This window comes from Thamnophis sirtalis, unplaced genomic scaffold (genome assembly GCF_051295495.1).
Source record: "Thamnophis sirtalis isolate CommonGarterSnake01/CBP01778 unplaced genomic scaffold, rThaSir2_p1.2 scaffold_5, whole genome shotgun sequence".
NCBI classification, from domain to species: Eukaryota; Metazoa; Chordata; class Lepidosauria; order Squamata; family Natricidae; genus Thamnophis; species Thamnophis sirtalis.
In genome coordinates this window covers 89,545,481-89,667,376 of record NW_028261385.1, presented here as the reverse complement: position 1 = coordinate 89,667,376, position 121,896 = coordinate 89,545,481, and the positions used below count along the sequence as shown (strand labels likewise).

The window sequence follows — 121,896 nt, the reverse complement described above, 5'->3', positions numbered from 1 at the left end:
ATGTATGTATGTATGTATGTATGTATGTATGTATATATATATATGTATGTGTGTATATATATATATATATGTATGTGTATATATATATATATGTATGTGTATATATATATATATATATATATATATATATATATATATATATATATATATATATATACACATACATATATATATATATACACATACATACATACATATATATATATATATATATATATATATATATATATATATATATATATATATATATATATATATATATGTATGTATGTATGTGTATATATATATGTTTTGATAACGGGATTTGACACTGGAGAAAGGTGAGTCTAATGAGAACTGTAGAATCACAGACAATGTATGTTACCAGACACCAAAGCTTCTAGCACCTCATGGTTCCGCTGAGTGTCCTTTCAAGCTGTATCCGAAGAAGAGTCATAAGATGCAGACACTATGAAGTTGCCAGTACTAGAATGACTTGCTACGGACTGAGCGGCCTGTTGGCTTAGGTTGTTGCAGATTAGCACCAGCTGGTTACTCTGGGCTTCTGAGAGGGTGCTGCAGCTCTGGTACACACTGAAGTTGGTCTTCCTTCCAGGAATATTCCCTTTCTCACACATAGTCTTGACCATCTTGGCTAGTTTGTTCTTACCTAGGGCCTGGCAATTGTACCAGTGTAATGCAGCTAGATTAACAACCGGCTTAATGGATAAGTAGAAAGGGGCATCCTCGTACCGCATCGCGGGGGGACGCCTTTGCGCGTATTCCTTATAATCTTGCACGGGGCAAGTCTGTGGAGCATGCTGAGTGGCATACACTCGGGAATCTGTGCCTGTTCTCTTAATCTTGGAATTCCCATCGCTGCCATCTTGGCCCATCCATTCCAAGTATTCTAAGCCGGTCTCTGTCACCCGAAGTCTAATGTCCCCCCATTTGAGAGTCGACCCGTGGAAGCCAGTACAATGGCCAAAGGCCTTTGTGTTGTTGAGCCAGACAAGGTTCAGCAATCCCTCAGGATTATATCGGCTTAGCAGGCCTCTTTTGCGGAGAATCAGCTCATCGGCAAAAGTAAGTTTCATTGATTTGTGCGGCTTGTTGCCTTTGCCTTTGCACCTCAGTTCCATCTGCTTCTGCTTCAGTGCTTCCTGGGACCTCTTGAATTCCTTGTCTCGGGTGATGCTGTATGCATATCGATGCTCTTTGAGATAGCGCTCCAGCCCACACTGGTAGTTGGCCAAGCTGTTTGGCTCATATTCTGAACCATCCTTCTGCCGGGCATCGACAAAAAAGGATGCTAGGTAAGCATCTAGTTCTTTGCAAGGAATAATGTAGATCTCCCTGGTTTCTGAAGGATACTTAGAGATGAGAAACTCTCTGAAGTTTCGGAGAGCTGTCTGGGTACTGCGAATAGTTTTCTCATTTTGCTCTCTACTAAGTTCGGCAGCTCTCTCATCTTGGTCTGGGAGAAGCAAAAGAAGTGATATGTAAGAACAAGCTCATGGGATGCATAATTTTTCTCAAATTATGTTTTTCCTTAAAACAAAATAAAAATCAATTAATGTTCACAAAGATGACAACGGTGTAATTCCTTACATACCTGTCAAGCACGGACAGCCAACTTCTGTTTCACAAATGATGTTACTAAAGATATGAAAAAAACTTAATATATATATATTCTTCAACTTACTGGCACACATTTAATTTACAGAGATTTGTAGGGAGAAAAACCTGAGATTTAGGTTGGTTTACATTTTGGAAGAATCTAGGAAATAGAAAATATTTTTCAGTGATTCCACTGTTGAGTGGAAAGGTCCAATTAAGAAAACAATACTGAACCATTTCATTTGTGAAATCAGAGGCTGTACTGGTTCCATGTGTTGTTTATATACTTTTAATCAAAGCACTTTATAACATGCTAAATAAGCTGAGCGTTTGGGTATTAAAACATATTAATGTAATGTGTTAATTCAAAAACAACTTACATTCTTTAAGCAAGTCTAGGACAGTGGACAATTTATACAAAGAACAAAAATGTAAGCAATTTTTCCCCGCAGACCGAATGGCCATGTTGGGTGATCTTGACTAATGATTTATTGAGAAAAACTTTCTGTCTTTCAACTAACAATTTACACTTAACAATTTATAGGAAGTTACTTTGAAGGCTGAAATTTAAAAGGATGTGGTATTTTTCACTTTAGAGTCCTAGAAAAACTGTCTAAAGCTGCCCACATAGATCAGATTTGTGTTCATTTTCTAATAAACACTGCAAAAGATCCCAAAGATTTTACTAGTTCAGAATAATTTACCATAGTCATCTTTGTGAGAAAAAATGTTTTCATCTATTGTTTTTAATATCCTTAAATGAAATATATGGACTCTCCAAATACTAGTTAAGTACACTGTTACATATGGTTGCCTTTAGCAAGTTAAAGAATCAATTTTCAGGGAAACTATGGGTTTATCAGTTACTCATTCATATTCCATTCTATCTTTCATTGGTTTAAGATAAAATAGAAATCAATTAATCAATGTCAATATCAAAACAAATAAGCAGATCTATTTATCATAATTTTAAAAAATGCACTTGTTTTCCTGCTTTGTTAAGCATCTCTTCATCTGTTAACTGATTCATAGTTTCTGTGCTTATTGCCAAATACATTAATTACAGGAGTACAATTAAACAAAATTAAATAGTTCTATGCCTCCAGATATGGACAGAGATCAAGATGTACCAAGAGAGGAGGAGGAGGACTGAACAGCTTGCCTCCTGGAGTTGGGGTGGGGGTGGGGTTAATGGAATAAGGACTCCAACCCTGGGCAGGGGTTGAACTAGAAGAGCTCCAAGATCCCTTTCAGCCCTATGATTCTATTCTTCTTTCCATTTGTTTCCCAATGGAAAAAAAAATCCTCTTCCTCAAAGCTACCATGTGAAAAAATGCATACCTAATCTTTAGAAGGGGCAGGGGTAGGCTGCTACAGGTTCACCTGGCTTTGGGAGAACCCATAGCTAACATTATGGGCAGTTCAGAGAATCTCCAAATCCCATCCTTGGCTGGTCCCACCCACCCTTCCCCTCCCAGGAGTCTCCACGTGGCCCATTTTGGATGTGAGGTAAGTGTGGAAGCTCAGGGAGGGGAGGAAAACAGGCCTCCCGGAAGGCCTCCGGAGCCTAGGGGAGACAGTTTTCCCTCTTAGAGGTTCGAGGAAAGCCTCCAGAGTCTGGGGAACACAAAACACCTCCCCCCCTGCCACCATAGTGCAGGAGACCAACTAGGCCATGGCCACACCCACCCAGCAACTGGGCAGAGAACCCGTTGCTGACATTTTTGAAGCCCACTCCTGAGAAGGAGGAAAGGAGCAATGAAACATTAAATGAGGGGGAAAAAGATGATTCAGAAAGTGGAATGCATAAGAAAGAAACTCAAAATAATCCTGACTTAATTTAGTTTGCTATAAAATGAGACAGAGAGAAATTCTGGCAGTCTTTTTAGATTCAGTTCTTCTACTTTGCAACAAAAAAAGGGCATTCTTACAATCTCTGCTGCTTCAGTTTCTTGACCTTAGTTCTCTTGAAGGACTGATAAGCTATTACTTTATAAACAGAAACCTAGAATGCTATTGCCAAGTTCAGAATGTAGGACTAAAGGCAGTTTCTTTCCTCATCTGCCAGATAATTCAGTTCTTTTTAAAATTTAAAAGAGGAATAATCATTGTATCCCCATAAAGATGTCCTTTTTTCCTCTCTTCCTTGTAATCAGATGATTTATGCCCCATTTTAACCAATATTTCACGGAGGGGAATTCCAGGGACTGTTAGAACAATTTATCTAAAGAATGCTAGGGGGTGACTTTGAGGTACTATTGTGATGTCTTTGTATTCACATCTCACACAGAGAAGTATATTTGGATCTAAACTGGATAATCTTAGGAATGTAAATGCTTTTGCTGGGACTCAGATTTATTGAATTGTTCTTCATTTAATTTTCAAAAGGGGGGTAATATTATTTTTTTAATTATTTTTTAATTTTATACACATAAGCACATCAACAGAACACATAAACACATTAACAAAAATAACCACATAACTTAAAAACAACATAGGAACAATAAGTTCCATCGTATATCATACAGCAGTTCCGAATCGGTTTCTTTGCAGTTAGTGTTTTCCTTTCTGTATATTTCTATCTTGCGTTCGTAATCTTGTTATTCATTATCCATTTTTATATAAATTTCTTTATTTATTTATACTTAGCTACTTATGATCAAGTATTATTTACCTATATTGTGCTTTATATTTTTACTATCATCTATTCTCTTACATGCGGTTATAGGTATACATTCATATAGTTATTCTTTTTCTTTGCCATTCTTATATTATTATTATTCCATTTAAAAGGCGTATAAGGTATAATTTGGAATGTATTATTTACCATCCTTCAGACCTGCTTTGACACCACCTTATTTTCTCTTTCTTTTCTTTTCTCCCTCCATTCCTTCTCTACTTCCTTCCTTCCTTCTCTCCCTCCCCTTCTTCCTTCCCTTACTTCTCCCCTACTCTTACCCTTTGTCTTCTCCTTCCTCCTTCTCTTTTTCTCTCTTCCTCCCTCCTCTCCTTCTCTTTCTCTCCCTCCCACCCATCTCTCACCTTTCTTCTTCCCCTACCTCTCCTCCACATCTCACCTTTTTTCTCTTTCTTTTCTTCCTCCCTTCCTTCTCTACTTCCTTCCTTCCTCCTCTCCTTCCCCTTCTTCCTTCCCTTACTTCTCCCCTACTTCTACCCTCTTTCTTCTACTTCCTACCCTTTCTCCTTCTTTTTCTCTCTTCCTCCCTACTCTCTTTCTCTTTCTCTCCTTTCCACCCACCTCTCCTTACTTCTTTCTTCTTCCCCTACCTCTCCTCCACACTTCTTCTTCCTCTCCTACTATCTCTCCTTCTCTCTCCCTCTCTCCCACCCTCCACTTCTTTCCTTTCCTTCGTCCTTCCATTCTCTACTTCCTTCCTCCCCTCCTTTCCTTCCTTCTTCCCTTCCTTTCTTTTTCTATTGTGATAGGTGTCTCTTTCAGGTCCAGTTTATGTTTTCTTGAAGGTGTTATTTCCACAAGTCATTTTTTTCATATTATTTCCTTTTTTCTCTAGCCTTCTACAGTCTATATACCAGCTATCATCCTGATTTTTTTTCACCAATCATGACCCCTTGTTTTACTCATAATTATTATTTTTGAGGGTTGTTCTATTCTTTCATTGCTTTTTATTTCTTTGCTCCATCCATCTATACCAATTAACCCATATCTGGTCTACTTTCAATTTCTTAGGAATGTTAAACATCTGGGCTCTTTTTTTTGTGAGTTCAGTCCATTCAAGTTTATAGACATAATTGTTATTTCTTGATCCATCTTTAGTTGAGATTGTTTCTTTTATTTCTAGTTTGTATCTGACTTTTCCCTCTTGCGCCTTCCTTCTCTGCTCTCTCTCTTTCTTGCCTCTGTTCTTGTCTCCAGCTTCTTCCGCTGTCTTCCTTCTCTGCTCTTTCTCTTTCTTGTCTCTGTTCTTCTCTCCTGCTTCTTTCGCTGTCTTCTGATGTGTCTTCCACTTGACCTCTGTATTCTAATTCCTCTTTGCTTCCTTGTTTTCCTTCCTATTACAGTGTTCTTCATAGAATTTGTGTGCTTCTTCTAAATTCTCTATCTTATATCTTTTTCCTTGCCAAGATACCAGAACACCTTCTGGTACCAGCCATCTGTACATTATTCTGTTTTTATTCAACTCGTTTGATAAAAATTGGTATTGCCTGCGTTGTTCCCGGATTCTCTGTGGGATCTGTTTAAGCGTGGTCAGCTCTTTTCCCTGTAGTATAATCGTCTTTTTTTTTTTGGTACACTTCATCTCTGGCAGTTTTTTTAGTGAATCTTACATGTACCTCTCTCGGGAGCCTATGTCTCCTTGCATAATTAGTATTCACCCTGTAAGCCACATCAATGTTTGCTCTCAATTCTTGTTCTGTTTTTTGCAGAAATTCAGTAAGGATAATAGCCATTTTTTCTTTAAGATCTTCCTCCTTCTCTTCCGGTATGTTTTGAAATCTTAGGTAGAATGCCGCTTTTTCGTTTTCAAGTCGGATTATTAACAATTCCAATTCTTTATTAAGTTCCCTATATTCTATTTCCATTTTTCCCATCTTCTGATCTGATTGTTGTATTTTTTCTTCCATACATTGGATTTTCTGTTCGTTGATTGTTAAGGTATTCTGTATCTTTTCAACTTTATCGTCTACAATTTTGATTGTTCCTTTCAATTCTCCCATTTCATTTTTTAATTCTTCGTGATTTTTCCTTGTCTCTGCTTGGCTTATAGCCAAGGTCTCCTGTATCATCTGGAGCATCGATTGCATGTTTTGCATCATAGGTGCTGGTCCCGCTGATTCTGCCATCTTTTCCCCTTTCTCCAAACCCCATGCACTCTCCATTGTTTTTTTATTTGAGGAGGGGGGCATTGCTGCACTCACATTGGGTGTGGTCTTTTTCCCTAATTTTGATGAGGTTGCCATTTTTAACCCCCCTTTTTTGGTCTTGCCCACTATTGGTTATAACTTTTACCTTATTTATACCTTATCAGTAATATCAATAATATATTATAATTATTATAATTGTATAAACCAATATTCAACAACAATTCCACAATTATCCTTCCTTGGTATCACCTTTCAATACTTAAACAGTCCTATGTAATAATACTAGTAGTATTCTATTTGATTAATTTGATTAGTAAATATCATAAATTTATACATCACACCCTATTCTTGTATCAATAGATATCCCTCAGTTTTGTCAGTTGTTCAGTATTCAGTTCTAATAATTAGTCTCTCTAAGTCACTCTCTCCTTGGTGTCAGTGTTATAGTCCACGAAGCAAAAGACAGACCTCTATTTCTTGTCTCTGGCACAGCTCCAAGCTCCCAGTCAGATCAATATCAGATACTTAACAAATTCAACCCAGTGGCAGAAGGAAGCACAAAAAAAGGAAACTCCGTTTTGCCAACCCGACTATTATGCAGTCACTTCTTTAAACCTTCCAAATCCTTCCGGCAAATTTTGTTCCCTGGAGTCCATGTCGGGATTTTGTTCTTACTGTGGCTTGTTGTGGCTGTCCCTTCCTGTCCATTCTAACTCAGCCTCTTTGCATTTCTTCTTTCTGGCAAACTTAAACTGTAAAAAACAGCTTCTCTCCTGGCTTCTTCTTCTCTCAGCTCGCCCACTTTGGCAGTTTCGCGTTGCTTTCCTCTCTGGATTGTCGGCAATAATAGCAAGGACCCAAATTCATCTGCTTCTATTTCTGTTTCTTCCTTCTATGTGGCCGCCATTGCTCACTCCTAACCAGATGGTAGGATATCTTCTTCATCCATTTAGGGGGGTTTCTCCTATCTGCCGGGGGATTTGCCTTACCACCCCGGTGTCTGCAGAATATCCCCTTTAATCTGCTGGTCTCTTCGGGATCAGCAGTGCTCCAAAAAAGAGCCCACACGAAGAAATTAGAGCTAGGGGTTAGAGGAGCTCCCTTACCCCGCTCTAGGCACAATGACGTCACCACCCGGAAGCCAGGGGGGTAATATTAGATAACCTAGTATTTCTAGTATTTCTAGTATTTTTCCTGAATAACAGCTTGGGGAACAGATTTTCCAAGATGGACAGGCCTTTAAAAACCTGGAATATTAAAAATTTTCCCTTTTCAAAAGGATAGACTTATTCACTGTGGCATTGATCCCCAATGGTTGCCATTAAAGAAATTGTGCAGAAATGGACAGAATGACGGGTTGGCTGAGGGACAAAGGAGAAACAGAACATTATCTTAGCTGGAACCTATGGTATATGTGGGCGACAAGGAGAACAGCAGGGACTTAAAACGTGGAAAGTTAAATAGCAGTTGTTAACAATGGGAACTAAAAGTGAACATGGGTATTGTAATAGATCCCTGAACTTTGTAACGAGAAGATTCTCCTTAGAGACTAAACAATGAGGAAGGAAAAAAAGTTGGGCTGTGAATGACTGTCACCGCGGGGGGGTGGGGGGGTTGTATGTTTAAAACTGTATTCGTATTTGTATATTTTATCCTTAAAAAAATGTATAACCAATAAAGACTATTTTAAAAAAAAGAAATTATTCAAGTCTTAAAACAGTATTCGATATCAGTGATAAACTGGATGAAGAAGAATAAAGTTATAGTTAATACAGCTTTTTATATTTATATTTATTTATTTGTATCCCACCTTTATTATTTTAACAAATAATTCAAGACAGTGAACATATGCAACACGCTTTCCTCCTCCTATTTTCCACACAACAACCACCCTGTGCGGTGAGGTAAGCTAAGAGAGAATGATTGGCCCTAAAATCACCCAGCTGGCTTTCATGTCTCTAATTCATTGCTGTTTCCGAATAAATAATGAATTATTTTTTCTTTTTTTTAATAATCAATCCAATTTTACCAATTAAAAAGTAATCAGCATATGCTATTCTAGCAGTAACAGCACTGATAACCATGTAAGCATTTTAAAGAAATCATTATTTATTTTAATATTGGTCTTTCACCTAAGCTAGTCACACTTGCTGGTTGTCAAATCATATATATTTTTCTGGTTTGTTTTCACCAATGCTTCTACCAGATTAACAGAGTTGGAAGGGACCTTGCAGGTCATCTAGCGCAACCCACTGCCCAAGCAGGAAACCCTACTTCTGCCTCTGCCTAGGATCGAACTCACAACCTCTGGAAAGAGTGAGAACATTATGAATTGCTTTATACAACATGCCAAGTCATGGTTTTAATCTTCCTTTTGGATAGCCACAGTCATTAAGTTGACCCAATGTGAAACCTGATTTATATATGACACTGGCTTGTTTGTACATAACAATACATCACATTATGACATAGCATGTGAAATTCCAGATAAGAGCAAGCCAGGATTAAAAACAAGCCAGGATTCCTAAGCAAGTTTCACATGTTCATCTGTGATTTATAACCAGATTAGATACTGGCTTCTTTCCTGTGGCTGGGCCATACCCCAAAACACTAAGCACATTAATGTTCCTCTATATGCAAATCCAGTTATTGCATTCAAAACTAGGCAGAGCCATTGCAGGGATTTCTTCTGGCAGTTTGATTCTCCCACTTCACTGACAGAAGGAAGATGAGGGATACACATAAAATTGTGGAATGCAAGGCAAGTAGGTCAAAAGCGGGGGGGGGAGTTCTTTTCTCTGCTCCATTGCAGTTAACTTCCTTCTCTTTGTGAAGTGTTGACAGGGGTGCAATTTACGTGTCATCTGTTTTGACTAGGCATCAGATGTAATGTTGATCACTGTGAAAAGGATTAAATGTTTTCTCAAATAAAGTCAGCCAGCGCAATGCATTATTATCCGGGGCTATGACTAAAATAGCTTTAGGAGTTTGTCCTATTTTCACTCTAAAACAAGCTCTTGGTATCGTTATGGGTTCCGGTTTTGCATGCTGACTTTTCTTAAGCCACTTCTGTGTTCAAAATAGTATCCTCCATGAGAATGCATCTTCTCATGGTTGACTCAGCCTTCCATCCTTCCGAGGTGGGTAAAATCAGGACCTAGATTGTTGGGGGCAAGATGCTGACTCTGTAAACTGCTTAGAGAGAGCTGAAAAGCACTGTGAAGCGGTATATAAATGTAAGTGCTATTGCTATTCTCTAAGTTTGGGTGGAGATGTACACAGAGCTACAGGGCTTAGTACAGACATAGAGAAAATTACTATATGTTTACTTACAAAGGAGTCATATTGTAGTCTGAATGCAGGTAGTCCTTGACTTATGACCACAATGGACCCCACAATTTCTCTTACCAAGCGAGGCAATCGTTAAGTGAGTTTTGCCCCATTTTACAACATCCTTCTTGCTACACTTGTTAAGTGAATCACTACAGTTGTTTAAGTTAGAAACTTTCCACACTTTCCACATAGTTGGAAAGTGATTCTGGCTTTCCCATTGACTTTGCTTGTCAGGTGGTCAGCTGGACCCCGGGACACTGCAACCATCATAAAAACGAATCAGTTGCCAAGTATCCCAATGTTGATCATGAGACCATGGGGATGCTGCAATCGTCATCAGTGTGAAAACCAGTCATAAGTCACTTTTTTCAGTGCTGTAGTAATTCAAACAGTCACTAAACAAATAGTTGTAAGTTGAGGACTATGTGCATTGTATGTTGGAACAAAAACAACATTGTATTGCCATACACATTGAAATAGTGTATATTTTTCCAATGGTTATCAATGGGTTTCCCACTTTCTTTATATTACTGGTATATGTACCTCACCTTATACGTTATGAAAAGTGCAATCTAGACTCACATATGTAGATTTTTACCGCTTGCATTTCCAAGAAAACTTCCATAGGGATATGATCTGTGACTTGGTAGGACTAACTATCAAGTAAGCAACCACAGAAATATTTATACAATTAGAATAAATTAATACAGAAAATAATAGGCTTGCTAATTAAAAGTACCTTTCCCTGTATTTCACTCAGGAATAATAGCTAACTAGCAATGCACATTATGTTGCAATACTATATACTTACATAAAGATGTAAATCCTATTGAACTAAACTCCTGCATAGTATTACACTTTTCTTCTGATAAGATTATCATTCTTGCTGCATAAGAGATGGAGAACAATTTATATAGCAGCATGATTATCAAGTACAATTAGTTGTTCATGATCATTTGCAAATATGATTTAAACATATTGAAAAACCTCATATGGGTTTATACTAACATGAGTTTGTTTACTCAGTCTATTTACAGTATATAGCCACCAATCTCAGCACATGATTCTAGACATCTGACAACAATTTTAAATAAAAACATTCACACCAATAAACAAAATAACAAAAATTATGAATTCAATGCTGTGCCAAGGATTGGCTCAGAACTTGAAAATATGCAAACCATCATAATAATCAAGCTTATTACACATTCTGGACTTAGGCTTGGTGAAGAGCCAGGACTTTAAGACTTTGACTGAAGGCCAACCGGATTGGGGCTATGTAAGTCACAGGTGGAATGTTTCTCATATATGGTGGGCACCATGACAGAGCAGGCTGGCTTTTGGTTTCCACTAGCTAACACTACTTCTTAAAAGGAGCCTAAATCTAGCTCCTACTCCCATATTGTTTGTCCTCTTGGTTTTAGTCTCTACTTAATTCTTATTTGTTTTTAATTTATTCTTTATTATTTTGTAAACTCTATAGAGCTGTTTCAACAGGAAATGGGAGGTATGTAAATTTAATTTAAAATGGATAAAATAAAGCATGTCCACCCTGTGAAAAACAATTCAGAGAGACTGTCCTGTAAATAGCCAGGTTCGTGTCATGAAGAGCTCTCTAGTTAATAACCAGCACCATAAATTGTATCTGGAAGCTCATTGAAAGCCAGTGTAGCTAATGAAACAGTAGTGTTATGTGGGCTTACCATAGCATGCCCAAAATTGTCCAATATAGTATGTAATCATTTGCAGAAACAATATGTTTTAATTTTAAGGAAACATTTGCTCACACAAAGAAGCAAAGTCTACAAATTTGGTCAATACAAACATAATTGCACTGTATCATTTGAGTGAATGTAATTTTGTGCTTCAGCACCTAAGCCTCCAGAATGTCGGTACACCAGAGTATTTTATACACATCCTGCAATTATTTTGTAGCTCTTCACATCATCAGAATTCTGACTGACAATGTACCATTCCAAGCAGGGTCCTGTTTAGACATCAGCGTGAAATGTGCTAAACAATCATCACATCTTTTGTAGAAGGGCTTGTCACAACATAAATCAAATGTGTTATAGCTTCTTATTCTTGTTTAGTAAAGATAAATGATCCATCTGCAGTGAGGCTATGATATCTTTTATGAATTAAAGATCTCTTGTAACTAAGAAACCATTGAATCTTCTTGCAAAAAAACCCCAAATTGTTTATCTTGAACTTCAATTCTTCAGGTAATATGCCTTCATAGAGACTCATTTCAAAACCTTGAAGAGTTAAGACAAATTTTTAGTCAAGAAGCACATGCTTCTAAGATGCTGGGTTTTTTTCCTATCAATTTCCTACTTCAAAATTCTTTCAGTCTTACAAAACTCAGGAATGCCTACCAAGGGAGATGTTTTAAGAAAAGATGTGTGTATTTTTATGAATGCACAGATGATCATTGAGAAAAAAGTTCTAGCTGGTCTCCGTACATCGTAAATGACCTATCTGCCCATGAATGGGCAAATACTCCCCAACAACAAAGGGATAAATCAGATAAATGAAGTCCAAAGGTGCTTTTTCCAGAGGCAATTGGACTTTCTTTGTTTTTCTTTGAAGATGTTTCACTTCTCATCCAAGAAGCTTCTTCAGTTATGACGTGAACTGAAGAAGCTGAAGAAGCTTCTTGGATGAGAAGTGTTTTCAAAGAAAAACAAAAAAAGTCCAGTTTTGAAAAAAGCACCTTAGGGATAACTATGACCAGGATGACTGAGATCTCCATAGATAAAGAAGCATTATCTCGGTCTTCAACACTGAGATGGTAATGCTGAATTATGGATAATTGAGATTATATGGTTACTCTCCAAACACATCTAGGATCGGAAAGCCCTGACAAAAAGGCTCTTGAGGAGGAACTTGGTTGAGTAGAAGAATACCGAGATCCCCTTCTACTCTCATATTAGACGTTTCATGAAGACATTGGGAAGGGTAATTATTTTAGTTAGTAAATTTATAAATTTGTGAGGGGGCTGGTTTTCTTTTCTTGATTTAAATAATTTATTTGAAAAAGTTACTAAAATTGGCAAAACTGAGTCATACAATCCATCTCATAAGCCCAAGCTCTGTGAATGTCATGGGAATGCAGCATTTTTCTCAAGAGGCATTGTAGCAGTTGATTAAAAAAAAAACTAGGAATAATTGCTTATGTCAGATAAAAATGTTCCAATTTCTTGAAGTTTTTGTTAGAATTCAACTAGGATCTATTTCTCCTATACAGTCTCCAAGGACAGACCTTCACAGTGACTATATAGATTTCAACTATTCAGCTGCATTTTGCCACATAATGAATATGACTTTACCTCAGCGGATCCTTTTTTATACATATCTGCTGTTTCATAAAGCTATTAAATTTTATCTGACTCCTTTTGTTTTATATTAATGGATTTTAATTGTTTTATTTTATAATATTGTGAGTCCATGTGGTTAAATAGATCTAACATAAGCCCTATAATGGTTTTTTTACAATGCTCGAATATAAGCCCCGGTTAAGATAGTCAGCCTGACGAGCACATTTCCCCAAAATAAGCCCTAATTGGAAAATAAGCCCTAATGTGACTTTTGGAGCAAAAATTAATATGATCCAGTCTTATTTTGGGGAAAATATGGTAACTCTGATTTATTGTAAAAACCCTGACATAAATGGAATGGAATATTCTTTATTGGCCAAGTGTGATTGGACACACAAGGAATTTGTCTCCAGTGGATAAGTACTCAGTGTGCATACAGACAACAAAGTGATAAGTCATACATCATAAATCAAGTTATAATCATAAATCATAAGAAACAAATGATAAATCATAAGATATCAATACAAGAAGGTAGTAGGAAAGATGAGAAGATAAAAATATAATAGAATATTTTAAAAAATAAAATAGAATAGAATAAAAAATAGAAATAGAACCCAAAATAAAGATTTCTAAATAAATTAATAATTAGAAGCAAGATTAAGGTAAAACTACAACTGGAAAATTGAGCCCAAAATTTATGTTGCTAAATGAGAAATTTGTTAAATGAGTTTTGCTCCATTTTACGACTTTTCTGGCCATATTTGTTAACTGAATCACTGCAGTTGATAAGTTAGTAACATGGTTGAATTCCATTGACTTTGCTTCTCAGAAGGTTGCAAAAGGTAATCACATGACCTCAGGACCCTGTAACCGTCATAAATGTGAGTCAGTTGTCAAGCATCCGAATATAAATCAGGTGACCATGGGGATGCTGTAATGTTCGTAAATGTGAAAAAATGGTTGTTAAGTCCCTTTTTTCAGTCCTATTGGAACTTCGAACAATCACTAAAGGGATTATTGTTTTTTTATTTTTATTTTTAATTTTCAAAACAAACAACACAAAGTATCCTCCTTCTTTACTTACTGTAAAAAGTATATCAGTTGGTTACAAAAAAACTTTCAAGCATCTCTTCCACAGTCATCAACCATAATTCATATTAACTCAAGTATTTTAACTCAGATATTTATACATACTACCATCATCATACCTCCATTTTCATTTGATTATAATTGTTTAAACGTCCTTCATCATAAAATATATCAAGATTTAAAACATAACCACATATTGGCATTTCACTTGCTATTTCTAAGATCCTCCAATAACACTGAATCTTTATGGCCTATTCTAGCTAAATATCCATAATATTTAGTAACAAAAATTTCTAATCCTCCTTTCCAAATCACTATTTACCATTTACATCCAGTTTCCTTATGTTGTACACATACATACATACATACATACATACATACATACATACACACATACACACATACACACACACATATACACGTTGTTATCATTATTCCTCCTTTATTTGACTGTATCCTGTATCATAACATTTTCCCCCTAATAATCAAAACTTAACTAAATTTAACAGTTCTTTTTTATTAGCCTTTATATATGACCAAAAAGATTTCTAATCTTCCTTTCATGGGTACCATTCAAATATTCATATCCAATTATTGTTATGTGATTCATAACAATACATATGTATATATTATTATCCTTATCAATTATTTATTTGATTATATCTATTGTCACTAAATTTCACTAAATTTCACTAGTTTTAAATTATGCACTTCCGTCTATCAACCTGTATCTTTCTAGTAGCAAAACAGTTTCATGTCTTCTGTCATTTGTGGTATCAGTCCTCTAATCATCTCCTTAATCAAATTTGTATGGACTCCTCTTAGCAACTCATTGCTTATTAAGTCTCTCAGGTAATTTTGATGCCCTTCTTCTGTTTCCTTAATCAGCTTATCTTTAATTGTCAGTGGTGTTATCAATGATGTTGCTAATAAAATTTCTCTCTTTAAATCCATCTTTTGTTTTTTCTTCTTCTGTATCTTGCCATCTGGAGTAGAGTTCCCCACCATTTAATTCCTCTTTCAGTGTTCCATTCTTTCCATTTTCAGACACAAACCAATCACCATAGATATCAGCCGATTTAATTTCTTTATGGTCATTTTCCTCTTCGGTTTTTAGGACTCTAACCTCCAATTTTTCCACTTGATAAGCATCTCCAACTTCTTCATCATATTTTACTGTTAGATGCTCTAGGTTTTCCAGCTTCTTCTCCGTTCTCTCAAATGTATTTGATAATTTCTGAATTTCTAACAATATCTTTTGCAGGCTTAAAATTTCTTTCTGCTCTTGAAGTTGTGCCATTATCTCCAGCTGACAAACACTGATGCTCTGGCTTGGAAGGTTTTTACAAGATTAAGCATAAATTCACAATAAGGTCTTATTTTTACTTTTCTCTAGTTAAAGATATACTTCAAAGGAACATCTGTATGCTTTTCTTCTTATCACTCTCTATAAACAAACACTGAGACCTTGAAGTGCCAAGCCAGAATAATCAATGAAGAAAGAGTGTTTTGTTTCCAATACACAAACCTCCAGCCTCCGAGTAGCAGTGTTTTTCTTTCCTTCTGTTGTTACAATTTTCTTTGTTTCCTTTTGTATCTTTTTTATATTCCAAGTTAAATAAAAGTCAAATTCTTGAATGAGTTAGAGAAGGAAGGGAAAAAACACCCGCAGTAGTGAAAAAGGAGAATTTTAGTCCATAGGTTACAAAGAATAATAATAAAAGAAAAAAAATAGAAGAAGAAAACTTAATTCATTTGTTTTAAAAGGCTTGCATAAATTCCATCCATGAACATAGCATTTAAAAAGTAAGATAACCCACTGTCCAAAACCATTCAAAGCTTAATTCCACCGCTTATTTCTTCTGTTCTCAAATTTAAATTAACTTTAAGTTTTTTATAGGCAGTCTCTTTTAAAACGGCAAAAATTCCTCACCAGCTGGTAACATTTTCTCTTTCCGTATCCTTCTGTTTTTGAGCCACCCCGACTTTATCAGCCTAATGGCTGGATTTTTTGTTGCCGACTTGAAGAACTTCTCTTGGATCCATCAGGGACTTTGCGATGTCCCTGAGATCAGCAAGACGTATTCTTCCTGTTCACCGTCTCTGCGGGACGGTTTAGGTCCGATTGGACCACCCAGCAGCAAAAGTATCAGCTGCGGTCTCGGAGCATCAGGACAGCATGTCCGTATCGTCACGACATTGGCTCCTCTCAAGGGATTATTGTTAGGTCAAGGACTACCTGTAATGTAAACAGAGATGTACACAAGCATTGACCTTTGGTATGGAGATGGACATGCTGCTTGATCCCAACATCAGGATTGTGTTTGACCTCGGGGGGGGGGTGTTGGATGGGCATGGTCAGGGTGGGCATGGCCAGTTCAACATCACTCATATCAGCCATGCCTGTGGTGGCCCAAGCACTCTGCCAGTGATACAGGCTCCTGAGCTCCGTTCTTGACTGCAATGGCCTCCTGCAACCTACTGCCAGTGAAAATGGATCTGGGGAGGGCTGCATGCAGCCTTCCAGAGTTCTGTTTCACTGGCAGAGGGACCGCGAGCCAGTCCATTGCGGTTTCCAAGGCAGCCCTGTGGGCCAGATCTAAGCACCACATGGGCCAGATCCGGCCCATGGGCCTTGAGTTTGACACCCCCGGACTATCACATATAGTTTGGTTCCAATTGCAACTCTCACCTTTTGCATGTTGTCATTGAAGGCAAACTGAAAAACAAAGAAATGAAGCATCATATGCAATAAATATTTTATTACATTAATCATAATAAGTTATGCTGTTGTCTAACCAGTGAATATTCTTAAATCAACTTTAGAATGTGATTGTAATTTTAGGCTTAGCAGCATGAAGCTGCAAGGCAGTAATTAACCCAGTAAATCACATTCTGGAGTTTTCTATGGAACTTGACAGTACTCAGCTGATATATTACTTATTAAGAAAGACATATAAAGTCCTTAGACTGTAAATACTTTTTTTAAAAAAAAGATTGTATTGCCAAATGCAATAAATCACAGATGCCTTTTTCTAATTTATCTGTTATATCCACAGGAATATAAATATATAATGTGCAGCGACCTATTGCTGCCAGCTTCTCAGTGTACAGAATACAGTATGAACTTCCTAGGGAACTTCAATTCTCACCTCTTAGAGAAGATAAAAGCTATAAAACATTGCTATTATTGAATTTATGCCCCCACCCCCATTTATGCTATTTTATCAGATCAAATCACTGGATTTAAAATGCATTGCCTTTCTCTTCAACACAATTATAGATTATTTAAAATTGTGCAAAAGGAATAGGAAAACATAACAAAGAGTGTTCAATTAAAGAATGCAGTCCCTGATCCTCTAAAACAGAGGTCCCCAATCCCTGGTCTGTGGACTGCCACCAGTCTGTGGCATGCCAGTAACCGGGCCACGCAAAGCGATGCCCTATCCATGGGATGCAGGGAGCATGGAAAACCACAGCCCTCTGATCAAGGGTTGTATTGACTTACCTTCCCTACCAGTTTGCAAATGTGAGCGCACGTGCCACGTCCACTCATCGCTTTGCCTTAAAAAAGGGCCCAAATGGGATGCCGTAGAGCTGGGGTGAGTGGGTGGGGCCACTTCCGTTTTCCACTACCGATTCAGGCAAATTGGTCAGAACTGGCATAATACCACCTCTGCCTCCAATCCACAGAAAAACCTTTCTCCATGGAACTGGTCTCAACTTTTGGGCAACAATGCTTGAAAATAAACAATTGGAACGGAGATGGATTCTGAGAAAAATTTGAGAATCATTCCAGATGATGAATGATTCCAGGTGAGGAATGATTCCATTCCATTCATGGAGAAGCTTCTCAAATTTGGACAGAATGTTGGATCATAGAAGAATGTAGACCAGTTTCTCAACCTTGGCAACTTGAAGACATGTGGACTTCGACTCTCAGAATTCTGGGAGTGAAGTCCACAGATCCTCAAGTTGTCAAGGTTGAGAAACACTGCTGCAGTTTGATCCAGTATATTCTTCCTTTATTTATGCAAATCTTTTATATCTTGCCTCACCTTCTAACACCTCAAGGCAGTTCACAATCAAAATCATAAGATGCATGCATAGAAATAAACCATTGGGTTAATTTCTGACTCCTCAATTGAATGCTGTCACTATGGAATGTAATCTGTGCAGAGGCAAAAGCATCTATTTGAAGAGCTCTCTAGCTGAAGTGTTAAGCTATTAGTTCTAGGTCTGCTACAAAAACAAAATCCTGCTGATATTTTTCATGTATTTCTTTGAACTGAAAAAAATAAATTAAAACCTTATTATATAAGTAGTCAGAAGGGACGTGGTGGCTCAGTGGCAAAGCAACTGAGCTTGTCAATCAGAAAGGTTGGCAGTTAAGTGGTTTGAATCCCTAGCACCTCGTAATGGAGTGAGCTCCCGTTACTTGTCCCAGGTTCTGCCAACCTAGCAGTTGGAAAGCATGTAAAAATGCAAGTAGAAAAATAGGAACCACCTTTGGTGGGAGGATAACAGCACTCTGTGAGCCTTTGGCGTTTAGTCATGCCGGCCACATGACCATGGAGACATCTTCAGACAGTGATGGCTCTTCGGCTTTGAAACAGAGATGAGCACTGCCCCCTAGAGTCGGAATGACTAGTACATATATGCGAGGTGAACCTTTACCTTATATAAGTAGTCTGATTTGCCTATGATTTGCCACCTTTTGATACAAAGTGCGCAAGATGGGAAATGGCTGCCAAGCTTTATCGCTCTGGCTTCGGCAGACAAAAGTGAACAAAAACTCATGGGACTAACCCTGGAAACTGCGCAAAAAGGGGCTCCTGCAAGAGACTGAGATTCAGAAGATCTAGAGAGGGAACTATCTGGGGGGTCGCCACTTTCGGGCAGCTCCTGGATGGTGTTGCCGTCCGCGGTGGTTCTTGCGCTGGTCGGCGGCGGTGACGGCAGTGTTGTGCTAATGGCAGCGATTTCAATCTCGATTCTGCTGCCGTGGGGAGCCCCTGGACTGGTGCCGGGCTGTGCCGACACGGCGGACTATGCATCGTCTCTTGGAGGGGGTGGTGAGTCTACGATGGTGCTTGTCGAGATCGGGCGGCTGGTTCTGTCTGCCGCCGCCGCGGCTCTCCTGGGCGTTCCCTCCCTCCTTTCTACTCGGCTCGGCCTTTCTTCTCGGTGCGGCCTTTCCTCTGCCTGGCCATCGCCGCTGCGGGGCCTCTTGTTGCTCGACACTTGGTCCATTTTAATCTCAGCTCCTGGGCCTTTGATCTCGGCTCCGTTTACTGCGGCCATCGTCATCCACTGCTGCCCCAGGAGTGCCGCCTCAGACAGCGCCATTCTTTAGACCATCTTACTTTCAGCGCTGCCAATTTGGATAGGTGGGGCACCTGGAGACTGACCGAATACCTCCCCCAGCGGCCGCCATTTCTGGCCTTGGCTGGAGCCTTTCTCTTCTCTTTTCCTCTGTTTCCTCCTCTGCTTTATTTTTCAAACAATACCACCGCTGCAGCAATTATGAAGATCTCTTGGCATATTGACAGCGTCTGTGGCTTGTTTTGTATTACATGCCTTCAGCAGAAGGGGGCGACGGATGATGGTGAAGACGCGGGTGGGGATTTAGTGCCCTTTCAACCGACACCTACCCCCCCTTCAATCCGCTTCAGCCACCCCAGACTTTGGACCCTTTTTCTGCACCATTCCAGGCCCACAGGAGGGAAGAGAAAACAAGACACTCTCCCCCTGCACCATTACTAGTTCCAGCTATCTGAACTTCCACGAACCGCTTGTGCGAAATCAAAAACCTGTGTTAATCTTGTTTGTGAAATGTGTGTTTGTATGTATGAAGATGAATGACCCCACATTTTAAATTAACTTAATTTTATATTATTGTATTATTGTATTTTTTAACGATTACAGTGGGGTATGTATGAGGAGAATGCCTGTGCGGTATACATGAGAGGACTGAGAGTGCGGCCTGGAACCCCCTCCACTGAGTGCAGAAGCAGAAGTGGATGGTTGTCCAGGTCCGCCTCTCGTCCTAGAATGAATGGTATGAATGGCCTGCCAGGAAGAATGGGGGGCGTGGGAGGAGAGGAGGGGTCAACGGGGATGGGGGCAGGCCGGAGCATCTCGGTTACGACCGGGAGGGGCAGGTATGATGGGAGCTACAGGGCTAGCCATTACCGGGGAAGGAGGGTTCGCTACATCACAGCGATCCCTTGTTCCGGCCCTGTAAGCTCAACTCAAGGACCTGGTGACAAGAGAAGTCAGGGCCCTGGTCTCAGGTTGCTGCTGCTAAATGCCAGGTCTGTGATTCATAAAGCTCCCCTCGTCCGGGACTTAATATTAGACAAGGGGGCAGATCTGGCATGTATTACTGAGACCTGGCTGGGCCATGAAGGAGTCCCCCTCTCAGAAATGTGTCCAGAGGAGTTTCAGGTGCTCCACCAACCACGACACCAGGGGAAGGGGTGGGGGAGTGGCAGTTGTTATCCGAAGGTCATTAGTTCCTCACAGGATCCCTGCTCCAGATATTGTGGGGTGTGAGTCTCTTCTCTTGAAGTTGGACCTAGGCGTTCAAGTGGGCTTGTTTTTGACGTACCTACCTCCCAGCTGCGTCACAACAGCCCTCCCTGCGCTCCTAGAGACAGTAGCCGGGGTGGCGGTTGAGTTCCCCAGACTAATTGTACTGGGGGACTTACACCTACCATCTCTAGGCGAACACTCTGATGGGGCACAGGAGTTCATGGCTTCCATGACAACCATGGACTTGACCCAGGTAATTCAGGGTCCAACTCATAGAACGGGACACACGCTCGACCTCGTATTTCTCTTGGGGCAGTTGAGACGTGATCTTGAATTAAGGGGAATAGAGATCTCGCCCTTGTCATGGTCAGATCACTCCTGGATGAGGCTTGACTTTAGGAAGCTACTCCCACATTGCAGGGAGGTGGAACCAATTAAATGGTTCCGCCCCAGGCGCCTGATGGACCCGCTGGGATTTCAGAAGGAGCTTGGAGTGATACCTGACTCCCTTGCCCATAATCAGACAGAGTCCTTGGTTGCCGCCTGGAATACTGCGGAGGAAGTGGACAAGGCCATGGGAGCGATGAGCACTTCCACCTGTTTACTGGACCCGTGTCCCTCGTAGTTGGTCGCAACCAGCAGGGAGGTAACACGAGGCTGGCTCCAGATGATTACGAATGCGTCACTGCAGGAGGGATCTTTCCCGCAACCTTTGAAGGAAGCGGTGGTGAGACCCCTCCTCAAAAAGCCTTCTCTGGACCCAGCTATTCTTAACAACTATCATCTGGTCTCCAACCTCCCTCTTCTGGGGAAGGTTGTTGAGAAGGTGGTGGCCCTCCAACTCCGATAGACCTTGGATGAAGCAGATTATCTAGGTTCCTTTCAGTCTGGTTTCAGGCCTAGATACAGCATCGAAACCGCTTTGGTCGCACTGACCAATGATCTCTGGCGGGCCAGGGATGGAGGAAATTCCTCTATCCTAGTGCTCCTTGACCTCTCAGCGGCCTTTGATACCATCGACCATGGTATCCTTCTACAACGGCTGGAAGAGGTGGGAGTGGGAGGCACCGTTTTACGGTGGTTCTCCTCTTACCTCTATGACAGGTCGCAGTCGGTGTTGGTTGGAGGGCAAAGGTCGACCCCTATGCCCCTTAGATATGGGATGCCACAGGGTTCGGTCTTGTCCCCCCTCCTATTTAACATCTACATGAAGTCACTGGGTGAGATCATTCGCCGGCACTGGATTAAATACCATCAATACGCGGATGATACACAACTATATCTTTCCGCCCCATGCCAGCTCAGTATAGCGGTGGACGTGATGTGCCAGTGCCTGGAAGCTGTCAGGATCTGGATGGGAGTGAACAAACTTGCACTCAATCCTGACAAGACCGAGTGGCTGTGGATGTTGCCCCCAAAGGACAGCCCAGATAGTCCATCCCTAATCCTGGGGGGTGAAAATTTACACCCCTCAGAGAGGGCATGCAACTTGGGGGTCCTCCTGGATCCACAGCTGACACTAGAACATCATCTGTCCTTTGGCCTTTGCCCAGGTTCGCCTGGTGCATCAGTTGTGGCCCTATTTGGATCATGAGGCACTTCAAATGGTCACTCACACCCTCGTCACCTCAAGAGTCGACTACTGTAATGCGCTCTACATGGGGCTGCCCCTGAAAAGTGTTCGGAGACTACAACTAGTCCAGAACGCAGCTGCGCGAGCAATACTGGGTGTACCAAGATACACTCACGTTACACCTATCCTCCGCGAGCTGCACTGGCTTCCTATTGGTCTCCGAATGCGATTCAAGGTGCTGGTCATTACCTTTAAACCCTACATGGCTTAGGACCTCGATACCTGCGAGACCGCCTACTGCCGCATACCTCCCAACGGCCGATAAGATCGCACAGGGTGGGCCTTCTTCGGGTGCCGCCAGCCAGGCAATGTCGGCTGGCGGCTCCCTGGAGGAGGGCCTTCTTTGTAGCCGCTCCAACCCTATGGAACGAACTTCCCCCTGAGATCCGGACCCTGCCCACTCTCATGGCCTTCCGAAAGGCTATTAAAACCTGACTATTCCGGCAGGCCTGGGGGCTGACCTCATGATTGAGGTCCAGCCCCGACCAGAGTGGGTGCATGATGTGATTTTAATCTATTTTCTTTGTTTTTTAATTCTTTATATTTTTAAGATTTGTTTCTTTCTGTAAGCAGTCCGGAGTCCTCCGGGATTGGGCGGCCTATAAATCTAATAAATGAAATGAAAGTGATGCACATTCATATTTTAGTTAAAGAGCAAAACTGGAACTCTTAATGTATTTCCCCAAAGCTCCAATCAAATTAAGTAAGTTATGAAGGACAAATCCCATGGAGAAAAAAAGGCTGGGAAACAGGATGATTATCTGCATTACAGGAGCAAAAAGAAATAGAAAGTTTGCACAGCAACCCAACTGAAGATTGGGTTTGGATGAGAAGCAAAGCGAAATGTTTTCACAGGGAAAAAAACCCCAAAGGAACTCCAATTGCCTTTTGGAAAAGCACCTTTGGGACAGCCATGATCTGGATGACTGAAAATCTCCAGACATTTGCAGAGAAACATATTAGCAACAATATCCTAAACTATGGGACAAGGGAAGGATTTAACTTACATATTTGATAAAAAATATCAATAAAATGCTCTGCCTACTTTGTTAAGGTAATTCACAAAACTTTAAAAGACAGCAGAACATATATTCATTCATGTCCAATATGGAAATCCCAGCACATACTTTCACTTAGGTTGTTACTCAGGGTTTACTAACAGTGACATAAATAAGTGCACAGTGGGAAATGGAGGAGAAACAGGAGACAATATCTGATAAAGCTAAGATTGAATTGACTTTTTTATTGCTTTTCAAAGTGGGAATGTGAGAAATAGTATTTAATGCAAAAAAAACAAAACCCCACCCATGTAACCTGGAACACAACTGCAAAAAATGCTTCTATCTGTTCTATAAAGACCATTTCACTACTTTTGTATCCAAGGTGTATCCCTTAACGCCAGTCATTATAAATTCACAAAACAGAGCCAGTGTCCCTCTAACTACTACCTTGCAAATAACTTCATAATTTTTAACTCTGACTGTAACTTGGGAAATCATTGTTATTGATTAACTTGATCTTTACTACAGCCCATCCTATGCTAAGGACTCAGACAAATAGTAATGTCATAGCAATAACGGTGCCTGTTTGGGATGTTAATTAATTATTAATACTTCACTTTTGGAAATGTCTAGAAGCATTCAGAATTAATTTATGGAATAATTGGGACAATACTATACACTTTAGAAGTATGAGAAACTTGAATCTTCTACTTTATCAAAGGTTCATCTTCCAGCTTTGCTAATTGTCTTTTGAATCTTTTTTTAAGGGATATCACCTCCATCTCATCCCCAACACATTGCTGAGATAGCCTGAAACAGGTGTTCAGAGTTCTAAATTATATTTTGCCTCTTCTCTTAATGCATGTTTTATAGTATGAACACGCTACTAAATCTCAATGACCCATTCAAGGATGATGCTGTCAGGGACTGTGAACTGCCCAGGTGCTACTGATCACTTAAGTCTGTTAGGGGCATATTCTTTCTCTCATTTGGTTGCTGGACAATGTGACACTGTTGCCATTTTGACTTGGCTGCCCAAGAGAATAATCATCTGGCTTCCAAGACTTCTGATTGTGCTTTGTTTTTTCAGAACTACTGTGTTACATTCCAATGTTTGAAATACAGGTCTATTGATCTCCCAGAAGATCATCGCATCTCAGAATTGAGTTGACCACTGGTTCTTCCAACAGGTGTATAGCAATCTTTTGATTGATTTGATGGCTACAAATTTTATTGCTCTGGAATGGGGAGGAAGAATGCAACAATTTCATATATTCTGCATAGTACTTTCTCATCCTGCAGGTCATACAGATGTTCCTTTATCACAAAATGACTCTGGGATCAATTTTATTTTCCTTTTGAAAAGCTACAGTTATGTTTTAGCATTGATCTGTCAATAAGCATGGTTTTTAGGAAAATGGATATATTTCTGGCTATTGTTACAGGACTTCAGTATTCAGCCTTGGAAGGTGGAGGAAATCTGCAAGAACTGAATGAAGAGTAAGAGAAAGGAAGAACTTTGTTGGAGCATATTAAACAATACAACAACATGATGTATTTGATGGGGATTTTATCCAGTGGTGGGATTCAATCGGTGTAACAACCGGTTCACTGAACACATGCTTTGCAAACGTGCGTTTGAAAACAGTTCTAAAACTTACCTTTTACTGCAGCTCCAGTGATTAAAACAGCTGAGGCACGGCAATCCGCGCCTATCAGCTGGGCTTCAAACAAGGAAATATAGGACAGACTAGTGCAGAGGCGGGTGGGAGGGGCCAAATGATCGCGGGAACCACCAGTTTGCATGAACTGGTCTGAACTGGCTGAATCCCACCCCTGATTTTACCCAAAAGGTATAGTAAGGGGAATGCATGCCTAATTATCCATATATTGACTGCAGCTAAAATTGTATTTGCACAAAATTGAAAAAGTGAAGAGATCCCCACAGATGAGAATGTGATCAGGAAAATATTAGAATGTGCAGAAATGAATAGACTAGCAATTAAGGAGAAAGAACAAACTGAATATTATATGACAAGGGTCTTATTTTACCAATGGTTAGATAAAAAAAATGGAAGCTAGAAATAGGGAAACAAAAGAAAAAGATTAATGAAATAAAGAAGATATGTTAAGAGAGAGAAGCAAATATTATTATTATTATTATTATCTTTTTAATATAATAGACTTAATGTTAATGTAATGAATATTGTTGTAAATCTTAATTATCATTTTACAAAGATATTTGTACCCACACTGTTTAATTGAAGATGGAATTATTGTATTAAAAAATAATTTAAAAAAAACCCATGATGTATTTGCTCTCTAAACTACTCCATGGTTTGGCTTCTTGAAAATATACTTTTCAGTCTGATGCAACCTGCAAGAAAAATAGGAACTGTTGACTGCCAAATATTCTGTAACACAGAGAAGGAGTACAGGCTATAATATATTTCAGATTTTATTGCACTGCAACTTGTAACACTATACAGGCAGCCTAATCTTTTCTGTCAGCCTAGAGTGCATTTCAAATAAAGGTTTAATTTGATTTTTTTTCTCATTATTTCTTGTTATTTGCCTGAACACTAATTTTCTCTTTATTACCAAAAAGAAGAGAAAAGAAAAGAAATAAAATCAATCTCTCCCCTCCATTCGAAACAGTATAATCATATTAAATTTGGCTCACCGGCGGAGCTAGGTTGAATGACTGACAGTTCTCTAAACTTGTTATTACATACACAAGAGAGGGACTCGTGCTTCATTCACAACAGTTTAATTGTTCATTTGAACACAGCTCTCTGGATATGACACTGGGGATCCCTCTAAAACCTGGCTTAGCAAAGAACTAAGGATTTTCCTTTTTTTAAAGAAAGAGTTTCCAGGCAATCTTATATAAGGTAAAATAACTCTTACATGTTGGCTCAACCTGCATAACTACACCCAGAATAATTTAGATTATTTAATTAGTTAGTTATTAAATCTATTTATTAAAATACTTTGCCACCTATCTTGTCACAGACAACTTTGGGCAGCATACAACATATTGGGGGTGGGGGAGTCTTCTGTGCTACATAATGTAAGATTTATTGCCAGTCCTGTTCCCAAGTGCTCCAGATCAATAATCTACTTTTTATTTCAAATAAATAAATAAATAAATAAATTAGATACCCAAAAGAATGAAGCAACTCTTCATAATATATATGATTTATAAATAAACATGTTTTAATGGCATGTGTGAGGAGTTAGTGAGTCTCAAGATATAGCCACCTCCAAGCAGCTCCAGTCAAATAACGAAATGTGAGAAACGTGACGAAGAGCAATTCACTAATACCTGAATTATAAATCTAAATACAAGTAATCCTTATTTTGCAACTACCTCAGAAAGGAGTTGTTCCATTGCAACCATGATGAAAAGGTACAACCAATCTTACATTTATGAATGTTACAGGTCTGTAAACCTGAAGTAAGATTGTAAGCACAGTTGCGGTTTCACTTAGTGACCGCCATCATTTAAGTTGGTCCCGGTTCTGGTTACTAAATGAGAGCCACTTGTACTTTGCCTGATGCAAATAGATGATTTCTATTCAGTAGTAAACAAAGCTCTTGCACCTTTATTCATGTATAGAATTTTAAAAAAGGGTAAGTAGATGTAACTTTATTATTGTGCAATTACATCTACAAATATTCCAAATATGGCAAAATGAGTACATACAAACAGGATAAAATCTTATGGCAGAAGACCCTCTCAGAGTAACCCAGCATGGTTTGCTAAAGATATATTGAAATATTGCATTTTGCCATTGAAACAATTCCTTCAAAATAACCCATTTAAGTAATACACATTTCTATCTCTAAACTACAGTTGAGTTTAACGTTACCTAAGAATTGGTAGAATTCTGGCTAATTCACCAGTTATGTTTATTATATAGGATATTTCAAAAAACCAGACTTATATACAGAGTAAAATTGTATATAATAATTGTTTGTGAAAACATAGCTTTCTTCATAAATTAACTTAATACATCTAAGAAACAAGCCTTTTGAAGATACCAATTTTTTGTTTTTTTCATTGAAAGTGTCCTCTGGTTAATAAAAACATAAAGTTCAAAGACTAAAAATGTATTTATGTCCTTGACATTTATAAAAAAAATACTAAGAACAAAATTTAAATATATGCTGAAGTTTAAAAGATATTTTAGGTGCATTTTTACGTCTACTGAAATAATCAAAGTTATAAAACTGATAAGTGAATTTTTATTTCCAGCATTAAAAGGTTTCTAATGGATGCTGGCTACCTGAACTTTTATTTTAGACAAATTTTCTTGTGCCATTGAAGGATTCCAAATGCTACCTAAAAAGTAAACATTCAATGTTTGCAATGGATCACATTTTCTTCAACAGTTTCTCAATGTTTGACTTGGAGGTATCAAAAACAAAAACTTTTAAGTGAAGATTCTGATTTATAAATAATTAAAAGAGTTATTGTCCACAGGCATTTTACATTTCTCAACTAATGGTTTCTATGTGACAAGAGCCCCACGTATAGGATTCGGCTTTTAAATATACCAGTTTAAAATAAATATTAAACTTTAAAAAATTCAAATGAATCGGACTGCAATGCTAAAATAAAAACTTCCACTAATTTCTACTCCCTGACTTTCAGAATAAAACCAAAACAATAAGAATCTAGGAAAAAGAGATTCATTACAGATTACCACAAATAGTGGTGGGTTTCCAATTTTTTTTACTATCGGTTTGCTCTCTCTCTCGAGCAACAGAGATGCGCAGAAGCATCCAGGCAGGTGGGTGGAGCCTCCCACCGCCACTGTTCTGACCCCCCTCTGTACGGTGAGTCACGCTGACACAAGGTTACTGTTAGCCACGCTTTATTCACAGTAATTACTCACCAACAAGACTTTGGCAGCAATCCAGACTCCCACAGATAAGAGATACACACAAGAGCTTCTCCAGCTTAGTAAAATGGTTGTGTCCTGCAAAAGGTCTCCTCCCAAAGTCTCTTCTTATATACTCTCTTGGGAGGAGGCCAAATCACAACCACCTGGGCCCGATTATCTTCCATGTCTCTGTAATTGCTGCCTGCGCTTATCTGACTTCTCTGCCTGGCGTCCGGGACAAACTCCCTTTGGCTTTCACCGCTGTCCCATGCCTCAGGCGCCTCCTGGTGGCCAACCAGCTTCTCTGGTCCCTGCTCGGAGTCTGAACCCTGCCCAGGGTCCTCCACATCGTCCAGAGCTGACTCATAGGGTCCCTCACTATCGGAGTCTGTCGGCAGCTCCAACGGCTCCTGCTGGGCCACAACAGCCACCACTATCTGTTCGTCCGATCCGGGCCGAACCAAGAGCAACCCACCTCTGACCACAAAGCATTAATATTATCCTACTATTGATACTATATCTTGTGCTGATGGATAACTTCTCCCAATGGCTTCATGAAGATATGAAAAAGAAGGAAGAAACTGGAGTCCTGAGGCAAAGCAAAGGTCTCAGACCAGGTCACTCAATAGCAATATAGCAATAGCAGTAGACTTATATACCGCTTCATAGGCCTTTCAGGCCTCTCTAAGCGGTTTACAGAGAGTCAGCATATTGCCCCCAACAATCTGGGTCCTCATTTTACCCACCTCGGAAGGATGGAAGGCTGAGTCAACCCTGAGCCGGTGAGATTTGAACCGCTGACCTGCTGATCTAGCAGTAGCCTGCAGTGCTGCTTTTAACCACTGCGCCACCTTGGCTCTTACTCACCCCCAACAGCAACCAGAACAATGGAGAACAGTGTAAAGGTGTCAATCCTTGATAGGCTAAACTAGAAGGATATTGTAATCGACAATATTAAAGGCGTGATCAGAGTGATCAAGAAAAGTTAGGGTGGATGTATCACCTCAGCCCAACCCCACTAGAGGTTATCAGTATGTGACCAAAGCTGTCTCAATTCTATATTTTGGTCTGAAATCTGATTGGAAGGGTTGGGATAATCTGTTTGCTTAGGACGTGGAGGCCAATTACCTTCTCTATAATCTTCCAGAATAGTGTGATGACTCCCCAGGATGCTTCCCCAGATATCTCTCCAGATGTCAGCTCGAAGGAAGATGAACAAGTTCCAGGCATGTCTGGAGAGGAGTTGGTCAATAGCTCCAAGCACCTATATGAAACGGATTTGGCTCAAGCACAGTTGCAGCAGGACAGCCCTGAGGCTTTAGGTGGAACAAATGCAGCCAGTCGGTGATGAGGAAGAGGAACTGCCTTCTGCACCTGATCCAAGAACACATAGGGCAGGGAAAAGGCAGGAGCAGAGAAGGCCAGCCAGCTTATTCGTAAGGAGAAAGCCTCGTCCTTCTCAATGCGCTGCCCCGGAAGCTGGCTCTTTAGCACAGCAGACAGTTTCCTAGCTGTGTGTTTTCTGATCGTTGTGATTCTTGCCTTGCTTTGCTGTGGTGTGCTTTGCCGTGCCTTGACTTGGATTGTGCCCTTGTGAACTCTGGACTTTTCTTGCCTCGTGAACCATCTTGTACAGTATTATGGATTTAATTTTGGTGGGTTTATTTTGATTAGGAAACTTTCAAGTGCTTTGTGGACTCATTGGCCATTGCTTTGTGGACTAGCATTGGTTTGCTTGTGGTGGGACTTAATTGGGACAGTTCTGGGCTTGTGGTGAAGGGAGTTGAGGGGGGATAGTAATACAGCCATTAAACCATGGGGGGGTGCGTGCATGTGTGTGTGTATGTGTGTGCGCAGGATAGCATAAATAGGGGTGGGGACTGGATGAGGAAGGAGTGGAGCACTGGTTCTTTCAGAAACAGTTAGCTTTTAGCTATATTTGCGATTACTTGGAGAAGCATCGTTATCTAATGCAATTACAGCAGTCTTTCTGGATTGCGTGTAAAACTCTGCCATTTAATTTGCCATCTTTGCCTGGACTGTGTTACTTTCCACTTGTAATTTCTTTTCCCTCTGCTTCTTTTACAGGTTTTGCTTTCAGCAAAGGTTTTGTTGTACAGAGCTGCAGAATAATAGAAGAATGCCCTTCTCTGAAGGCACTGAATGTGCCCTTTTCATCATATTTATGATACCAAACTACTTCTTTTCCTTGTAAACATCCCCCAAAAGATAGACGGAGAATCAGAATCAGGGATGTGTTCCTGTCAGTTCTAACCCCTTCTACAGAAGAAGTCCCACAAATCTACAGTGTCATTTAGAACCGGTTTCAGCTCCCTCCCCCCACCCGTCCACACATCATCAAGATGTAGAGCGAGAGGAGGAATTCTGGGAGTCCACAAGTCTTAAAGCTGTCAAGTTTGAACACCCCTGGGGTTTTTTTCTAAAGGTTTGGGGGTGCAAGAGTCTTGTAACTTGACAGCTTTAAGACTTGCGTGGTTCAAGGCCAGAGTTCCTGAGCCAACATTTTGGTTGCTAAGCAAGAGCATTGTTAAGTGAGTTTCACCACACTTTACAAGTTGGACACCCCCCCAATTGGCCGGCAGGCCACTCCCACAAAGCAGGTCACACCTACAGAAGAGGTTCCAAAAAGTTTTGAAACCCACCACTGATCAAAATGATTTCACATGTATAGCTACTTTATCCATTCATGCATACATATTCATCTGCTCATTTAACCTTCTCACTTCCCCCACTCCCCGTCCCCTACCACCATTTCATTATATCATTATCTTTTCTTTTTTTTATAAAAAAAATTTATTATTATTTTTGTTACATAGACAACACATACCCTCAACAATGAAAAGAAACAAAAACAAAAACAAAAAACAAAACAGAAAAAAACCCATCATCACATATAGCATGTCGTTTGGTTACAAGTGTTTTAGCATTTATCATTCTTATACATTTATTATTTCATTTAATAGGTTATAATATACAGTTTGGGTTGCTTTATTTACCATCCCTTCCTCCTGTTATAACACCACCTTATTTTCCCTTTCTTTTCTCCCTTCCTTCCCTCTCTACTTTCTTCCTTCCTGCTCTCCCTTCCCTTCCTTCTTCCTGTACCTTTCTCCTACTCCTGCTCTTCCTCATCCCCTTCCTACCCTCTCTCCTCCTCTTTCTCTCCTTTCCATCCTCCTCTCCTTACCTCTTTCTTTTCACCCTCTCTCCCTTCTCTACTTTCTTCCTTCCTCCTTTCCTTCCCCTTCTTTCTTCCCTTACCTCTCCTTTGCTCCTACTCTTCATCTTTCCCTTCCTACCCTCTCTCCTTCCCTTTCTCTCCCTTCCATCTTCCTTTCCTTTCCCTTTCCTTTCTCCCTCCCTCCCATCTCTACTTTCCTCCTTCCTCCTCTCCTTCCCCTTCCTTCTTCGCATGCCTTTCTCCTACTCCTACTCTTCCTCTTCCCCTTTCTACCCTCTCTCTTCCTCTTTCTCTCCTTTCCATCCTCCTCTCCTTACCTCTTTCTTCTTTCCCCCATCTTCCTTTCATTCTCTCCTCTTTTCTCCCTTTCTTTTTCTACTATTATTGGTGTGTCTATTTTAAATCTCAGTTTATGTTTCCTTGGGATGGTACTTCCGCCAACCCAAATATAATTTAGTATCATTTCTTATTCCCTTACCTTTGCTAATCTATCCTAACTATATTTCCCCCCACAGACACACTTTGTATCTCTCTATTGTATATATACTTATATATTTGATTTTAAAAAAACACAAAAAAAACACAACATACATATGTTATAAAAAAGTATATCAGCTGGTTACAAAAAGTTTTTGTGCATCTCTTCCATTAATTCATATTAATTTGAATGTCTTAACTCAAATATTTACTATATTAACATCATCATACCTCCACTTTTAGTTGATTACAGTTATTTAAACTATACCAAAAATTCAATCCATAATCACATGCTGGCATTTCATTTACTTATTTATAAAATCCTCCATTAACATTAAGTCCTCATATCCTGTTTTAGCTAAACATCCATAATATTTAATATCAAAGATTTCTAATTTCTAATCCTCCATGTATATAATTTATTATCATTCTCCTTTCTTTATTTAGTTATATCCTATATCATAGCATTTTCCCCCTATTAGTTAAGATTTAACGGTATATAGTTTTATTTTATTTTTTTATAATAATTATTATTGTAATTAATAATCTTTATATATAGTCCAAATATATTTCTAACCTTCCCTTCTCATATCCAATTATTACTCATCATAGCAACTCAACATTATATACATTACTATCATTATCAATTATTATTCAACTATACCTATTGCAAATGAATTTAACTAGGTTTAGCTAATTTTGAATTATACTCTTCCATCTATCAGCCTGTATCTCTCAGCCCATTTGCGGAAGATCAGAGGAGATGTTGGAGTAATCTATCCATTATCCGTGTGAATAACATTTAAAACCACCGTCCTAAACCATTAAAAGGATCAAAATCGCCGCTACATTCTTCTGTTCTTTAATTTAAATTAGTTTGAATTTTTAGGCGGTCCGTTCTCTCTAAATAATAAAATATTCTTACCAACTGAAAACACTTTCTCTTTCTTTAGGGCTGCCTGCAGTTTCAATTAGCCTTGTGGCTAATCCGGAAGTCACTGGCAAAGGAGGTTTTTCCAGGGTCCCCAGAGACTTTGCGAACGTCTCTGGGACCACTGGGTCTCCCCCTACCTTTCACTGTCTCTTCGGGACAGCTTGGGTCCAAAAAGGGACCGTCCAGATGCTTCGGAATAGAAGGAGATTCAGGGAGAGCCTGAAAGTCCGTCTTCTCACTGCTAAGCCCCGCCTTCTTTCTTATCATTCTCTTTTCGTTTGGCTTTCAGTCACCATTTATTTTTCGTCCCATCAGAAGAGACTTGCCACCGTTTGAATAGTAAGAGCCAGTTTGGCCTAATCGTTAAAGCACCAGGTAAGAAAGCAGGAGACCATGAGTTCAAGTCCGGCCTTAGTCATGAAAGCCAACTTTGGGCCAGTTACTTTGTGTCAGCCCAACCCATGTCCCAGGGTTGTGGTTGTGGGGAAAATAGAAGACAAAGGAGGATATTTGCTACCTTGAATTATTCATTTAAAAAATAAATAAAGGTGGGATAAAAATGAATAAAATGTTCATGTGATATTTTTTCTAACTTAAAGACCACTAAATTAGTTAGAGTAGGAATTTGTTATCTACTTTAAACTTCAAAGTAAGTTAAATTTGTGTAACGTATTTTATTCAGGCCAAGCTGCTCTAAAACAGGCAATGCAAGGTTTAAAAAGGGAGCAGGGTAATCACATCTAAATCAAGCCCACCCCCCAAACCCTCCACCAAAATTACATTTTAACTTGGATAACTTGCATATTGTGGATGATGCAAAAATGACTGCTGTACCTTAAAACAGAAATGCCACTGAATCTTAGTGAGAAAGACAATGATTCACTGAATATTTTCCTTGCTCGTTTTTGCATACCGTGATTGGTGATCAGCAACTCTTGCTGTTCTCCTTTCGTGTGGTTCTTATCAATGGATCAATCATGAACTACCCAGAATTTGAATTACAGGACCTCTTCAAGCAGAAGACTGCCCTGTGGAAGGTAGGGTACATTAAGTAGTATATTGATGTGCTTACCCTTCTCTGCTGAAGGGAAGCGTCCCACCAGCATTCTTGTTTTTAACTTCCAAGAAAGCCCAGCAAGAAAGAAGAAATGTATTATGCTACCAGGTGAGATTTAGTATGCGCAACTCTGGTCCATTGACAGAATTTTACGACAAAATGAGGGGTTTTTTTGTAATCCTCCCCTGCTTTTTGTAATTTCCCCTGCTGTTGTCTTTTATTCTATACTAGCTGAATACTGGTGCCCACTACGAAACTATGTGACCGGGCTTGGTAAATTGATACTTACAGCTTAAAAATTAATGAGTAGTTACGATCGGCCTCCCCTCTCCCCTTCTCTCCCTCAGGCTTGCCCCACAGAAGCTTATCCTATCTTATCTCCTTCTCTCCCTCAGGGTGGGCCCATTGATCCTCTCCAAACTCCCAGCCCACAGGCCGGATGAATCACACGCTGGCCACGCTCAGGTAGCAGTTAGAACAGAGATCTTTTCAGGTGGGGAGTAGAACGTCTAACTCCTTAGCATCAGAGCGTATTAATAATAATAATAATAATAATAATAATAATAATAATAATAATAATAATAATAATAAAACTCCGCCGTTGCCGGTCCCAAGCCCGGATGAGAAAGGAGGAAGGTTGGGATCAGGTTGGCATCTGGTCCCGTAAAAAAAACCCCCGCCAACCCATACAATATGGTGAAAAAAACGAATAAGAATTCCATACCGCATCGGTCGTCGCGCGGGTTAACAAGGGCCGCGGCGGATGTTGGGGTCCCTGGACATCCGTCGACAAGTGGGCTACAAGTGGACCAGCCAACAAAACGACAAAAATATAGTGCAGATGAAAACCGTGCCATAATGGCCTGTTACTACAACTCAGAGCCAGAAAAAAGAGGATATTTAAAGCGAATGTATGAATTATGGAAACAACAATATCCAGATTCAAATGTTAGTGAACAACGACTAGCAGATCAAAGGCGATTTATTATACGGAATAAAGTGTTTAGTGAAGTTGAACATGAGGAAATTCAGGCAAATTGCAAAACCCAAAAAACAATATCACAAGCGGAAATAACTGATATTCAAGACACAACTAAAGACACTATAGTAGAACTCCCAGAAGAAGCTTTCAGGGAGGAAATAACATCACCACCACTAGAACCAGTTATCACTGAACCAACTGATGAACTAACTCAAAAACAAAAAGAATTGAAGGATAAGATCATGGAGCATTTTCTGCTTAATGAGGAAAGGCAACGTTTACCATCACTAAAAACTGTGCCGAAGAAAATTTTGGCCCCTATCATGAAAATGGTTAATGCAGTGTTTTCAACAATTGAACCGGAATCCATCTTGGAAACAAACCAGTTAATGTACAGCGCAGCTGTAATAGTCACTAATGAACTAGGCATTAAAATTAAAGTACCTAGTCACACAACAGAAAAAGCATCAAAGCCAAAGTGGAAAATCCGTCTAGAACAAAAAATCAAAAAATTAAGGGCAGATGCTAGTAACTTAAAGAACATGCATGAGCAACGGCTTAAAAACAACAAAATCATAGATCGGCTAATCAGAAGATATAGATTGGATACAAGAAACATCAATGAAGCTGTAGAGATTGTAAAACAGCAGATAACAGCAACAGCTAGAAAAATTGAAAGATATGAGGCACGAATCATCCAATATAAACAAAATCAGCAATTTCGATCAGACCAACGGCGTTTTTATCAAAGTCTTAATGTGAATGGTGACACCAAAAGTGAAAAACCAGAAAAGCAGGCCACAGTTGAATTCTGGAAAGAATTGTGGGAAAATGCAAAGGACTACAACAAGGAAGCAAAGTGGATACATGACTTTGAGAAAAGCATTGGCAACAAACAAATGCAAGTATTAGAAATAACAACTGAGATGATCAAAAATCGAGTTAAAAAGGTAAAGAATTGGACATCACCTGGAAAAGACCAATTACATGGTTTCTGGCTCAAATATCTGACCAGTTTACATGCAATATTGGCCAGGCAACTGAATGAAATTTTACAAAAGGGCCAAATTGATGAATGGTTAACAACTGGAAAAACATACTTGATTCAGAAAGATCCAACTAAAGGAGCAACACCTGAAAACTATAGACCAATAACATGCTTACCAACAACCTTCAAATTACTCACAGGCATTATTGCAGATAACATGATGGATTATTTGGAAACAAACAACATCTTGCCAGTAGAGCAAAAAGGCAACAAAAGAAGGAGCAGGGGCACAAAAGATCAGCTTCTAATTGATAAAATGATATTAGAAAATTGTAAGAACAGAAAAACGAACTTGAATATGGTCTGGATTGATTACAAAAAGGCATTTGACTCACTGCCACATAGTTGGATCATAAAATGCTTAGAAACAACTGGCATTAGCAAAAATATTACATCCTTTACTGAAAAGGCAATGAAACAATGGAGAACTGAGTTGGCAGTAGGGAATGAGAGCTACGGAATGGTTAATATCAAGCGAGGAATTTTCCAGGGTGATTCACTTTCACCTCTTCTCTTCATCATCGCAATGATCCCACTATCAGTAATCTTAAAAAAAATGAAATTAGGCTACCAAACAGCCAAAAAAGCTGAAAAAATTTCGCATTTACTATATATGGATGATTTGAAACTCTATGGAAAGTCAGAAATAGAAATCCAATCATTGACAAATACAGTCCGAGTATTCAGCACCGATATTTCAATGCAGTTTGGCATGGAAAAATGCGCCACTGTATCCATAAAAAGGGGCAAAATCACTGCATCTGAGGGAATTGAAATGCCCAATGGCCAACTAATTAAATGCAAAGAAAATGAAGCCTACAAATACTTAGGCATTCTGCAGTTGGATAACATCAAGCATGGAGAAGTAAAAACTATTGTCAGGCGAGAGTACACCAACAGAGTTAGGAAAATTCTGAAATCTAAATTGAATGGTGGAAATACAATCAAGGCCATAAATACCTGGGCAATACCAGTTATAAGATACACAGCTGGCATAGTTAACTGGACACAAGCTGATTTGGACCTTTTGGACCGAAAAACCAGGAAACTAATGACAATGCACTACAGTTTACATCCACGTGGTGATACTGATAGACTGTATCTGCCCCGAAAATCAGGTGGCAGAGGATTATTACAAGTGAAGCAAACAGTTGAAGAAGAAAAACATGCACTGGCTGATTATTTAAAAGACACTCAAGAACATCTATTAATCGAAGTAAAGAACAAAAATCTACTGAAGGCCCAACAGACAAAACAAGAATACAGAAAAGATGTGATAAAATCAAGAATGGAGAGTTGGCAGAACAAAGCACTGCATGGTCAATTTCTGGAAAAAATAAAAGATAAAGTGGACAGTGAACAAACTTGGTTATGGTTAAAAACAGGTACATTAAAGAAAGAAACAGAGTCACTAATCCTGGCTGCGCAAGAACAAGCTATCCGCACAAATGCCATAAAGGCCAAAATCGAAAAATCCTCTGATGATGCCAAATGCAGACTTTGCAAAGAAGTTGATGAAACTGTTGATCACATACTCAGCTGCTGTAAAAAAATCGCGCAGACTGATTATAAATTGCGGCACAATTCAGTAGCACAAATGATCCATTGGAATTTGTGCAAAAATTATAATATTAAAACAGCAACAAACTGGTGGGAACATCAGCCTGAAAAAGTCACCGAAAATCAGATGGTCAAGATCTTGTGGGATTTCCGTATACAAACTGACAAAATACTGGCGCATAATACACCAGACATCACACTGGTTGAGAAAAACAAGGTCACAATCATAGACATCGCAATACCAGGTGATAGCAGGGTCGCCGAGAAGGAACATGAAAAAATCGCAAGATACCAGGACTTAAAAATTGAAATTCAACGACTATGACACAAACCAGCAGTGGTAATTCCAGTGGTAATTGGCACACTGGGTGCTATTCCAAAAGCACTGGAATTACATTTAAAACAGTTAAAAATTGACAAAATCACCATCAGTCAAATGCAAAAAGCCGCACTGCTTGGATCTGCACGCATATTACGAAAATATGTTACGACGTCCTAGGCCCCTGGGTGGGGCCCGACTAGTAACCAATGCCAAATCCGGTGAAACAACTGGCCGCTGTGATACAATTGCATAATAATAAAAGAAAAACTAATGATCTGATGGTCATTTCAAAAAATCCTTTCTTAGCGAGCACCTAGAAGCCAAGAGGAACATATGTGCCAAATTTCAAGTTTGTAGGCTTTGCGGTTCTGGAGATTTCGTGATGTCATGTGAATGGCATTTTGCTTTTATATATATATAGATTCACAACTATTTTAAAGGATAAAGTAGAATAGCTTTAAAACAAACACCTCTGGGGAGCGGAGACTGGATGCCATGACGAGACGACGTGCGATCTCAAAGCTCTGAGATCGCACTCGATACTTTTATTGCTGGGGGGTTCTAATGGACCTAAATCATCCCGAAGAGATGGTGAACAGGAAGATTACATCTTGCTGATCTCGGGGATATCGCAAAATCTCCGAGAAAAGCAGGTTTAAAGTCTTCGTCTGGCAGTAAAAATTCCAGTCTTTTAAGGCTGACAAAGCCAGGGCAATTTGAAGGAAAAGTTTTTCAACTGGTAAGAAACTTTTATTGTTTAAAGAAAAACGGACTGCCTAAAAATTTTTAAAACTAATTTCAATTAAAGAATAGAAGAACTTAGCAGCGATTTTGATCTTTCTAATGGTTTTGGACAGTGGTTATCTTACTTTTTAAATGTTATTCACATGGATTGATTCTAAGTAAACCTTTTCAAATGGATAGATTACTCCAACATTTCTTCTGACTCTCTGTAAGCTGGCTGTAAACTAATTGACTACAATTTGACTGTTTACATCTTGACACTTTTATTGCTTGGCTGTTCTGGCTTAAATTCTGATAAGACTGTACAGCTGTTCCCTTTGTAGTCTGCTTTCACTTGCAAAGGTTTCAGAGATTTTAAGAAAAAATACAACTGCGTATAAACATGGCGTCTCTTCAAGCATCTCTCCAAGCAATACTTTCAGCTTTGAAGAGGGTGTTTGATACAGAGGACAGAATTCAGAGAAAATTGGATTACTTGATGTTTTTGGCAACAAATTGTGAGGATCAAATACAAAATAAGATGGAAAACGGAGATAAAGAATTTGAGCTTGTTGATATTCGTGACAATTGGTTTATTTCTGAGGGAGGAAAGAATAGAATATTTGAAGAGGAGTTAAATGGAGAGAAAATTTACCTCAAAAGACAGGGCATAGAAGGAGAAGAAAATATCAAAGAATTTATGGACTATGAAATACTATTTGCAAAACATTTGATACCACTGCTGAGAATTAAAGACAAGCTGATAAAGGAAACAAAAAGGGGGCATTAAAAAGAGCCGAGGTGGCGCAGTGGTTAAATGCAGCACTGCAGGCTACTTCAGCTGACTGCAGTTCTGCAGTTCAGCTGTTCAAATCTCACCGGCTCAGGGTTGATTCAGCTTTCCATCCTTCCGAGGTGGGTAAAATGAGACCCCGGATTGTTGTTGGGGGCAATATGCTGACTCTGTAAACCGCTTAGAGAGGGCTGAAAGCCCTATGGAGCGGTATATAAGTCTAACTGCTATTGCTATTGCTATTGCGTCAACATTATATGAGAGATACCACAAACAAGAAGGTGCAAAGATTTCTTCATATGGATTCGTTCAAAAAGATGGTTGGAGAATTGGATCCATAAATGGCAGCAGATATAAGACTGTTCTGTTATTGGAGAGATACAGGTTGATAGATGGAAGAGTATAATTCAAAATTAGCTAAACTTAGTTAAATGCATTGGTAATAGGTATAGTTAAATAAAAATTGATAACGATAGTAATGTGTTCTGTCCCCCCTTCTCTGCTTGTTAACAAACGGCAGGCAAACAAACTTAAAAGGAACTTTCTTTATCAGTTCTCGGCTCCGACTGGCTTCGAGCCCAAAAATAACATAAATACAGTCTCTGACCAGATAACAGAATACAAAACAAATCTCTCTTACGGCAACACAAGTTGAACAAAACAAAAGCAAAGCACTTCTTCCAAAGTCTCTACAAATCAGGGTTACAGAAATCAAAGCACTTCTCCAAGTGTATCTTCTTGAATCAGGGTTACAGAAAACAAAGCACTTTTCCAAGTGTATCTTACATAAACCACGATTGATGATCCATCAATGTTGAACAAACCAAGGAACGTTGACTCCTGCAACTAGGGTGTGGCACCATCCGTCCTTTTATCCCCAGAATATCCCCTAACAAGCCCCAGCTACATAATTAAGCTTGCATCCCAAAAAGACTCACAGAAGACTGCTGCTGAGTCACAACAGTAATGTATACAATGTTGAGCTGTTATGATAAGTAATAATTGGATATGAGAAGGGAAGGTTAGAAATATTTTTGGACTATATATAAAGATTATTAATAACAATAATAATTATCATAAAAAACAAAACTATATGCAGTTAAATTTTAACTAATAGGGGGAAAATGCTGTGATATAGGATATAGTTAAATAAAGAAAGGATAATTATAATAAATTATATACATGGAGGATTAGAAAACTTTGGTATTAAATATTATGGATGTTTAGCTAAAACAGGATATGAGGACTTAATGTTAATGGAGGATTTTATAAATAAGTAAATGAAATGCCAGCATGTGGTTATGGATTGAATCTTGGTATACTTAAAGATGAAGGATGTTTAAATAACTGCAGTCAAATAAAAGTGGAGGTATGATGATGTTAATATAGTAAATATTTGAGTTAAGATATTTGAATTAATATGAATTATATTTGATGATGGTGGAAGAGATGCACAAAAGCTTTTTGTAACCAGCTGATATACTTTTTACAATATATGCTTGTTTTGAAAATAAATAAATATATAAAAAAATTATTTAAAAAAAAACACCTTTAATGGCACAGGACCCTGATGCTCATATTTAACATTTTCCTTTCTTGAATTGAAATTGTCTGAATATAACCAGAGTGTCAGAAACACTAGTAAGAGAAACAGACTGAAGCTGATATAAGTTCTGGCAATACAAAAAAGAGCTTTTCTCACAAAGTAGGCACAGATATCAAACTTCTACCCTTTCCTTGGGAAATCAAATGATTTTTTTTCTGCCCAGCAATGTTGTGCTTTTGCCCACTAACTTCAGAGGGAATGCAACAACCCTGATATATGATCTACCTGAAATTCTGATCTTCTAAGAATGAATATCCTGCCTTTAGAAAACAAATGATGGGCATAAAGATCCAATATAATTTGTATATTCTGTTAGACATAATTCCTTTTCTATAACAGTGTTAGAAACTTAGATTAGGATGTTGTAGGTTATTGTCCTGAGCAATAAATCTGTTATTAGCTACTTTATTATCCTAGTAGCAGGAGCCGTGGTGGTGCTGTGGTTGGAGAGCAGTATTACAGACTGATTCTGCCCACTGCCAGGAGTTCAGTCCTAATAGGCTCAAAGTTGACTCAGCCTTCCATGCTTCCATGGTAAAATGAGGAGATAAAATTGTTAGGGGTAATATGCTGACTCTCTAAACAGCTTTGAGAGGGCTGTAAAGCACTATGAAGTGGTGTATAAGTCTAAGGGCTACTGCTATGTACCACTTATCTTGGCTCCAAATCTCACTGATTCTTGGTAAGTTATTGCTTTCTTATGGCCTCAGGTTTTCAATAGGAACAGAATCCTTACCACTACCATCACCACCAGTAACCAATTCATGCTTGTAAACATTGAATTAAAAACATTAACTTTGGGGGGGAGGGATACCATGATTTTTAAAAAATGCATCAAGCAAATAATCGTTAGAAACATTCGAAATGTTGATACCTGCTATTGTCTGTGCCACCGGTTCAGTGACTGCGCTGGGAGCAGTGCTCGGCTGCTGCTGGCTAGAACTAACCTCTGGCTCCGTGCTAACAGAAGGAGACAATGCTACATCGTTGGAAGCTTGATTTGGGCCAGGCTGGAGAAGATCTTCTGAGGCCGACAGCTCTTCTTGCCCAGGAAACTGCAAGGCTGATAAAGGAATGCTGATAGGTTTGCCAGAATTAGAAGTGCTGGCAGGCACCTGGAGGGCCACCTGAGGATTTACAGTCGGGATGTTACCAGGCCTTCTGCTTGAGGAAGGCAGATTGAGTTTGGGAGGTTTCTGGGTCACTGGCCTCGATGTAACATGTGAAGAGGCTGAAACATTCTGTAAATCCAAGTCAGCACTGAGGGAAGGAGATGAGTGAGAACTTAGCTTAGATGCCACAGGATAGGAGGTTCCACCTTTAGGTTTTGACATGTGTGTCAAGGACAATGCAGGGCCATCAATGCCACCAGTGATTTCGGCATTCGCCACGATATAATAATCCTCGGGGAGTTCTTGCTTTATTTTTTTGGCTAAAACATCACTGCTGCTTCCATCAATGACCTCAGACTGAGAGTCCAAATGTAGCGAAGAAGATGGGCCAGATCTTTTAAGGGAATTTATCTGAGATCTTTGATGATGAGGTTCAAAATCGCTATCTTCATCGGTCACCGAAGACTCACAGACCATGTCAAAAAGATTAGATTCATCTTCGTATTCCTCCACTGTTTCATCCAATTCGGAAGGCTCACTGCAGTAGGAGAAATCGCAGGAATCTCTGGTTCTGTTACAGTCCAACTTTGCTTTTCCTGACCTCCCTGGATAGCGTTCCACCGGGCTGACTTGGGGGTCTGAAGGCATGCCGATTATGCTGGGGCTATCCGAGTTGAAACTTCTGTTATCCTGGAAACAAACTCTTTCCTGTGAGCCAGCCCTACAAGTAGCTGTCAGTGGCCAGTGATAGGCATGGCCTGCACTACAGCCCCACATAGCTGTCAGGTTGCCATGGGAACCCTCTGAAAGGAGGTGTTTTAAATTTGGAATGAGGCTGCAAATGGTACCATGACTGTGGGCCCAACTGACCAGCTTGGAAAGGTTTTCGGAAGATGTATGGAGGCAGTCTTCCATGGTGCATCACTTAATAACTTTGTTCCTTGAAAAGGGAAAAAAAGTGCATTAGAACCAAAGTCTGTACTTGAACTAGAATATATATTCCACAAAATACGGTAGTCCTTGACTTACAACAGTTAATTTAGTGACTGTTCAAAGTTACAAAGGAGCTGAAAAAGGTACTTATGACCATTTGTCACACTTACGATCATTGCAATCTCCCCATGATCAAAATTCAGGCACTTGGCAACTGACTCATTTTTCTGACGGCTGCTGTATCCCGGGGTCATGCGACCACTTTCGTCAACTTCTGAAAAATAAACTCAATAGGGGAGCCAGATTCACTTAACAACTGTGTTACTACCTTAACAACTGTAGTGATTCAGTTAACAAATGTGGCAAGAAAGGTTGTAAAATGGGGCAAAACTCACTTAACAAATGTTTCACTTAGCAAAAGAAATTTTGGGCTCAATTGTGGTCGTAAGGACTACCTATATGAATAATTTCATCAATGGAAGATATTTCCCTACTGATTGTGAGGTGAGAGATCCACCTCTAGGCCACTGCACCACTCCAATGATAGCATTCTTATGTGACATATATACATATACATATATACATGCACATACATATACATATACATACACATACACACACACACACATATGTCACATAAGATTGCTATCATTGGAGTGGTGCAGTGGCCTAGAGGTGGATTTCTCACCTCACAATAGCAGTAGACTTATATACCGCTTCATAGGCCTTTCAGGCCTCTCTAAGCGGTTTACAGAGAGTCAGCATATTGCCCCCAACAATCTGGGTCCTCATTTTACCCACCTCGGAAGGATGGAAGGCTGAGTCAACCCTGAGCCGGTGAGATTTGAACCGCTGACCTGCTGATCTAGCAGTAGCCTGCAGTGCTGCATTTAACCACTGCGCCACCTTGGCTCTTAGAAGGTTGTGGGTCAGAAGGCTGTGGGTCAGAAGGTTGTGGGTCAGAAGGCTGTGGGTTCAATCGTAGTAGCAGCAGATATTTCTCTCTGGGAACAATGGGAAAATATCTACAGCGAACTCCGCATTGGCGACAGGAAAGGCATCTGGCCAGTAAACACTCAGCTCCATTCAGTTGCCCCAACTTCACCCTGATGCAAGGGATTACAGGGTCATTAAATGTCCCTCCAAAAATGCTACCATTAGTTCTTTTGAAGGGGGAAGAACTATTGTATGTCTAGGAACTTAGCTTTTTTTATGTCTGAAAAAAACAAAATGAATGAATAATCAAAATAATAATCACCTATATGGAGGGATAATGTAGAAAAGTCACCCTAATAATAATCACATATATGGAGGGATAATGTAGAAAAAATACCCTAATAATAATCATATACAGTATATGGAGAGAAAGTGTGTAGAAAAAGCACCCTAATATCTGCCAGACTAGTCTTTTCCATGCCATAACTGAGATGGATATCTAATTAGTGGAGACAAGTTATTCTTTATAGCGGCACCTCAATTGTTGGGCATTCTGCCTTAGGACAGTAAGCCAGAGCTTTCTTTAATAGTTTTAAGAATTTCTGAGGGCTTAACTGTACTATAACTGACTAGCAACTGTTTTTGGAGGAAGAAATGAACTTCAAATGAAGTCACATTCTCAGTGACTTCAGGAAATGTTTTTCTGCTCCACGTCCATGTTTCTATTTCATGTCTCCTTAAGCATTCCTATCTATTTCACATAGCCTGTTTTACTATCTTGAAAGCTAAGCCCAGCATATCATTGGAAGTTTTAAAGAAATAGAAATGCCCTTTCAACTGAGTCAATGTTTACTATTTCAGAGCTATTCTCATCCCAGATGTTGTAACAGCAAAAAGGTTATATTCTCTTCCCTTAAAAATCAAAAGGTTACTAGTTCAAAATCTAGCAGAATTTTTTTTATGATTCTGGTTATTATTTTTCTTTATAGAGTTTCAAATGTTCTCTGGCCTTTAAAAAAATAAGTCCAGTAGTGCAATATTAAATCTTTTCCCAGTCAGGTACCAAATAAACCCAGTAACATATGGGCTATTTGTTTGCTAGGAATGAATTCCTATCGTGTCAGATGACCAGAAAAATATCATCATCATCATCATCATCTTCTTCTTCTTCTTCTTCTTCTTCTTCTTCTTCTTCTTCTTCTTCTTCTTCTTCTTCTTCTTCTTCTTCTTCTTCTTCTTCTTCTTCTTCTTCTTCTTCTTCTTCTTCTTCTTCTTCTTCTTCTTCTTCTTCTTCTTCTTCTTCTTCTTCTTCTTCTTCTTCTTCTTCTTCTTCTTCTTCTTATTATTATTATTATTATTATTATTATTATTATTATGCAATTGCATCACAGCGGCCAGTTGTTTCACCGGATTTGGCATTGGTTACTAGTCGGGCCCCACCCAGGGGCCTAGGACATCGTAACGTATTTTTGTAATATGCGTGCAGATCCAAGCAGTGTGGCTTTTTGCATTTGACTGATGGTGATTTTGTCAATTTTTAACTGTTTTAAATGTAATTCCAGTGCTTTTGGAATAGCACCCAGTGTGCCAATTACCACTGGAATTATCACTGCTGGTTTGTGCCATAGTCGTTGAATTTCGATTTTTAAGTCCTGGTATCTTGCGATTTTTTCATGTTCCTTCTCGGCAACCCTGCTATCACCTGGTATTGCGATGTCTATGATTGTGACCTTATTTTTCTCAACCAGTGTGATGTCTGGTGTTGCCAATGCTTTTCTCAAAGTCATGTATCCACTTTGCTTCCTTGTTGTAGTCCTTTGCATTTTCCCACAATTCTTTCCAGAATTCAACTGTGGCCTGTTTTTCTGGTTTTTCACTTTTGGTGTCACCATTCACATTAAGACTTTGATAAAAAACGCCGTTGGTCTGATCGAAATTGCTGATTTTGTTTATATTGGATGATTCGTGCCTCATATCTTTCAATTTTTCTAGCTGTTGCTGTTATCTGCTGTTTTACAATCTCTACAGCTTCATTGATGTTTCTTGTATCCAATCTATATCTTCTGATTAGCTGATCTATGATTTTGTTGTTTTTAAGCCGCTGCTCATGCATGTTCTTTAAGTTACTAGCATCTGCTCTTAATTTTTTGATTTTTTGTTCTAAACGGATTTTCCACTTTGGCTTTGATGCTTTTTCTGTTGTGTGACTAGGTACTTTAATTTGAATGCCTAGTTCATTAGTGACTATTACAGCTGCGCTGTACATTAACTGGTTTGTTTCCAAGATGGATCCCAGTTCAATTGTTGAAAACACTGCATTAACCATTTTCATGATAGGGGCCAAAATTTTCTTAGGCACAGTTTTTAGTGATGGTAAACGTTGCCTTTCCTCATTAAGCAGAAAATGCTCCATGATCTTATCCTTCAATTCTTTTTGTTTTTGAGTTAGTTCATCAGTTGGTTCAGTGATAACTGGTTCTAGTGGTGGTGATGTTATTTCCTCCCCGAGAGCTTCTTCTGGGAGTTCTACTATAATGTCTTTAGTTGTGTCTTGAATATCAGTTATTTCCGCTTGTGATATTGTTTTTTGGGTTTTGCAATTTGCCTGAATTTCCTCATGTTCAACTTCACTAAACACTTTATTCCGTATAATAAATCGCCTTTGATCTGCTAGTTGTTGTTCACTAACATTTGAATCTGGATATTGTTGTTTCCATAATTCATACATTTGCTTTAAATAGCCTCTTTTTTCTGGCTCTGAGTTGTAGTAACAGGCCATTATGGCACGGTTTTCATCTGCACTATATTTTTGTCGTTTTGTTGGCTGGTCCACTTGTAGCCCACTTGTTGACGGATGTCCAGGGACCCCAACATCTGCCGCAGCCCTTGTTAACCCGCGCGACGACCGATGCGGTATGGAATTCTTATTTGTTTTTTTCACCATATTGTATGGGTTGGCGGGGGGGGGTTTACGGGACCAGATGCCAACCTGACCCCAACCCTCCTCCTTTCTCATCCGGGCTTGGGACCGGCAACGGCGGAGTTATTATTATTATTATACAATTGTATCACAGCGGCCAGTTGTTTCGCCGGATTTGGCATTGGTTACTAGTCGGGCCCCACCCAGGGGCCTAGGACGTCGTAACGTATTTTCGTAATATGCGTGCAGATCCAAGCAGTGCGGCTTTTTGCATTTGACTGATGGTGATTTTGTCAATTTTTAACTGTTTTAAATGTAATTCCAGTGCTTTTGGAATAGCACCCAGTGTGCCAATTACCACTGGAATTATCACTGCTGGTTTGTGCCATAGTCGTTGAATTTCGATTTTTAAGTCCTGGTATCTTGCGATTTTTTCATGTTCCTTCTCGGCGACCCTGCTATCACCTGGTATTGCGATGTCTATGATTGTGACCTTATTTTTCTCAACCAGTGTGATGTCTGGTGTATTATGCACCAGTATTTTGTCGGTTTGTATACGGAAATCCCACAAGATCTTGACCATCTGATTTTCGGTGACTTTTTCAGGCTGATGTTTCCACCAGTTTGTTGCTGTTTTAATATTATAATTTTTGCACAAATTCCAATGGATCATTTGTGCTACTGAATTGTGCCGCAATTTATAATCAGTCTGCGCGATTTTTTTACAGCAGCTGAGTATGTGAGCAACAGTTTCATCAGCTTCTTTGCAAAGTCTGCATTTGGCATCATCAGAGGATTTTTCGATTTTGGCCTTGATGGCATTTGTGCGGATAGCTTGTTCTTGCGCAGCCAGGATTAGTGACTCTGTTTCTTTCTTTTATGTACCTGTTGTTAACCATAACCAAGTTTGTTCACTGTCCACTTTATCTTTTATTTTTTCAGAAATTGGCCATGCAGTGCTTTGTTCTGCCAACTCTCCATTCTTGATTTGTCACATCTTTTCTGTATTCTTGTTTCGTCTGTTGGGCCTTCAGTAGATTTTTGTTCTTTACTTCGATTAATAGATGTTCTTGACTTTCTTTTAAATAATCAGCCAGTGCATGTTTTTCTTCTTCAACTGTTTGCTTCACTTGTAATAATCCTCTGCCGCCTGATTTTCGGGGCAGATATAGTCTATCAGTATCACCACGTGGATGTAAACTGTAGTGCATTGTCATTAGTTTCCTGGTTTTTCGGTCCAAAAGGTCCAAATCAGCTTGTGTCCAGTTAACTATACCAGCTGTGTATCTTATAACTGGTATTGCCCAGGTATTTATGACCTTGATTGTATTTCCACCATTCAATTTAGATTTCAAAATTTTCCTAACTCTGTTGGTGTACTCTCGCCTGACAATAGTTTTTACTTCTCCATGCTTGATGTTATCCAACTGCAGAATGCCTAAGTATTTGTAGGCTTCATTTTCTTTGCATTTAATTAATTGGCCATTGGGCATTTCAATTCCCTCACATGCAGTGATTTTGCCCCTTTTTATGGATACAGTGGAGCATTTTTCCATGCCAAACTGCATTGAAATATCGGTGCTGAATACTCGGACTGTGTTTGTCAATGATTGGATTTCTATTTCTGACTTTCCATAGAGTTTCAAATCATCCATATATAGTAAATGCGAAATCTTTTCAGCTTCTTTGGCTGTTTGGTAGCCTAATTTCATTTTTTTTAAGATTACTGATAGTGGGATCATTGCGATGATGAAGAGAAGAGGTGAAAGTGAATCACCCTGGAAAATTCCTCGCTTGATATTAACCATTCCGTAGATCTCATTCCCTGATCTTTTTTTTATTATTATTATTATTATTATTATTATTATTATTATTATTATTATCATCATCATCATCATTATTATTAAACAAATTAGTTGCCCATCTATCAAACAAACTGGTGAACAAAGAAAAGAAAAAGAAAAACCTAATTCACTAAAAACTAAAAGAAAACTTATAAACAAATCAGAATAACAATCAGTCAAACACATCCAGACCCATGTCAGGGCCCTATTAACATACTGGCCCCAAAGCATGAAGGAATAATCAGATCTTCATGGCCTTCTGAAAAGCCAAAATGGCAAGGGCTGTCTGTATCTCAGGGATAGACTATTCCACAAGACAAATGTCATGACAGATAAGGCATTATTTTTAGGGCCAATAGAGCCAAGGGCACACTCACTCTATCTAATCTGGTGTGACATTCAGAAACCATTGGTGAAAGGTGACCTACCCCACAAGTAATCCTGTTTGTAGGGCTTTAAAAATAAGAAACGGTACCTTGGATTTCATTTTAGAACCTACCAAGAGCCAGTTCAATTCACATAACTGTGATATCATGTGGGCATACAGTAAAGCAAGAGTGAGGAACTATGGTCCTTTTATTAATGGTGGACTTCAATTCCCAGAATTCCTGACCCATCCATACTTGCTCAGGAATTCTGAGGGCTGAAGTCTACAAGTCATAAAGGGAGTATAGTTCCCCACCTCTACAGTAAAGCATCCAATAGTGCACATGATATTATATTCTGGATCAAATAAAGCTTCTAAATGCCCTGCTAAGCAGGCACATTGCACATTAGCAATAGTTTGGTCAGGAAGTGAGGCATGAGTATTAGTAAGCAGTTCCTCCTGATACTGGAATGAGTGCAACTATTGTACAAGATTTAATTGTGCAAAGGTCTTCATGGGTACAGTACCTACCATCTGCTTCTTGAGCAGGAGCCATGAGTACAAAAGGACTTCAATACTACACAATAATAGTACCTGGGAGAGAGTTCCTCCATCCAGAGTTAATACTTACTAGATTCAGGGGGTGTAAGAGACGGTGCCTATGGAAGGGGAGCTGGGGTGGCAGACTATAGTGAAAAGGCAGATTCCCAGGAAGGAAGAAGCAAATTCCAGAAAAGAGAAGGAATACAAGGCAGCAGAGCCCAGATTGGATAGGAGACAGAGGAAAAGAGCAAGAATAGCCATTCCCTAGAATCTCCCAGAGTATATTTCTTAGGCTGGGAATAATACGGGTTCATCCTGGCAAGATTCTATCTGCTATGGGTAAACAAATAAAGAACTGAATTCTGAATGAATTGTTACATGTTGTTCTTGGGCCTAGCCTGGTGGGGGACCCTAAAACCTGGAACTATGAGTCTTTTCAGAGCTAAGCCCTACCCAGACCCACATAGCCTCCGAGCACTGAAAAAATACCTTGATGGCATCACTAGGGAAGCCTCGGGGAGAAACCTAAATATCATCAGTATAGTGGGGATATTTAAAGCCATCCTGCCAGATGACCTTCTCCAGTAGTTTTATTTAGATGTTAAAGAGGATCAGAAAAAAAGGGGTGAACCCTGGGGCTAGAGCTAGACTCACATCAATACTGCCTGGACCTGACCCCAGAAAGAAAAGAAGAATTATTAAGGAATCGTGCTTCCTTACAATTCCAATACCCTTAGCGGAGCCAGAAGGATATCATGACTGATTATACTGAGATTCCCTGGAGATCAAGGAGGACCACAATAGAAATGAAGACTGAAGAGTTAATCCATAAGCATGATCGGTGTGCGGTGAGCTTCATGGCCGGTGAGGCAAGTGCGAAAGCCCCGCCGAAGCCCCGGCGCCGCGTCCGCCATAGAGCAGGACTGGGACCTGCTCTATGGCGGACACGGCACCGGGACTTTAAAGTCCTGCCGCTGGTGCCTGCCGCCACTTTAAAGCCCTGCCGCCAGGGCCTGAGCGGCCATGATTCCCCCCTCCCCAGCCAGCCAGCCCACCCAGCCCATTCCTCCCCCCTCCACCGCTGTGTCCAACAGGCCAGGCGTCTCGTGTTTATGGCGGACATCAATGCGAGACACCTGGCCTGTTGGACACAGCGGTGGCAGGGGGAGGAATGGGCTGGGTGGGCTGGCTGGCTGGGGAGGGGGGAATCATGGCCGCTCAGGCCCTGGTGGCAGGGCTTTAAAGTGGTGACTACTATAGTCTAGCCTGAAACCTGATTGAAATAGCCCCAACTATCCACTTCCTCTGGAACCATTAAAGCTGCAAATCTACCACCTTCTAAATAATCTTAACCTCAGCAAGAGAATGCTGGATGTAAGTTGTTCAATAGTGTTGAGTTAATAGATGATCAGCTGAGGGGAGGGAAACCATCAATTAGCAGTAGCAATAGCAGTTAGACTTATATACCGCTTCATAGGGCTTTCAGCCCTCTCCAAGCGGTTAACAGAGTCAGCATATTGCCCCCACAGTCTGGGTCCTCATTTTACCCACCTCGGAAGGATGGAAGGCTGAGTCAACCCTGAGCCAGTGAGATTTGAACCGCTGAACTGCAGCTAACAGTCAGCTTAAGTGGCTGCAGTACTGCACTCTAACCACTGCGCCACCTCCTCCAAGACAGGTTAAAATACCATACATCACTTCTTGAATCCAGTTACGTATCACTTCCTAAGAGGACCTGACCAATGGAATGGACATAGACCTAACAAACAGGTGGTAGAGGTCAAGAGTCCCAAGGATTCTGTCAACTTGCTTGGGAGTCACCAGATTAAACTCAATTCACATAATTGACAAAACTGGCTCAATCACCTACAGTGAATCAGCATGTTTAAAGTCATGTGAGTGACTTTAGTGAATCTAGATTAAAGTGAATCTAAAACACTTAATCTAACAGATATTCAACAAAATTCTCACAGTGACTCCGCAATTAGTCATCTAATCTCTCCTTACTAGAAGGCCCTGCGTTACCTGAAAGAGGATTCCCAGGCAGTTGTTCATGGATGGAAAAAGGACAGAGAAATATACATGTTTTATCACCAAAAGGAAGTCCCCTCTTACCTGTGTCAGTTGGACTTGCTCTTCATCTTCCTCCTTTAGGGGTTTCTTATGCTACTTCATCTCCTGGTGTTTCTCTGAAAACCAAGAGGCCTTCTAAAACCCTCATGCATAGAGAATCCACATAGCACAAACTAATCCAAAGCCATCGTTGCTTATTCATTCCAAGCAACAATTAAGGACTCCATCAAACCATGCATTAAAACTTCAGAAACTACCTAGGTTTCCTCTGGATCCCACTGGGTCCATCACATGCCTGGGATAGACCAGTTCAACCAATCCCCTTCTTTGATTGGAGGGCAGCCCTGGAAAATCTCAAAGCAGGGGACCATCTATCCATGGCAATGGGTTGAGGACAACATCCCCCAACTTCAAATCATGTTAACCACTGCTTCAAGACAAAACCAGATCTAGTGGATCATCTCTCCCCTGCTCCACCTCCCCCAGCTAATTTGGGCCTCAATTAACCTTGAAATGTTTGCCATGGTGATCATGAACTCCTGAACAGTGATATGCGGTGAGCTTCATGGCCGGTGAGGCAAGCGCGAAAGCCCTGCCGAAGCCCTGGCGCCGCATGTGCCATAGAGCGGGACCGCTCCTGAACCACATATAACTTAGGACAAGCAAAGGCAGGCCTGAGGAACTCCACTGCCAAGAAGCTTCTATTTATATGGCAACAGTTATAACATTGTAACTGCACTATAACAATAGTACATTTGTGCTATTATCACACTCACAGTTAAAGTAGTTCCAAAAAGTAACACAAAAAAAACCAAAATCTTTCTAAGTGGGTTGTAAAGCTAACCTTCTACTAATTAGCCCTTCACGATCTGACACTTTTATTGCTTGGCTGTGTTTAAGATCAGATAAGAACGCACAGCTTCCAGCGTGTTTTTATTTGCAATTCTAACTACGACACAACATGGCGTCGGAATATATCCCTAAGGGCTCACTTCAGATTCTTCTTTCTGCATTTTGAAAGCTGTTTGATTCATTTCAAAAATTTGAAAAAAAATTGGATTACTTGACTTTAAAATATGAAGGAAAAGGTGAGAGCGTTGAATGTTTGAATGTTCCTGAAATACAAGTGGAAAATGTGAGAAATGACGTCTGGTCTATCTCAGAGGAAGAAAGGAATGCCATGCTGGAAAGGGGGGGAGCTATAAAGAAGATTCATTTTAAGAGACAGAGCGCAGGAGAAATGAAAACTCCACCCTTGAGAATTAAAGTCAACTTGAAAAGTTTTACAAGCCTGGGACAACATCATTATCTCATCAGTGACATTCTGAGCAAAAAGGTGCGAAGATATCCCTGTTTGGACTTGCTTATAAAAACATTTGGTAAATTTATTCAACGAATGGCAATAGGATTGAGAAGATTTTGCTATTGGAGAGACATAGGCTGACAGATGGAAGAATACAATTTAAAATTAGCTAAATCTGATTACTCTTATTTGTAATAGATATAGCTGAATAATAATTGATATTGATAGTAATGTATATAATGTGGAGTTGATATGATAAATAATAATTGGATATGAGAAAGGAAGGTTGGAAATACTTTTGGGCTACACATAAATAATAACCTTTATATTACAATATTGTGATAATCACAATAATTATCACTACTAAAAAATAAAATAAAATATATACAGTTAAATATTAATTAATATGGGGAAAATGTTATGATATATGATACAACTACAAAGAAGGGAGAATGATAATAAATTATATTGCATGGAGGATGGAATTCTTGGTATTAAATATGATGGATATTCAGTTAAAATAGGATATGAGGATTTGATGTCAATAGAGGATTTTACAAACAAGTAAATGAAATGTCAGCATGTAGTTATGAATTAACTTTTTGGCATAGTTAAGGTTGAAAGACGTTTAAATAATTGTAGTTAACTAGAAGTGGAGGTATAATGATGTCAATATGGTAAACATTTGAGTTAAGATATTTGAAATAATATGAATTAATGGAAGAGATGCACCAAAACGTATTGTAACCAGCTGATATACTATATATATATATATATATATATATATATATATATATATATATATATATATATATATATATATATATATATATATATATATATATATATATATATATATATATATATATATATATATATATATATATATAAACCTGTGGTTTTTTTTCTTTTTTGTTTTTTTCCTCCCTGCCTTGTCTTTTGTTCTTTTTGTCTCCTTTGTTTTTGTCTTTTTTGTTTTTGTTTTTGTGTTTTGTTTTGACTTTTTCTTTTCCCACCGGTGTGGGCATGTATTGTTTAAGATTTTTATTATTATTAATATTTTCAAATAATAATTACAGTCAAATGAAAATGGATATATGACAATGGGGATATGTATGAATATCTGAGTTAAAATACTTGAGTTAATATGAGTTATGTTTGTTGACTGTGGAGATGTACCAAAGTTTATTTGTGACTGACTGATACATTTTCTATAACATGTAAAGAAAGATATTGTACTTGTTTTAAATTGAAATAATAATAATAATTTAAAAAAAGAATTTAAAAAAAAATTGCTAAAGCTGCATATTTTAATCAAGAGGCTTTTACCCTGCAGTGGATTGACCTGGCTCGGGCTTCTCGAAGGCTCAGACTGCACACCTGCAGGAGCTTCAGGATATCGTCAAATTCTCTATTGCAATCTCTCAAGCGGCAGATCGCCCGCTTCCCATACCCCCGGAAAAGCCGCCCGTCAGCTACACGCACATCTGCGAGACGGCGTGCTTCAGCTTTGGTGTCTTCGTGCTCCGCGCTGGCGCCTGCATCCCTCTGCATGACCACCCGGGCATACAGGGGCTGCTGAAGGTCCTCTACGGCACCCTCCACATCGCCTGCTTCGACGAGCAGCCCGAGGAGCCCCAGGACGCCCCCGACGCTGCCGCTTCCGCCGACGCCTCCGAGGCCACCTCCTGCCCCGGCCGCCCTAGCCGCTTGCGCGCCTTGATCTACTCGCACCGCCTCTACACGGCCTCCGCGCCACCCTGCCTGCTCTCCCCACAGCGGGACAACCTGCACCGGATCGCGGCCGAGGGTGCCGGGCCCGCCGCCTTCCTCGACATCCTGGCGCCACCCTACGACCCGGCCCGCGACCGCCACTACTACCGGCTGGCCGATGGGCAGAGCCTCCCGCCCGCAACCGGCCCTCTGTGCGCTCTCTGGCTGCTGGAGACCCCGCAGGTGCCCGACTTCTGGTGTTGCGGGGAGCCTTACCCGGGCCCCCGAGTCTACCACTGAGCCAGGACGGAAGACAGACGGCCTCCTTGGCTTACCTCGGCGGTGGGGCTGCCGAGGGGGACGATGCCCACCTGGACTTTCTGCTGGGTTTGAACGCCGGGTCTTGCCTGGACTTTCAAGGCCCCCTCCTCCTTCGGGGGTGTAAAACAGCATTTCTGAGATCATGGATTGACTCCCCCCTTTTTTATTCTTTTTTAAACTCCCGGTCGAATTATTTTGCAGCAACAAAAAGCACTGTTGACAGCCCTGTCAGATGAAGGGGCAGACGAAGAGGAAAAGTCTTTTTGACAAAAAAGAAAAAAGTAGGAGATGTTGTCATATAACTCCTTGTGTAGGTGTGGCGGTCACCCATGGCCCAGTGCATAACAGGGCATGTGCAGCCACGCTGAACCACACAGGAAAAAACAAGTCCCAAAAGATAAAACATCCTGACCAGGATATGACCATATATAGACAGAACTTCCCTGAGCAGTAGATTAGCAATTGTAGTTTGACAGGCTGTCTTAAATCACATGCTGATTGCTCCTCCTGCCTTTGTCCTATCTCAATAAAAGGGGCTCCCAGACCCCAATCTGGGTCGCCTCATCCCGAGAAAGCTTGTGTCCGTGTCTTTTCTCAACATTGGCCTCATGGGCGAACCACGGTACATCACAACAGGATAGTGCAGGAGTCCCCAATGCCTAGGCTGCAGACTGGTCCTGGTCCATGGCCTATTGGGTACCAGGCCATGCAAGTGAAGGGAGAATACGCAACACTTTATTTGTGTATGCATGGGGTAGATGAGAAACCATCCCCTCCCCCCCTCGTGCTGCCGCTGCTTCTGGTCCATGGTTGAGGACTGCTGTTGTAGAGGAAATCATTGTTCCTGCAAGAGATGTGGATCTTATCAGAACTTTTATCTTAGTGAGTCTCATTACTGATAAGGTATACTCCTTTTAAAAATATTTTTTGCATTTCAGTATGTTTGCTTTAGATTGTTTTAACTTAGTGTTGGCAAATATATAAAACATGACCCAAAGACTGAACCATCCAACCTCAACTGAAAGAAATTTCCCAGATGACTGTAGAGTGAACCCTGTGACCTCCACAGGAATACACAAATCTTTTTTCACATGCACACATCATAATAAGATAAACTCATTAAAAAAAAGATAATCACTTTGGTTTGCAGGAATGTCACAATCCATTAGCACAACAGTGTCTAGAAGTCTGTGGGATCAATCTTTTGTATCTCCTAATGAAAAACTCCTAAGAGCTATTTCTACCGGTCATTATTCATACATTGATCTAGATGGACTAATAATCCAATTTATTATAATGCAGCTTCAGACATTTATCATTATTAGCTTGCTGAAATAGTCTCTTTTGAAGCTCCCCCTTTTTCCATTTGCCAGACTTCTGGCTACATATTATTTAATATACTCTGCTCTAGTGAAAATTCATTCCTCTTCCAGTTCATCTATACTGACTAGAGCAGTGATGGCGAACCTTTAGTAACTGAGTTACTAAAGACGGGTCCTTCCCCAACAAAGCCAAAAGCTAACCAACCACTAAGGTGGACGATGGACTGTCAAAAAGCCTTTGAGAAATTAAAACGGCTCTTTACCCAAGAGCCCATCTTGCAACATCCCAACCCAGAATGATCTTTTATAATCCAGACGGATGCCAGTGATGTAGCAATAGCTGCAGTACTACTACAAAAAAGTAAAAAAGGCGACCTCTTGCCTTGCGCTTATATCTCCAAGAAACTCACCCCTACTGAAAGAAGGTGGCCCATTTGGGAGAAAGAGGCATTCACAATCAGGTGGAGCATGCTCACCTGGAGAAATCTCCTAGAAGGGGGGGACACACCATTCGAGGTCTGGACTGATCATAAAAACCTCGAAGCACTTTTAGCTCATCGGAGGTTATCCCCTAAGCAAGTTCGCTGGGCACAATACTTCCAAAGCTTCAAATTCGAAATTAAACACATCCTAGCAGGAAAGAACGCGTTAGCAGATGCTCTGTTGAGAAAACCGCAATATGACAGTAAGAAGGAAAAAGTCATCCACCCCATCATATCTCCCTCTCACCAAAAAGCAGCTATAGTCACCACTCGGATCCAAGATAAGTTGACGACCGAGCTGAAGGCAGCTCTCCAGACAGACCTGTGGTTCAACAACAACAAGGACATCCTAACGGTGAGTGAGGGCTTAGCCTGGAAAGGGTCCAAGCTATATGTTCCTGCAGAGATGAGGCTGCAAGTGCTACAGCGGAGCCATGATGCGAAACTAGAAGGCCACTTCAGATTCCTAAAAACACTCCACCTCACCAGACGTCAATTTTGGTGGCCAAAGATTAAATCGGAAGTGGAAGATTATGTCAAAAGCTGTGCTACTTGTGCCACAATGAAAACCCAGCCGGGAAAACCCCCTGGACTACTACAATGAGTGGCCAGCCCCAGCAGACCGTGGGAAGAGATCGCCATGGATTTCAACGTTGAGCTTCCAAACAGCGGCGGTAATAGAGTAATCTGGACAGTTATTGATTTGTTTTCCAAGCAAGCGCATTTCATCATATTATTTTAATTAAGGCCTGGAGTTTTCATTTGCTTAATCCTTAGCATGGTGCCACATAAGGGAAGCCCCATCTGCAGAATGCAGGCAGCATACAAAACTACACCCCCTCTGGTCCACAGAAAAACCACTCTCCACGGAACTGGACCCTAGTCCCCCAAAGGTTGGAGGCTGCTACCCTATATCACAACCATCTCTGATGCAGTCACATTTGTCTCCAACGGTCAAAATGATAGGCCACATATTTCTGAGATTCTTTTACCAAGTAAAAGGAGCTATTTATACAGATGCAGAAGTAGGTTACACAAGGACCGTGATGGCGAACCTCTGGCACGCGTGCCACAGGTGGCACGCAGAACCATTTGTCAGGACACACGAGGCATTGCCTTGCCAGCACAAGCGTGCATGCGCATGCTGGCCAGCTGAGTTTGGCCTTCTTTTGAGGACATTTTTTGCCGTCACAGGAAGTGACTTCCGGTTTGCCCGTAGGGGCGGTTTTTTGCACTCCAGAGGATTCAGGGAAGCCTCCTGAAGGCTCTGGAGAATGAAAGCAGACCTACAAGCAAACCGGAAGTCTGTTCCCAAACTTCCGGTTTGCCCATAGGGGCAGTTTTTTGCGCTCAGGAGGCTTCAGGGAAGTTCCTGAAGCCTCTGGAGGGCCTCAGGGGGTCCCAAGGAGGCTGTTTCTGCCCTCCCCAAGCTTAAGGTGATCAGACGTCCCGATTTCAGCAGGACAATCACGCTTTATAACAATTTGTCCCGTGTCCCGGGCCATTTTTAAAAAGTCCCGATTTTCTGGCTTCATGTTGAAAGCCCAGTGGATTTGCTTAAGAAATCCTAACCGGGGCAAGACAAAAGTCACCCTGTCTAATCTCTCTCTCTGTCTCTGTCTCAGTACTTTCATTGAAGATGTTAAAACGTTAAAGCAACAAAACGGACTCCCCCCCCCCTTTACCTCCTTTTATAAGAAAAAATGACCAAGTACCATAGAGCTCCAGGAAACACGTGGCTAGAGAGGTCGCGAGTGTTACTTCCTGGATTTTCCGGAGGGGAGGGGCATGGAGGTTGGAGGTCTCGTGTACAAAAAATGGTGGCAAAGTTTCTTTGAAAAATATTTCCCTGACTAATTTCACCATTTCAATTTGCTCAGTTCTTTGTATTAACATCTACATCATTCTGGGTTGACTTGGAATGCACGCCTGCTGGTAAGTGAGCTGGGTTTTTTTCTTTTATTTTTTTAATGTATTTTAAAATATTTTATTTATTGTGCATAGGGTTTTTTAAAATTCTGTGTGGATTCTTTTTTTAAATTGTCTTAGACTATTTAAAAAAAGATTCTATCCAAAATAAATTGAAGTGAAACCATGTTTAAAAATTCTATGCACAATACTTTGAAATATATTGTGCATAGAAAGAATAGTTTGAAATGTTTTACTTCAATTTATTCTGTGTGGATTCTTTTTTTAAATTGTCTTAGGCTATTTAAAAAAAGATTCTATCCAAAATACAAAATACCAGCTGCAGTTATTCACTTAAGAACTGTGGCAAGAAAGGTGGTATAATGGGCTTAGTGACCAAAGTTACAATGGCATTGAAAAAGTGACTGATGACCATTTTTCACACTTAGCGACCATTGCAGCATCCTCATGGTCACATGATCAAAATTTTGATGTTTGGCAACAGATTCGTATTTATGATGGTTTCAGTGTTCTGGGGTCATATAATCACCTTTTGACAAAGTCAAATGGGGAAACCAGATTCACTTATGTTACTAACTTATCAGCTGCAGTTATTCACTTAAGAACTGTGGCAAGAAAGGTGGTATAGTGACCAAAGTTACAATGGCATTGAAAAAAGTGACTGATGACCATTTTTCACACTTAGCGACCATTTTCACACTTAGCGACCATTGCAGCATCCTTATGGTCACGTGATCAAAATTTTGATGTTTGGCAAGAGTTACAATTTATATTTGTAAATTGTAGTTATGTTGAAATAAAAAAAATATTACAATACTATTTTTGTGTTGTATGAAAATTTTTGTTGCTCCGTATAAAATTTTTAATCACCCACCCCCCACCTCCCGGTCAAAGGTGTCCCTCTTTGCCAATCTGAAAATCTGGTCACCTTACCCAAGCTCCTAGAACGCCTCTGGAGCCTGGGGAGGGCGAAAAAAGAGCGCCAAAAGCAGGGGGAGCGCTGGTCACACACACATGTGCGCAGAGGGAGGAAGCATGCACATGCATGTCACAACCGTGCACAACCCCCCTGTGCACCCCCCGCTTTTGGCACGCAAGCCAAAAAGGTTCGCCATCACTGCACTAGGACTAACCAGCAGATACATTTTTAAGCATGAAATACTCACAGAAAGCAATTGGCACAGGTAGTCTTTGACCCTGATGGAACCAACACAATACGGTCATAAGTTGTGAGGATAGTAAACCACGTCACCCACATTACTGACCTGATTTTATATTTTTTGAGGGATTCATTAAGCAAATGTTGCAATTGTGAAAACATGGTTCACTATGGGCCAGTTTTGCTGACAACTGACAATAAGTGCTGCTTTTTAGCAAATCTATAATAAAATGAATAAAACCCGATTGTAAGACACTAAAAACAGCTGTAAATGCAGGCCAGTTGCCAAGTGACCAACATGCGGTCATGGAGCATATGGGGCATTGTAACTTGCTCCACTTGCTGTCGTAACTTCAACACCATTTTGCAAATAACCCCAAGGGAGGCCTGAGCTAACTTCAAACAGTCACTAAGCTACCAGTCATAAATCAAGGACTATCTATAACTTAAACATTTATATCTAATTAGAAACAATGTTAGCATAACAAAACCTGTAATTTAAAACTGCAGAGGTTTGTTATTGTTGAACCTTTCTGGATTAAGTTCATTCTGACTTCATATACTCTACATTGGCCATTAAGTCGGGAATATACTTAGGTTCTTAACTAAAGCAATGAAAGGCACTATGATATCACAATATTAGTACATTAAAAACTATATATAAGTTTTATCTAATGTGATTAAAAATTAGTTGCGTACACTTTTCATGAGAAATGCAGTGGGCAAAAATATATTTCAGATGGAATGACTGCTACTACTAAACTATTCTTCATCAGCAAAAGAAGCAAAGTAGACAAACCATAAATATATCTGACAATTGTGCAGAAACTCAACTAGATTTCTTTTATGAATGCCTCCACTTTTGTCTTATCTTTCACAAAAAAATCACAATGATTTACCTTTTATTTAGATGCTTGGCAATTGGTTCATATTTATGTTAAAATTAAAATTCCAGTATTTTAGGAATTTCTCCAAGTATTCTAGCCTATGATTATTTTTATTCTCAGGATCTAATGAAGGAGAATGTATAATGCTCAAACCTTAAATTAAAATTCCTTTCAAGTGAAGAGCTTTGGTACAGATAGTCCTCGACTTTCAATCACAATTGAGCCCAAAATTTCTGTTGTTAAGTAAGATATTTGTTGTTAGCTCATTTTATGACCATTTTGGCACAGTTGTTAAGTGAATTCCTGCAGTTGTTAAGTTAGTAACATGGTTTCTAAGTGACTCTGGATTCCCCTTTGATTTTGCTTGTCAGAAGGTCACAAAAGATGATCACCTGACCTCAGGGCACAGCAACGATCATACGCATGAAGCAATTGCCAAGCATCTGAATTTTTATCATGCGACCAGGAGGATGTTGCAAAGGTCATAACTGTAAAAAATGGTCATAAGTCACTTTTTTCAGTGTCGCTGTAACTTTGAACGGTCACTAAATAAACTGTTGTAAGTCGAGGATTACCTGTACCACAGGTGGGTTCTGGCTTCTGTTACTGCCAGTTTGCTCAGGGAAACGTTTCACACATGTGCGTGTGCTTGATGCGCACATGCGCAGTAGTAAAAAAATGTTTCTGTGCATGCGCAGAAGCAAAAAGCAAGATGGTGGCACCTACGGGACCACCGATAAAACCGATTCGGGGGTGTGGCCGGCTAAGTTACTACCTACTCGGCCAAACCAGGCCAAACCGGTAGGAACCCACCTCTGATCTGTACATTCCAACATCTTTTAGATAAATTGGTAAAAATATGAAACTACTGGATTGATCAAAATTGATAAAAGCCATGTCTTCTGACTGCCCTTATCCCCAGAAAAGCTCCATTGCAGTTCCTTCCATGTACCTTAAGCTCTGCCAGATGCTGGACCTGTGTGCAAATTATCCATGGCTATATTTATGTTTTTGGCCAAATTATTCCTTACGTTAAAATATGAAAAGCAACATTTCACATTATCTTCAGTATGATCCCAAAACATTATCATAATTTTATGAGCTGCAATGGTGCAGTGGCTAAGAATGCAGTACTGCAGGCTACTTCTGCTGACTGGTGGCTACCTGCAGATCAAATCTCACCAGGCTCAAGGTTGACTTCCATCCTTCCAATGTGGGTAAAATGAGGACCCAGATTGTTGGGGGCAATAAGCTGACTCTGTAAACCACTTAGAGAGGGTTGTAAAAGCACTGTGAAGCGGTATATAAGTCTAAGTGCTATTGTTAGTGCTATAATTCTAAAGTACTCATGGTATTTATTTTCTAAATAAATACTCCTAAGACTTCAGTTGTGGAACTGTGAGAGCAGTAGATCGTGGTACATATACAATAATTGAACTTTTTCACAGCTAAAGCTATGAATGGCTAAACATTAGGATAAGGGGAAGAATGAAGTATCTATTGCAGTGATAGCGAACCTTTTTTTGGCTCACGTGCCAAAAGTAGGGGAAGCACAGGGGGATCGTGTGCAGGTGTGCCACACCCATAATGCAATGTGTGACACACACACCCCCGGCGTGCATGCATGCATGACAGGAGCTCCCCCCATTTTTTACATGCTTTTTTCACCCTCCCCAGGCTCCAGAGGCTTTATAGGAGCCTGGGGAGGGCGAAAATAGCCTCCTGCACTCCCCCTGAGGCTTCAGGAGCTTCCCTGAAGCCTCCGGAGACCAAAAAACCAGCCCTACAGGCAAACCAGAAGTTCGGGGACAGACTTCCGGTTTGCTCGTAGGGCTGGTTTTAGTCCTCCAGAGCCTTCAGGGACCTTCAGGAAGCTTCCCTGAAGGCTCCAGAGGACAAAAAAGGACCCTACGAGCAAACCAGAAGTCACTTCTGGTTTGCTTGTAGGGCCAGATTAAGCTCTCTGGAGCCTTCAGGGACCTTCAGGAGGCTTTTCTGAAGGCTCCAGAGGGCTTAAGCCAACCCTACAAGCAAACCGGAAGTCACTTCTGGTTTGCTTGTAGGGTCGTTTTTCGTACTCTGGCCCTACGGACAAACCAGAAGTGACTTCCGGGTCTTTTTTCATCCTCCGGAACCTTCAGGGAAGCCTCCGGAAGGTCCCTGAAGTCTCCGGAGGGCTTCAACCGGCCCTACAAGCAAACCGGAAGTACGTTCCTGAATTTCCTGTTTGCCTGTAGGGCCAGTTTTTTGCGCTCCAGAGGCTTCAGGGAACCTCCTGAAGTCTCCAGAGAGCCTCCGGTGGGGCAGGGGAGGCTGTTTTCGTGTTCCCCAGGCTCCTATAAAGCCTCTGGAGCCTGCGGAGGGTGAAAAATGGTTTCACAAAAGGCCTCACGTGCCCTGACAAATGGCTCCGAATGCCACCTGTGGCATGCGTGCCATAGATTTGTCATCCCAGACCTATTGCTTGCCCATTCCTTTAATATTACCACTATGAGACTATTCACAAGAATAATTTTCCTAGTTCAAACTGTGCACCTAGACAGTCAAGTGTAGTACCAGGAAAGATAATGAAATGTTAAAATTTTAAAGATAAACATTATTTTAAAAGATGTGCTGTAAAGTTACAAAGATGCACAAGGAAAAAACTTACCCAGATATAGCCAGAAAAGCTAAAGTTGATTGGGGGTCTGAACTTGGATGTGTTCAGGTATAAAAAAGAGTTTTACCCACAAGGCCAGCCATTTATCTATCTAAAGAAAAAAGAAGAGGAATAAATAAATGCTATAAGATTATTAATCCCACATACATTTTGCTCTTTATTGGTTGTGAAAAATCTATTTTTGATATCATAAAAGGGTATCTGTATTTCCATAAGAAACAACAAAAGATGAACACATAGGCCAAAAGATGTTGTTTGCTGCATTGCTTGGTAAAACAGTTTATACTTGTATGCACACTCAGAAAGGGTTTCTTTAAACTCTGCCTTTAATATTTTTTTATGAGTAAATAGAGGTGGCAAATACACCTAATAATCTTTTTTATTTTCCCCACAAAAACAACCAGTGAGGTGAGTTGGACCGAGTGAGTGTGACTGGCCCAAAGTCTCCCAATCAGCTTTCATGCCTAAGGGAGGCCTAGTATTCACAATCTCCTGGTTTCCAGCTGGCAATCATTAGATCACTAGTTTCCTTAGAGATGATAATTGAAATATCATTATCCACTGATAACTATTCTTGATTGCACAATCAGGCGATCAAGGACATTTATAGCCTCAAATGTTTAGAATTCACTCAGGCCATTGCTTGCTTACAGTAAACTCCAACCCCTTTAATTTTAATAAAGTACCTATTGGTCTATTCACACTGTTTTAATTCATGCATTGTTCTTCATTGTGCTATTATTTTTGGAATATAGAAAAAAATATAGAATATAGGGGGGGAAAGATAGTTGCAAGCAATAACAACAAGCAGATTTGGGGATGTTGTGATTTTATGTTGGGTATACAGACCCTCCTCCCATTTTAGATCATTAAGAAGTGTATGAATATGATAAAGAAACTTATTATATAGTATATGACAAAAGCAAATACATTTGAATTATTGAATGCTTTGCATAAATATGGTATTGCACTACAGGTTGGTTATTGGGTAAAGTAGAAAGAAAATACATCAGAATAAAAACAAAAACAGAATTAAGTAATAAGCATAGTAAATTTACGCCTGAATGTGAAAAACTGAAGGTCGTTTTCCCCTTTGACCTTAAGAATAGCTAAACAGGAAAATAATACTACATGAGCAAAAAGATTAATCCTATGGAATGAATCTATGACAAACTTAAACAAGCATTTTAAAAAGGAGATATTTCTATAACATTATTGTAAGTAATGATGTAATAATGTGTGGCTCTAAAACCCAGACATTTAAAAAGAACAAGGTGAACAAGATAGGCTCCTTCAAATTACAGATTTGGAGACGGTCACTAAAAGGTCATGGACTTTAAGAACCCAATTAATTAGTACTGAATTAAAGGAACTGACTGTTTCCTTGAGGTGATGATCAGTCAAGCACAATCCTTTGGGCACAGTGATATGAAAAGCTGAAAGACTAGAAAAGAAAAATGATGTTTGGCAAAGCTAAGGAAAGAAAATTAAGGGGTGACAATGGATGTGATGGATGATGAATTCAAAGAAGAGCTAGGGTTGTTGCTTGGGATATGTCAAGCTGTCAAGCATTTACCCATGCAGTCAAGAGACAAGTTCTACTTGATGGCATTTAACTAAGTGCATTGTGCAAACACAGCTACTGCTAAAATCATATATCATATTAATCACAATGCAGTTTATTTTTAGTTTAGGACATTGTACAAACATAGCCAATGTAATTTGTAAGCCATGATTTATGACAGTGTATTGTATGAACCAATCCAATGGTTTATTCAGTAACAGTTAAAAAGTGCCTTGAGATAATGTATTAACTCATGCAGTATTTATTAATGTATTTTTATTCCTTTCTTTAGCTCAAAAGATTTTCAGTGCTAATCTACTCCCTGTTGGAAAGTTTATACTCAAAGTTCAAAGTACAATTTCTAATTCTTAAAGTTACCATTCTTATCACTAGCATTTTTAATTTGAAGAAAAAATATTTACAAAAGGGAAAGGAAGAAAAGATTGCCTAAACATTATTTATTTTAAATATTTATGACATTTGTATAGCACCATGTAAGATGAAGTTTTGTGGAAAGATTACAATAAGTAAACAGAAAACCAATTTAATACAAAAGGCTGTGCGGAATAAAAAAGAAGATTAATGCAACAAAAATAAAAACTCACAGCAACCCCAGAATAACTTGAAAACTGAGAGCTCTCAAGTGAATTATGTAATTTATTTTAAAAGTCTGGGTGAATGTTCAGATAGATATGAATTGGCACTATTATACTCTGGTTCTTTGTTTATTGGTATTTTATGTATCTTACTATTTTTATGCTAAAACTTCCAGGAAACTTTTTTTTAATCGAATCAGGCAGTAAACCCAATAAATAAATAAAATATAGAAATATACACAGCTTTCAGATAAATTAGTACTAAGCAATTTAGGATTTTTAAGATTAAAAACCAACATTTTAAGGTGGGCTCAATTACACAAAGGGAGCCAACATTTGTAATCTGTTTGCCATAGTTTGAATCAATAGCAAACTGATATTAGAGCACTATGCAAACATGTGATTATAATAATCTAAATGAACTGTTATCAGACTGTCCATAATTTCAACCAGGTGACTCCATCCAAATGAACAAGCTACTAATATATTAGTTGAAGCTGATAAAAGACAACAGAGCTTTTAATGATAGTAATGGATCAGATGAGAAATCTGATTCTTTGCAATCTAGAAGCAGTAAAACATTTAATTCATACTGACGAAGCCCCGAAAACAGGGACGTGCAGTCACTCGAGGCAGGGGAGGTGGGGCCTCACCAGTCTCATGAGGAAAAGGAAAGAATTTTTAAAATAATTAAAAAGGCCAAGGTAGTTGCTGCCAGACTCCAAGTCACAGTGACTCTGAGTCTGCTTAGTGCTAACTGTAGAGGGAGGCGAGAGAACTATGGGCCTCCTTTGCATAAGGAATTTTTCGCCTTTTAAGAGTTAAGCAAGGGTTAAAAAGCAAAAAATTCCTTATGCAAATGAGGCACGTGATTCTCTTGCCTCCTCCTGCAGAGGGCACTTTGTTTAGAGGCTTTTTAAAAACATTTAAGCAGAGTCATCCACGTGGTGACTCTAGCAGCAACTGTTCTAGCCTGCCTGGCCCTGGCTAGGCCAAATCTTGCATTTTTGACGCAGCTGGAAGGTATGTGGGTCAGAGGGAGGGGGAATTCAAAATTATTTGTAATGTAAGTAATTGTAATTTGCTTTTATTGTGTGTGTGTGTGTTTTACCCGCCTCTGCTGGCGCGCTGGCACATTTATTTTTATTTTTTATTTTTCATTTTATTTTTTTATTTTTTAAAGCCATGCCGCCTCAGCCCGCCATAGAGCGAAACAGGTCCTGGTTTGTGGCCGGGAGGCATGCATTTTAAAGTGCCAGCGTGCCGCCCGCCCACAAACCAGGACATGTTTCACTCTATGGCGGGCCAAGGCGGCATGCACTTTAAAGTGCTGGCATGCCTTCCGGGCCAGCCATTCAGCGGGACATGCTTGATGTGCTCCATCCTGGCGGGTGGAGAGGGTGAGGGAGGACTGGAGGCAACGGGCGGGCGGGCGGCAAAGCAAGGCTCAGCAGTGCCACTGCATCGGCAGAGCCAGCCTGGGGGACGAGGGGCGGCCGAGCCTCAGCACCCGAGCAGCCTTGCTTCGCCGCCTGCCCGCCCGTCGCCTCCAGTCCTTCCTCGCCCTCTCTGCACGCCGGGATGGAGCTGGAAGCCTCGCTGGAGCAGTCGGTGCCCGCCCTGCCGCCACTTTAAAGCCATGCCCCCAGGCACCAACTGCTCCAGCAAGGCTTCCAGCTCCATCCTAGCAGGAGAAGAGCGCGAGGGAGGACTGGAGGCGACGGGCGGGCGGCAAAGCAAGGCTCAGCAGCACCACTGCACTGGCAGAGCCAGCCTGAGGGACGAGGGATGGCTGAGCCTCAGCCGCCCGAGCAGCCTCGCTTCGCCGCCCGCCTGCCATCACCTCCAGTTCTCCCTCGCCCTCTCTGCCCGCCGGGATGGAGCTGGAAGCCTTGCTGGAGCAGTCGGTGCCCAGGGGCATGGCTTTAAAGTGGCGGCAGGGCCCCGGCAGCAGGACTTTAAAGTCCCGGCGCCATCCACCATAGAGCAGATCCCGGTCCCGCACTATGGTGGACGCAGCGCTGGGGCTTCAGCGGGGCTTTCACGCTTGCCTCACCAGCCATGAAGCTCACCGCACGTCACTGCCCGAGAATATCTGCACAGTCTTGATTTGTATTTTTTGGTTCATATCTCTTAGCACAGGTGTTCTCATCCTGTGGACCATGAGATCAGTCTGCAGCCGATTTGCAGCCGAGCTGAATAAGTGGCCAGCTGGTGCACACAAATGCACACAGCCCTGCTCATGTGAGCATTGCAGGTGCTTGAGGCCTCACTTGTGTGAATGTCACAGGAGCTTGTGGTCCCATTCACGTGAATGTTGCGGCCCTACTCGCCATGCATGTGCCCATGCCTACCCTCCCACTAAACCATCCGCTCTTTCCTCCCTCTCCCCTCTCCCCCTGCTCCAGGCCACCAACCGAAAGATTATGGAACTCTGTCTTAGCATACCAAAACAGGACTATACAATTTTTTCAGACTAATGGACATAGTTGGCCTTAACGTAGAAGCCATAAACCATACTTGCACAGTAAAGAAAAACTTCTTGTGAGTGCAAGAAGCTGTTAATTGCCTCACTCACAAGAAGTTTTTCTTTACTGTGCAAGGGCCGGGAGTTGCTCCAAGGTTACAGGCTCCAAGGCTCTGAGGCTGTAGGCATCCGGGAAGGGGGTGGGGGTTCAAGCTTGTCTGGAGAGGCTTTTTTTAAAAAAAAATCCTGAAAAAGCCCCAAGATCCGGAGCTGCCAGTCTTCGGTAAGATGTGCATATCACGCCTCATCCCACCCCATCTCCTGCCCCCCCAAATTGCACCTCACTGCATCTCTCAGACATTGTAAGCAGAGAAAAATCTTGCACAGTAAAGAAAAACTTATCATGAGTGCAATAAGTTATTATTTGCCTCGCACTCACAAGACGTTTTTCTTTACTTTGCAAGGTGGAGAGAGCAAGCAAAGAGGTGGAGGAACTGCGGAGAGACTCCTGCATGCTGTACCTCCCTCTCAGCCTTCACCCACACCTCTGTGCCATTTTCAGGCATGAAAATTGCCGAGCTGTCCCTGTCCGCATCCCCACCGCAGCTGCAATGGAGGCAGCTTCGGGAGATGCTAGCCTGGCAGGGAGAGGGCCACCTGGCCCGGCAAGCTTCATAGCCATGTGGCTGCAAAGCTTGCCAGGCTGCCCCCCTCCACGCCGGGCTAGTGTCCCCCAAAGCTACCACCGCTGCAGCCGCAGTGGGGACGGTGGCAGTCCAGCAAACTGGGTGGCTGAAAAGGCGTGGAGGCATGGGCAAAGTCTGGGAGGGGGTGCCACACATGGGAGGCTCCCCGCAGTTCCTCGACTTGTCTGGACTGCAGCTGAGCCCGCTGCCCTGAGCCAGCAGACAGAGTCAGCAGGGCATGGCTGGGAGCATGCTAACCTTGCCTTCCCCGAGCCCAGACTCTGCCATTGCCATTGCCCTTGCCCAGCTCGCCCCAGCTGGTTCCCAAGCTAGGAGGCAGCGGACAGTTCCTCCTGCCCTCCAAATCGCCAATATGAGTGTGGCTCTCCAGGAGCTGCAACTTCAGGGGGCTGCCCAGGTGGCAAGCTTCGCAGCTAAGTGACTGTGAAGCTTGCCGGGCTGCCCCCATCTCCACCGTGGCTGCAACTGCATGGGGAGGGGGGTAAGCTAGCGCAAATGTTACCTGTGTGTAGGCAAGAGGCGGCAGTTCTGTGGATGCACGTGGCGAAGGCGAGGTAGGGAGAGCATCCGAGTCGATTTGGGAGCATGGGCAGCCTACCATCCCTACCTTGGCGGCCCAGTCCCAATTTCCACTACCGGTTTGCCCAAACCGGCGCAAACTGGTAGGAACCTACCTCTGTCTGATACAGAGTCAGCAAGGTGATGCCTCTGTACTTCAGTGCTTGGGGGGTCAAAACTAAAACTAAAATTCAAGTACATGCTTTTAATTTCTATGAAAGGGAACAAAAAGTCAAAAATAGGGGGGGAGGGACATACCGGCAAGAGTTTCCATAACTCACTGGAAATAGTATATGGTAGAAAAATCTTACTTGGAAATTTGTCCATTTGTAGAAGCTGAACAGAATGGTAATTTAGCCACAGAGGTTGCTTCTGCAACTGTATGTAGTATGGGTGTGTATATAATATTAAGGGAATGCAAAAAGGTTGACCAAAATAGCAGTTTTATATAGGTCTGGCTAAATTAAATACTTGAAAACAATCTGAGATTGGCACTGCTTTCAAAGAAACTGCATTCACTGCACTCACTTCTCTCATTCCTGTTTTCTTTCAGTCAGACAGGTTTTTCAAGTTCAATTATACAGTTACCTACAGATCCTACCTTGAGTGTAACAGTAAGATGAGTGTGTATAATATGAATATTTCCTCTTTTTAAACAGGCTACAAGAAAATTAAGGCTGCAAGTTCAATAGCTCTGCTTCTGGAACATCTATCAGCCACCAACTGAGCAAAAATCTCCTTAGCAATGTTTCTGGTTACAATAACTGAGTCAAAGCCACTTCTTTGTTATTGGGAATAGCTTAGTAACAAGTGTTTCTACCAAAAAATGGCTGAATGGATTTTCTTTAGTGCGGGTGTGTGACTTGGTCTGCTTTGAACTAAACTTAATCTTCCAAATCTTTTAGCTTTGAGCTAAAATTAATCTTACTGTTAACTACAGTAATTTGCTTTTTGTGTTTCTACAACAGACTAACCTTCCATTTTAAGCATTCAAGTGCACTGTGGGAACAAATCTAGGGGAACTTATTTCTGAGCATGTATGTATAGACTTCCCAAAATGCTGTTTTCTGTCCTTGGCAAAAAAAAAAAGAAGCTAATTTTACCTCCCCACTCCCCCAATTAAATTGTACTAGTTAAATATTTAATTTTTTTCAGACTTGGAGATGTGTCTCACCTATACTATTAATGTCCACTGTACACCCAATTGCAATAAAATATGATACATCCAGTTGCTAATCACTCTTAATTGTCATTGTGACCAGGAAGTTATTACAGTTCTTTTGGATAATCCCTCCTCAAAAGCTTCTAAGAAGGTTACAAAAGTTTTTAAAAATAATAATAATAATTGTAGCTATTAGAAGCTTTCTGACTCCTCCGTGATATTAGTGTTAGTCATAAAATGATTTAGAATTTTCTCATCTTTTTTAGATTCCTTTTTATAATTATTGAATTACTGCCCTTTTTCTTTTGTTTGATATTAGACCAAGAATGTCCATCCTTGGCAACTTAAGACTTGTGGATTTCAACTCCTAGAATTCACCTGCCAGCACTTAATACTTTTTGATGGATTGACTGAGAAGTTTAACTGTATCCCAAATGATCCGTCAGGTTTAAGAAATAGAATAAAGCAACATGAGCTTAAATTCTGCCTTTGTATAGAACAGATCTGCACAATACATGGACTTCCAAGTAGCTTTGTATGGCCCATTGTTTTTTTAAAAAGTAGTAAATTTAGAGACAACATTGCCACTGCTTCCACCACTCCAGTATCCACAGAACAGATGGATTGGCACTTCTCATAATTGCAGCCCACACAAAAAAAAATTTTTTTATCAATATGGCCTTTTCTCCTCAACAAGTTGTACAGGCCTGGTATACAATTTGGAAAACAGGTAGTCCTCACTTACCCATTGCCTTGCTCAGCAACCATTCAAAGCTGCAACAGTGCTGAAAAAGTAAGCTTATGACCAGTCCTCGAATTTGTGGCTATCACAGCATCTCCTCAGTCACCAAATCGTGATTTGGGTGCTTCAAAATTGTTGTGCGTTTATGATGACCACAGAAATCCATAGTTATGTGATCACCATCACAACTGACTTCCAACAAGCAACATCAATTGGAAAGTCATGGTCATATAATGTTGCATTTAATGACCGACAGGTATTCGCTTAATGACTGAAGCAGAATTATTTTGTAAGTCCAGCACAATCATGTGACCTGTGGTGGGATTCAAAAAAAATTCTGCCGGTTCTGTGGGCGTGGCTTGGTGGGCATGGCAAGAGAAAGATACTGCAAAATTCCCATTCCCTTCCCACTCCACTAATCTGATTTCCAGCTCCTTTCTCCTGTGCAGGGCAACAATAGAAGACCCAGGCAATCAGCTGGGAGGCAGTGAATAGATTGGGGGTGGGGCCAGCCAGAGGTGGTATCTGCTGGTTCTCCAAGCTACTCAAAATTTCCCCTATCGGTTCGCTAGAACCCATCATAACCACCTAAATACCACCTCTGCATGTGATGTTTCACCTAACCCACACTGCTTAGGTTGGCTGCTCACAATTGAGATTGTGAGGACTCTCTGTTACATCTTTTCTGCTTCTGACATCGCAATAGAGAATATCTGGTTGCATGCAGATCCTAGTGTTACAGGATACCATAGATACAACAATACAATAAATAATAGATAACCCATCTATGAAAATAGCCATTTTTATAGCTGTTTATTTGAGACTAAAGCACGTGTAACACTGCATCTCGAGCTGCATGCAACTGATTTACCCAAACATAACTGAAGAGTGAATTAAATTTCTCATGCAATTAAATGTGATGACTGTTTATCTGGAAGCGGCTTTTTAGTTTTCTTTCCTCTAAATGTCTGGACAATGTAAAAGCAACAGAATATGCCATCTAGTCAAATATCTTCCAGTAAACAAGGGGGTTGGATCAGACGACTGTGTATGGAAATTAGCCCAGTGTTTATCTTTTCAAATCTCCTGAAAATCCTACCCAAAGCCTATTTTTCTATTAATATACATCATAGCGGGATTTATGCTGCTTTGACACCATATGAAAACTCTGTGCAGTGCAATTATGAGAGTGGAGGAAATGATATTGTTGCAATCACTTTCAGAATTTACTGTACATTTTCACGGCTTGAATGCTCAGTTAAGGACAGAGTAGAGCCGCACTTGAATAAAATGCCACATGACAAGGTAACACTCATCCTATTTCTGGAACGAGTGGAGCATTGTGTTAATGATCATTCAGAACAGTTTGAAAATGTAAGTTCAATTATCCAAGCATAAAGCCTGTTACACTAGCATATAAATCTTACAATCAGTATATTATATGGACATAAGAAGAGGCTTGCTGAGATGTGTTGGATTACAACTCCTTTTTTCTCCAAGATTATTTCCAACAGAAACCAAGCAGAGTCTCACAAATAAGACATAATGGCAGTAGCTCTTGTCTGCGGTTGTTTCCAACAATTAGTATTCAAAGACACACTGCTTTAAATTCTGGGGAATAGTATATATTTCCAAAGTTCAGCTAATTTCCTTTTAAAGCCTTGTAAATTAGAAGCTATTATATCTTCTGGCAGGGAATTCCATAGCTGAATTATGCATAATGCATTTTTCTATCAATCTCCCAACATTTACCTTCGTTATATGAGCTCAATTCCAGGATTAAAACCGAGGTAATAAAAGCTTTTTTATGTATGTTTCTTCCATGATACATAAAATACATACATGCCTTTTATTCCCTTCTACCAATCATCTCTCTTTTTTTCCAAACTAAAGGCCAAACTGTATATCATCTTAATTACTAGGGGTGCATCCCACTTTTTTCTTGTGAAGTGAAGTCACTGTACATTAGAAGAGTCTCCCCAGCAGTATCATTTCTAAAATTAAGAGCTCTAAAAAGGAAGAAGAAAATGCTTCCAGGAATACCAACAGATATGCACATCAGAGGTGGCATTCAGCAGGTTCTGACCAGTTTTGGAGAACCAGTAGCGGAAATTTTGAGTAGTTCGGAGAACCAGTAAATACCACCTCTAACTGGCCCCGCCCCATCTATTCTCTGCCTCCCCAGTCCCAGCTGATTAGGAGGGAATGGGGATTTTGCAATATCCTTCCCTTGCCACGCCCACCAAGCCACGCCCACCAAGCCACACCCACAGAACCAGTAATAAAAAAATTTGAATCCCACCACTGCACATATATATGTAAAATGTTGTACAGTTGGAGTCTTTTTAGAAGAGAAGATGCTACAGAATTAGATTTAAACTTCCATACTTTCCATTTGGTAGCCCTCTTCCAAAAGAGGCTCCTCAACGTACAACAGTTCACTTAATGACTGTTCGAAGTTACAACATTACTGAAAAAAGTGACTTATGACCATTTTTCATCCTTAGAACCTTTGCAGCATCCTTGTAGTCACATGATTCACATTTGGATGCTTGGCAGCTGACTCACATTTATGACGGTTGCAGTGTCCCGGGGGCATGTGATCCCCTTTGGCGACCTTCTGACAAGCAAAGTCAATGGGGAAACCAGGTTCACTTAACAACCGTATTATTAATTTAACAACTGCAGTGATTCAGTGACTAACAAATGTGACAATAAAAGTTGTAAAATGGGGCAAAACTCACTTAACAAATGCCTCGCTTAGCAACATAAATTTTGGGATCAATTGTGGCCGTAAGTTGAGGACTATCTGTATTTGCTTTAGAGTATCAATTGACAAAAAGATCAAGTTGAAACCTTCTAATTAGGTATGCTAAAAGCCCCAAATATATACTATTATTCCATTTACAACCATAATTTGGATCAGAATTTCAATTGCTAAGCAATTCAGTTGTGAAGTGAGTCATTATTGTGACAAGATCCAATTTTATGACCATTTTCCCATGGTCATTAAGTGAATCACATGGCTCTTAACCAAATCTGGCTTTCCCCATTGACTTTCCTTGTTGAAAGCCAGCTGGGAAAGTCACAAATTGTGATCATTTGACTGCAATCGTCAGTTGCCAGTTTTCACCATGAACGTAACTATGAACCGTTGTTAAATGAATGGTCAAAAATCAAGGACTGCCTGTAGGAGAAATGTGGAAACAAATACAAGCAATCTAAAAACTCAGATGGTCACATTTTAAATTTGAATTCCAAAGGAGATATTTTGCCCCAAATTACATGAACATTAAAATTTCTGAATCTCTCATTTTAGCAATAAGTAAGAATATAAAATGACAGAAAGACACACACACACACACACACACACACACACACACACACACACACACACATCTTCCTCGATTGATGGTTTTGGCAATAGCTATGCTGGCTAGAAATTATAACCCTATATCACTTCAAACTGACTTGAAACTGTTAGCAACAAATTCAAGAATGCCATAACCAAAGCTGTATTTAAAAGCCAATTCTAAACTCCAGCAAACAGAAACTATCTAAAAATTACAGCAAAAGAGAAAGTTTTCACCAAACTCCTCAATCCAAAATGAGTTAGTAACCCAGTAAACATTTTCAGTGAGTGGCTGCCAGCTAGCTGAGGATACAGAATTATAGAATCACACGCAGTGGTGGGTTTCAAAATTTTTTGGAACCTCTTCTGTAGGTGTGGCCTGCTTTCTGGGTCCACTGGTGGAACCTCTTCTAACCGGTTCAGTAGATTTGACGAACCGGTTCTACCGAATAGGTGCGAACTGGTAGGAACCCACCTCTGATCATATGGCTGGAAGGGACCTTGGAGGTCTTCTAATCCAACCTTCTGCCCAAGACAGGAGACCGCATTGCATCTAGGACAAATAGCTGTCCAATCTTTTGCCTTTGTTTCCTTTCTATCTATCAAAGGAAGTTCAAGGCTGCAGGAACCTCAGTGACAAAAAAAAAATGGGGGGCCAAAAGTTTGCTATGTCTTTTTTTGCCGTTTCTTCTTTATTTTTATCCTGCTTTTATTATTTTCACAAATAAGCCATGGTGGTGAGCATATCCAATGTATCTTTCTCCTTTTTTCCCCACAGCAACAACCCTGTGAGGTGGGTTGGGGTTTAAGAGAGACAGTGATTGGCCCAAGGTTACCCACCTGGCTTTCATGGCTAAAACAGGACTTGAACTCATGGCCTCCCATTTTCTAGTCTGGTGTCTTGACCACTAGAAAAAACTGTCTCTTTTTCTTCTATCTAATGCTTGCTCTGATTATTCTGGTAACCCTAGGGGAGCTCACCATTACTCTCCTAGCCCCCAAATTAGGGACTTTCTGAGCAAGGACTCCACATTTTTTAAATAGTAACTTTTAACCCAATTAGTGTGTCCACATGCTGTCAAAGCAACTGGTAAGCAAATCTTAATTGATTTAGTAGGTTAAGAATGTTTGGGAATGGAAGCGTTCTGTCGTTTAAAAAAAAAGAACAGAGATTTTAGAATTGTTGTAATAACCCCATTTGCCTGTCTACTCCCATTAACTGAAAAGAGCCGGTGGGGAGGAGGATGGCTGGCTGCGCGCAGACCGCCTAGCCGGAATATCGCAGGGAAAATGATTGCTTAGACAAACCAGCAACCCGGCGAAGCTGCGGCAGGGAGGCAACGGCTGGAAGGAGAAGGGAGCTGAGCAAGGGCATCGCTGGCTTGGCAGCGTGCACCGAATTCCGTGCAGGGCTTTCTCCCGCCTCAGCTTTTTCGGGAAACGCCAGGCGGGGTCTTCTTTGGCCGACGCGGCCTCAGCTCCCCGTGTGACTTCGCCTGCTGCTCCGGCAGCGGCAGCGGCCAGCAACAAGAGGAAACAGGACAACAAGGCCAGCACTTTCGGCTTCAACTGCACGCTGCTGCTGGGCCCCACCAGGGAAAGCGGCAGGCCAGTTTTAGGGAACGGGCCTTCAGGGAGGCCTCCAGGCACGCCAGAGGAACCGGAGGAGCCGGCCTACACCAGCATGCTGTGGAAGAAGATGAACTACAGCCCCGACGTGGTGGGCTACATTCTAGTGAAGGAGCTGAAGGAGCAGCTGCAGACCCTCTAAGACAGCGAGCGTGGGCACATCGGCGAGGCCTCTGAGCGGCTGCATCGGCTGCTCCGTGAACACCAGAAGGCCATGCTAGAGGAGCTGGAGGCCGACACGGCCCGGACACTGACTGACATCGAACAGAAGATCCAGCGTTACAGCCTGCAGCTGCATAAAGTGCAGGAAGGTAGCCAGATCCTGCAGAAAAGACTGGCGGAAACCGACAGGCACAACTTCCTGGCGGGCATCGCCTCTCTCTCGGAGAGGCCAAAGGGGAAGATCCACGAAACGAGTCTCGCCTATGAGGATTTCCCCACATTGAAATACATGGGGCCTCAGCAGTACACCATCTGGAAATCCCTCTTCCAGGTCATCCAGCCAGTGGCTGCCACGCTGCCCCTGGACCCGGCCACCGCTCACCAGCGCCTCTGTCTGAGTGCTCCCCCCCCTTTCCCTTCCGGGACATTTATTTTTTTACCGTTTTAATTATTTTAACTGCCTGTCTATTCAGGAACGGCATTTGCTGGGCATATGAGTGTATGAATGTGAGAGAAAATGTGCCCACTTTTAATTTATTCTATTGTATTTTAGTAATTACTGTGGGGTGTGTCTGAAGAGAGTGTTTGATTGGTGAGTATGGTAGGACCAGGGATGCAACCTGGAGTCACCTCCACTGAGTGCAGAAGCAGAAGTGGATGGGGGCCCAGACTCACCTCCCGTCCTGGCATGAATGGAATACATGACCTGCTAGAAAGAATGGGGGCCTTGGGAGAGGGGGAGGGGTCTATGGGGATAGGGGGACGTCGGAGCATTTCGGTCACGACTGGGAGGAGCAGATATGGTGGGAGCTGTAGGGCTAGCCATTACCGAGGAAGAAGGACTCGCTACATTACAGCGATTGCTTGTTCCGGCCCCTCAGGCTCAACTCAAGGATCTGGTGTCAGAAGACTACAGGGCCCTGGTCTCAGGCTGTTGTTGCTAAATGCCAGGTCGGTTGTGAACAAAGCCCCCCTCGTCCGGGATCTAATATTAGACGAGGAGACAGACCTGGCATGTATAACCGAAACCTGGCTGGGCCAAGAGGGGGTGTCCCCCTCTCAGAAATGTGCCCAGATGGGTTTCAGGTGCTCCACCAACCATGACACCAAGGGAAGGGGTGGGGGAGTAGCAGTTATCATCCGAAGGTTGTTAGTTCCTCGCAGGATCCCTGCCCCAGAGATTGTGGGGTGTGAGTCTCTCCTCTTGAAGCTGGACCTAAAGGTTCAATTGGGCTTGCTGTTGACGTACCTGCCTCCCAGCTACGTCACGACAGCCCTGCCTGTGCTGCTAGAGGCAGTAGCCGGGTTGGCGGTGGAGTTCCCCAGACTTATAGTATTGGGGGACTTTAATCTGCCATCTCTCGGTGAACACTCAGATGGGGCATAGGAGTTCATGGCTTCCATGACAACCATGGACTTGACCCAGGTAGTTCAAGGTCCGACTCATAGGGCGGGACACATGCTTGACCTTGTATTTCTCTCGGGGCAGTGGAGACGTGATATTGATTTAAGGGGAATAGAGACCTTGCCCTTGTCATGGTCAGATCACTCCTTGCTGAGGCTTGACTTCAGGACGCTACTTCCCCATTGCAGGGAGGTGGAGCCGATTAAGTGGTTCTGCCCCAGGCGCCTGATGGACCCGGAGGGATTTCAGAGGGAGGTTGGAGAGATACCTGACTCCCTTGTCCGCAATCCGGCCAAGGCCTTTGAGGCCTCTCCGCGGCAGTGGATCCAGGAGGGCACCTTGGTTCACCGAGGAACTCCGGGAGATGAAGCGCCAAAAGAGATGCCTAGAGCGACATTGGAGGGCTAGTAACTGAATCTCATCGATCACTATTAAGAGCCTTTATTAGGACTTATCTAGTGGTGATACTGGTGGCAAAATGTACGCATTTTTCCGCTCTTATTGCGTCCATGGAATCTCGCCCAGCCGCCCTGTTTAGGGTGACCCGCTCCCTCCTGAAAGATGAGGAGGCGGGGGAACCCCTGCAGGGAAGAGCTGAGGAGTTCGTTCAGTTTCTGTCGGATAAAATCACTCAGATTCGGACAGACCTGGACTCCGCTTGGGCGGTACCAGCCGAGATGTCAAGGGCTAGTCTTAATCAGATTTTTTGGGATGAGTTCGAAGTTGTCACCCCTGAGGAAGTGGACAAGGCCATGGGAGCGATGAGTGCCTCCACCTGTTTACTGGACCCGTGCCCCTCCTGGCTGGTTTCGACCAGCAGAGAGGTGACACGAGGCTGGCTCCAGACGATTACTAACGCATCTATGCAGGAGGGTTTTTTCCCGCAAACATTAAAGGAAGCAGTGGTAAGACCCCTCCTCAAGAAGCCTTCCTTGGACCCAGCTATTTTGAAAAACTATCGTCCCGTCTCCAACCTTCCTTTTTTAGGGAAGGTTGTTGAGAAGGTGGTGGCACTTCAACTCCGACGGACCTTGAATGAAACGGATTATCTAGACTCCTTTCAATCTGGTTTCAGGCCTGGGTACAGCACGGAAACCGCTTTGGTCGCCCTAACCAATGATCTCTGGCGGGCCAGGGATAGAGGATATTCCTCTATCCTGGTGCTTCTTGACCTCTCAGCGGCCTTCGATACCATCGACCATGGTATCCTTCTGCGACGCATAGGGGAGGTGGAGGTGAGAGGCACCGTTTTATGGTGGTTCTCTCTTACCTCTGACAGGTCGCAGTCGGTGTTGGTCGGGGGGCAAAGGTCGACCCCTAGGCCCCTCGAATGTGGTGTGCCGCAGGGTTCGGTCTTGTCCCCCCTCCTATTTAATATCTACATGAAGCCGCTGGGTGAGATTATGCGACAGCATGGGGTAGAGTATCATCAATATGCCGATGATACTCAATTATATCTTTCTGCCCCTTGCCAGCTCAGTGAAGTGGTGGACGTGATGTGCCGATGCCTGGAGGCTGTTAGGATCTGGATGGGGGTGAACAAACTTGTGCTCAATCCTGATAAGACTGAGTGGCTTTGGATATTGCCCCCAAAGGACTGCTTGGACAGTCCATCCTTAACCCTGGGGATGTGAAAATTTATGCCCCTCAGAGAGAGCTCGCAATTTGGGAGTCCTCCTGGATTCGCAGCTGAAATTGGAACATCATCTGTCGGCTGTGACCAGGGGGGCCTTTGCCCAAGTTCGTCTGGTGCACCAATTGCGGCCCTATTTGGACCGGGATGCGCTTCTAACGGTCACTCATGCCCTTGTCACCTCGAGGCTGGATTATTGTAACGCGCTCTACATGGGGCTACCCTTGAAAAGCGTTCGGAGACTGCAGTTAGTTCAGAATGCGGCTGCGCGGGCAATATTGTGTGTGCCGAAGTACACCCACGTTACACCTATCCTCCGTGAGCTGCACTGGCTACCAATTGGTCTCCGGACTCAATTCAAGGTGTTGGTTATTACCTTTAAAGCCCTACATGGCTTAGGCCCAGGATACCTTCGAGAACGCCTGCTGACACATACCTCCCAGCGGCCAGTAAGATCCCACAGATTGGGCCTCCTTCAGATGCCGTCAGCCAAACAATGTCGGCTGGTGGGCCCTTGGAGGAGAGCCTTCTCTGTGGCTGCTCTGACTCTTTGGAACCAGCTCCCCCGGAAATCCGGACCATACCCACTCTCATGGCCTTCAGGAAAGCCGTAAAAACTTGGCTGTTCCGGCAGGCCTGGGGCTGTTGACCTCACTGTTGAGGTGCAGCCCCGACTAGAATGAATGTATGAGGGGTGTCTGTTGTTCTTAAATTGTTTTGTCGTTATGTGTTTTTTTTTTATATTTCTTGTAAGCCGCCCAGAGTCCTTTGGGATTGGGCGGCATATAAAAAAAACTCCAAATAAATAAATAGATAGATAGATAGATAGATAGATAGATAGATAGATAGATAGATAGATAGATAGATAGATAGATAGATAGATAACTTTGTATAGGCTGGTGAAAAAAAAACCCAGGCATTACATACCAATCAGAGAACAATATCAACTATTGCTGACTTCCTAAACAAGCAATCTGCTTAATAAAAGATAATCACACAGAAGCTATAACACCATCTTTATATGATTACATAAAGTTTCTGTTTGTTTTAATCAGAAACCAAAGGAAACAGATTTTAAGCATTCTTTAAAAAACACATAAAATACATGCAAACATGATGTACTTATTAAAGCAGGTGCAGCTTGCTTAAAAGGACCAATTAAAGAGTAACACATTTTGTCTAAATTAAGGTTATGTTTAATAACAACCTTGTCTATAAATTATCTATTTCTGTGCACAGTAACCCTATACTTCTTCCATACATAAATAATTCAAAAACCTCACGTTTGGCATAATGGAGTATTTTTCATGCCAGTGGAATTTCATTTTCATATACTTCTATGCCAGACAGTTCTTTCTGATTATATCCAGAAGGTGGCCAATCTTAATTTTCAGCAGATTAGCATATTAGAATGCTTCAATTGCTTACTTAATAAGATACTCGATTGCAAAATATTTGGATGAGTTGGAAATTGCTTACAGATTTTTGACAGGAAGGAAATGTAACATGACTCATGGACAGCTTTTAATCAGCTTAAAATTAGAAACATGCACACATTTCATGCACAAGATAGAACAAATTGTGTCTCTAGTTTGAAGAAGGTACCAAGTATATTGGTGTTCAGAAGCCACATTTTTTTCTGAATCGGTATGGATACATGAACAAATATGGTTTTCACCAACTTCATTTCTTAAAAACTGAAGAGTTAACTCTTGCCAAACATGATATTTGTTATCCAATTTGATTCAGGACAAGCTATAGATCTAGCATGCATGAATGCTGCCTGGAGATTGGAAGGCATTTGGTGAACCCCATTCCATTCAATATTCAATTCAGAATCAAGTCGGTCCAAACTACACTTACAAAATGTACCTCAAGGCTCTGTTTTAGGCTCAGTACTCTTCAACATCTTCATCAATGATTTGGACGAGGGGATAAATGGAGAACTCATTAAATTTGCAGATGACACCAAGCTGGCACGAATACCCAACACTCCAGAAGATATACAGAAGGATCTTGACAAACTTGAATAGCACCATCTAACAAAATAAAATTCAATGGTGAAAAAAGTAAGGTTCTACATTTAGGCAAGAAAAACAAAATGCACAGGCACATTATATGCGGTACCTTGCTCAATAGCAGTAACTGTGAGAGGTATCTTTGATACCTCTCACACTAGAGGTATCTAGTGGACAACCATTTAAATATGAGCTAACAGTGTGCAGCAGCTGCCAAAATAGCCAACATAGTTCTAGGCTGCATAAACAGAGGGATAGAATCAAGATCCCGTGAAGTATTAATACCATTTTATAATGCCTTAGTAAGGCCACACTTGGAATACTGCATCCAGTTTTGGTCGCCACAATGTAAAAAAGATATGGAGACTTTACCAAGAGTGCAGAGAAGAGCAACAAAGATGATTAGGGGACTAGAGTCTAAAACATATGAAGAACGGTTGCAGGAACTGTGTATGTCTAGTTTAATGAAAAGAAGGACTAGAGGAGACATGATAGCAGCCTTCCAATATCTCAGGAGCTGCCACAGAGAAGAGGGAGTCAAGCTATTCTCCAAAGCACCTGAGGGTAGAACAAGAAGCAATGGGTGAAAACTAATCAAGGAGAGAAGCAACTTAGAACTGAGGAGAAATTTCCTGACAGTAAGAACAAGTAATCAGTGGAACAACTTTCCTCCAGAAGTTGTGAATGCTCCAACACTGGAAGTTTTTAAGATGATGTTGGATAACCATTTGTCTGAAGTGGTGTAGGGTTTCCCGCCTAGGGGGTTGGATTAGAAAACCTCCAAGGTCCCTTTCAACTCTGTTATTCTATTCTACTCTATTCTATTCTATTCTATTCTATTCTATGATCAGCATAAAAAGAAAATGCTGTAGTTTTAAAATTTACATAACTATTGCCAGGACTTTTACCACCTATGTCCCTGAGAAAGCTCAATATACTTTTTATGTCAGTTTTTGAAATAATTGGTAAATAATGGAAATTGGGAGAAGTTATTCATGAAATCATTGCAAACTGAGTGAAAGCAGATCTTGTGAGATCTGTGATCTTTCTGAAGAATAGGCTGTTTCAGACATTTCCCCATGGCTGGCTGTGGGAATTCTGGGAGTTGAAGTCCAGATATCTTAAAGTTGCCAAGGTTGAGAAACATTGGGCCGCTGTTTTATATAATGTTTTAGATGAACAGTGCATAAAGGTTTTTAAGTGGGACAATTTATTTTTTTGGAAAATGTTGTTTGTATCCCAAACCAAGAAAGTCATTTTGTACCCAGTAAAGCTATTAAATGAATGCTTAGATGGGGCCATTAATATAGTTCATATGACAATAAAAACAATACACTTGGATCAATTTCATTTTCAATTACTTTCTACTCTAAAGATAACAATAAATAAAAAACAAAAAGGGGCAGACCCAGAAATGAGAAGAGTTGGGATACTTAATAAGCACTATATTGAAATATTTATATTATTTATTTTATTTTATAAAATTGATAGGCTGTCCATGTTACATCAAAGTAATTCTATAATAGGGAGTTAATACTTTTCATATCTGAAATAAAAAAAGATTTACTATTCAGTTTGATTTGAAAGACCTATGGAAAACAAAGGGAGAAAACCTCTCTTTTTGTTAAAACACAGAAAGGTCAGAATACATTCATAAGCAAAACAATGCAGAGGTAGCATATTACATTTGTGGCAAAAGGGACACTTAAATACTGGCTGATATTTCTGGAAGCTAGCAAATTATGGAAAACCAAAAATAAATTTTAAAAAGATCCAAGAAAAAGGTAAAATACAAAAGTGCATATATAGTTTTATCATTATTAACTGTGATGAGTTAAATGGAAAGAGACCCTGTTGATAGATCAATTATTTTGGGAGTGGTAGACCTTCCCTAAAATATTTTATGTTCATAATTAGTAGATAGAAAAAATATTGTCTCTAACAATAGTAATTATGGAAGTACAACTGAAACTATCCTGGATTAAGAGACAAATATGATAGAATTAAAAATTTTAATTGATTCCCATACAGCACTGGAAGATTACTATTTATTTACAAAAGGAATAGACCAGGAGAAAGGAGGAAGAGAGGTTTGCATTGTATGTAAAGAAAAAAACACACATTTGTACAGAAATTCAATAATCAAAACATGGAAATCCTGTTGAAAACATGTGTTTAAAAATAAAAGGGGAAAGGCAGAAGGGTTACAGTTGTCGGAGTTTATTATAGATCACTTGGACAGCCAAAGGTACAGATGGGGCCTTTCTGCATTAGTCTTTCAAACAGGCATTCAATAGTGATAATAGGAGATTTCAATTATCCTGACATCTGCTGGGAATCGAACTCTGCCAAAAGTCAAAGGTCCAACAAATCCTTCTCTGCTGTCACTGACAACTTCATTTGTCAGAAGGTGGGTGGGGGAACAAAACAAGGGGGGCTGTTCTTTAGGATCAAACCTCATCACAGAGAATAATCAGTTGCAGAATTGAAAGTTGGATCATTGGGTCCATGATATACAGAGGAGGACCAACACCAAAGAATCAGTCCTGCACATTGGAGCTAATTTTGATTGAGAGAACGAGATCAGATCCAATGGAGAAAAATATTTGAGGAGGAAGAGGAGGAGAAATCCTATACCATGAGATATTGAAGGCACAATCTCAAACAACCTTGCCACAAGGAAAAATGTGAGAAATCTAGAGTACTGAAGAGAAGAAGGGATATGCACAGAAAACAAAAGAAAGAGAACATAATGATAGAATAATTAAAGGTAATCTTCAGAAATTGTGATAAAGAGTCTATAGCTTGGAATGAATTAAGTTTGTAAGCTATCAAAAACAATGAAAAACTGTTCTTTTAGGTACGTTAGAAGTAAAAGGAAAGCTGGAGTAGGTGAGGTATAAGGAGAAAGTAGTGAAGCAATCATGAGTGACAGTAGAAACATAGAATTTCCAAACTTCTATTTTGCTTGCTTCTCTCTCTGAGAAAAATAGAGCCCTAATGGTAATTATTATGCTACTGAAGAAATGAGGGGACTGTAGTTTGAGATAGACAAGGAGAAGGTACAAGAAAACGTACCGTAGTTAATTCAGAGTCAGATGGCTTTCATCCCAACTAGCATAGATTATATTGTTGAACTGCTCTCAGTAATCTTTGAGAACTCCTGGAGCTGGAAGAGAATATTCGTAGCTCAGGTTTGAATTGTGGGGTCCTTGGTATCCTCTGAGCTTGGTTGTTTCATTGCAGACGTTTCATTATCAAACTAGGTAAAATCATCAGTGCACTGCTGATGTTATCTAGTTTGGTAATGAAACTTCTATAAAAAAATGACCAAGCTCAGAGTGCACCAAGGACCCCACAGCTCTGGAGGGCTAAACTCCTAATAGACTAGAGGAGAGCATATGTCATCATCCCTCTCTTCAAAAAAGGGGGATAGTGAAGATACAGAAAACTACAGATCTGTTGAGTATCATAAGCAATGTTTTTCTGTTGCAGCTGCCATGTTGTGGAAGACCCTCCCTGTTTGGATCAGATCAGCACAGAGGGGTATTCAGCAGGTTCTGACCAGTTCTGGAGAACCAGTAACGGAAATTTTGAATACCATCTCTAACTGGCCCATCTATTCTCTGCCTCCCGGGTCCCAATTGATCTGGAGGAAATGGGGATTTTGCACTAACTTTCCCCTGGAGTGGAGAGGGAATGGAAATTTTACAATATCCTTCCCCTGCCATGACCACCAAGCCACGCCCACCAAGCTATGCCACACCCATCAAGCCACACCCACAGAACTGGTAGTAAAAAAAATTGAATCCAACCACTGGATCAGCACCCTCATCTTTGGCCTTCCAGAAATAGTTAAATTCAGGGACATTCTGGAGAGTCTTTAAGGAATAAATAGTCAGTGTTGCCATTTCTTTATACGCAGATGAATTTGAATATAAATTGATGCTGTACAAAAGCAACACTTTTGGATTCTTCAGTTACTATCAAAGATCTCTAGCAAATTTGTAGAAATTGTACAGTTATAAGAAACACTCTGGGTAAACAATACTTTAGAATAACTCTAATATTATACCTATTAGTATCAAGGTTCCAAATGAAGTAAATAAAAATTTAGGGCTTTTTATTTTTCAAAACTTATTAATTCCTATAAATTATTATCATGAGGAAAATATCCAGACTATTCAATAAGAACACTTCCATTATATGATTTTACCAAGACAAAACTATCCTTAAATTTGTAGGGAGCAAGCAAAGTGGTAAAAATGAATATTGCAATAGAGACAATGTGTCAGCCTCTGCTTTGCTGCTGCTTCGGCTGCCATTCAAACGGGGAGGGAGGGCATGGTACTTTGGAAGGAAATCATTATGTGCTGGAGGAAGATTCTCAACGCTGGCCTAACCATCTCATTGGGCATGCGGAGGAAGGGAGTTTCCCACCAAGGTTAACTGTCCAGCATTCCATCCTGGTGATGTTTTTTGAAGATATCTCCCACCTGACAGTTGGGTGAATTATAATTGGACTATGGATTGGGGTGCCAAGGGGAAGTGATTGACCTATACATGATATTCTTTGCTTTCACGCCTAATTAACCAGATTCAGCTTTTCTTCGCTACTATTCGTTTGTAATTTGTAAAAGTACACTTAATTTCAAGCAAATGGAGTTGAGTGGTTTCTTTCCTGATTATTAAATGAAGTAGCATCTGACAATAAGCTGAATCTCACCTCGCACCCAACCCGGACTGAACAACTTCCGAGGGGGGTGCCCTCATAGAAGGAAAAGAAAAATTTCTTTACATGAAAGCGACCAGGAAGAAGAAATGGGTGCAACGGCAGCACCATCTTTAACAGAAATGCTAGCTGACCTGAGAGTGGAGGAACCTGCTGTTCGACCCAGATGGACTTGGGGAGTGGGACAGAAAGAGGAACCTGAGGAATTACAAACTGGAGTCACGAGAAGGAGGCCAAGAAAAACCCCAGCTGCTGACTGGAGTGGCTCTGGAGAGGAAGATTACAAAATGTCCCAAGCCATGAGACTCCTCAAAGAGGCATGGAGTGAACGCCGGATTCGAGAGAGAACTGTGGAAAGGGAACCAGCAGAGGAACTGGAAAAAAGGTACCCGCTGCATAGCTTAAGGGAGACTGGAGGGGCCGAAGGGGGATGTGCGCAAGAAAACCCAGCACCGACCTTCCCGCCTGTGGCTAGAGATATTCAGAGAGCGGGGGGGGGGGGGGAAGGCAACGCCGGATGGCTAAGGTCCCACCCTTAAGCGTAAAATATGATGGAGAACCCAGCGGCCTCGGGTTGTTTATTATTCAGGTCTGGAATTATATGGAAATATATGGGCCTGATTTGGTTACTGATGAATCTAAAGTGAGAATAGTGTTAATGGCTTTGGAGAAGAAAGCCGCCGACTGGATGGTCAGATTACATAATAGTAACTCCCCTCTCTTGAGGAATTTTGATGACTTTATGGCAGCAATGAGGAGAAGGTTTGACGACCCCTTGACCGAGCGTCGAGCTAGATTAAAATTTATGACCCTCAGACAGGGAAAGAAAACTGCCTGAATATGTGCAGGAATTCCGGGAGTTGTCGGCCTATATGAGGGGATGGTCGGAAGAGGCCTTGTTGGATCGATTTGCTGATGGCTTGAATAAAGATGTTTACCAACAATGCATAAACAGGCGCAATCCCCGCCATTTGGAGCCTTGGTATGAGAGTGCTGCAGATATTGAGCTGGATTTAACCAGGCTTCATTACATGGATGAGGGAGAAGTTGAGAAATCCCCTCCACACACCCCTAAAACCCCTCTCCCAAGGAGTGAAAAAGGGGGTAGGGGAGGTTTTGCAAGCAAGCCCAAGCCCTCCGCTTGTTTCTGCTGTGGAAAGGAGGGGCATCGTGCTGTAAATTGCCGAGTGAAGCTGACCCACTCTGCTCCACCCCCCGGAGGAAGAGGAAACCTGAGAAGCCTCCAGGCAAGAGAAAAAAGGCCGCCTTTGCTGGGGAAGATGTTTCTCGACACTTCGAGCCAGAGGAGGGGGGAAACGAAAGTCCCAGCTCATCTGACGACAGTGATTATGAGGATTCTCATCACTGGGTAAGTTCGCGATCTGGCCCCATGCTTATTCCAGTCGAGCTTAGAGTGCCCTCTTCTGGCGCAAAAGAAAAACTTATGGCTCTATTAGATTCTGGGTGTTCCCGTTGCATGATAAGCCCTGAAATGGTTGAGAAGCTGGGCATGAAACTAAAAACTTTAAAAATCCCTATTGCTTTTTGCCAAATAGATGGCTCTATTGCGGGGGGCGATCCTGCTCATTTTTCCACTGAACCCATCAAGATGTGGATGGGTACCCACCAAGAAATAATAACTTTTATTGTAGCCCCTGGGATGGACCAGCCCCTTATTTTAGGACTCCCTTGGCTCCGTAGATGGAACCCACGCATTAACTGGAGAGAGGGGTGGTTGAAAATTCGGACAGCCACACCCCCTGAGGGGAAAGTTGAAGCTCCAGACTCTGATACTACTACCCCCACACTGGCAGCCAGGGGGCAGGAGAAAATTGAGGGGGAGGAAAGAATTCTAAGGGAATATTGGGACCTCAATGATGTTTTTAGTGAAAAATCCTCTGATAAATTACCCCACAGATTGCACTATTGATATTTTACCTGGAGTAAAGCTTCCAAAGCCCCAAATATATTCAATGACCCCTAGAGAGATGGAGGAAATGAGGAAATTCATTGATAAAAACTTGGAAAGGGGATTCATTGAACCAGCAAGATCCAAGGTGGCGGCTCCAGTATTGTTCAGAGAAAAGAAAGATGGCTCCTTCAGATTATGTGTTAATTTCAAAAACTTAAACTGCATCTCTGCTCAGAACCTCTACCCCTTACCACTGATGAAGGACATGCTGGCCCAACTGGGGAAGGGCCGAATTTTCACTAAATTGGACCTACGGGAAGCGTACTATAGAGTCAGAATTAAAGAGGGGGACGAATGGAAAACTGCTTTCAACTGCCCCCTTGGTTGCTTCCAATTTCAAGTAATGCCATTTGGCCTCCAGGGGGCGCCAGCAGTCTTCATGCAATTGATTAATGAGGTTTTACATGACCATCTTTACAAAGGTGTAATGGTCTATTTAGACGATATCCTTATTTACACGGAAACACGTGAAGAACACGTGAAGCTTGTTTGCACGGTTCTGAAGAAACTGCGAGCGGCAGTACTGTACACCAAGTTGTCCAAGTGCGAATTTCATCAGGAAAAAGTTGATTACCTGGGATATCGGATCTCCCACAAGGGGATAGAAATGGACCCTGCTAAAGTCAAGGCTGTCACCGAGTGGAAGGCCCCACATACACGTAAGCAATTTCAGAGATTTTTGGGATTTGCTAACTTCTATCGTCAATTTATTCCCTCCTTCGCTAAGATAGCTCTCCCTATAACTAACCTCCTTAAATCAAAAGGAGGGGCTAAGCCTAAACCTAGCAAACCGTTGGACTGAACTATAGACTGTCAAGCTGCTTTCGAGAAGTTGAAACGCCTCTTTGTGGAGGAACCAGTCCTCAAGCACCCTGACATGGATGCACCGTTTGTGGTCCAGGCTGACACCAGTGATGTGGCAGTGGGAGCTGTACTTCTTCAAGCAAATAGCCAAGGTAAATTACAACCCTGTGCTTACACCTCTCGCAAACTGACCGACACAGAAAGATGTTGGGCTATTTGGGAGAAAGAGGTTTTTGCTGTTCGTTGGGCTTTATCAACCTGGCACCATTTTCTAGAGGGCGCCAAGCATCCTTTCGAGGTGTGGACTGAACATAAAAACTTGGAGGCATTGAGAACCCCCAGAAAACTTTCTCCTAAGCAGATGTGCTGGGCTCAGCATTTCAATAGATTCAATTTTACCTTGAAATACATTCCGGGAGGGAAAAATTTTATGGCTGATGCTTTGTCCAGACTCCCTCAGTACAACTGTTCAAAGCTCAGTGTTGTCCAGCCTGTCATTCCAACAAAGAGCCTAGCTGCTCCTGTTGTTACTAGAAGTCAAACAACTTCCAAATTGGAGGTCACTGAGGACTTTCTATCTAACCTAAAAAAGGCCCTTACTGAGGATGACTGGTTCCAGCAACACATGGATGAATGCACTATAAAAGATGGATTGGCTTGGAGTTATACATCCCTGTGTCCATTAGGACCATTGTACTTCAACGGGCTCATGACTCCCGAATGGCTGGACACTTTGGGTTCGTTAAGACTCTGCACCTCGTTAAGAGGCAATTTTGGTGACCATCACTGAAAAAAGACATTGAGGCTTATGTAGCTAGTTGTCCAGTTTGTGCCGCGGCTAAACGCCCTCTGGGTAAGCCCCAGGGGTTGCTCCAGGCGGTGGCCCGCCCAGTAGCCCCATGGAAGGAGATCTCCATGGATTTCATTGTTGAACTTCCAGAAAGTCAAGGAAACACAGTAATCTGGGTTGTTACTGACTTATTCTCCAAGCAAGTTCATTTCATCCCTTGCTCCAAGATCCCTTCCGCTAAATCTCTCGCTAAGATGTTCATCTCACATATATATCGCTTACATGGGGTACCCGACCACATCATTTCGGACAGGGGTGTTCAGTTCACCTCCCTATTCTGGAAAGAATTCCTGAAGTGGATTGGCTCCGCCCAGGGGTTAAGCTCCTCCCACCACCCTCAAACTAATGAGGCCTGCGAGAGGACTAATTCTGTGCTGGAGCAATATTTACGTTGTTTCATTAACTACCAACAAGATGATTGGGTGGAATTGTTGCCTCATGCTGAGGTGGCTTACAACAATTCCGTGCACAGCAGCACTGGCTTTACCCCTTTTCGTGTGGTGTACGGCCAAGATTTTGTGCCCATTCCTGAGATTCCTCACGAGCAGCCGCAAGTATCTTCGCTGTCCGAGTGGAGTGATCGCCTTCGGGACGCCTGGCCTTTAGCACTCCAGACTCTAGATGCTGCGCACCGCGCTCATAAGAAACAGGCTGATAAGAAACAGGCTAAACCCCATGAATATAAGGTTGGTGATCAAGTTTATTTATCCACTAGATTTCTTCAAATGACACAGAAGTCGAAGAAGTTGGGCCCCAAGTATGTTGGCCCGTTTCCTATTGTCAAGATCATCAACCCTGTCTCCGTCCGTCTCCAGTTACCTAAGCATCTCAACCGAGTTTACCCTGTTTTTCATGTTAATCTCCTGAAGCCTCAACTCACTTCTTCCTTGAGAGCACCTCTTCCTCCTCCACCTGCCCCACTTTTGATAGAGGGAGAGCAGCATTTTGAGATCCGTGAGATTTTGGACTCTCGTAAGCGGCGGAACCATGTCCAGTACCTGGTGGCTTGGAGATATTTTCCTCCATCTCACGCTGAATGTGTTGACAAGTCCCATGTTCGAGCTCCTCGTCTGCTCTGCAAGTTCTACTCTGCCTATCCTGACAAGCCCTGATTCTTGGACAGTCTGCTAATTTCCCTTTTTTTTTGTTTTTTTTCCTCCCTTCCCCTTTCTCTCTTTCGTGTCTTGTTGTCTGTCTGTTCGTTTGTGTTCTTTTCGTTTCTGCAGGTCTGACCGCCCTTTTTCTGGAGGAGGGTCGGATGTCAGCCTCTGCTTTGCTGCTGCTTCGGCTGCCATTCAAACGGGGAGGGGGGGCATGGTATTTGGGAAGGGAATCATTATGTGCTGGAGGAAGATTCTAGACGCTGGCCTGACCATCTCATTGCGCATGCGGAGGAAGGAAGTTTCCCGCCAAGGTTAACTGTCCAGCATTCCATCCTGGTGATGTTTTTTGAAGATATCTCCCACCTGACAGTTGGGTGAATTATAATTGGACTATGGACTGGGGTGCCAAGGGGAGGGGATTGAACTATACATGATATTCTTTGCTTTTGCGCCTAATTAACCAGATTCAGCTTTTCTTTGCTACTATTCGTTTGTAATTAGTAAAAGTACACTTAATTTCAAGCAAATGGAGTTGAGTGGTTTCTTTCCTGATTATTAAATGAAGTAGCATTTGACACAATGGATTGAGAGAAATGCCAATGCAGATTCCGTTTAAGTATTTTAAACTGTCTATTCAGTCTAAAGTACAAGCTATCATGACCTCCTATTAGATGATTTATTTGCTGCTATGCCCTTTATCTTTCTGTATCTTTCAGTCATTTTTATTCCTATGGATGAGTCTTTCTATAGTCCTACATATACATACATACATACATACATACATACATACATACATACATATATATGCACTTGCATACATACATATATACATATAGATGTAGGAGATCACCAGGCTGAGCTCGAGGATCAAATGCATAATCAGTCATGAGTTCCTGGACACCCACAAAAGATCTAAGTCCAGGCCACCTTGAATTCCTTCTACTCTTATCTCCCTCTAATTTCCCTTGACTGTTAGTAGTTCAGATTCTTGTGGAGAGCTTAAGCTTGCAATACGTCTTTACACTCATCTGAACTGCCTGACTCTCCTGATTTTCCCAACATTTGACAACATACATACATATTCAAATAGTAAACATTATTTACAAAGTAAAAGCATGAAAAAGGATGTACAACAAGCTGCTTTTAAAATAATTATTCTCTCCTCCAACAGCAATAGTTTGTTTATTAAATTATTTTAATTAATAAATAAACAAATAGCAAAAAGCTAACAAAAGATATTTTTGCTTAACAGAGAAAAGATTGCCAGACTGAAGCCCAGTGAGAATATAGCTTTTGGATTCTTTCTGAAGTTGATAAATTTCCCCATTTGGTTTTTTTTTTTTTTTTTTTTTACTTAATCCTGAGTTTTTCCACTTTACTGATTTTCAATTAGAAGAGTTTTACTCCTGACTCTGAAATTGCCCATTATTTATTGATAAGTAATTAAGGAAATGCTTACAGTAAGGACAATCAACTAGGTTTTCTTTAATCAAATTATAGCTATCAAATCTTATACTAATAAATCAATGGTTAAGGGATTCATAAATATTCTTATTATTTTAAAATAAGATTGATTTAACAAAATATATTTTCATGTTTATAGGACAGCTCAGAGAATTTTTTATTCATTTTGCTGTCAACATTATGTAAAAGGACTGGTTACTTAGGCAGATGATATGGGCTTGTCCACAACAATTCATTTTTTAATATCCTCAATAAATTAATATGTTCACTAATTATAGCAGATCCACCATCATCATATGGTCTAACAAAACTACTTTATGTATTTTCATTTATTAAAATTTGCTCAATCTATTTCTTAAGAGATTAGTTTCTCTTCCAAAAGGAAGAGGGAGTATTGAAACCTTCATTCAAATGCCTTTCTCCTATAAGGTTAGGAGACTGTATTATAGATATTATTTCATTATTTCCATTGTACATTTTACTTTCCAGAAGAATAGTTCAGGTTATAATATGATTCCTAATGTCTATAACACACTGTGATACCACATGTAGCAGCACTACTAAGGCACTATGGTGTTTAGATCCAGTAGTATAGGATTAAAATACATGAATGGACAAAATGTAGTGTACATGTTTGTAACTTCATATGAAATATTGTTAGCTGCAAATGAACAGAAGCATTTCTTGAGTTCAAAGCACAGAAGAATTTATTATCGCAAGATAATTGCGATAATAATCTCTTCACAAGAATTTGGTCAACTAATGGTTAAAACTTGGGGTCAATGAAATCCACAAGTGGATAGAATTGGCTGCACAATAACTCCTAATTTATGACACTCTTAATCTCACCTTGCAGCTCAGCCCATTCATCTACCAATACTAAAACAGATTGCACATTTTATATTAAGTAAAGGTAAAGGTTCCCCTCACATATTTGTGCTAGTCGTTCCTGACACTAGGGGGCGGTGCTCATCTCTGTTTCAAAGCCGAAGAGCCAGCGCTGTCCGAAGACATCTCCGTCATCATGTAGCCAGTATGTCTAAACGCCGAAGGTACACGGAACAGTGTTACCTTCCCACCAAAGGTGGTTCCTATTTTTCTACTTGCATTTTTACATGCTTTTGAGCTGCTAGGTTGGCAGAAGCTGGGACAAGTACCAGGAGCTCATTCAGTTATGCGGCTGAACCACCAAACTGCCAACCTTTCTGATCAACAAGCTCAGCGTCTTAGCCACTGAGGGCAGTTATATGGTCACCTCTCTACTATACAATAAGCCTGGGCGGGGGACAATAAAACATAACATTAAAACAGTTCTTAGCAATTCAAAACAAGACTTCCCTGCACATGAACTTTTACATTGACCAGGTTCCAGTCTCACTTTAGCCAACGCTTGGAGGAACAGACAAGTCTTTAGTACTTGTCTGAAGTACAGAAGGATATGGGGCTGCTGCCTTTCAGTGAGGAGTATTCCATACAATACTCTCATTCAATGTGCCCCTCAGTATCCAAGTATTCTCATCCATGAAAGATTCCCATTTTTCAAAGATAATTTATCTTTAATAGCATAAGGTTGAACAGTCATATAACCAGACCTAATATGCAGTTCAAGATACAATTATTAAGCAAGACAATATACAAAGTTGCTAGCAGATTAAGAATCTTATTAAGGAATCTGTGTAGAATATTTGTTACCAAGGTAACAAATACAGTATAATTGTTGACATAAAAATGAGTTTATTAAGTAATGTTGATTTTCATATACTAGCCTCCTACATACACAGATGCACATTTAAAAAAAAAGATCAAGGCAGTTATAAGCAGTTGTTGCTCCAAAGTTTTTTTTAATTGACACTAAAAAAAGTATTTTAAAGAAACAACTGAGTGTAGACTACTTAATTTGCAGCTTTACTAACCTGATTTCTTACAGATGTGTTAGGACTACAATTCCCAGGCAAGGAATTTATACAACAAATTGGATAGTTAGTGTTATCAGTTTTGGAGAGGTTTCCATTTAATGTAAACTCAGTAGACCCAGTTCAGTAAAATTAAACCCTTTTAAGCCCCACAGATATAAATAGCCAGCAATACGCAATATCTAGGCCTAACTAAAAGTGTAAAAATGATCAGATTTTCTCTGAAAATAGGCAACATACTTCAAAGGCAATTTTTATTTATTTTTATTTTATTTATTTATTTGTATCCCACCTTTATTATTTTTAAAAATAAGTGAAGGAACCAAACATATCCAATACACATTCCTCCAACAAATTTCCTTTGCCCCAACAACAACCTTGTGAGGTGAGTTGGGCTGAGAGAGAATGACTGGCCCAAAGTCACCCAGCGAGCTTTCATGGCTAAGGCAGAACTTGAACTCAAGGTCTCCCACTTTCTAGTTTGGGCCTTCACCAGAAAGACTAAACTGAATTATGTACATTAGGCAATATATTTCAAAAAAACCAAAGAGGAACAAAATGGTCCAAGGGTTAGCACAGATCTTGCAAATAACTGAACTGCAGTCCTCATAGTGAAACATTTTGCTTAACAATTATTCTGCTGTGACTTTAAGTTATTAACTACTTTGAAAATATTTTTTTAAAACAATGAAAGAGTCAAATATAATTAAGAAATTGCAAGAAGGTAAGCACAGGATCTGAAATGTAATTGAAGTTACAGTTTCTCAATATATCATTAGTTACTCATAAAGTTATGAAAAGTTATTTAAAACTTATACTGGTGTGCCTCTTGTTGATATACTACACATTACAGATCACTATTTTATTTTTTAAAAGATTTTATTGTGGTATTAAAACAATTTACAGAATCTCTCTTTAAGATAGAATACAATTTTTAAAAATATTCTTCCCATTCTTCCCTAACACAATAAGGTTTGCTTTTTGTGATTCAACTAAAAGACTGGTTGAAGAGTTTAATTTTAGTTGAGGTGAATCTATAATTTTTGTATATTTGGTGCTGTCCTTTGAAAAGCCGTGTCCCAGATCTTTAAAAGTGTCGATTCAAGGAAACAACTACTGTATACTAAATCCAATGACTATTTTACTTGAGTGTGTGTGTTTGTTTATTTAATAAATTCAAACAATATGGAAAGATGCTACAACCAATTAATATCTCCCTTAAATACATATCTCTGTATCTCATGGAGATTCTCAGTCATCCAGGTAATGGTTGCCCAAAGGTGCTTTTTCAAGAGGCAACTGGACACTAAAGGAACGCAAATGACCAGCTGTCTGCAAGGAGTATAAATCCTTCCATTACCCACCATGCAGTCAGAATTGAAGAAACTTCTTGGATAAGAAGTGAAACATCTTCAAAGAAAAACCAGAAAGTCCAGTGTTCTCTTGAAAAAGCACCTTTGGGATCTCTCCATGTATTTAATAACAATAATCTATCTAGAAAACTTAGTAATACTACTTTGCCCCTTTAATCTGTCCCAGCAACTCACTTGTTGGAAAAATAGGTAATGTAGGTAATGGGTTTAAAGGAAAGGGCATTAGAGAAATAGTGGTAGCGCTAACATTAATAGGCTAATATCAATGGAGATTAACTTGGCAACCTTTCAACATGTACACAGGGAACATAAGCAATACACTGTAGATGGGGCCCAGTTATCTGCAGCAGCTAAACTATTGCAAATCTCAAAATAAAAAAAATATTTATAGCAGAAATGGAATTCCATCTAGCAATAGCAATTGCACTTGGATTTATATACCGCTTTACAGTGCTTTACAGCCTCTCTAAGCTGTTTGCAGAGGTTCATATTGCCCCCAACAATCTGTCTCCTCATTTTACTGACGTTGGAAGGACGGAAGGCTGAGTCAAACTTGAACTGATCAGGATCAAATTGCTGGCAGTGGGCAGAGTTACCCTGCAATACTCTGCCACCACTATAATGGTACTATTATGCTCACAATTTTTGCAGAATACTGAACAAATAAAACCAAATGCAAGTATGTCGATGCAAATTTGCAAACACAGATACTACAGGCACACTTCAGGGAGGAAAGTAGGACAGATTTAGCCACAAAATAGGAGAGCCTTTGTGTAATAAATTGCTGTGTGATGAATAAAACAACTGTCAAAAACTGTATCCTGTCTTAGACTACTATGGTTAAAAAAGATATGCTAAGGCATCAGATTTCTATCACTTAATTAAGATTCATTGCATTACTCCTTTGAAGAATCCAATTAAAGTAACATCAAGAGGAATTTTATAGCAAACCTTAACGAAGTACGTTTGATCATAACCATAAATAAAATGGAAGCAAAGCCAAATAATCCTTTCAATAACACATGGCAGTGTATTTAAAAGCAATGTTGTATACATAATGATGTGAAAATGACCCAAACTGCTTTTACAAGCAAATATGCACTTATGACAAAAACCTGAATAGTAATTTAAAGGATGTAAGACAGCCACCCCAAATTAACTGAGAATTAATGCACATTTTACTTATTTTTAAATCTTAACTGTGAAAGTCTCATAAACTATTCAATATAACTCAAGAACTAATCTAACTTCTTTTGATTGATGAAAAGTTTTGCAAAATGAAAACCTCTGCAAATCTTTGTACTGGTCAATTATGTAATAAAAATCAGTATCTTATATCTATTTACCGTGTTTTCCCGAAAATAAGACACGGTCTTATTTTCTTTTGACCCCCAAAATAAGCAGTTGACCTTATTTTCGGGGAGGTCTTATTATTTTTGAGGTGCAGGAGGCAGTGAGCGTGGTCACCTCATGGCTGCTGCTGTGTTGCAATATTTTCAGGGAGGACTTATTTTTAGGTGAGGGCTTGTTTTAATGCATGCGCTCAAAAGCCGGATCGGGCTTATTATCCAGGAAGATCTTATTTTCAGGGAAACAGGGTATGTCTGGCAAATAAGCCTGTTGATAGTTAGAACTATAGTGTAATAACTAGGGTTTCAAATAGAAAATATAGAAATAGATGTCTGGTGCATATAATCTCACTGAGATATTATCAGCATTAGAATAGCTGTCCCCAATTCTTCCAATCTCATACTGTATGAACTTGAAGAACATTTCAAATAGTTTTATACTATTATCCTGTCCTTCCTACATGAAGTCCAATAGCAATATCACATAGACTTATATAATGCTTCATCGTGCTTTACAGCCCTAAGTGGTTTATAGAGTCAGCATATTGCCCCAACAATCTCGGTCCTCATTTTACTAACCTTGGAAGGATGGAAGGCTGACTCAACCTTGTGCCGGTCAGGATTGAACTCCTGGCTGTGGACAGAGTTAGCCTGCAACACTGCATTCTAACCACTGTGTCACCATGGATCAATAGAAGGCCATGTTTAATTGTCTAAGGCTGGTAAAGAGATATAGTAACTGTCCAAGATTATCCAATTAATTTTATGAAAATTGGAACATAGGCCTTTTTGCTGCAATCTAACATTCAACGAGGAATAGTTTTGCAGGTTTCATTAAGACACACCTCTGTATTAAAGACTTGGAAACTGGCCAATAAATATGTCGAGGGATTCAGAACTTAACAGGCTAGTTCAGCATCTCTTCTGGGTAAATCATTATAAATCAATATAAAAGATAACATCATTAAACATAAAGAAGGACAGATCTTATTGAAAAAGAGCCAACGGATTCATTAAGGCTAACTCTTCTTTTACCTGGAGGCTTATTCAGGGTTTTTTTTTAAAGCATCATTAGAAGGGCCCGACAATTACTCCTTGTCCCCATCTTCTTGGCTTTGTTCCAGGCCATAATTCATGCAATTTTATCCTTCTGTTATCCATGCTGAGAAACATTAGCTAAGTCATAAAATAGTAAAGAGAGTCTGAACACTAACATTGATGCCAGCAGTCTTATTATTACCACAGCAAGATCTGGTTATGCTAAGAATTGCTTTTGTGGAAAGTTTCTAAAAGTTTCTAGATTAAATCATATAACATAGTTAAAACAAACCATTTACTGAAATTTGTGAACCCAATCTTCAGATCTTCACTGCGCTGCTAATTGATTACCAGCCATAATTTAAGCTGTTGGTACAAATTTTAAAAATCTTGAACGATGTAGGGTTTAGCTATCTAGAATATTGTCTTTTCTGAATGAAACTATTAATATTTGCAGGCAAGATCCTTTTCATGGTGTCCATTGCTTTCAAAACCTTGTCTTTCTGGCATGCAGAAGAAAGTCTTATCCTGCACCTTGCTTCCAGACTATGCAATTGACCTTACTGCTTCCTTAATATTTATAAAATCTGCACATAGGCATTTAGTTGACATTTAACTATTGGTTGATCAGCTAATTAATTCTAATAAATGTTTTTTAACTTTTTATATTGCTTTCGGTATTTTATTTTGTCAGTCAATGAAAAGCAAAGTGCAAATAATCTAAGACAGTATTTCAGGGTGTCAGCAAACAAATGTGGTTAACATACAAACTTTTAGAAGATTTTTATAAACTCCCTTACCAAAACTTTTTCAGCAAATTTAGCAATCTTTGGATAAGAGAAGAAGCCGTGTTACTGTTGAGTTTTAGAATAGGAAGCAGGCAGAGATAGGTTTCAAAATCTGCCGCTACCAGTTCGCTCGTGCTCGTGCGCATGCTCTCGTGCAAGCTTGTGCATGACACTTCTGTGCATGCGCAGAAGCGTTCAGGCACAGCCTCCCACTGTCACCACTACTGGTTCATCTGATATGGGCTGATGCAGGAGCAACCAACCTCTGGAAGCAGGGATCAATTTAAAATCCCCCACTCCCCGATAAATTGTTTGAAAGGGCATAAACAATGGGATCTCCCAAGGACCTGTATCAGGAAAAGTCTTCTCAAATGATTTGAAATAACTGTTGAACATTGACAGATCCATGAGTGCTGATGATCAAATTGTTTAGAGTAGATGAAATAAAAACTATAACAAGAGCTTTACTTTAACTTTCCTATATTGTGAAAGAACCATTAAAATGGCAAATGAATGTAATATAAGCACCCAATGAACACATAGGGTGCAAGCATACACAAAATACTATATACGTCCAGTGATACCTCAAATGAGAATACTGAAGACCTGAGAAAAAGTGGATAGAAAATTGATAACCGTAAAATATAATGATAGTACAATATTCTGTAAGAAAAAAATATAATATTTGTTGAATGGTTATCACAAATATATAAAAAATAGTGAAAAGATGTCTATAAATTAAACATGGTATGGAAAAAAGTAAATAGGCTATTTCTATAATTTGAACATCTGGACTACCTGGTAAAGTTGAATGTGAAATTCAGATCAAAGTATTTGCTAATGGCCATACATAGATTGGAAAATAGATTGATTCATGGGCTATTACAGACTGCTCTTCACAAAAGCTATATTTAGTATGCCTCTGAGGGCTCTCAGTTGTTATGGAATACAAGTAATCCTCAATTTACAACAGTTTATTTAATGACCGTTCTAAGTTACAATGTCACTAAAAAAATGACTTATCACCATTTTTCACACTTTTGACCACTGCAACATCCCCATGGTCATGTGATTAAGATTTGGATCCTTGATAACTGGTTCATAATTATGACATTTCAAGTGTCCTGGGATCATGTGAACACCTTTTGCAATGTTCTGACAAGCAAAGCCAATGGGGAAGCAAGATTTTGTTACTACCTTAAAATCTGAAAGTGATACACTTAACAAATGTGGCAAAAAAGCGAAAAATGGGGCAAAATTCACTTAACTACTGTCTCACTCAGTAACATAAATTCTGGGCTCAATTGAGCTTGTAAGTCGAGGACTACGTGTTTGGGCTGGAGTTGTAACTGAATACCTGTCCAGCTTTTGGGCTTACTGTAGGTATGTGGATGATTGCTAAACACAAACCATTGTTATAGATACATATTCAATTTGATTCAGCATGAATCTTATAATAATATAAGATTTATGTGAAATCTATGAACAAGTATTAAATAGCACATAGGATTGTAATCCAATAGACTCAACAGAACTACCACCAAGATGTAAATAAGAAACGTTTTTTACCCTTTTTAATAAGGTACTATATTTATAGCAATATTTAACCCAGATAGTATCATAATTTATACAAATATCAATAGAAATATAGAAACATTAGCTCATACACCTTATTATAATTAATTCATCAACACAATAATAGCTTCACTTAATAGAATGGATGATGGATGCTGAATGCAGTGTGGGAGAAAAAAGATGACTTCAGAGCTAATGAATGTGACTGGAATATGCAGATCCGGAATATGAAATAATGAAAATTCTACTTATAAGCTCTCTTAATAAACCGTATGAGAAGCTAAACTACCCTACTGAAGACAATGCAATTGCCATTATACAAACTGCTGTTCTCTAAGTCTTTATTAACAGGGGGGGGGGGGGAGAGACAAGAATTTTGGGATAAAGAATCCTATTTTGGAATCATGTCTCTGTAACAGAGGTTTCCATGCTTACCGTGACTTGAATTTCACCTCTAATTCATTCTGGAAAAAACAATTCGCATTTTTGCATTCTTGAGGGATGAATACAAATACTGCTACTGTGCACCTTTCCTTTTTGTTGCCAGAAAAGCAGGCAAAAGGTTTAACTTCTTTAAGTTTCTTGATCTCTATCTATATATGAATTGGCAGAATTAAAGGCACTGAATTCAATACAATCAATTGGATTGGAGTAAGCATGAATAGAATATGAGTTTAAACCATTTGGAGGGCTGTAATGAATGAATATGCTACCAGACATTAGTTCCTGTGCACAAGATTACCAGATTACCCCCTTCTCCTTTTTTCCCCTTTTCTATGGTTAAAAAGAATAATTGCTGAATTTGTTGTATAAAAATTCCAAAACAGCCAAAGGAATTTACCCTCCTTTCTAAACTCTGACAATTCACTTCCTTCACTTAACAAAGCAGAAAGCTTTTCCTTGTAAATCCCCCCCCCATCCTCTCCTAATTCTTTTTCTTCCTCTCATTGTCTTTCCTTTTAAAGTCAAACTAAAGAAAAACTTTTTGTGGAATAAAATTCCAGGAATCAGACTCTGGGTCTCGTGTTTCATTGCAAAAACTGCCATAGAAAGAAAGGAGGAAAAGTCTATCCAACTATCTTCCTGCTTGTTGTCCCAGCATACAATACAATAGTTTTCCATCTGCCCTGAAAGGCATCCAGAAAATTTAGCCCTAAGATCATTTACCTGAGTAAGAGTTTTAGTAAAATCAATGGGGCTCTCTGTGACGCACTGTAGGTGAGGTGGGGCTCTTTGGAACTAATGTTAAAATGCCTGCCCTGCCACATTTACCAGCTCCATTATAGTATGTCTGTGCCCAGTGGCGGATTAAGGCTCACTGGTGCCCTAAGCACTGACAAATCTTGGTGCCCCTCCTTTGTACATACTGTACAAATATTCATTGGTTAATTTTTTCTTTCTCAACTTTATGGTGCCCCCTTTGGGCCTGGTACCCTAAGCACGTGCTTAGTCTGCTTAATGGTTAATACACCACTGTCTGTGCCTTGGCTACAGACACACGCTATCCGCTATATTAGTTGTACATACACCTTGTTACAGGTACATCTGTCCTTAGACATCCTAAGCCTCTTTTTGACTTCCCAGATGAAGCAACTACTGTATGCTTCCTTGTTGGGCATATACCAATCTCTCCGTTCAACCAAACCATACTTTTTTTCATGACCCCAAACATCCTTCCTTCTATTTCCTCGCCCACAATCAGATGGGCAGGTCCAAATTCAGCCCTACCTTCTTCTTCAACAGGGACCAACTCACATGTCTTTGAATCGGCACCACCACAAAAGATGCCTTCCCTTTCTTCAATCAGCCGTCTTCCAATCCCGTCAGAGAAGGAAGGAAGGAAGGATGGAAGAAGAGAAGGGAGAAAAAAGGGCTGCAGCTCATTCCTTTCATGCTCTAATAAACTTACATATTGCAGGCACACAGAGAGAAAGACACACACAAGCAAAACAAACTCTGATTTTTCCCCCCTAAATAAAGTATTTGCTAAGTCCAGGGTGAAGCTCTGCAAGCGTCTTCCACTGGTCCTTCTCTAGAACAAAATGTTGGGGTTTCTTTTAACCCCCCCCCCCAAAAAGGGGAGACCCTCTTACCTATGTTCCCTTCATCCATTCTATAACTGCCCTAATTCTCTTCCTTGAGGACAAGTGGTTGCCTCCACTCGCGATTTCATCCCGTCTTGCAAGAGCTGCCTTCACACCCACCCACCCCACTCACTCACGCACCCCCCCACCCCCCACGAGAGCAGGACAAGCATTCTTATCCCCAGCCAGGTGTCCTAAGTCCCCAGAAGCTGCTCCTACACACACACACCGTCTCCCACCCCGGGGGTCCCCAAGTCCTTTGCCACCCGGACCTCCGGCTCCCCACAGGACTGAGATCCACCTACCTGCACGTGCCTGTCCATAGGAATGTGATGTGTGTCCCCGCGTGATATTTGAGGGAGACGGGGAAAGGGGGGGGAGGAGGAAAGAGGAAACCGTGGTCTATTCGCGATATTGGATGGCCAGCTTCTTATAAACCGGAGGTTGTTTAGGCTGGGAGGAAAAAGAGTGTTGTGTCTGGGCGAGGGGAGCGCGGATTTCATCCCCGCTCATTGGCAGCTCCCCGCCTTCCTCCTCCTCCTCCTCCTCACTTCCCCACCCCCACCCCACCCCGTGTGTTTGTGTGCATGTTCGCCGACGGCTCCCCGCCTCCTTTCTCGGCGATATTATTAAACGCTGGGTGAGACACCGGGGAGAGAGCCCGTATCAGCTACCGGAAATCGAAGCCCTGGCCATAAATATACCACAGGAAGTACCACACGCACTCACAGATCGCTTCTCTTTCTCTCCCCCCCTCCCAATTGTTACTTGCTTAGCCAGTCTTTGCTGCCACCTCCCACCGCCCCATCTCTCTCTCTCTCTCTCTCTCTCTCTCTCTCTCTCTCTCTCTCTCTCTCTCTCTCTCTCTCTCTCTCTCTCTCTCTCTCTCACACACACACACACACACACACACACACACACACACACACACAAAAAGGATCAACCGGTGCCCTCGCCTCCTCGATCCGCAGATACACGCACGCACGATTAAGACACGAGAAAGGCTCCCTCGCCACTATGAGATGGTCCTAGCGGGCCGGTGCCAAATGCACGTTAAGGAAAGGTTCCCTGGTTCAATGGAAGAGCAGAGGTGCGAACCCGTCAGATAAATGCCCGGTAACTTAAGAACAATATAATGCAACGCCTGTAATACAGATATCCTCCTGTAAAGGTATAGCCCGCAATATGACTCCAAAGAAAGGGAAGGAAGGAAGGAAGGAAGAAGAAGAGAAAGAAAGAAAAAAGAAAGGTAGAAGAAAAGAAAGAAAAGTCTTGGATAGAAAGAAAAGAAAAAGAAAGAAAAGTCTTGGATAGAAAGAAAAGAAAAAGAAAGAAAAGTCTTGGATAGAAAGAAAAGTAAGGAAAGAAAGAAAGAAGAAAGACAGAAAAGTCTTGGATAGAAAGAAAAGAAAGGAAGGAAGGAAGGTCTGGGATAGGAAGGCAGGGAGAATATTTCAAAGCTTTTAAAGAAATTCACATGAGGAAAAAGTGCTGGGAAGTGTGAGACTAAAAGCCCATTACAAGCGCTCACAACTGGAGTTTTTCTTTAGACACCCTGGAGAGAAGGAGGATTTCAGTTAGAGTGTCTTCATCCAGACGGCTATTGCGGTCCCAGGTAAAGATGCAGATAAAAGTATTTAAATTGTTCACGCTACATTGGAAAAAAAAGAGACACTCTCAAAATAGTCACATCCCTCTGCAAGCAGCGCATAATATAACGAGGTGCCCTCAATGTCATTTTAAGAAGCATCACTTTTCACGCAGAAACGTGTAGGTGTGCGCCTCTCTGGGCGTTTTGTTCGCGACCTCACTCAAACCGGGGTCCGAGTGTCTTCTTCAGATAGTCGCCCCCCCCCCCAACCCGCGTCTCTCTCCGTTTGCATTCTTCGACATTTGTTCCTTATGGCTGCATTATTGTTGTTGTTGTTATTATTATTATCATCATCATCATCATCATCATTATTATTATTTTCTTCTTCCTCCTCTTCTTTTTGCTGCTTTCTCGTTTTCCCCAAGATAATGCATAACCAAGCGTAATATCTCAGCTGTGCGCTGGGGTCACGGGTCTCCAGTTGGCGTCGGGTTGGAGTTAAAAATAATAATAAAATTAGTAAGACGGTCACGGTGCAACCCTTCCTATTGTTTCATGGCGAACGGACTCTGCCGCTTTTTCTCCTGCTTTTCCAGAGCAGCAAGGAAATGCAGAAAGGGCGGGGGGAGAAAGATGGAGGAGTCGGAGGGAGTCGCTTATTCAACGGCGAGGCAATAACAGCAGCTCATTAAATACAATGCCAAGCAAATGTCCGCCTGTGGAAAAGCAGCTGGAAAGCTTTCCAGCCCTTTGGAACCATCTGTATCCAGGAGTAGCAAAAGAGGGATATTTATGAACGCAGTATGGAAATCCTTCTCTGGTCACAAAACATTTTTTTTCAGGTTTGAAAACTAGAAAAGTGGGACAGAGGGAAGAGGGGGGGATCTGGGGCAGTTTCCTCTTTTTTTAGTTATTTGCAGTGCTTAGATCATCAGGAGAGGCAATGCTGCTGCTTATTGGAGTGAATAGCAATTGCAGAAGAATATATCTCTTTCCCTCATACACATGTTAAGGTGCCACTTGGAAAGAAAAGTAGGTTTGCCGCCTGGACTGAAAAATAAAAATAGGATCTAGGTCACGCAAAAGGGGAAGGACAAAAGATGACAGGCATTTCTAACAAAATTTGCAACTGCTGGGTTAATACAAGGGGGGGAGGACATAGATTCAAAATTTGCATCTGCTGGTTTTCTATAGAGAGATAATTTTGAGAGCAATACAGAAGGTGTATGTAATAATGATTGCCACTAAACAATAAGTCTTCAGAAGTTGTGGATGCTCCATCCCTGGAGGTTTTTAAGAAGACATTGGATAGCTATTTGTCTGGAATGGTATAAGGTCACCTGCAGGGTTTAGACTAGAAGACCTCTAAAGTCCCTTCCAACTCTGTTATTCAGTTACCTTCTCAGTTTATTATGCAGCTAGCTAGACGGGGGGCGGGGGGTGTCTCCAACTGTGGCAACTTTAAGTCTGGAGGACTTCAACTTCCAGAATTCCCCAGCCAGGGTTGGGGACCCCTGAGCTAGACTATCCTTATTCCTGGTTCTGTTTAATTATCAGCCCATCTTCCCAAAAGTTTGCTGTCCCTGTTGATGATCCATTCTCTGATTTTCTTGCCTTTGTTTCAGTGCTTTTCAGTCACCTGAGTTCTCTCCAAAGCAAAGATGACAGAGTTGCATGGATTTTACACACTTTGAGTATGGAACTTGGCATACTTAAGGCTATATTAAGGTTACTTCAGAAATCATCCACTATGGGGTTATTTTATATATCTTTAGTTAGGAAATAAAATATAAAATGTATGCAATCAAGGCAAATTTCAGGATGTCAGAGACATTTGAGGTAATTTGATTTTGAAACCCATTTTCTTTAAATATCCCATTTAAGATGATTAAGGAAATAAAACACTATGAGATTTCACTTCTTTGAAAGTGATTTTTTTAAACTTTTAAAAAAATAAATCCAAGTTTTATCATTAAATGGGCAATAAGATTACTCTGAGAGGCAATTATCTACCCTGTTGTATTTTTTTTCTAGATGAAAAAAACTGTGAATGTTTTCATGTATCAAAATACCAAAACTTTGTCTACTTGACCTGGACTAAATGGGAGTATCATTTATTATTCATTTGCCGGAAGGAAAATATCCTTGTCCTAGATCAGGGGTCAGCAACCTTAAACACTCAAAGAACCATGAAGGTCCTAAATGGAAGCTCCCTGTTCAATTCTGCAATCAACTTGAAGTCCAGTTCGCCCACCATAGAGTTTCCTCCTAGTGCAGTGTCCTTTTTCCTTTACCTGTCCTAACCAAAAGCCCTATCAATTGTGGAGCAAAACGGAAAACAAATGGTTCCTTGCCATAGAGTCTCCTCCTGGAACACTGTGTTCCCCTCTCCCCCCGCCCTACCTGGAAGCTCCTCTCAAAATTGTGGTGCCGGAAGAAGGCGGGGCTTAGCAGTGAGAAGACGGACTTTCAGGCAGCTCCTGAGAGACCATCTAAACTGGGTCATTTGGACGATTCTTTCTGGATCTAAGCTGTCCCGAAGAGACAGTGAAAGGTAGAGGGAACCCCAGTGGTCCCAGAGATGTTCGCAAAGTCTCTGGGAACCTAAGGAAAGCCCTCTTTGCCAGTGATTTCCGGACCAGCCATCAAGGCTGCTGAAACTGCGGATAGCCCTAAAGAGACTGGATAAGAACATGTTGTTTGGTGTGAGTTTTAAACCCTTTTTTCTTTGTTGGAAAGAGAACACTCTAAATTTGGAAGCTTAGTTTAAAATAAGGCTGACTAGTGAGAAAAAGCGGTGGGTATAAGATTTGCCAATTGAGGGAGTATTTTTTCTGTTCCTTTTTTTTTATTTTTGGAAACCGGGCTGGACTCTTTTGTAACAGATGCACTTAAAAAACAAAACAATGGGAAAGCCCCAAGACCAGATGGACTACCTGTGGAATTTTACAGAATATTTGAAGAAACACTGACCCTTCCACTCCTACAAGTCATGAATGAACTGATGTTTGAGAGCAAAATACCGAAGTCATGGTCAGAAGCGTATATTACATTACTACCTAAGGAAGAGACCGATCTAACACAAATTAAGAATTACAGACCAATTTCCTTATTAAATTCAGACTACAAGCTATTTGCATCTATACTAGCTGAGAGACTTAAAAAATATTTAAATAGCTTCATCCACTCAGATCAAAATGGCTTCTTACCTAAAAGACAAATTAAAGACAACATGAGAATGATTTTGAATACTTTGGAATACTATGAGGCCCACCCTGAAAAACAAATGGCATTGATGTTTCTCGATGCGCAGAAGGCTTTTGACAATGTGAATTGGCAATTTATGTTTTTACAACTGGAGCAGATGAATTTGGGCAATAAATTTACTCAAACTATACGAATGATATATCAGAAACAAGCAGCAAAGATAATGGTAAATGGAGAATTAACAGATCCTATTGAAATAAAGAGAGGTACGAGACAAGGTTGCCCATTATCACCACTACTCTTTGTCTTAACATTAGAGGTCCTAAACAGAAAGATCAGAGAAGAAGAAGAAATACGAGGAATGAAAATTAAGAGAGAAGATTATAAGCTACAAGCGTTTGCAGATGATCTAGTTTTTATCCTTGAAGATCCACTAGAAACAGCACCCAAACTGCTAGAAAGAATAGAGGAATATGGAAAAGTAGCAGGCTTGAAAATAAACAAAGATAAAACAAAGATTATGACAAAGAATATCCCAGCAACACAAAAGGAAGAGTTGTCAGAAACGTTGCAGATTCAAACTACAAGTAAGGTTAAATTTTTGGGGATATACTTATCACCTAGATGTAGCACTCTTAAGGAGGACAACTATACCAGACTAAAACAACAAATAGCAATTGATCTGAAGAAATGGGAAAATCTGCACTTATCAATGATGGGAAGAATTTCTACAATTAAAATGAACATTTTACCTAGAATTCTATACCTGTTTCAGATAATCCCAATCAGATTGGGTAAGGATTTCTTTCAAGATTTAAATAAAATAGTTTTGAAATTTATTTGGCAAGGGAAAAAAGCTAGAATAAAACTTAAATTGCTACAAGATGCTAGATCTAGAGGAAGATTTGGCCTACCTGATTGGGAGCTATACTACCAAGCAACAAACTTGATGTGGATTAAGGAGTGGATATCATTAAAAAACTCTAGATTATTGAATGTAGAAGGTCATGATTTATTGTTGGGATGGCATGCTTTCTTATGGTATAAGGGAACTAAAGCACATGATTATTTTAGAAGACATTATATAAGGGAGGCGTTGTTATTAAACTGGGAAAAGGTAAAAAGATTACACTACTTAAAAATTCCAGTCTGGATATCAACAATTGAAGCATTTTCATATCCAATAATATATAAAAAGGAACAAACAGTTAGATATATTGAATTATTGAATGCAGAGGGTGAACTCAAATCTATTCAAGAGTTGAAACAAGAAGGGATAGAAATGAACTGGTATTCATATGTACAGATACAATCTAGATATAATGAAGATAGAAAACCCAAAGGTTTTTACAATAAAATGACTGAGTTAGACAAAATTTTAACAGGTACTGATTAAAAAACTATATGGATATTTATTGGAGGTTAAATTGCAAGAAGAACAAGTTAAAGAAACTATGATAGCTTGGGGGGGGGGAATTAGGTATGGGATTGACTTAGAGAATTGGCAGAAATTGTGGTCTCAAAATTATAAAATGACAATGTCTACTGCATATAGAGAAAACTTGTATAAGATGTTTTACAGGTTTTGTTTGTTTGTTTTTTGTTTTATTGGGATTTATATGCCGCCCTTTTCCCTGAGGGGACTCAGGGCGGCTTACAACCACAGGGGAGGGGAAGTGCAAGGTCCAAAACAAAACAATTGGTGAACAAAAGAAAATTAATAAAACACAACTTTCATTCAGCAATCAAACACTCGGGCGGGTGATTGGAAACCTATTCCCAGGCCTGCTGGGAGAGCCAGATCTTGAGGGCTGCGCGGAAGGTCTGGATCGTGGTGAGGGTGCGGATCTCCATGGGGAGCTCGTTCCATAGGGTCGGGGCAGCAACAGAGAAGGCTCTCCTCCGTGTGGTCGCCAGTCGGCATTGACTGGCTGATGGAATTCGGAGGAGGCCTAGTCTGTGCGATCTAATTGGTCGGTTTAGGGAGGTAATCGGCAGAAGGCGGTCTCTCAAGTACCCAGATCCACTACCATAGGTGGCATCTACCCGCAACTAGAATTGCAAGAATGTCCAAGAATAAATCAGAAAAGTGTTGGAAATGTCACCAGATACTGGGTTCATACTACCACATGTGGTGGACTTGCATTGAAGCTAAAAGATACTGGACTAAAATCCACATGTGGTTGGAGAAAAAGACACACAAACAAATAGACTTCAAACCAGAGGTCTTTTTATTGGGGATCATACCAGAAATCTACAACAAAGACTTAAAATATTTGATTGCAAATGTGTTAACAGCAGCCAGAATTGTATTTGCAAAAAACTGGAAAAATGAAACAATACCAAAACAGAAAGAAGTTATCCGAAAAATAATGGACTGTGCTGAAATGAGTAAAGTGACACTTGAAATTAGAAAACAAGAGGATGAGCAATTTTATAAGATATGGGATTTGTTTTATCGGTGGCTAGGGGAAAAATAAAACTTGGAAATGAAAAATGATATACTTATGCTTTAATTGAAGAAGTTAAATGATGATACAACTATGCTGTGAAATAAACTAACAATGATACAATGAAAAATTAATATATCAATGAATTGAATATTTTAGAATTTTTTGCTTTAAAAAGGATAAGGATAATAATGATTTTATGTATATTTAATAGAGGTCTGGTGATATAATGTATAATGTTAAGAATGTATTATGATATTCTGCTGCTGATAAATAATTTTAATAAGGGAATAATTGAAAACTGGTATATTTATGTAGTGACATTTTGTTGAAAAATGAAGGAATAAGATCTCTGTTTGAAAGTATGAAGTACAAGGATAATAATGAACATAAGTATATTTTCTGGGGAAAAATAATACTAATGGTAACTGAATATATATTGTAGAATGAAAGTGAGGTATTTATACTAGATGAAAAGTCTGAGATGGTAAATATTATTCAAGGATGTGGATGTTAAAACACCTGTAACCAAACAACATGCTATATGTAATGATGGTTTTTTTTTCTTTTTGTGTTTTTTTTCTTTTCCTTTGTGTGTGTTTGTGTGTGTGTGTGTGTTTTTTAATTATTGTTGTGTGTATTAAATATATATATAACAGAGAGATACGGGGTGTGGGGGGGGAAATGTAGTTGGGATGGATTGCCACAGGTAGGGGAATAAGAAATGATACTAAATTATAACCTATTAAATGAAATAATAAATGTATAAGAATGATAAATGTTAAAACACCTGTAACCAAATGACATGCTGTAAGTGATGATGGTTTTTTTTTCTTTTTTGTGTTTTTTCTTCTTCTTTCTTTTTTGTTTTTGTTTCTCCATTGTTGTGTGTATATGTTGTCTATGTAACAAAAATAATAAAAAAAATTATTAAAAAAAATTGTGGTGCCGACTGGCGACAGGGAGCCGCAGCAGAGGGATGAAAGAGCCACATGTGGCTCCAGAGCCACGAGTTGCTGACCCATCCTAGACTCCAAATGTTCACCACAGCTGCAGTGGCCTAATGGTGGAGCTCTTGATTTACAATCAGGAGGTTGTGAGTTCGATCCTAGGTGGAAGCAGATGTAGGGTCTCCTGCTTGGGCAAGGGGTTGGACTAGATGACCTGTAAGGTCCCTTCCAACTCTGTTAATCTGTTACCTTCTATCTCTCTCCTAGTATTACGTTTCTTTGTGAATACCTTGATTCGTAACCAATGCTCAATAAAGCCTCTTTATGGGTCAGTACACTGGCTGGTTTGTTCAGTTAGGATTACAAACCTAGTCCAAATTCATGGGCTGTCTCAAATATAGAGCGTTTAGTCATGCTAGTACCAAAATGTAAAAAGTTAGAAACATCTGGAAATCTTTCCCATTATTTAAATTTTGAGGAGACTGAAAGCAGAGCCTTTGCCCTTATTCAAATAGACACTAAATATTCTCTCCATCTTCAAGAATCCATTGGGATTAGTTTTCTTTCTCAACAGAAATTGTTTAGAAAATTTGCCACTTTGCAACTTTAATAAGACTTGTATGCCGGCCACTCCCTAGGGACTATGGCCGGCTCACAACAAAAATAAAAACATAGAAAATATTAAAAATACAATTATTTAAAATAAAACCATCCATTCAATCATGTGGGGCTGGTTTTAATCAACAGCCCCAGGCCTGCCGGAACAGCCAGGTCTTGGTGGCTTTACGGAAGGCCGGGAAAGTGGTAAGGGTCCGGATCTCTGCGGGTAGCTCGTTCCATAAGGCAGCTACAGAGAAGGCCCTCCCTCGGGGGGCCACCAGCCGGCATTGTCCGATCGATGGCACCCGGAGGAGGCCCAACCTGTGCGATCTTATTGGTCGTTGGGAGGTGAATGGCAGGAGGTGGTCTCTCAGGTAGCCAGGTCCAATACCATGGAGGGCTTTAAAAGTAATGACTAGCACCTTGAAGCGGGTCCGGAGACCAATGGGGAGCCAGTGCAGCTCGCGGAGGATAGGTGTAACATGGGTGTATCTAGGTACACCCATTATCGCTCACGCGGCTGCATTCTGGACCAACTGCAGTCTTCAAACACTCTTCAGGGGCAGCCCCATGTAGAGTGTGTTACAGTAATCCAGTCTTGAGGTGACGAGGGCGTGAGTGACTATTCAAAGTGCCTCCCGGTCCAGATAGAGCCGCAACTGGTGCACCAGGCGAACCTGGGCAAAGGCCCCCCTGGTCACAGCCGACAAGTGGTGTTCTAACGTCAGCTGTGGATCCAGGAGGACCCCCAAATTGCGGGCCCTCTCCGAGGAGTGTATAACTTCACCCCCCAGGCTAAGAGATGGGATGTCTGGACCATCTTTGGGAGGCAACATCAATAGCCACTCGGTCTTGTCTGGATTGAGTGCAAGCTTGTTTGCTCCCATCCAGACCCTGACAGCCTCCAGGCACTGGCACATCACTTCAACTGCTTCGCTGAGTTGGCACGGGGCGGAAAGATACAATTGAGTATCATCCGCATATTGATGATATTTAATCCCGTGCCGGTGTATGATCTCACCCAGCGGCTTCATGTGGATGTTAAATAGGAGGGGGGAGAGGACCGAGCCCTGCGGCACCCCATATTTGAGGGGCCTCAGGGTCGATCTCTGTCCCCCAACCAACACCAACTGCGACCTGTCCGAGAGGTAGGAGGAGAACCACTTTAAGACGGTGCCTCCCACTCCCACCTCGCGTAACCGTCGCAGAAGGATACCATGGTCGATGGTATCGAAGGCTGCTGAGAGGTCAAGAAGCACTAGAATAGAGGAATGTCCTCTATCCCTGGCCCGCCAGAGATCATCGATCAGCGCGACCAAAGCAGTTTCGGTGCCGTAACCAGGCCTGAAACCCGACTGAAAGGGATCCAGATAAAAATGCAACGCTGAAAAGCAATTCTTGTTGCGTTTAAGCAATTCTCCCTTGCGGTCTGAAGAAGGCTGCATTGTAAGTCCGTAACATAACACCCAAAGCCCGGCTTCCTTTGATTCTTCCACATGGAGGTCTTGAAGTATAGTATTATTAACCAAAAGATATTGCAGAGATGTTTCTCTTTTTCTTTGTTTTCTTGGAAAGAGCAGAGATAGTAAAAAAAAAAAAAAAGACAGCAAGAATTAGAAATGGAAGTTGATATGGTATGTCTATGAAGATTCTCAGTCATCCAGGTCATGATTGTCCCAAAGTGCCTTTTTTTTTCAAGAGGAAACTGGACTTTCTTGCTATCGTATGGATTTTACAATGCTGGAAATAAGGCACTGCAATTGTATAATAGAAGCCTTATGTGCTCAAGTTATTTCTATCCTTGGAAGCAAAGAATAGGACATGTAATCACTATTCCGGCTATTAATGTAAGATTACTTGTCTAGAGACTACTTTTTAAGCAAAGGACAAAGGACTTTTACACACACACACACACAGTTCATTTTTAAGTGATCTACAGATTGGATAATGTTTTTTTCTGTTAGTCTTCTAGATCTACAAAATACTTCCTTTCTTGCAAAGATCTTCTCCTCTACAAAAACTCCTGCAGGCAAAGACATCCTATCACAGGATGGACCAAGCAACATTTAACAAGCATGGGACCACAGCAGGCATGGACAAAAAAACTTCTTTGTCATGGCCCTGAGAAAAATCTTGGTAAGAATTTGTGAGTGAATCGCAATTTTTATCTATCTTAAATATGTGTTTGTAGAATTATTCTAGGTGGAGGAATAAAATAATCTACTTTATTATCCTACATAATATTTATTTGTTTATTATCCAATATTATTTATTATTTTTATAAATAACTCAAGGCGGTGAATATACAAAATACTCCTTCCTCTTCCTATTTTCTCCAATAATGACAACCCTGTGAGGTGGAATGGATTGAAAAAGAGTGACTGGCTTGAGGTCACCCAGCTGGCTTTCATAGATAAGGCAGGACTTGAACTCACTTTCTAGCCTGGTGCCTTAGCCACTAGATCAAACTGGTTGGCCCTGTCTTTAGATAGACAGAAGCATCCCCGGACCTGATTCTAGAGACCAGCAAGAATAGGGTTACCAGTTAGGTCAACAGACAAGGAAGATACTGACTATTGAAAAAGAGGGCCAATGGAGGAAAAAAGAAGACACATAGTCAAAGTTTCTTGTCATCCATGTAAAAAATAACAGCAAAAATATACTTAAGCTTACCGTGTTTCCCCGAAAATAAGACAGGGTCTTATTTTCTTTTGTTCCCCTGAAAAAAGTGCTTGGCCTTATTTTCAGGTAGGTCTTATTATTTTTGAGGTGCAGGAGGTGGCAAGTATGATCACCTCATGGCTGCTGCTGTGTTGCAATATTTTTGAGGAGGGCTTATTTTACCGCATGTGCTCAAAAGCCAAATTGGGCTTATTATCCAGAGAAGTCTTATTTTCAGGGAAACAGGATACATACATATGAACTTACTTTTCCGGCATCAGAAAAACTGGTTTCTCAATCGTAATATTTTCCAAAAAATCTTTATATTAACCAAAATACATAATATGAAACCAATGATGACACTTTTATATGATCTACAGACACCAGTGATGATAGATTTGAAGATCTGGACTGAAACCCATAACTGGAATCAGGAAGTAAATTAAACTGTGGATATTTAAACTGTCAGGTTTGTATTTGAATGAGGGAAAGAAAGAAGCAGACAATTAATAAGACACAAATGTTTAAATCATTGCTTTTATCAAAACAGTCTAAAAATTTAAAAAAATGACACTGTATAAAACTGGACAATATTGCATTTAAGGTTATGCCAGATGGATGGTGGACATGAGACAAAAATGGGGACAGGTTCTCTTTTTCCTGCCATCTGGTAACCCTAAGCAAGAAATGGCTTCATGGAATCTCCAGGACTTCTTGAAAGCTAGACATGCTCAGTGAACTACTGAACATCCTGAGCCTTTTAAATAAATTCATTATTTAGAGACTGTTATCCCATCACCAGAGATGATTGAAAGTCATATTCCACTCCAACAGATTTCTACAGGTGGACAGAGGAAAGAATACCATCCAGGGATGGGCTGCTGGGGGTTCGCACAGGTTTCGATGATCCTCTAGCAAAGATTCTGTGTGGTTCAGCGAACACCCAAATCCCACTCCTGGCTGGCCCCACCCACCTCTCCCCTCCCCATGGTCCATTCATCATGTCGTCACTTATAAAGCCCTTCATGGTATTGGACCTGGGTACTTGAGAGACCGCCTGCTGCCAAATTACCTCCCAAAGGCCTATTAGATCCCACAGATTAGGCCTCCTCCGGGTTCCATCTACTGGCCAATGTCATCTGGCTACTACCCGGAGGAGGGCCTTCTCTGTGGCTGCTCCGGCCCTTTGGAACAAACTCCCCGCAGAGATTCGGACCCTCACCTCTCTCCAGGCTTTCCGCAAAGCCGTTAAAACCTGGCTGTGCCGGCAGGCCTGGGGTTGACGAGTTCCCTTCTCCCCTCGAATTGTGTGACTGTTGATTGTCTTTTTAAATTCTCTTTGCACTTGTTTGTTGTATTCCCTTCTTGTTTAACCCCCCCCCCCCTTGGGTTTGTTAGCCGCCCTGAGTCCCTCTGAGAATAGGGCGGCATATAAATACAATAAACCTTATAACCTTATCATGCCAAGTAAGTGCAGGGCATGTATGGAAGCTCAGGGAGGGGGGGAAATGGGCCTTCTGAAGGTTCCAGAAGTCCAGAAATGGATCTGTTTCTGGTCTCCGGATGGTCTCCGGAGCCCGGGGGAAGCAGTTATTGTTTTCCCGGAGGCTTGAGGAAAGCCTCCAGAGCCTGCGTAGGGCAACAAATCCCCCCCCCCAATGGTGCAGGAGGCCAACTAGGCCACGTCCATCAAGGCCACACCCAGCCAGCAACAGGACAGCAAACCCGTCGCTGCAATTTTTGAAACCCATCCTTGATGTCATCATGTTTTTAGCCTCAGGCAGATGGCTGACTTTGAGAATTAGCAGGTATTATGTGTAACCTGGAGAAACTGATAACATGGGAAAGAAAGAAACTTAGAAGTTTCTGGAAAAATTGCCTGTGTGGAAATGTTTTGTGGAAAAGCAGCTTTGAGAATGGATCTCCCCACCATCATGCAAGATGACTCTCATCAACCTGTCTGATAAAACCTTCAGTTGAAAGCAGTTACCTAAGAACATGTTAAGGGAAGATAAGAGTGCTTAGTAATAATTATCATGAAGAACAAGAAACCCACTTGAAATTACATTTTTCGCTAAGCTGGTGAACTGATGACAAGTAGATGGTTGAATGAAGTTATTAAATATGTACAGGAGAGCATTATTAATGGATTGAGAATACTGTATTAAATATGTAGAGATGTTTCAAACTATGCAACATTAGTTTATATTGATTAACTCTTATTGCATTTTTCAACATACAGCTGTAACTCAGCAACATCTGTTCATTCATTTGGAATAGCCTTCCATACAGTGAGACAATAGCCCTCTCCATAAATCTTTTTCATTCAGTTTTAACCCAAATCTATTATCCATCCCGGTCTTTGGATTATTATTCTGCTGAGGGGACAAGTTCACAACTGTAATAGAATATTCTGTTATCATACTGAGATATATTACGTGAAACATATGATGATTAAAAAACAAAATAACTTCCCCATCTTCCACACAATTTTTCCCTTAGGTCCACATTGCCAGAATCAGACATAGGATTTTTTAGAGGGAAGGTAAAGGTTATGGAAGTAATAAAGCTTTGCCACAAAAAGTGTCATAGCAGCCAGTGATTGATTGTGGGAGAGAATTTTAGATTAGTGGCAAGCTATACACTTAAAATCTTTTAGGTGATCAGGTGCCAAAGCAGGAAGAATGGTGTTAAACAGTTCCATCAGGATTTTCTGAGGACTGGGAAGTTATTTCTGAAACATGTTAAAATTATTTTAGGATTTGGGCTACAATTTTTGAGGCAGTGGCAAGAAGCCATGGTTAATTGTTAGCAGCTGTGATCTGGAAATCATGAAAAGGGGAATTGTGATTGCATAAATCACATTGCCAGTCCCTCCCTTAGATGAATCTCCTTAAACCTGTGGTCCTTAATTATGATGGAATTTATTTATTTATTTATTTATTTGTTCGTTTGTTTATAAAATTTATGTAGCTGCCTACCCCTTCCAGTCCGGCTTCAGACCTGGTTACAGCACAGAAACCGCTTTGGTCGCATTGACCGATGATCTCTGGAGAGCCAGGGATGGAGGCCACGCCTCCATCTTGGTTCTCCTTGACCTCTCGGCGGCTTTCGATACCATCGACCATGGTATCCTTCTGCGACGACTGCGGGAGGTGGGGGTGGGAGACACTGTTTTGCAGTGGTTCTCCTCCTACCTCTCGGACAGGTCGCAGTCGGTGTTGGTTGGGGGACAGAGATCGACCACGAGGCCCCTGACATATGGGGTGCCGCAGGGGTCGGTCCTGTCCCCCGTACTATTTAACATCTACATGAAACCGCTGGGCGAGATCATTCGGAGGCACGGGATAAGATACCATCAATATGCGGACGATACGCAGCTGTATCTGTCCGCCCCGTGCCAACTCAATGAAGCGGTGGACGTGATAAACCAGGGTCTCGAGGCCGTTAGGGACTGGATGAGGGCTAACAAACTTGTACTCAACCCGGAAAAGACCGAGTGGCTGTTGTGTTTCCCTCCCAATAATTTGGCTAGTGTTCCATCGCTCAGGCTGGGGGGCCAAATTTTACACCCCTCAGACAGGGTTCGCAACTTGGGAGTCCTTCTGGACCCACAGCTGACCTTTGATTACCACCTGTCGGCTGTGACCAGGGGGGCATTTGCCCAGGTTCGCCTGGTGCGCCAGTTGCGACCCTACCTGAACCGGGAGGCTCTCACAACAGTCACTCGCGCCCTCGTGACCTCTAGGCTGGAATACTGCAACGTGCTCTACATGAGGCTGCCCTTGAAGAGCATCCGGCGGCTTTAGCTAGTCCAGAATGCGGCCGCGCGAGTGATTGTGGGTGCACCTCGGTTCGCCCACATAACACCTATCCTCCGCGAGCTGCGCTGGCTACCTGTTGACCTCCGTGTGCGCTTCAAGATGCTTCTTACCACCCACAAAGCCCTTCATGGTAGTGGATCTGGGTACTTGAGAGACCGCCTCCTGCCAATTACCTCCTCGAGACCCATTAGATCTCATAGATTAGGCCTCCTCCGAGTGCCATCCGCCAGCCAGTGCCGGCTGGCTACTACGCGGAGGAGAGCCTTTTCAGTAGCAGCTCCGACCCTTTGGAACGATCTCCCTGTGGAGATTCGTACCCTCACCACCCTCCAGACCTTCCATGCAGCCCTCAAGATCTGGCTATCCCGTCAGGCCTGGGGGTAAAGATTATAATTCGCCCCCACCCGAATGCTGAATGAATGTTGCTTATTTTTTTAATTACATGTTATGTTATATGTCATTGTATGTATCCCCTCCCATATAAGTTGTTAGCCGCCCTGAGTCCCCTCAGGGAAAAGGGCGGCCTATAAATAAACTTATTCTAATTCTAATTCTAATTCTACTCGCTCACAGCAACTCTAATACACATCATTTCAATTATTCTGCAAGCTGGGATTGATCAGTGGCTAAGATACTGAGTTTGTTGATCAGAAAGGTCAGCAGTTCGGCGGTTCAAATACCTAGTACAGGTCTCCTGCATGAGCAGGAGGTTAGACTAGATGACCTCCAAGGTCCCTTCCAACTCTGTTACTGTTTACTGTTTACATCTGAGAAAAGTTTTCATGAGCTCATATAATGGCTTTTCTCTCTCTCTCAGAAGGGTGGCATTTTATGTTAAGAGACGGAGGAAACTTCTGCAAGATAAATACGTTTCATATCAGGTCACAGTCTTTTCAAACTGAATGTTAAATACTTAAAATTGTGTTCAAGATAAAAGTGGGAAGGAAGGAAAAAGATGGGGAAAGAGGAGAGAAAGAGAGGCACTTTAATTGTATTTATTGCATGTACTTTGCATATCTGCTGAGAAAATATTTGCTATTGTGTTTTTCTTTTGCTGCCTTCCTGGTTTATTTCTGCAGGTGGTTTTGAAAGGCATTTCTTAGAGAAAATAATCAACGGGTAATGGCAATATCATGTAAAGTTGAACTGTGAATGTTGGGTAGACATAGGTTGGACAAGGGAGATGCAGGAATGCAACATCAGATTTGCATAATATATCTTTCTTAATTAAATGTTATCAACTGTATAATAGTTTTTGGTCCCTTCCCTCTGCTGAAGTATATAAGGAGTTGATAAGAGATTGCTGTTATATGCATATCAGTATCAGTATCAATTTCAATTTCTATCTCAAAGATATAGTAGGAAAATCACACAAACTTTAATAGTTTTATATTTATCCACATTGTTTATATTACTACTTTTTAAATACATACTGCATATCTCCAGTAAGGCCTATAAGTGCTTTGCCAAGAAAAAACAAACATACATACATACATACATACATACATACATACATACATACATACATACATACATACATACTGTAAAGAGAGAAAGATATTATTTCTTCTGGATGTGCTATGAGGAGCCACTAAATCTATTGACTGTTATTTCCAGAATGCAGCTGCACATTTATTAGACTTTCTCCTCTTTTAAATTTTCCCTGATTTTGGAGTTTCCTATTTCCTGAAAAGTGAACCACTACAGAAGAAGCTCACTATTATTACAATTGTCCTTAGTAGGTTTAATATGTCAATAAGATATAATTTATAAGATTTCAATTCAGTTCATTTGACAAGGTATAATATTGAATTGTAAATCAAGTTGTGACACTCAAGTTGACTCCCTATTCAACTGAAGCTCAAAAAGAAAATCTTGGATTAATCCCAGTCTCAACCTAGCCTGTTTTCCAAGTTATTCTAAAGATTAAACAGATGTGTGGTGACTGTATCCCATATGCCTGTTGACAAATTCACACATATCCCACTGCTCCCTCTGTCAGAGATACTGTAGAAAGGGTTTAGTTTTTTAAGAACAAAGCATGAGTGAACTTGGGAAAAGCCTAGGCAAAATTGGGAGTTCATCTTCTTATCAGGTAAAGGTTTCCCCTATCCAGTGGTGTCCGACTCTTAAGGTGTGGTGCTTATCTCTGTTTCTTGGTCAAGGGAGCCAGCATTGTCTGAAGACATTTTCTGTGGGTCATGTGGCCAGCATGGCTATATGCCAAAGGTGCATGGAATGCTGTTACCTTCCCACCAAAGTGCTACCTATTAATTTGCTTGCATTTGCATGTTTTAAACTGTTAGGTGGGCAGGAGCTGAGGCAGGAATAGGAGCTCTTCCCATTGGGTGGCACTTGGGTTTTGAATCCGGGCTGTCAGCTTTCCATCTTCTTAGCAGCCTATGAGTAATCAGGAATTGCCTTGTAAATATGAAGAAAGTCCAGGAAAACGAAGTACATGAACTCTTGCTTTAGACTGGGAAAGCTGGCTGGGAGAGAAAGAGAAGCTGGGTAAGCTGGACCTAGACACTTCCCTGATCCTCTTATCCCAGAAGCAGCAACCTCGCGCTCTCCCCTCTCTGTTAGACCCCTTCTTCGCATGGGCTTACCCAGCAATGGAGATGGAGAGGGAGAAGGGGGCAGTGGCAGCCACTAGCATTGAGGGGAGAGTGCCACACAGAAATGGGAGCACACAGAAACGCTGCCCCCTTCTCCCTCTCCATTGCTGGGCGAACCCATGCGAAGAAGGGGGCTAGCAGAGGGGAAGAGTGTGAGGTTGCTGTTTCTGGGACAAGGGAACCTGGGACACGTCTGGGTCCAAATCACCTGGCTTCTGTTCCCTTTGCAGCCAGCTCTTTTGGGCAGTTTCCAGGCCATTTTGGGTCCGACAAACAGCATGAAAACAGCCCCCCAAACAGCCTGAAAACAGCCTGAAAAATGAGCAGGACAGCAGTGATCCAATTTGCCGGTTTTCTGAACTGTGCAGAATCGGAACAACAGGTTCAGGTAAACCGGTCCAAATCAGCAGCAGCCCACCTCTGCATTGTAATAATTTTTACAGTCACTCAATGTGTATAAAAAGTAGGTTGGTTGGATAGATATATAGTTGTGCTTACAGGAATTATGAAGCCCAGAGACAGGGATTAAAGATTTCCTTAATCCATTTGTTATAGCTTAATTTCTCCATGGAAGCAGTAAAAGAGTATGCTGTTGTGAGTCATTAGACAAACCCAGAAAGGTTGTAACTGCTCCCTTAGTCATATGGGCAAGCATGTCCCATATAACTGAGGAACCAGATTGTTGGGGGCAATATGCTGGCTCTGTAAACCACTTAGAGCACCTGTAAAGCACTGTGAAGCGGTATATAAGTTTAAGTGCTATTGCTATTTCAGAATTCTTCTCACTCATAATTCTCTATATTAAACTGACTTTTCCCAGTGGTCCAAATTAACAAATAGCTGGAATGAGTTAGCAGTGACACCTGGTGTTAGCAATAGGTTTGTGCAGCAATCTCTCCAAGGGAATGCATTATTCTTTCTTACGGATGATGGGAAGCGATTAAAGAGAATAAAATGCAGAAAAATTCACAATCGTTAAAACTGAATAGTAAATGTTTATCCATTTTATTACAGATAGTTGTCAGATCAGAAATAAAAGGTTTATATTGTCCATTTCTCAAAATACATTTTCCTTAAAACTTAAAAAACAAACAATACTGCTTTGAGGATGATGTCAATTGTCTTCCTCTTCCAAGGAATGAATGATGATTTCCATTGTTGACGGCTATATCTACTGTATCTGTTCACTTTCTCTTATTTGAACACTTATGAGTTTATTCATGCAGGATCAGAACTCTGAAATCTATTTCTGTGTCATCATAGAAAACTAATTCATGCAGTTTCTCTAGTGCTTCAAGAAGCAGTTAACAAATAAAACAATTGTGAGAAAGAAAAGGCATTACTTTCCTGCCAAATGTTCCCTCTTCACCTCCCCAGCTGCTGGCCACAAAGCATGGTAATGATTATCAGGTTCAGGTAACTTCCAAAGGTTAGATTCAGGTGGGATTGTAGTCCAAGCCACCCAAAGGCGCTGTGATTGGGATTATAAAAACATCCAC

At 40.8% G+C, this 121,896-nt stretch overlaps 2 protein-coding genes across 2 annotated transcripts; one reads left to right on the top strand and one right to left on the bottom strand.

The window, feature by feature from the left end:
* Positions 1-265: 265 nt before the first annotated feature.
* KIAA1958 (KIAA1958 ortholog) lies at positions 266-103,018 on the bottom strand. Its single transcript, XM_087716176.1, has 5 exons — positions 102,802-103,018; positions 81,306-81,472; positions 63,448-63,547; positions 41,828-43,005; positions 266-1,456 (listed from the first exon to the last, which is right to left on the bottom strand). The coding sequence occupies exons 4-5, from the start codon at positions 42,978-42,980 to the stop codon at positions 411-413; spliced, it is 2,199 nt and encodes a 732-aa protein (XP_087572302.1). The 5' UTR covers positions 42,981-43,005; positions 63,448-63,547; positions 81,306-81,472; positions 102,802-103,018; the 3' UTR covers positions 266-410.
* LOC148045461 (2-aminoethanethiol dioxygenase-like) lies at positions 54,332-56,051 on the top strand (the record flags this gene model as incomplete). The annotated part of the gene is made up of 1 exon (XM_087717017.1): positions 54,332-56,051. A coding segment is annotated over one exon (666 nt), but the record flags the coding sequence as incomplete, so codon positions are not given.
* Positions 103,019-121,896: the final 18,878 nt, after the last annotated feature.

What these genes read in the sequence shown, in the direction of transcription:
- KIAA1958 (XM_087716176.1), bottom strand. Translation starts at nt 42,980, where the DNA reads ATGGAAGACTGCCTCCATACATCTTCCGAAAACCTTTCCAAGCTGGTC. An exon ending in GGTGGCACAGACAATAGCAG is followed by an intron (nt 1,457 to 41,827) that starts GTATCAACATTT and finishes TGCTTCTCCCAG; the next exon opens with ACCAAGATGAGAGAGCTGCC.